Raw genomic sequence first — 125,239 nt, 5'->3', positions numbered from 1 at the left:
CTCGGTAGATACTGCACTACGTGCTCTGCAGCAGGTCAAAACCTCATACAACCCTGGACCCGATGGTATTCCTACGGCAATCCTTGCCAAATGCCGCGAATTTTTAGCAGAGCCTCTGTCTCAAATCTACCAACTCTCTTTTGCACAAAGTACTGTACCCACGGCCTGGAAATCCTCTGTGATGTTTCCGGTGTACAAAAAAGGGGATAAAAACTCTGCTGAGAACTACCGCGGTATAACCACCTTGCCTTCTTGTGCCAAGGTGTTTGAGATCGTCATACAAAACTCGCTAATGTATCACTGACGTTCTTATATTTCTACACGCCAGCATGGTTTCTTTCCTCGACGCAGTGTTACCACAAACCTGGTGGAATTCGTCTCCAACTGCCATGCAGCCTTTACTTCCGGAGCTCAGATGGATGCAGTATACACTGATCTTAAGGCTGCGTTTGATCGTGTGAACCATCGCTTGCTGTTGGCTAAGCTCGCCCGGATCGGTCTCTCTACTCCGCTGGTGAATTGGTTCAGGTCCTGTATCTCTGAACGTAGCTACTACGTACAAATCGATGGTGTCTCCTCTAACGTTTTCGAGAGATCATCTGGCGTCCCTCAGGGCAGCAACTTGGGACCACTGCTGTTCTCGCTTTTTATTAACGACGTCACACTGGCCATTACGAAAGCAGATTGTCTGCTTTATGCGGATGATGTTAGGCTGTTTCGTATCGTACGGAACACTTCCGACTCTCTTTCTCTGCAAAGATCGATTGATGTTTTCTCTGACTGGTGTATCAACAACGACCTGCTAATTTCTGTTGATAAGTGTACGTCAATGTCTTTCTTTAGAATAGCTAGTCCGATAAGGTATATCTATAGCATATCAGGGACACAACTACCGCGGTGCAATACGGTCAGGGATTTAGGAGTCACCCTGGATCGCAAACTAGATTTCCGACAACATTACTGTGACATTTTAGACAAAGCTAACAAAATGCTAGGATTTATTCGTCGCCATTCGAGAGAACTCAATGACCCACACTGCCTGTTAACTCTGTATAAGTCCTATGTTCGTTCCATCCTTGAGTTTAGTTCTACAGTTTGGTGTCCGTTCTCTAGTGTTTGGTCCAATAGAATAGAAGCTGTCCAAAAGAGAGTTACTCGTATTGTCCTACACTTCACTCCGTGGCGTAATGTAACCCCTCGTCCATCGTATCATACTCGTTGTTTGTTGTTTGGTCTGGACACACTTGCTAGGAGACGTGATAATGCCCAATGTACGTTTTTGTCCAAACTTATTGTCGGTGAGATAGATTCGCCAAAACTACTGACTAGAGTCAACATAAATGTCCCTCCTAGAGTGTTCCGTAACTACAGACTAATAAGAACTGACCTTACAAGACGTGCATACAGCGAGAACGACCCAATGACTGCGATGGCCCGTAAATTTAATCAGCGTTACATTTCATTTGACTGGCACCTGCCTACTAGATTTTGTTGATCCGTTTTGTCATTGTACACTGCGTTAGTTATTTAAGTTTTAGTTTTAATTCAGTGATAAGGCCGCTTGTTTGGCCAATCACTTAATACAATAAACAATACAGCAATACAATACAATACTAGCATTTAGTCACACGAGGTTCGGTTTACGGCGATTTCTATAGAAAAAAGGTAAGTCTCTCTGATGTTAATCTATATGTATGCTTCTTCTCTTCCAATAGCTCCTGCTCACCACCTTACACATTACCTTCCTGATAAACATCTCCTTAGATATGACACACAGCACTTGGCTCCTAACATACACATGTACATTTCCCCCAAGAAGCAAAATATTTTTTCTTTTTTTTGGTTGGCAATCCTGCAATTTTACGTTGCTTTCAATCCACCTCGTTTTTTCTCACTTTCCTTCATTATCACGTGAGAATGTACATTCTCCCACTACTCACTCTTCACTTCTCACTCATTGGTTCGCCTCACTGGCAGAAGATCGGATTTTCTATTCAATCCGATCCAAAATCCGATCCTGTCAAAAATTTGACATTTTTGGCCAATTTTTAGGGGGTCCCATTGTCATTTGGGGTTACATTTTATTTGACTGGCACCTACCTACTAGATTCTGTTGATCCGTCTTGTACACTGCGTTAGTTATTTAAGTTTTAGTTTTAATTCAGTGATGAGGCCGCTTGTTTGGCCAATCACTTAATAAAATTGTTGTGGGCAGCCGTGCGTGCCGACCCTTGGACTTGCCGTGGCAGTTGCGCTGCCACCGGTCAACGTCCAGGGGGACGACAGTGTGTACACGCACACTGTCGCACACACTAAGCGCGCAAGGCTTAGTGTGTGCCGAGCGCCGAGCAGAGTGTGCACGAAGGCCGATCGAGCAGGAGCTCTCGGCAGGGGCGCTCGGTGCGGCTGGCGCGCGGCCTACGTTGTAAAGTGTTGTACATTTTAACGTGTTTGTATTTCGTGTATCAGTATTTATTATGTACGTTATACGTGTTTAAATAAAACATAAGCAGTTCATAACAACAATAAACAATACAATACAACACAACAAGAATCTTATGACAGTTTTCGAATGTTTAAGAAAAGTGAATTTAAAACTCAACCCCTTTAAATGCAATTTTCTTCAAAAAGAATTAGTTTATCTAGGCACCTTATTTCGGCCGAAGGTATTAAACCTGACCCCGCAAAAATAGAATGCATAAAAAGCTGGACTGTTCCATCTACATCGGATGAGGTAAAACGGTTTGTAGCGTTTGCAAACTATTACCGCAAGCACATTCCCAATTTTGCGAGACTTTGCATTCCGTTAAACAAATTAACGCGAAAAGGTGAAAAATTTTGTTGGTCACCAGAGTGCCAAAGCGTTTTTGAAATACTTTAAAAAAAATTATAAATCCTCCTGTATTAGATTTCCCAGATTTCAGTTCTCAAAATATTTTCAATTTACATACCGATGCTTCAAGTCGTGCCATTGGCGCAGTGTTAAGCAATAAAAATGGCAAACCGATTGCATATGCAAGTCGTGCGTTAAATAAAGCTGAGCAAAATTATGGGACAATCGATAAAGAACTTTTAGCTATCGTGTGGGCAACTAGACATTTTCGGCCTTATCTTTATGGAAAACCCTTTAATCTATACACAGATCACAGGCCTTTAATTTTCCTTTTTTCAATGACTGACCCATCAAGTCGATTAACAAAATTTAGATTAGCACTTGAAGAGTACAATTTCACCATAATATACAAAAAAGGAAAAGAAAATGTCATTGCAGATGCTTTATCTAGACTAAAAAGCTCCGATCTTAAAACCTTGAACAGCCATGTATTTCAAGTAGTGACGCGTTCAAAAACTAGGCCTGAATCAGGTGAACCGATCTTAATCAAAAATGAAGCAAATAATGCCAAAAGCAACTCACGTATGGTATATCTAGAACTAAATATAGATCCGAAGGTGGACAAATTGAAAATCCTAGAAGAAAAAATTATTTTCCCTTTTATTATGAGCATGACTGACTTACGAGGGGCATGACGGAAATAAAGGAACACGAAAAAAAAATAAAAATGTCAATATGTCTCATAACGAACGAAAACGAAAAAATTGTAACAAACTTACTCAACAAAATGAAACTTTTAAATATGAATGGGTTACCAAAAATAATTAAATTGAACAAAAACGTAAAAATTATCGATGAAAACGATATGGGAAAAAAGAAATTGATTATGAACGACCATCACATACTACCAACAGCAGGGCATGCAGGGATTCAAAAAACACTACGCACTATAAAGCAAAAATATACGTGGAAAGGAATAGACCAGGACGTAAAACAAATGATAAAGACTTGTCCGCATTGCCAATATTTCAAAAACAGAACCAATTCACGAATTCCAATGAAAATAACACAATATGCTTCAGAACCAATGCTGAAGCTTTACCTCGATTTAGTAGGTCCGTTAGTTAATTCGGAAGGCTATGAATACATATTAACTACCCAATGCGATTTTATAAAATTTATAACTGCTACACCGATAAAAAATAAGAAAACAGAAACGGTCGCCAAAGCGTTCACAGAAAATGTTATATTGCGTTATGGGATACCAGAAACAATTTGTACAGACAGAGGTAAAGAATTTATGTCAGAATTGTTCAACGATATATGCAAAATGCTTCAAATTAAAAAATTGAATTCTACAGCTTACTTTCACCAATCAATAGGCTCGTTAGAAAACTCGCACAAGGTGTTAGGAAACTTTTTAAGAATTTATTGTAACAACAACCCTCTATTATGGATAGACTGGGTTAGTTTTTATGAATTTGCGTATAATACAAGTGTGCATATATCTACAAGTTATACCCCATTTTACTTATTATATGGGCGACACCCAAAGCTACCATCAAATGTAATAGAGGACGCAGAAGAGCAAATTTCCACAAACATCAACAATTACACTGAATTTTTAAAAGCAAAGCTAAGGATAGCACATAATATAGTTAAAGATAAATTAACTAACAATAAACAAATTAATAAAATAATATACGACAAAAATGCAAAACCAGCGGAATACAAAAAAGGAGAAAAGGTGCTTCTAAGAAACGAAGCCGGTAAGAAACTAGACTCTAAATATACTGGCCCTTATACTGTATTGAAAGATTGCGATGAAAATTTAGAGGTGAAAATGGGAAATAGAATTGAAACAATTCATAAAAATAGGGTCAAGCGATTTTATAGTTAGATTTTAAACATGATTTTTTTCCCCTCAGAAAGGGTGTGTAGTGTAAAACTTTTATTACCAGGAAGGGCGTGTAGTGTAGCCGCGTTCTTATCGAATTAGGCCATTTAGGTTCGTTAAGCTAGATTCGTTAAGTTAGATTCGTTAAGTTAGATGCGTTAAGTTTAATCTGTAAGTGTTAGTGTTAATTTGTATAAAAGTAATTAATAAACCCGAGCGGAGTCTCTTTTTCCGTTTCGACGTTCGACTGAACACACGTCCGTACGCCAACAACATTACAACACCAATCGTTCTGATGAGTTTCCGAAAGTTCAAGGAGAGCCGGTCAAGTTGAGGGTAGATAGCTCAGTGATTCCAAAACAAATTATTAGATACAATGTGCCAATAGCATTTGAAAAAGCAGTTAATGAGAGGCTTGCGGAGATGGAGAATAAGAAGATCATTGAAAGGGCTGATCAATCTTACGATTTCGGATAATGTTCTTTCGCGTTTCGGTGTAACTTTTTCTAGCGTTTTATAATTACCGGGTGTTGTTCCTTGTATTGCACAATTAGAAGAGAGTTTATTTCACGCAATTCACTTATACTTATAAACTAATCGATCGTGCCCGAACGCTCCGAACTCAACGGAGGCAAGTTATGTTTTACTAAACTCGACATAAAAGATGCATATTTTCATGGGGAACTTCATGAAGACGTCCGCCATTTGACTACGTTTATGACGGCAAATGGATTGATGAGATTTGCCAGATTGCCTTTTGGATTGTCCTGTGCTCCTGAGATATTTCAAAGCGTCATGGAAAGATTGTTTTCCAAATGTAAAAATATTATAGTATACATGGATGATATACTTGTTTATGCTAGGACATTGGAGGAATTAAAGGGATATGTAGAAGAAGTGGAAAAAGTTGTTATGATGAATGGTTTAACCATTAACGAAAAGAAATCATTGTATAACCAAGAAAAGGTGGATTTTCTAGGGTTCACCATTGATGGGAGGGGTATATTGCCAGCAAAACAGAAAATATCTGAAATATTAAGTTTCGAGAGACCGCGGGATGTATCGGAATTGCGAAGTTTCTTAGGTATGATTACTTTCATCCGCCCGTTCATAAGGGGATTTTCGCATAAAACGAAACCGCTAAGGGACTTACTCTCAAGAAAGTTTAAGTTTGAATGGAATCAAATTCAGCAGGAAGCGTTCGAAGAATTAAAATTGGCAGCGGAAAATGATCTGATTAAAAGAGGCTATTTTTCCGAAGTGGACAATACGATCCTTTATACAGACGCATCGCCGTGGAGATCAGGAGCTGTTTTAACTCAGGAGAAATTTCCAAATGGTGAAAGGAGAATCATAGCTTGCGCGTCCAAAAGCCTCACTGCGGTAGAAAGCAGATACCCACAGCTACACCGTGAGGCATTGGCAATTGTATGGGCGATGGAAAGGTTTGCTTATTACCTAGTTAGTCGAAAATTTACATTACGATCAGATAGCGAAGCATTCATGTTTATGATAAAAGGAAAACAACGAAAAGATACTGGAAAGCGGATAATGTCCAGAGCCGAAGGTTGGTTTTTGCGAATGGACCATTTTGATTATAAATTTGAACACGTATCGGGAAAAGAAAATATTGCAGACGCTGCCTCTAGAATGGGCGAAAAGAGAGAAGATCCTCAATTTGATTATCTGAAAGAACCTCAGGAATTGTGTTTGGTAGAAACGGAGGTTAATTAATCAGTGAGGAGCTAGTTGCGATGACATCGTACAAAGCAAAAGGATAGGGAATTGCAGTTGGTAATGGAATGGTTGGATAAGAAAGAGAGATGGCCGGAAAAAATTCTTAAAATCCAGCTTTCTCAAAGCGAATTGTATGTTATGGGAGGCTCATTGATGAAGCAAGAAAAACTCGTACTGCCTACGACGCTTCGCGAAAGAGCAGTAAGTTTGGCGCATCAAAGCCATCCGGGGATGTCTACGATGAAAAACTACCAGAGGCAAGGCTTATGGTGGCCTAATATGTTTTGTGTTCTATTGTATTATATTATATTTATTCCTATTACGACTATTACATTGATACGCAGGAGGATGGTGAGCTGTTGCTCCGAACGCGTCGCGGACCCGAATGCCCCCTAATCTCTTCTAATCTCTCTCTCTCTCGACCTCTCCCCAACAGTCAAAAGCCGAAGATTTTATATTGACCTTTCACTTTTTCTATCTGTCTCTCGCTCTAATTTGAGCGATTTTCCCCTGATGAGTGTCCCCGAGCCTCCTCGTGTGGTTGTTGTTGTTGGAAGTTGAAGCCGAACCCCCTTCGTGCGCTGCCAAAATCAGCGAAGAACGAAATCGAGTGGCTCAAGCGAAAAAACGAAAAAAAAATGACGAACGAGTGTGCTGTGACAATAACACACCCACATGCACAAGGCGACACCCGAAATCTGGTGCGATACCGGCTTTCAGTGGAGCAAGTACACACATGCACACATTTGGCCACACCACGGTGATACAACACACAGCCAGGCACTTGGCGATACACGCTGTGTGGTGCGGTGCGGTGGACGTTCAGAATTCAGTGGTGCAAATACACACATGCATACACTTGGCGACACACGCTCTGCTGCGCGGTGAGATTTGTGTTCTGTGTCCAGTGGTGCAAATATACACACACACGCTCTTGGCTACACACGCAGTACGGCGCGGTTGGCTTGGCAGAAGCGCATACACACATTCACGCAGTAGGCTTCACTTTCAGTCCAGTGAGGTTGGTGCTTGTGTGGTGTTTCAGCGCTTGGTAGTCAGCGGATAAACCCCGTAAAAAATGGAGTTTTGTTTAATTTAAGGTAAGTAAGTGTTTAAAATTATCAACCAACATCCCCCCTTCTAATTAATATAATTTTTCTTCCATTTCATGTGTGTTTCACGGCGAACGGAGACAACAAAACCTGTGGCTGTGTCGTGTTCGAAATGGTGGCCCGTACAGTGTAGCGAAAGGAACTAGGCGCAACAGCGAGGAAGAGCTGAAAGTGTTGTGACGATTTTGTGATTTTATTCACTGTGCGAGTGTGGAAAGTGTGTGTTGAATTAATGTGCGTTAATGTGAAATTAAGTTCAGTGTTCGTAGTGCATGTGTTTTTGATTTTTGTGAAGCTTGTTAGATTAATGTTATTAAATTCAATAAAAAGAATTGTTGTGATATAATTCTGTGCACTGTATCATTTCGGAAAGAAATCCTGGCAAAAAAGGGGGAGGGGGCTATTTTAACGAAGGGTCGTGGTGAACCCCGTTCGGGTTTTGCTTCGGCTTCGGGTTTGCTTCGGCTTCGGGACCCGACGGATCGGTTGAATAATTTCGCCAACTCAGCTTCAAAGCCAGCTTCAATCTCCCCAGTCCGCAAAAGCCGAAGTTTTGTATGGGATCGTGTCGTACACATATGGCCCCACTTACGTACCCACTTGCAGTAGAAGTGTAAATATGGTTTCACGCACACATAGACACATTCGACCCGAACGATCGCGTTCACACATACTATAACGCTCCGATTTATTCTACATCTCACGCATACCAATGTGTTTGCTCCACCCCCTTTTCGGATTGCTTATAGAAATGATGAGGCACACATGTTTACTTTTGCTGTATGCACACATTCGCATGCGGTTTATTCCACACTTTTTCTTTCCCTTCCAACACGTGCTTTGGCATACTCACACTGTGGAGACGGCAGAACGGTCTCCCCCTTCCAAATTTACCGTTCTTCCTCCTCTCGATCTTTTTTCTTCTTACCGCGTACGGGGTACCATCAGAGCTGCGCGCTGGCTTTAGTTTTTTCTCCTCTCGTTCTTCCTTTCTCCTACCGCTCCCGGGGGCTGCGCGCGTTTCGACAGGTTCTTAGCGCAATCCAGTGCGTTGTTTTGTGGCTGAGTTGTGCTGAACGCTGTCAATAAAAATGAACCAATAATTAATGCATGTAGTACGTATTACTTTGGATAGTTTTACGTATATGATGAGAGCAACACTTACCTTAATATTTTAAAACTGGAAAACAATTTCTTTCCGTCACCTACTATAAAGATTGTTGATGATGCCAACAGGTAGGCGTTGATGAATGGCGCATGCACCTGTAACTTTGAAGACGATAAGCATTAGTTAAATTAGTACATTGAAGCACATATGAGATCAAGAAACTTACCTCAACAATTTGCTAGGATAAATCATTCCACAATGGAAGAAGAAGCAACACTGCGCAAAACGTAAACAAGGAAAGTAAGGGACACAAGAAATCGCACATCACTCCCGCACATCCTTCCACAACGAAAGTTCTGGGCAGACTGAGGATGCCTAACTCCCAGATGAGTGCGATAGCAGAAAAAATCATGGTAGATCGAGAGAGATGGGTAGACTCGATGTAGCGCAATCCAACGGTAGATGCATGTGTGTGTGACCAACGAAAGACTTCGGACCCCGCTCCTCGCGTTTTTCATCCATCGTTGTTCGTCACACGCACACACCTCTACACGCGCAGCGGTTTGCTGTCCAAAATCTAGAGAGAGAAGACAGGGCATCTCGCTTTGGCACACAGAAAAATCTCTGAAAAACTTCGGCTCTGCTACTTGGGTCAGCGGATCTCAGAGTGCTGGTGACCGGTGGGACCGTCTCGGTACCGATGGAGATCGGTCCCTACGTTGCCGATCGGTACCGAGAGATCGATCTCGGTCGGGACCGAGACGGTCCCACCGGTCACCAGCACTCAGAGATCCGCTGAGATTGAAGCTGGCTTTGAAGCTGAGTTGGCGAAATTATTCAACCGATCCGTCGGGTCCCGAAGCCGAAGCAAACCCGAAGCCGAAGCAAAACCCGAACGGGGTTCGGCACGACCCTTCGTTAAAATAGCCCCCTCCCCCTTTTTTGCCAGGATTTCTTTCCGAAATGATACAGTGCGAACCATTATATCAATATGATTCGATTTATTGAATATTTTATATAACATAAATACAAAAAAAACACAACACATGCACAATAACCACTGCACTTAATTCTAAATTAACGCACATAATTTAACAAACACTTTTTACACTCGCACAGAGAAAAATCAGCACAGCACTTTCTGCTCCACATCGCTGTCGCGCCTAGTTCTTCTCGCTGCACTGTACGGGCCACCATCTCCAACACCACGACACTGCCACAGGTTTTTTTGTCTCCGTTCGCCGTGAAACACACATGAAATGGAAGAAAAATTATATTAATTAGAAGGGGGGATGTTGGTTGATAATTTTAATCACTTTTACTTACCTTAAATTAGAATGATCTCCATTTTTACGGGGTTTATCCGCTGACCACCAAGAGCTGAAACACCACACAAGCACCAACCTCACTGGACTGAAAGTAAAGCCTACTGCGTGAATGTGTGTATGCGCTTCTGCCAAGCCAACCGCGCCGTACTGCGTGTGTAGCCAAGTGCGTGTGTGTGTGTATTTGCACCACTGGACACAGAACACAAACCTCACCGCACAGCAGAGCGTGTATCGCCAAGTGTATGCATGTGTGTATTTGCACCACTGAATTCTGAACGTCCGCCGCACCGCACCACACAGCGTGTATCACCAAGTGCGTGGCTGTGTGTAGTATCACCGTGGTGTGGCCAAATGTGTGCATGTGTGTACTTGCTCCACTGAAAGCCGGTATCGCACCAGATTTCGGGTGTCGCCTTGTGCGTGTGTGTGTTATTGTCACAGCACACTCGTTCGTCATTTTATTTTTCGTTTTTTCGCTTGAGCCACTCGATTTCGTTCTTCGCTGATTTTGGCAGCGCACGAAGGGGGTTCGGCTTCAACTTCCAACAACAACAACCACACGAGGAGGCTCGGGGACACTCATCAGGGGAAAATCGCTCAAATTAGAGCGAGAGACAGATAGAAAAAGTGAAAGGTCAATATAAAATCTTCGGCTTTTGACTGTTGGGGTGGGCACTCGTGCTCGTCAGCCGACGAGAGATCGCTCTCGCGGAGACCCAGCCAACAATTTCCGAAGGCGCCCCGTGTAAAAAATTTTTACTTTAAGCTTTCCTTAAGTTTTTACACTAGCAGCAGCTAAAGTAAAAACTTTCAGCACGGCACAAACCGACGCATACATTCAAATGCTTGGATTGCTGGTCCTGCTTACGCATACATTTGTATTTATCCCTCCCCTTATATTTTCGGATTGCTGGTTGTAGTAGTGACGCTTTTTCTTTTTGCTTTATGCACACTTTCGCATGCTATTTATTGGTGTTACTCTTTCCACATGCGTTTTGGCACACTCACACTCTGTATACGGCAGGATGCTTCACCCCTTCCAAATGCTGCGGTTGCTTTCTGTTACCCTTCCTCTCGTTCTTCCTTCTACCCTCTGCGCTAGGATATCCTCGACTGGTGCTGCGCGTGTTCAGCCGGCGCCTGTCTGGAAATGACGTCACGGACTGGTGCTGCGCATGTTTAGCCGTATCCTAGGCGTCATTGAAGTGCGCTCTTCTACGAAAGAGCTGTAATGAAATCTGTTGATGAAAATTAACCAATAATTAATCCATGTTTTTTTATAACAAACTAAACAATATTTTGCACATAGGTTTATAGAAACGCTTACCTTTATATTTTAAAACCGGACACCGTTTTCCTTCCGTCGATCGTTTTGCGGGATGTTGGCAACCGTCGATTAACATGCGCGTGCACTGTAACTTTTTAGACGACAAGTGTTAGTTGAATGTATCCATTGAAGCACACACGAGGATAAGAAACTTACCTTAGAAATTTACAAGGATAAATCATTCCATAAATGAAGAAGAAGGAACACGGCACAAAACGTAAACGAGCAAAGTACGGGACACAAGAAATCACACATCACTCCAACACATCCTTCCACAGTGAAAGTTCTGGACAGACTGAGGATACCTAACACCCGGATGAGCGCGATAGCAGAAAAATCATGGGAGATCGAGAGAGATGTGTAGTCTCGGTTTAGCGGAATACGCATGCAGATGCATGCGTGTGTGTCACTCGAAGGATATCGGTTTCCCCTTCTCCCGTTTTTCGTTCATAGGCCACACGATCGGCGTTGTGCCGTTCAAAACCTAGAGAAAAAAGACATGCTCTCTCGCTTTGGCACACAGGAAAGTTTTCCAATAGCTTCGGTTTTGCTGGTTGGGGAGCGCACCTGCCCAACCAGCAAAACCGAAGCTATTGGAAAACTTTCCTGTGTGCCAAAGCGAGAGAGCATGTCTTCTTTCTCTAGATTTTGGACAGCACAACGCCGATCGTGTGGCCTATGAACGAAAAACGGGAGAAGGGGAAACCGATATCCTTCGAGTGACACACACGCATGCATCTGCATGCGTATTCCGCTGAACCGAGACTACACATCTCTCTCGATCTCCCATGATTTTTCTGCTATCGCGTTCATCCGGGTGTTTGGCATCCTCAGTCTGTCCAGAACTTTCACTGTGGAAGGATGTGCTGGAGTGATGTGTGATTTCTTGTGCCCCGCACTTTGCTCGATTACGTCTTGTGCCGTGTTCCTTCTTCTTCATTTATGGAATGATTTATCCTTGTAAATTTCTAAGGTAAGTTTCTTATCCTCGTGTGTGCTTCAATGGATACATTCAACTAACGCTTGTCGTCTAAAAAGTTACAGTGCACGCGCATGTTAATCGACGGTTGCCAACATCCCGCAAAACGATCGACGGAAGGAAAACGGTGTCCGGTTTTAAAATATAAAGGTAAGCGTTTCTATAATCCTATGTGCAAAATATTGTTTAGTTTTTTTTAAAAAAAACATGGATTAATTATTGGTTAATTTTCATCAACAGATTTCATTATAGCTCTTTCGTAGAAGAGCGCACTTCAAGGACGCCTAGGATACGGCTAAACATGCGCAGCACCAGTCCGTGACGTCATTTCCAGACAGGCGCCGGCTGAACACGCGCCGCACCAGTCGAGGATATCCTAGCGCAGAGGGTAGAAGGAAGAACGAGAGGAAGGGTAATAGAAAGCAACCGCAGCATTTGGAAGGGGTGAAGCATCCTGCCGTATACAGAGTGTGAGTGTGCCAAAACGCATGTGGAAAGAGTAACACCAATAAATAGCATGCGAAAATGTGCATAAAGCAAAAAGAAAAAGCGTCACTACTACAACCAGCAATCCGAAAATATAAGGGGAGGGATAAATACAAATGTATGCGTAAGCAGGACCAGCAATCCAAGCATTTGAATGTGTGCGTCGGTTTGTGCCGTGCTGAAAGTTTTTACTTTAGCTGCTGCTAGTGTAAAAACTTAAGGAAAGCTTAAAGTAAAAATTTTTTACACGGGGCGCCTTCGGAAATTGTTGGCTGGGTGATTGCCCCGCTTGTAATGCATCCAACATCTCCCCTTCTTTATGAACAACATCTATAAACACCGAACCTAATGGGCGGTCTTCTAAGACTAGAAGACCGGTGTGGTTCCTGTCTTAAAATTGCACCAGGATTGCTGGTGTAAAAACCCAGTTATCGATGTCTACATCTAGGGATGGCCAATAGAAATAACTGCGAGCTAAGGCCTTTATGTTGATGATGTCTGAGTGTGCATTATGCAATTGTTGAAGACAGCGTTGTTGCAGTGCTCTGGGCACTACCACCCTTCCGCTGAAAAGAAGACATCCACCGCCGATTGACAAGCGATCTTTTCTATCATAATATCGTGCCAGTTCGCCTGTATACGTTCTGTTTTCAGGCCATCCTTTGCGAATGTAATGTTCGACCATCTGTAGTAACGGATCCTTTTCTGTTTCCCTCGTTACCTCCGCAAAATTAATAAGCATTATCTCTTGCGTATTGACCATTATTGACTTGACGTCTGTTTCCGAGCTTGCGATCACGCAATTTTTTGCTGGCTTGGCGTGCGTGTGTTTCAGACGTGACGGCGGATCTATATTGCCAAAATTTGTGGTACATACGTCTTCGGGCTGGCAGCAGAATGTATCAATGGGAGATGACCATAGTGAAAAAATGTCTATCAGATCCAAACCAAGAAGAAGCAGGCATGCTGAAGTGACGAAAATCTGGACAATCTTGGTTTGGTCGGCAACACTAACGCTACCCATAAAATACCCGTCCAGTGTTAGGTTAGCACCCGATGCTGTGTGAGTAATCATCGGCGAGGGTATTAGTTTAGGACTACCTACGTGCTGCCAAGTTTTCCGGTCGATCATTGTGATGTCTGATGCCGTGTCGAGCTGCAGTTGGATTGGAGTGCCGTTTATCACAACTGTCACGAATTTACGCCGTTGCTGTACATTACGGACGTTTACTGAGATCATTTGCGTTCTTACGTGCTGGGTGAAACGCGTATTTGGCGTGCGACGGGCTGCTGTTTTGCAATGACCCTCTTTATGACCGATTCGCGAGCACATTTCACATCGGTGTGTGTGGTAGGTACATTCTCGCATCCAGTGACGGTCTCCGCACAGCCAACATGGATTCTTAGGAATGCCTGTGCCGGATAAACTCTGTAGTTGGCGAGTGTTGACAGTTAATACTCGCTCCGGTAAAGGACCCTCGATCATCGCGCTATCCCTCTTTAGATTCTCTAAACGGTGACACTCGATGGACAGCTGCTGAAGGGTTGTGCAGGTTCGATCTTCAATACGAGCCAGGAGTCGCGTTCTCAGATCAGCTTCGTCCTCGTCCCTCAGGCCGCACACAAACAACAAGCATTTAAAATCTTCTTCGCTGAGCTTGCCAAGCTCGAAATCCACTAAAGATTTGTTGATGCGACATGCGTAGACCAAGTGATCCTCTGTCCGCTTCTTGGTCATCTGAAGGCATTTAAAGCGTTTGCTGAGCAGTGTCTCCTGGTCGTCGAAAAGCGCTGATAGCTTCTCTACCGTTTCATTGAATGAAAAATCGGACGGACGACGGGGCAGGATAAAAGATAGAAAACGATCGTGCTCGGCCGTACCCAGTTTCCGCAACATCAGTCGAACTTTGGCAGGATCTTCGATTCTTGCTGCGTCGTTCTGAAACAAGTCCACATACCTCGAATACCATTGTTTAAATGTGATTCCTGCATCTTTCTCGTACCGGAATTCTGTAATATTACGAGAAAGGGAATCAATTATTTGATTCGGGATGAAAACTGGGCGGCGCGGCGCTTTGGCTTAGTACCCGCTGATGCATAAACTCGTTGATGAATTGTTGTTGCTGGGCCATTTGTTGTTGAAGTAGAATCAGCATTTGCACAATCGTTGCATTATCGGTGCTAGTTGTCGCTAGTTGCGCCGAACTGCGATGGCAGCGGGGCTGCTGGCTGCGATGGCGTTGGTGCTCCTGGATGCGATGGCGGCTGGATGTACGCCGGGCGTTGACCCGACAGTCCCTCTCGTTGGGCTTGGAAAGCCGCGTCCTGAGCAGCGAAAGCACCTTGTACGTTGGGCTGAACCGCTGAACCAGCTCCGTTGATCCGATTTAGAGACAATCGGCGTGATTCGGCATCCGCGAATGTATCACCAATGTTCATATCACTAGTCTCCATCCTCCGACGTTTTCGACGTGGTGAACCGATTTTATAAAACACGCGCACAATACGAACACGATAATACGGAATCAAATAAATAAAACACAAATGTTCCTTAAGCACGTAACACGTTAAAATTCGTTAAAATCATAAAAAAAAAACAAACTCTTTTCCTCGTCGCCACTTTTGTGTTCTATTGTATTATATTATATTTATTCCTATTACGACTATTACATTGATACGCAGGAGGATGCCCAACAGTCAAAAGCCGAAGATTTTATATTGACCTTTCGTTTTTTCTATCTGTCTCTCGCTCTAATTTGAGCGATTTTCCCCTGATGAGTGTCCCCGAGCCTCCTCGTGTGGTTGTTGTTGTTGGAAGTTGAAACCGAACCCCCTTCGTGCGCTGCCAAAATCAGCGAAGAACGAAATCGAGTGGCTCAAGCGAAAAAACGAAAAAAATGACGAACGAGTGTGCTGTGACAATAACACACACACACGCACAAGGCGACACCCGAAATCTGGTGCGATACCGGCTTTCAGTGGAGCAAGTACACACATGCACACATTTGGCCACACCAGCGCTCTGTTCTAGTGCAGGTAGTTTTCTGCAGTCCACGGTGATACTACACACAGCCACGCACTTGGCGATACACGCTGTGTGGTGGACCCAAGTAGCAGAGCCGAAGTTGTTGAGAGGTTTTTCTGTGTGCCAAAGCGAGAGGCCCTGTCTTCTCTCTCTAGATTTTGGACGGCAAACCGCCGCCCGTGTAGAGGTGTGTGCGTGTGACGAAAAATTATGGATGAAATACGGGGCAAGCGGGGTTTGAAGTCTTTCGTTCGTCACACACACATGCATTTACCAGCGGATAATGCTGGACCGAGTCTACCCATCTCTCTCGATCCAACATGATTTTTCTGCTATCGCGCTCATCCGGGTGTTAGGCATCCTCAGTCTGTCCAGAACTTTCCCTATGGAGGGATGTACTGAAGTGAGGTGCGATTTATTGTGCGACGTACTTTGTTCATTTACGTTTTGTGCCGTGTTCCTTCTTCCTCAGTTATGGAATGATTTATCCTAGCAAATTGTTGAGGTAAGTTTCTTGCTGTGTGCTTGTGCAGGTACATTCAACTAACCCTTGGCGTCTAAAAAGTTACAGGTGTGTGCGCTATTTATCAACGACTACCTGCTGGCGTCGTCAACAATCTTCAAAGGAGCGACGGAAAGAAAACGTTTTCCAGTTTTAAAATATTAAGGTAAGTTTTGATCTAATCCCAAGCGCTAAACTCTCCATAGTAATACATACTACATACATTCATTATTGCTTCATTCAGCCCCCGGTGAGGACGTCATTACTTAACAGAAGCCGGTTCAACACGCGCAGCTCCTGTTCATGACGTCATCACTAAACTCAAGCCAGCTGAACACGCGCAGCACGGATGGTACCCCGAGCGCAGTAGGAGGAAGGAAGAACGAGAGGAGGAAGAACGGTAAATTTGGAAGGGGGAAAGCGTTCTGCCGTCTACACAGCGGGAGTATGCCAAAACACATGTGAGAAGGGAGAGGGATATTATTCAATAAACAGCATGCGAATGTGTGCATAAAGCAAATGTGAACAGCCTCATCATTTCTATAAGCAATCCGAAAAAGGGGGTGGAGCAAACACATTGGTATGCATGAGCGGCTGAAGAAACCAGAACGTTTAGATGTGTGCGTGACGGATGGTTCGGGCGCCTGTGGCGAAGCTCTCGACAAGCCTGCAAACGAGAGCTTTGTGGAGAGCTTTGTAGGGAGCCCAGATTACACAGGCCGCCGTCGGTTTTTGCGTCCTTGGGGACGTTCAGAATTCAGTGGTGCAAATACACACATGCATACACTTGGCGACACACGCTCTGCTGTGCGGTGAGATTTGTGTTCTGTGTCCAGTGGTGCAAATACACACACACACGCACTTGGCTACACACGCAGTACGGCGCGGTTGGCTTGGCAGAAGCGCATACACACATTCACGCAGTAGGCTTTACTTTCAGTCCAGTGAGGTTGGTGCTTGTGTGGTGTTTCAGCTCTTGGTGGTCAGCGGATAAACCCCGTAAAAATGGAGATCATTCTAATTTAAGGTAAGTAAAAGTGATTAAAATTATCAACCAACATCCCCCCTTCTAATTAATATAATTTTTCTTCCATTTCATGTGTGTTTCACGGCGATCGGAGACAAAAAAACCTGTGGCAGTGTCGTGGTGTTGGAGATGGTGGCCCGTACAGTGCAGCGAGAAGAACTAGGCGCGACAGCGATGTGGAGCAGAAAGTGCTGTGCTGATTTTTCTCTGTACGAGTGTAAAAAGTGTTTGTTAAATTATGTGCGTTAATTTAGAATTAAGTGCAGTGGTTATTGTGCATGTGTTGTGTTTTTTTTGTATTTATGTTATATAAAATATTCAATAAATCGAATCATATTGATATAATGGTTCGCACTGTATCATTTCGGAAAGAAATCCTGGCAAAAAAGGGGGAGGGGGACCCTATTTTAACGAAGGGTCGTGCCGAACCCCGTTCGGGTTTTGCTTCGGCTTCGGGTTTGCTTCGGCTTCGGGACCCGACGGATCGGTTGAATAATTTCGCCAACTCAGCTTCAAAGCCAGCTTCAATCTCAGCGGATCTCTGAGTGCTGGTGACCGCCCAACCAACCAAACCGAGCTCATTGCCTGCGAACAAACGGCGTCCACAGGCCTGCCCACGCCCGAAGGCAGAGCTGATGGCATACGATTCTATCTTCACCATTAACATGAGAGGGACAGAGCTTATACCCCGAACGTACCCGAAAGGTATGCATGCTTTACTCATCAGGATCTAAAGGCAAGGACAAGGCAAAAGAGACACAGAAAAATTTCCTCACGGCTACACATATCCTTTTGATGCGTTGTCTATGCGTCTCGCTCGGTATCACAGCGACTTACGGCAGGTAAGCAGTACAAATGCTGCTACCTGTTACGCACACATGTTTATCGAACACAACTATTCGGTTCGGCTCGGTAAACTTCACGAGGATGCCGGAGCAAAAGGGCGCAGACTTTTTCATGATTTTGTATGACTTCGGCTGTTTTGGACCGTGCGTGTAGGCGCAGGCATTCGAAGCAAATCCTTCGTGATGAGCGAGAAAGCATGTCACGCATCTCACCTGTTGCCATGCGAACAGCTGCGCGTGTAGATGTGTGAGTGCGCGGAGAAAAATTGATGGATGACGAATGGAGGAAGGGGAGGAGCTTCACTCTCTCGAAGCATTTGAAGGGAGCCGAACGCTCTCTTCACATTTTGCGAAGAATCAGGCACTGGTCTAATCTTGTTGCGCGCAACATTGTTGCTGGCAAAATGTATGGATTTTGACAGCTAGCGCAACTTTGTTGCCGGCCAAAATCAAACCAATTTGATTTTTGTCTGGCAACATTTTCTATTTACCTTGGCCATGGTAATCGGGTGTATGAAATGACACAGCAGCAGTGTGCGTTTTGTTGACATCCGCTAAATTTGGATTTTAAGCATTTATAAAACATTTTTTGGTGTAAAAACAAAATTTTCAACACTTCATTCAACAAGTGAATGATAAAAAAATAATCTCTGAGCTGTTAATTGGCAATTTTTTTACGCTAAACAATGTCAAAGCGAAATGTTGCCAGCAACATTTATAGACCACCTCAGCGATATGTTGCCGAGCAACAATGTTGCGCGCAACAAGATTAGACCGCTGCCTTATACGCGGATTCGGAGATACGCGGTTTTCAAAATTTGACAGTTCTTGGAGCAAATTGTACTGATTTGACACATCCATTGTGAAATACCAAATAATTTCCGTGTTGATCGAATGTAAAATACCATTTAAAAAGGTTTAAAACTGTTCAATTCATTAGAAACATATCAAATAATTAATTTGGTGGCTAAAACCACCCCCTACTTGCAAAATTGCACGAAAATTAGTGATATTTTGGCTGGAAATCACGAGATTCGACTTACGCGGAAATTCGAGATACGCGGTATTTTGCGGCCGTTTTCGGTCCCCAATAACCGTGTATCTCGGGGACCGCCTGTATATCAAACCGATCCGTTTGACAGATAAATATATGCGCAATCTGAAGCTGGCCCTACACGCTGCATTCATGTATGCGGCTACAAATGACAGCTACACATTTTCCTTTGTTTTATTTGTCAAATGTAGCTACACGATGTAGCTATCGTTTGGGACCTTTTCAATCCGTGTATGTTCAGCTGTCATATTGTGGTTGTCAAACATAGTTGGTTGTGTTTATATTATGCGGAGATCACTCCGGTTGTGTTTTTGCCGTGATACACAAAGTTTCTTTTTTTTACAGTGGAAAAATGGAAATAAATCAACTTCTTCCAACTTTAGCGGCTGAAGTGGCTACTCTCATGTTGATACTCATAGAAGAGGAAGGCGAAGAACTGCAGCAAGAGGAAAATGCACGGCGCTGCTGGATGACCGATCTATTTCTGGAGAGGGAAAGCGTTTGGACCCGGCTGTTTAGGGCGATAGATGGCGAAGGACCAAACAACCGGCTAGAAAGTTTTCTACGTGTGAATCGCGAAGAATTTTACTATCTTTTAAATAGGATTGGTCCAAAAATTGAGCGACAAGATACAACGATGCGACCTTCGATCTGCCCGAAGCAACGATTATGCATCGGGCTTCGCTTTTTAGCTTCGGGAGACTCATATGAATCTCTTGCTTTTTTGTTTAGGGTAAGTTTTATGCAATATTTGAACGATATAAAATGATAATAATATTACCATTTGTTTTAGGTTTCTAGCAGTTCCGTATCCCGTATTGTGCGTGATGTTTGTACATACATAATAAATGAATTGAAGGAATACGTTAAGGTATTATTTCACTGATTTAATATGGTAACAATTCCATACTAATACTCTCTTCTTACTTATAAGATGACCACTTTATCTAAGCTGTTTGTATATATAGTAATTTTAAGTTTGGTTTCGTTTTCTGGTGCTCGTGTTATTAAAGTCTATTTTTCTAAAACTAATATATTGCCTAAAAACTGCTGTTATACTATTTAACAAATGAACTTGTTGCAATAAACAACTATTCAGGTCATGTCACTAACGTAACCACAGGTTGAGAATATTTCTTTTGGTAATAATAATAATAATAATAATAATAATAATAATAATAATAAATGGGCCTTTTATTGCGTCAGTGCTTGCTACATAAATTAATAACCAATTCTAAATAAGCCACACAAGAACACCCATTATTTTAATTCATTTTTATTATATCTGATCAATTTATCAAATACATCAAATAAATCTGATTGCTATGCTTGTTAAGGCCAACGAACAGGCGACTGTTCATTTTGAAACAAAGTGATATATCACAGTAATTTAGCGTTTACTTTAAGTTTGCCTCTTTCTACAGCTGGTAAACTGGACGTCTACTTGGTATCAATATAATAAACCTACATAATTGCAATTTCTTATTTCAACATCCCAAATGTGCTTATATATGATTTGTCGCCTACTGAATTTATTATTTTAACTTACTTCGATCCATAATCATCATCAGTAATTCAAAACAAAAGACAGTCAGTTTGTATCAGTTCAGTCAGTTTTTAATTGAAAGAACAAAATAATTAAAGACACCAGCGAGAAAACTAGTTTTTCAAAAAAAAAAAATGTATTCCTTACTCATGGAGTCCTAAACTAGATCTGAACTAATTGCTGACAACTTGGCTAGTCGTCAGCTGGCTGGTTCGGTCGATTATTGCTGACAACTGTGACATTGCTGACTGTTACTGCAGTGTGGCTGCGCACGTGGCGGTAGCTGAGCGTGTTGTAAGTTTGGTGTGATTGAGTTCGGGGTGACGATTTTGAATGTCATGGCCAAGTAAAATGTAGATATATATTATAAGGCAGGCACATTATAAGCCGTTTTGGCAAATTATTCAACGCTAACTTTTAGTGTACTTAGGACGAGCACGCACTGCATCCGTCTAGGTCGGTGAGTTAACGAAGAGAAAGGAAGATAACGATACAGAGCCCTTCGTTTAAGGGCAGCTCTAAAGATAGCCGAAGGCATACGTCAGGCCCTTGTCACTTATACGTTAAAAACTAGCTTAGCTTACATGTGTCGAAAAGAATGGGGTAAACGAGTGTTAATACTTAAATCTATATAGTCTGCGCGTGGGCTGTGTCAGATTTTTATAGAGCACTAAACTATTTGCCGCAACCATGTTGCGTTTTACACAACAGCTTTTTGTTTGCGTTGCCGTAGTTACCAACAAACCCTGTATTATATATTTTTTAAAGAATGAATAGTGCTTTTTCTATTGTTAAGTCTATGAATAGTTTGTCCATCAATCCACACAGCCCTGACCATGTTCGATGTAAAACAAATGGCTGCAACATTAAAACCTTGTGAACACGCAAAAAGCTTAATTATTTAATTTTTTTGGCGTAGGATTATGCTAGAAATGACTAAATTCGTAGTATAAAAATTATATTGAAGGAAATTAATTTATGTCAAAACGTTTTTGAATATAAAAACCATTGCACATTGAGATTGTACCCTACAAAATATACAAAACTCAGTAAAACGTAAGGTTCACTGGACAATCTTTTTTTTACTAACTAACCATAAAAATAGGAACGAACTTTGTCTTATTCTTCTTCTTCTTCTTTTGGCTCAACAACCGATGTCGGTCAAGGCCTGCCTCTACCCACTTGTGGGCTTGGCTTTCAATGACTAATTGATTCCCCCCATAGCAGGATAGTCAGTCCTACGTATGGCGGCACGGTCTATTTGGGGATTGAACCCATGACGGGCATTTTGTTAAATCGTACGAGTTGACGACTGTACTACGAAACCGGCTCACTTTGTCTTATAGCACAGTTAATTTTCCCAATGTTCGTTCCAACGTGCTGGGGAACTTTCATTTAAAATTTTATCTGTCTGGATTGGATGTTTCTACTATTATTGCTAACATAACCGCATATCCCTTTATGGGCATTAATGTTGTAGGCTAACGTGGACGAGATGATTTGATACTGGTAACTCACCATTGACGCGTAAGCCGAACACGCCGGCATTTGACAACTGGCAAAATCAGAAATCACACGCGAAGGGAACGGCGGGAATGTTTTGTTTTTGTATTTTAAATGTTAGAATAACGTCTAAATTTTATTGTATAAGTTCATTGTGTACCTCTTTGTTTATTGTGTATTGTGTTGTTTATTGTGTACCTCTTTGTGTACGAAACAAATGAAAGAAAGGAACTTAACACTAATGTTTTAGGTTGTCATACAAACAGAGAGATTTAATCGTTTTAATACATAGTTTATAACAGTGATAATATCTAGTATCTAGCTATCTAGCTAGTATCATTGAATCTGTTCGTAGCGGGAATGTACGGTGCTCACAAGAAATTCTAGGGAAGGCAACACATTTCTCGTGCCCGTTTTTCCAATGTCGCGGTAAAGCAACTATCTTGTAAGTCACGAAAATGAGTGTCGGGACGTAAGCCACCGCTACAAACGTATTCAATAATATCCGCGAATATGTATGAGTTATTGTAATGATTATAACAAAACGGGGCGGTCCTGGTACAGTCGTCAATTCGAAGGACTCAATAACATATCCACCATGGGTTCAAACCTAGAACGGACCGTCCCCCCGAAGCTAGGATTGACCGACTACGTGGTAATGAATTAAGTCCCGAAAGCCTGTATATAGGCCGGCATGTCCGCGTAGGACGTTACGCCAAATAGAAGAAGAAGAACAAAACGTTGTTTTATAATATTTTTTTCAAATAACTTTTCTTTACAGTTGCCGTCTTCTGCTACAGAATGGTTGAAGATTTCAAAAGGATTCGAGGAAAAATGGAATTTTCCTCATGTAATTGGTGCCATTGATGGAAAACATGTCACCTTAAAACAACCAACTAATAGTGGGAGCCAGTTTTTCAACTATAAAAGCACTTTCAGCATTGTTTTGCTAGGCATAGTGGATGCTAATTCAAATTTTATATTTGCTGACGTCGGTTGCCAGGGTCGAATTTCTGATGGTGGAGTGTTAGCAAACAGTGCTATATACCAGAAACTGGAGCGCCGGGAGCTAAATATACCCGATCCTGAAATTTTACAAATTCCTTACGAGATCGAGGTTCCCTATTTTTTTTTGGGTGATCAAGCGTTTGCATTGAAAGAATATTGTCTCCGGCCTTTTGCTGGAATGCATACCGCAAACTCAATAGAACGCCACTTTAACTACAGGCATTCGCGAGCTCGTCGAACGGTAGAAAACGGTTTTGGCATTGATGTAAAAGTCTGGCGAGTTTTAGCAAAACCAATGGAATTAGAACCACAAGTAGCTGAAAAAATCGTTCTGGCAACAATTCATCTACACAACTTTAGACGTCGGCACTTGCTTTGGAATTATAATACAACTCTTCTTGCACCCACAAGAAATACGGCATCTAGATATTATTCCTCTCAAGAGTCTAACGTTGACCCTACTACAATGTTACCTCTTCGACACGTTCCGTTGAGGCCGTCTAGAGTGTTGCAAAACATGCGATTACACTTAGCACGACATTTAAAGTTTAATGATCCATTACCATTTGATTTACCGCAACCGCGCAGAGTTGTGTAATTTTCGGAAGCATATAAACCACCACGTACTAATTAGAATTATGGTATTAAGCGAAAGCAAATTTGTATTTGATTTTTGTGTGCATTGCGAAATCTTTATGAATGTTTCCTATTTTTCCTAACACGTTTTATATTTTCCTTTCGTGGAAATAAAAATCATTTATTTGTGATTTGTAGCATTCTTTATAAATAAAGGCACCGTTTACTTGAGACAAGTCTCGCAAGTCAAAAGCTAACTGTGGTGAACTATATACTAATATTATTTTTTAAAGAATAGTAGAATTCTTTACATGGCAATTAGCTCAATGTGTGCATACAATCTGAAAAACCAACAAAGAATAACTGAAACTAATAAAGTTCCTATCGTTATGCTAAACCGATGCAAACAAGAAATGTAAGGCGTACATACAAAATAAATGTCATTATTACTATGAACGATACGAATAAGTTTTTTTTTCAAACAGGAATTATCTTAAGCAATACGGCCTTTTTGGACCGTTACTCCTGGACAGTAAAAACAGAAATTTCGGATTTTCACAGTTCATGGAAAATAATTACAAGGCTCAATTCAGTAATTCATAAAATTCATTAATTCCAAAAACACTTAAACTATCTTAACAATATATAATACATAACAATACATAATTCACTTATTCATAAAATTCTTAAATTCCAACAAAAACTTAAACTATGTTAACACTTAAATTTTAAACCTACAGATATGCATGATCATGCATCGAGGAGGCACGTTGGTCCGCATAAAATTGATCAATTTGATCATTCATGACCGTCGTTATGGACCTGATAAGTTTAGCACAGAACTCTGGGTGTTTGTCTTCGAAGGTGGCAACTTGTGCCTCTACAAAGTTGCCCAGAGCCCTGGCTTTTGAACAAGGTGCAGCAGCAGTAGCAGTATTAGCAATGCTTTGAATGGCTGTCAAGCATTCGCTAATCTGACTTGATCAAGTCGTTTCGCTAAACTTTCTTTTGCGTCCTTTGGACGCTGTGCGACCCTCTAGCATGCCACAAGAGGAGCCAGTGGAGGATGTTGTGGCAGTTGTCGTGGCTGTTGTTGAGGCAGTTGAACTGCATGAAGCGGTGGTTGCAGGAGCGGTCGAGATAACAACAGGTTCTCGAGAAGTTCCTTCAAGATTTGCCTGACATGAGAACAGAAACGCTATATGTTGTATCGTTGTACTTTCACTCTTTATTTTCTTACTTATCCGTACAATTACAATTACTATATCTTCGTAGTACCAGCAACGTCCGTACTCCGTCACGGTTCGTAGGAGAGAGCCTCGAACTCTCATCTCCTTGCACCCACGTACCTACGATCGAGCCCCGAGTGGCACTCACCACTTCGTCCCCAGGGGTCGGCAACCTATATTATCGTATACAACATCTCCCCCACTAATACCGGCGGCTTGGCTCATTCCACCTTACATTGAACGACTCGCGTTTTGTTCCCTATTCATTGTTGATTTATACACACACATTCACGATATAACAATTTATATCTCCTGGGTGACCCGCACCATGAACTATTTCATCAAATTTATCTAATTACATCACTTTTTTTTTTTGCTGTAAAAATTGTACAATTGGCTAACCGAAGCCTTCTCTACTTCTTCTTCTGTTTTTTTTTCCGTATGGTAAATATTTTCCTTCATTGATGATATTATCGAATATCAGCAGCAGTATCCACCATCTTCCTCACAGGCTCGCCATTTAATATCACATTCACGTGACCTTTGCCTTTACCGTTTACCATATACACTGTTTCAATTATAATCATTATAATTATCCTCTTCATATTGCATCCTGGATTTCCTATAGCGCTCTGCAGAGTTGCAGAATCCTTCCTTGTGACCATATCTGCTACATTCGTTACATCGGTAACTTTTATAATGGCACTTTCGGGCATAATGCTCCTCACCACAAAGCCAACACTTCGGTGCTGCTCTATTAGAATATCCTTCCTGTCTTTCCTCATGGCTCTCCCTCCCTCGCTTTGGACTGGGTCTCTCAAACTTCCCGTCATTCACGACGTTTACCTCTTTGCTCTCACTCTCAATCATCTCAGTGTCTTTTTTCAGTGTTACCATCTTTTGGCACATCTCTACTAACTGCGTTAGCGTGGTTACTTCACTATCCTCTATCCTACTCAGCAACCGCAACCTGATATCAGCGTTTCTGTCGTCCTTTAACCCACACACAAACAGAAAACACTTCAACTGTTCCTCTGTAAGCCCTGCGAGCTCTGCTGCCACTACACTCTTATTAACACGGCAACCGAACGTCACGTAATCCTCCAGTCCACTTTTTTGTAACTGCAAACACTTAAATCGCTTGCTGACCTCTGACTCACGAGAGCCAAACAGCGATTTTAACGTACTTACAGTTTCCGTAAAATTGAAATCTTTCGGCTTACGCGGCAGTACACAGCTCGTGTACCGCTCATGTTCTGCTTGCCCCAGCTTCCTCAGCAGCAGCCGCACCTTCGCGTCATCCTCTAGCTTACTTGCATCCTTCTCGAACAGATCCTCATAACGCGAGAACCATCAGGCGAACGTCGTACTCTCCGGATCGAAGTGAAAATCTTTCACCTGGCCCGCCAGCACATCACTAAGCTGCTCTGACCCATTCACGGGCTGCTTAAGTTGCGCTGTCTGCCAAATCTCGCCTATCAGCTTTTCCTGCTGCTTCATGAAATTCTGTTGCTGCTCCAGCATCATCGTGTGCTGTTGGCGAAACAGCTCGTGAATCCAGCTGGGTCCAGATTCCGTTGGATCGACGCTTCCCGTGTCACCGCGATGGCGGCTGTGCGATGGCCGCTCCTCATCACCGTTGCTCGTCTGCTGGTTAGCTTCTCCGTTGCTATTCATGATCACGATGCCTGCCTATTGCACGATCACTGCCTATTGCACGGGTGGTTTCTTATAATCCTCGTCGCCAGTTGTTGTATCGTTGTACTTTCACTCTTTATTTTCTTACTTATCCGTACAATTACAATTACTATATCTTCGTAGTACCAGCAACGTCCGTACTCCGTCACGGTTCGTAGGAGAGAGCCTCGAACTCTCATCTCCTTGCACCCACGTACCTACGATCGAGCCCCGAGTGGCACTCACCACTTCGTCCCCAGGGGTCGGCAACCTATATTATCGTATACAACACTATATTAATTCATTGCTCCACAAAACGATACATAAACACTATCTACTTACAGTATTGATTGTACGACATGGAGCTGTCGTTTCATGTAGAAACGACATATGCTCGTAGGCATACCAAACCTCCTTCAATAGCTGGAACCTGAATATTTATACAATAGAAACGATCTTAACAAATATGAAGTAATAAAATAGCAAAATTTCGTGCTGAATTCCTTTTTAGTCCGCCGGTAGGAATTCATTAAATTCCTCCATTTAGCATGAACGCACTGTGGATTGTTGGAATTATCAATTTCCTGTATATATATAAATAGAACTCAAATATAATTAAGTCAGTCTTGATCTGAGCTCCAAACGGAACAGACGTGTCTCTCCTTTAATTTCAATAGGTTATGGGCCCAGGCTCGCTTGGTGCTGTGTAGGACAATACGTTCACGATATTTTATTGTTGTGGCTCTAATTCAAAGAACGAGCGAAGACAACGGAAAAGTCTGGTGTGAGCGGTGTCGGCAGCAAATGCTGATGTGTTATTGTTCTCAAAAGAGGCGGGGAATAACGATTTGAAAAGACTAGTGGTGGTGTGCTGTGAGCACGATCCCCACAAAAAGGAGTGACGTTGTGACAAAGGAGTGTGATGGAACAGAAAGGCGAAACAGGCCAGGAAACAAAAAGTGTTGCGAAAAGTGATCGTGTGGTGTACACAAATTATTCAGAAAAAATGGATTATTCCAAATTGTTTTTGCTTCCATTGTTCGATGGGACGAATTATTCTTCCTGGAAGTTCAGAATGTTATCTGTACTTGAAGAATACGATTTGATGGAATGTATTTCTTCTGAGCCATCAACAAGTGAAAGTTCTACAGAAAAATCCAAAAAGGACAAACAATGTAAGTCGTTGTTGATTTCGCGTATTAACGACACACATTTGGAGTATGTACAAGAGTGCAAAACCAGCAAGCAAATATGGGACACATTGCAAAAGGTGTTCGAGCGAAAAAGTTTGTCAAGTAAAATGCATGTGAAAAGAAAAATGCTGCTACTAAAACAAGGAGATTCTAGCTTAACGGAGCATTTTCTAGCATTTGACAAACTAGTGCGAGAATTTAAGGCAACGGGTGGAACCATGGAAAATGAAGACATAATTTGTCATTTGTTATTGACTATTGGGTCTGAATATGCTACAGTGGTTACTGTTCTGGAAACTATGCCTCAAGAGCAGTTAACATTGGACATGGTAAAGGCACGTTTACTAGATGAAGAAACAAAGAAAAGTGTGGAAACAAGAAACGACACACAATGCTATCCAGCTGCGTTTTCTAGTGAATACAGTGCAAACCGTGGCAGGCACCAACAAAAGAAACTATTGAAATGTTTTGGTTGCAAAAAGATTGGTCACAAAATCGGGGACTGCCCAGAAAAACAGAAACAAAAGGAAAGCAATTCGAACCAACACAATGCGTATTTTGGTGATGATGGTGTTTGTTTCATTGGTAGCAATGAAATTCTCAGTACGTCACAGCAGGTAAATTGGATTGTTGATTCCGGTTCGTCGGAACACTTAACTAACGATAGAAACTTGCTGGACAAACTAATGCTAATGGATAATCCTATGACAATTGCAGTGGCCAAGGAAGGTGAAACAATAGTTGCGGAACAATATGGAAGTATAAAACTGTTTTCTTCGGTTGGTGACAAATTGGTACCTGTTACTCTCAAAAACGTACTCTACATACCGAATGCGCGTGTGAATTTACTCTCCGTACGCAAAATGGAAGAAGCTGGACTAACTGTGCAGTTTTCGGATGGAAAGGTTTTAGTGAAATACGGGTCGCAGACAATCGCATGTGGAAGCCGACGGGGAAAACTCTACGAATTGACGTTATTGAAAATTAAGGATGTAGCTGATTCATGTCTCTATTCGTGTGGGAAGGTTCCGAAGTGTTTAGAAATTTGGCATCGTCGTTTTGGCCATATAAGTGCAAAAGGATTAGATCAGATTTTGCGAAACGAAATGGTGATTGGAATGCAGCCAATTCGGCAGCGAGGTGATGAAGACTTTATCTGTGAAGCTTGTGTTGCAGGAAAACTCACTCGAAAGCAATTTGTGACAAGTGAAGATCGAAGATCGAGCAGATTATTGGAACTTATTCATTCCGATATTTGTGGCCCTATCACTCCTGTCGGTTTTTATGGTGAAAAATACTTTATAACATTCATAGATGATTGGAGCAAGTTCACAATGGTGTTTTTACTTAAGACAAAGAGTGAAGCTTTTGAAAAATTTCGTGACTTTGAAGCCATAGTTTCTGCTAAATTTGGATCAAAAATATCTCGTTTGCGGTGTGATAACGGTACAGAATACACCAATATTCAATTTTTGAATTTTTGCAAAGAAAAGGGGATACAAATCGAGTTTACAGTTCCTTATACGCCGGAACAAAACGGTGTTAGTGAGCGGAAAAACAGAACTCTCGTAGAAATGGCTCGTGCAATGATGAAGGATTCTAATGTGAACAAAAGGCTTTGGGGGCCAGCAATCCAAACAGCCGCTTACTTAACCAATCGATGTCCTGCGAAGGCTTTAGCTTCCAATTTGACACCATATGAAATTTGGAACAAGGAAAAACCAAACGTTGACAAACTTAGAGTTTTTGGTGTAAATGTTTACGTGCATGTTCCAAAGGAACAACGACAAAAACTCGACTTCAAATCATGGGAAGGTGTGTTCATTGGTTATGCTACAAATGGGTATCGGATTTGGGATCCGAAAAGAAATCGATGTGTTATTGCGCGAGATGTGATTTTCGTCGAAGAAAAGAATAGTATGAACATGCGTGATAGTGATTTTTCCATAAATGAAGAAATTTATATTCCTGGTGGTTCAGTGCCAAATAATATTGGCTCAAGTGAACAGGTAGAAAATGATAGTGAAAGTGTGCATGGCATTGAAAACGATGAATCGTTTGACAGTTGCTTGGATCAAACAATTCGTGAAATTAGTGACTTGGACCAAGCAACAAATTCTCGTCCAGTTAGAGAACGTGTGGCGCCATCGTGGCATGAAGATTATGATCTAAGTGGTTTTGCGTTAAATGCCTCACATTTTGTGGATAATCTACCATGTAGCATTGCGGAAATGAAGAAACGAGAAGATTGGCCAAAGTGGAAAATAGCAGTGGACGAAGAAATGGATGCTTTGATGCGAAACCATACTTGGGATTTGGTGGAACTCCCAGAAGGACGGGTTCCAATATCGTGTAAATGGATCTTTAAAATAAAACAAACAGACGATGGTTCTGAAGATCACTATAAGGCAAGATTGGTGGCGAGGGGTTTTAGCCAACGACAAGGTTTTGATTATTTTGAAACATATTCACCCACTGCTAGACTTGACACTTTGCGAACGATCTTAGCAGTGGCAAATCAGAAGGGTATGTTAATCCAACAAATGGATGTAAAGAGTGCTTTCTTAAACGGAACAATTAGTGAAGAGATTTACATGACACAACCCGAAGGGTTTGAAACAGGGAATAATCTTGTATGTCGTCTGAACAAGTCTTTATATGGACTTAAACAGGCGTCAAGAGCATGGAATTTGCGATTCCATATGTTTGTGGAAAAACTAGGATTTAAAAGAAGTATAAGTGACAAGTGTTTGTATGTGCGTGAATCTGGAGAAAACCAGCTATTTTTATTAATCTATGTGGACGATGTGCTTTTGATTGGACAAAAAATGCCGTTAATTACGATAGTGAAACAATGCTTATCAAAGGAATTTGAAATGAAGGATATTGGTGAAGTGAAGTGTTTTCTCGGTTTGACAATCAAAAGAAAACCAGAACAACGTGTTCTTCATATAAGCCAACAATCATTTTTCGAAAAATTACTGCAACGATTTAACATGAAGGATTGTAAACCAGTGTCGACTCCGATTGAGAATCGTTTGCAACTGCAAAAGGGTGAAGAATGCAATCGTGTGAATAAGCCATATCGAGAACTAATTGGATGCTTAATGTATGCAACTTTGACAACTAGGCCGGACTTGTGTGCAGCAGTGAATTATTTCAGCCAATTTCAAAGTTGCCCCACAGACCAGCATTGGTACCATCTAAAACGAGTATCGCGCTACGTGCGTGGTACCTTGGACTTTGGTTTACACTTCGAAGGTAATGACAATCTACCAGCTATCGAAGCATATTCGGACGCTGATTGGGGAAACAATGCGATCGATCGACGTTCGCTGACTGGCTATGTTTTCAAAGTTTATGGTAGTACGGTGAGTTGGTCAACAAAGAAACTAACAACAATTACATTATCTTCAACAGAAGCAGAACTTATAGCATTGTGCATGGCGGCATGCCATGGCATTTGGCTAGTACGACTGCTGGAGGATCTTGACATCAAACTGGATTATCCTGTAGTGTACCATGAAGACAACCAATCGGCGATTCGAGTCATGGGAGAGGAAAAGGAAACCAGCCGGCTAAAGCACATAGACATCAAGTTTCGCTTTGTGCAAGATCTCATCCAACGGGGAATCATCAAACTGAAGTATATACCGACAACTGAACAAGTGGCGGATATTATGACGAAGGGTTTACCTGTAAAGCCGTTTGTTCTACATCGCATGGGTTTGGGATTAAGTGTTTTCAGAAATTGAGGGAGAGTGTTGGAATTATCAATTTCCTGTATATATATAAATAGAACTCAAATATAATTAAGTCAGTCTTGATCTGAGCTCCAAACGGAACAGACGTGTCTCTCCTTTAATTTCAATATGGATCCTCCTCCAGCACGGATGCTATCTGTTGCCAGGCTTGATGCCTTATTTCGTTGTTTTTATACTGGCGATCAGTATCTAACCAGATGCACGGATAAGTTTTTACCAAATTGATCAATTCGATGACTTTTTCCTCATCTTGAATAGGCTAAAATAATAAAACAACCAATAATTTAGTGTGTCATTCTATGAGAAAAGGTGTAACTTACATTTTTATTCGATTTTTGGGCGGTTTTAGCTCCTTCCATTGTTAAGTGCTGGCGTGGTTGACTGCTAATCGAAAATGTCCGCCTGAAAACTTCCAAGGAATCTCCAAACACAATACCAACACATCCCCATATAATGTATCCAACATTTTTGTTTTCGTATACGTTTATTTAAGCCTCATTTTATTCTCAATATTATTATTGCCCTCAAATAAAACATTACATAAATATATTTTTAATAATTTGTATTAATTTTATCAGTAGCTTAAATAAGCACGTAATTTTTAATTTTATTTTACTCAAATTTAAAAATTGAATTCGATGATCATCCCTCCCTTCAACACTTGAAACAGTAATGTAAACATAGCAGGTGGAAGATACGTCACTTGTCGCCGCTCGTAACCGTAGCAATAGACGATGCGCAATCTCAGATTGCGCATATATTTATCTGTCAAACGGGTCGGTTTGATATATTTATCTGTCAAAAAAATTTATATACCTCGGACATATAATCTTGAAAATTTATGCGCAATCTTGGCGCAATCTGAAAATGTATGGAAATGACGTTTATAGCTCAGGGTTGGCTACGCGAAATGACTTATGTTTTGATAAAACGAATATATGCGCAATCTGAGATTGCGCATCGTCTATTGCTACGGTAACCCGCATACATCGGGTTACGAGCGGCGACGAGCTGACAGATCGAGAACAATGGAAATTTGTAGCTGTCATTTGTAGCCGCATACATGAATGCAGCGTGTAGGGCCAGCTTGAGATTGCGCATTGCTACCAAAGTGGGTATAGGGACTAGGTGGGCTTATAGGTTTGGCGGGAAGGCCATATTGGACGAACGAATGACAGGAGGGGATTCGATTGTGATACGTAGTTTTTCACCCACACTACGACACATCATCCAAAATAGCCATTGGAATTCACACGCATACATCAACAAATGATCGAATCCCCTCCTGTCATTTCGTTTTCATTTTTCTACAGTACGGCTGTCAATTTGTTCGGGATAAGCCCACCTGTATAATAAACCCACTTTGATTGCTACGGTGATATTTTTAAATCCACCTTGACGGTGACCCTCTTATGTGGCGCTCTAGCAGCAATCGAACACGACATCCGACACGAACAAACCCATATCATCATATGGTGGTGCACTGTCAGACACAAACAAACAAACAAGACAAACGTCGAGTCGAACATGTCCGTTAATTCTGTCTGTGATGTTCGATACCAACCTGTGCAGTGAGTGCCTTGGCTGTCAAACGCTTCACAGCTACAGTAGATAGAATTCAATTCGGGACATTTTTAAGTTTGTTTACGTAGTTTGTCTCTTTTTCTTCTTAAAATTGCGTGCAAAATATTTAAAATAGCTATCAATAATTATTGTTAAACTTTTCAATCAATTATAACATCAAATATAAAGGATTGAAACGTATTAAACTATTGTGTGTACATAATCTATGTATATGCACTGTTTGTGTTTTGGCATGGACGTTTGTTTACATTTTTCAATATTAAATTTGAATGATTTCTATGTTATTATAGATGTGAATAACTAGTAAATTATGTTATTGATATTATGTGAGTTGAATCTTCCCCCTGTAGGTGGATATTCATTTAAACTATGAAAATGCTTCATTTTCGAGACGAAAAGAAAGGCGTATTGCAGTGCATCATGACAGGTCTATAAGACATCGAACAGCTGACAGAGCACCTATCGAACAGAGTCGTGTTTGTTTGTCTCGTTCGATTGGTTCCAGAGCGCCGCCTTCAACGCTCTATCATAACCTGTATAGAGTTTAATAACCTTGATGATGGCGCCTGGAAAACTCGCTAACAATTCACCTTCTAAATAAACACCTTGTATGTACCGAGGCCAGTATGGAATGTTGTTGAGCAACAAGCATTCAACTTGTTAGTGTATCGCAAACTATAGAAGATTTTGTTGTGAACTATTGGATGTATTACTTGGTACTGCTACTTTTCCCGAGGCATTGTGAGCAGTTAATGCATCGGAATGTTTTGTAAATGATTTAATTTGACTTATTTCTTTTATCTTGTTTCATAGTATCAAATATAGATGCTGGTTGCTTCCAAGGAAATATACAGATCGACGAGCACTGTCAAGGTGCAGTTCTGAATTGAACTCTTGAACAAAATTATAAATATGCAACACAAATCTAAACAAGAGAAAACGACATCTTTTGATTCTTCATTTTTTCCTGAATGTTGGTCCGACGATAGACGAATGGGTGTTTTATTAGCGGAATTTCGTCCAAGACAACTAAATATCACGAGTTATGATTCAAAAATGAAATTCTGGAAAGATTTGATTTTATCATCATGCCGTGAATCTGGGTCCAGCGTGGTATCTGTAACGACATTGAAAGAACGCTTTCGTCGTAAAGGCACTGTTCCATATTGCTTAAATACCGTATTTCATGATATGTTGTCAAAAAGAGAGCTGTGTAGTGACAACCTGCTTAAAGATCATGGCAAAACTGGAGTTTACGGTTTTAATCTGTGGACAGTAGGACAGCTCATAAAAACCCCATTAGTATGGAGCTATGAAACAGTTCGAGCTATTACAGGCTTTGTAAATTTCAATGAATCTGATAGTTATATCGTCAAATCTATTGCAGTGGTGAGTATACTATTTATCAATATTAAAAAACATCATTTTTAATATTACCTTAACGTGATTATTTTAGGAACATATTAAAATTATTGAAAATGTTGTTGCAACACACAACCTTCAAAACAAAACAATGAAATATGAGGATTTCCTATTTATATTGTTCCAATCGTCAAACATAACTCGCAATGGAGTCGGTCCGCCGATTATTTTCCTCGAAAAAGAAAAACGATTGACGACAAAAAGTGTAATTATTGACGACACTAAAACTTTTCTTATAAAATTTGCATCTATTGATGGAATTGCTCAACCTATTACAAGTATTGAAAAATCCATATACGAGATTGAGCAGAGAGAGAATCGACTGATGGAAGATATTACCTCCATCGAGCATGATATAAGTCAAACAATGGAGAAAGTTCGTCAACATATTCAAAACGGTCAGAAGCAAATGGCTAAAACTTTATTAAAAAAGAAACATATTCTAGAAAAAAGTATGCAACTCAAAATTACTGCGTTGGATACGCTTCAAGGAATTCTTCAAAAAATTCATAATTGCCAGTCCGATAAAAATGTAATCAAAGCATATCAATTAGGCACCGATGCATTGAAAAACGTATTGAATACATCAGGAATCACAATTGAACAATTGGATAATACGGTGACTGAAATGAAGAATGTTTTAGAACAACATAACGAAATGCTTTCAATGATCAGTGCTGTTCCTATTGATGATATTGATGAATTGGAACTTGAACTGGAATTAGGAGATCTTATAGATATGAAGCTAACTGAAAGCAATATTGACAAACATAATATTTCAACGCCTGCACTAGTGCCTCCCGTAGAAAATAGACCCAGCAATGCGCATGATTTTGATACAGAAATCGAAAAACGTTTGGCAGCATTAAGAGTCGATATCGAAAGCTCTAAATTAGCTAGTAATGCACAATGACAGTCTAAATGGGGTGGTCCCATGGTACAGTCATCAATTCGTACAACTCAACAAGATGGCCTTCTTGAGTTCAAGACTAGCAACTACGATCGAATGCGTGCAACCATGGTTGAATTGCGTTCCACTACGGTGGAATCGTGTGCCACTACGATCGAATCGTGTGCCGCTAGCATTGGATTTCTGAAAGGTAGAGCATAGTAAACTGTTTGTTTACGTTTGCAAACTGGTTCCTTCTTCGCCGATGGCATATCTTTAGTAAAATTCTACTAATAGATAATTATTCACTGATTACATGTACAATCCTTGTAATCAACGAATATCGTGGTCCCTTATTGATGGTAAAATCCTAGTTTTCAACTAATATTCGTGGGATGTACCTATAATCAGAAAGTAATTCCCTTTTAATAGTATTTTACAAACGAAATGCCGTCGGCGAAATAGGAAATAGCTTTCAAACGTAAACAAACAGTTTACTATGCTCTTGCTTTCAGAAATCCAATGGTAGGGTAACTGTACCAGTTTTCGGCAGTGTACCTATTCTCGGCAGGGTACCTAAAAACGTGAAATTCTTCACAAATGCGGTAAAAAAATTCACAAAACACAATTTTGTAGCGAAAGTGTACTTATTTGTTATTCACATACGAAGTTTCACTCCATTACATTACGTATTTTTCAATATATCAGATAAATTGTGCTTTTTTTCGGCAGCTTTGCTGTCAGCCAATCGTTCGGCAGGTTATGTGATTAAGAGAATCAGAACAGTAAAAGAATGAAAAAAGTGGTACATATTAAAGATTTTATGCTTATTTAATTTATTCAAACTTGTTCGGAATTCTAAAATCACGATAAACAAGTTATTTTTCACTTTAAATGCTGCCGAAAATAGGTACACAGTAAATGTTCAGTTTTGACAGCTCAATTTTGTGGGCTCCTGCCGAAACTCGGAACAATAACACACCTTGGATTTGGCCGAATATTTCTTTTAAGGCTGGAAATAGACGAACCGAGATCGTCGCGGTACCGCGAAAATCGCCTATGACTTGAGCTGTCAATTCTGTTATAAAATCTGACAGATAGGCGAGAAAATCGCGGCTCGTGTATGGAACCATCCGAGGTCTGGTGACGATTAAATGTGCCAAGAAGATATATTTTTTATCAATTTGCGAATCTAATTATTTATTTCACATAGTTTATGCAAAATAAAATACAAAACTCATTTCTCGACACGAGTCTTCACACAAATCCGCCAGAAAAAGTAAAAACATTCGGTTCGCGCTACCGCGAAAATCTCAGGAATACCGAAGTTTTGTATCTCTGCGAAACAGCAGGCGCGATCGGAGGCGCGGAAGATTTGACAGCCCAACTGTTCTACAACTGTTATAAACAAGGCGCGAATTTCGCGGTACCGCGACGATCTCGGTTCGTCTATTTCCAGCCTGATATGTAACGGTTAAACGCTTTCAACCCTGTCAGTTCATACCAGACTAACTGGGTACCAAACAATGCTCGCGTATTCTAAAGCAGGTTAGACTGAGCTACAGTAAATGGTTTTGAGGCAATAGGGTAATGCAAATCATGCATCATCAATGATTCCGACCCACAAGTGGAGCGGGTGTGCTAGATCGGAGTCGGAAACAAATCCGACCCTACCTCGGGGACCTACTACCGTAAGGACTTCAAGTTGACTCGAATGATAAGTAGTTGTAAGAAAGCATAAACGACTCCGACCCACTGGTGCAGCGAGTTTGGGTCAGGTCAAAGTAGGTTTAATACTCGACCCGTACTCGCTGCACCAATGGGCCGGAATCGCTTATGCTTTAGGATTCGTATCTACCGAAATCGTTGCACATACTACATCTATTTGTACGTTTCGGGTTGACCCGCACGGCTACGGGATGCTTCGGATTGCTCCGACCCGGTGAGTTCCAGTTGCCCCGCCTTTCACTAGTGTGTGTATGGAAGAACGTGCGTAAGTTGTCGAATCGCTGACCAAGGAGTAGGAGAAGGTAAAGTGAGTTAATGTTTAACAAACCCGTTGTAACAATAATAATTAGGAAAAAAAACTTCAAATATATTTGTGTTTTTTGGTAGCATTTATCAAATACGATTTTCCTTTATAACATTGACAAAATGATATTTTCATAACTTTCGTCACAACAATTTACGCAATCACAAAATATTATATAAATAAACACTATGTACAAAACATTTTGATACTCATACTGTACGGGCCGTACACCAGCAGCACCGTGCACCCCTACCGAGAGCACCTACTTGATCAACCTTTTTACACACTCTCTTTTCTGCCGTGCAATGCACTTGCCTCACACAAATGTGGGAATTTGTAAGCTATGATCCCCCTACCTATATATGTCACCTATGTACCCACCACAAATGCTTCAAACATCATATTCGCTCTGTATTGTACTTGACTCGAGCACAAATGAAATGGACCCCCCGCCGTTGTTTAACACTGCCGGGACGACATTTATCTCTCGTCTTTTTGCGCTAGCACTTAAATTAAGCTGCACCCGAGTTGGCATGAATTCTCTACCACTGGAACAAGACAGGAGCACGAACATTCGTTTCCTATGAACCGGAACTGGAACAGCAGCAGCATAGACGATCACCCTGAACCCGACGATTGTGGCGAATCGGAATGGAGCTTTGTCGCTTCCCACACATCGCGTAGGGTCGCGTTCAGGACTGCATAATGTCTCACCATTTTTAACAATGCTGCTGCTAGACGGCAACCCTCGTCCCCAGAAGCTGTGACTGCAATTTCAAACCTGGAGAACAAACGGAACTGGGTAAACAATGCGAAGATATCCTTGGCAAATCAGCAGAACTTACTCAGCATTGAACAGGTTAACAAGGAAGTCGTATTCTATTAACGATGGAACGTGATAGGATGAAGAAAACTTGAAGCGTTAGTTTCAGCTTCTGCAATCTTATTTATGTTGTTTATTCCAAGCATCAGCTGACCGGCGTCGATTTTGACAGACAAATTGTAAACAAGGTTTACAAAATGGTGACCCTCTGAATCGCTCTGTGGTAACCAAGGTGGATTAAAAATATCAGGTGGTGGATTAGGGCCTTTGCGGGGTCGCCATAGTTGAGGGACTTTACAGGGTTTTTCAATTGAGTTTAGACTAGCAGCATACTTTTTTTGAATAGTCGCAATAGATTCTTGACTAGCATCCTCTATTTTTGATTACGAGCAATGGATTATTCACTAGGAGCAATTGATTTCAGCAGATCCCTGCATGCCAGCCTAAGAGCGACGCGTTTATTACATCCGGTGTGACAGATCGACTTGAATAATAATCTGTGGATAATATTTGATTTCATCCGCCCATTAGTTTAAAGCATTTGTTTTATTGCTATATATCATCCACAAAGTCAGATATATTTTATCTGATAGGTTTTCGGTGCTATTGTTTTGATTTTATTAATGCACAATACAAGACAAAAGCACATAACGGCTGAATTGAAATATGCAGTAGTGGACCCATAGCCATAACCTAACCAAAAACTAGATTGGGCAAATTTTTCAGAGTGACCATATGTAGTACTATCGATTTTCGATCGAATATCGGTTTACAATTGAGCGCACTATAACTCAATTTTTCTAACCAAAAATCAAATGTTTTTCTAAGTATTCACCGTTCAACGTAAAATTAGAATTTAATAAGTTTTGTGAGTGAATAAAAAGTTGTTTTTACCGAAAATTACCGAAATTGCTTTAGATTTCCTACCGATAACCTCTAAAAACAATCTGGTCACTCCGCGCCAGCAATCGGCCTGCTGAAATCAATTGCTCCTAGTGAATAATCCATTGCTCGTAATCAAAAATAGAGGATGCTAGTCAAGAATCTATTGCGACTATTCAAAAAAAGTATGCAGCTAGTCTAAACTCAATTGGAAAACCCTGTACGTCATTTTAGAGCCGTTAACCCAAGGTGTTATAAATGACAAGGTGAAGTTGTTCAGAGCAAAATGACATTTCTCGACTTGACATTTCTCTTCCGGGGGCTCCGGTCAAGGTGTAATAAATGACAAGGTTAAGTTGTTTAGAGCAAAATGACATTTCTCGACTTGACATTTCTCTTCCGGGGGCTCCGGTATAAAAATCGGTGAGGGCTGGTGCGGGGTAATGAAATTTGTATGCAGAGAGTGACAGATGTCCCCCACAATGTCGCCCAGCAAAAACGATAAAAATCAACCTTCTAAATACATTATCCTTGCGTTAGGCCCGTGTCTGTGCTCCATCGGATGCGATTTTATCGGAAGGCCTGTCAAAATTTTATATGAGATTTGACAGATAACGTCAAAAATTTTTGATTTCGTCGGACGCCGCATCCGATTTTATCTGTCAAACTAAATGTGTGGTGTTTTGTAGGAACAATCTCAAATTAATTTTTCATAATCGTTATATTATTCAAATCATCCAATTAATCGCAATATTATACGAAAAAGCGTTTGACAGCACGTGCGATAAAATCGCATGCGATCGAGCACAGACACGGGCCTTAAGGGCGGTGGCAACGCTTTTTCGCATGCGATTTTATCGGACGGCCTGTCAAATTTTTGTATGGGATTTGACAAATAACGTCGGACGACGAAATCGCACGTCCGACGTTATCTGTCAAATCCCATATAAATCTCGTCCGATAAAATCGCATCCGATGAGCGTTGCCACCGCCCTAACCATTGGTTTCCGCACACAAAGCTTAGCAAATAGAACAGATTTCATTGTTATTATGTGCATTTTTGTGTGTCTCTTGGTTTTATCGAAAAAATGAGATATATTAACAAAAGATTTGATGATTTGTTTACGCACGAAATTTAAAATCATGTGAGTAAGAGTTCTAATCTCGCGTAAATTGTCCATGCGGCTCGTAGATAATGAGGAATTAATGTGAAAATTGAAAAAAATAATGCTTACTTAATTTTTATCATCAAAAATGTCGAAAACACAATGAATTATAGAATAAATTCACGGAATAACACAAAATAAACACTTTAATCCATGCTTTAATGTTAAATAAGAACTCGCGAAGTCCAAAATATATTTTTAAAGAATGTTTAATCGAAAAAATGGGGTAGATAAATTATATGAACAAATTTAATTAATGTAAACAAAGTTTGGACCCTGGGGACCTTACGTCAAGTGACGAATTGTCAAAATGCACTAGAGTCCACCACCTGATATTTTTAAATCCACCGCAAGGATAATGTATTTAGAAGGTTGATTTTTATCGCTTTTGCTGGGCGACATTGTGGGGGACATCTGTCACTCTCTGCATACAAATTTCATTACCCCGCACCAACCTTCCCCGATTTTTATACCGGAGCAAGGTGTTATAAATGACAAGGTGAAGTGCTTTCACCGTAGCAATAGACGATGCGCAATCTCAGATTGCGCATATATTCGTTTTATCAAAACATAAGTCATTTCGCGTAGCCAACCCTGAGCTATAAACGTCATTTCCATACATTTTCAGATTGCGCCAAGATTGCGCATAAATTTTCAAGATTATATGTCCGAGATATATATATATTTTTTGACAGATAAATATATCAAACCGACCCGTTTGACAGATAAATATATGCGCAATCTGAGATTGCGCATCGTCTATTGCTACGGTCAGAGCAAATTGACATTTCACGACTTGACATCAAGGTGTATTTATTGAGGAGGTGAATTATTAGCGCGTTTGCCGGGCGCCATCATTGAGTATTGTTATGTCAAATCGCATACAATTTTCTATATCCCCCTCCAGCCCTTCCCGATTTTTATACCGGAGCCCCCAGTATTGTTATGTCAAGTCGTGAAATGTCAATTTGCTCTGGAGCACTTCACCTCCTAATATCCATACACCTTGCTTGACATAACAATACTGGTGGCTCCGGTATTAAAATCGAGGAGGGCTGGAGGGGGGTATAGAAAATTGTATGCGATTTGACATAACAATAATCAATGATGGCGCCCGGAATACGCGCTAACAATTCACCTCCTTAATAAACACACCTTGACCGGAGCCCCCGGAAGAGAAATGTCAAGTCGAGAAATGTCATTTTGCTCTGAACAACTTCACCTTGTTATTTATAACCGTATTAATACACGATGCGCAATCTCAGATTGCGCATATATTCGTTTTATCAAAACATATGTCATTTCGCGTAGCCAACCCTGAGCTATAAACGTCATTTCCATACAATTTCAGATTGCGCCAAGATTGCGCATAAATTTTCAAGATTATATGTCCGAGATATATAAATATTTTTTGACAGATAAATATATCAAACCGATCCGTTTGACAGATAAATATATGCGCAATCTGAGATTGCGCATCGTCTATTGCTACGGTAACACCTTGATCCACCTTGAGCACAGACCGATCCGATGTTAACTGTCAAACTAAATGTGTGGTGTTTTGTAGGAACAATCTCAACTTAATTTTTCATAATCGTTATATTGGTAACATCATCCAAATGATCGCAATATCATACGAAAAAGCGTTTGACAGCACGTGCGATAAAATCGCCTGCGATGAAGCACAGACACGGCCCTATGCAACACAAACGGATCCAAAATTGTCAAACTGCTTTCCGTCAGCTTTTTGTCACGGAACGGTGCCAATCTCACCCGGCGCTCTAGCAGCAATCGAACACGACCAAGGATAATGTATTTAGAAGGTTGATTTTTATCGCTTTTGCTGGGCGACATTGTGGGGGATATCTGTCACTCTCTGCATACAAATTTCATTACCCCGCACCAGCCCTCCCCGATTTTTATACCGGAGCCCACGGAAGAGAAATGTCAAGTCGAGAAATGTCATTTTGCTCTAAACAACTTCAGGCGGCGCTCTGGGACCAATCGAACGAGACAAACAAACACGACTCTGTTCGATAGGTGCTCTGTCAGCTGTTCGATGTCTTATAGACCTGTCATGATGCACTGCAATACGCCTATCTTATCATCTCGAAAATGAAGCATTTTCATAGTTTAAATGAACTTCCATCTGCAGGGGGAAGATTCAACAAATAATATACTAGTTATTCATATCAAAAATAACATAAAAATCATTCAAATTTATTATTGAAAAATGTAAACAAACGTCCATGCCAAAACACATACAGTGCATACACATGCATTGTGTACACGTAATAGTTTTATACGTTTCAAACCTGTATATTTGATGTTATTTATTTATTTATTTATTTCATATATAAACCGACGGACCATCGTGTCTAATCGGCAACCTTATAATTAAATTAAGGAGCATATAAATAAACATCTAGTTATAAGCAAACATTACATGTGACGTAGACGCAATTTCTCCTTGAACGTGGAAGTAGACATACTAAAATCGAACAAATCTAACACTTCATTGAACTCGAGGGACATACGTATAATAGGGTGTCCCTGGCTATGGTTGTTGCGGGTACGCGGTACACGGAGATGGAAATTGGATCTAAGAATCCGACAGGGAGCGAACAAATTGATGCTGGCTAGTAATGCCGGGGAATCGATCTCTCCGTTAAGGAGCCGAAATATGAAAAGGCATTGGGCGTTTTTACGTCGAGAGCAGAGTGGTTCAAGTCCGAGAAGCAGACACCGCTGATGGTAGGTGGGCCGAGCGTGGTGGGATTGCCATGGAAGGAGTCGAACCGCGTGCCTGGTGAGTCTCCGTTGAATGGCTTCGAGGCGATTGATGTCACCAACGCCAAGCGGGCACCAGATCGGACAGCAGTACTCCAGGCACGACCTTACGATGGCACAGAAGATCGACTTGACGCACATGGGATCGGTAAACTCGCTACAGGTCCGCGTAATTAAACCAAGTAGCTGATTTCCCTTCGCAACAACGCTATCAATGTGAGGGCGAAATGACATCTTCTGATCGAGTATCACCCCCAGATCACGGATACATGTCGTGCGAGCCAAAGCCGTGTTGAGCATAGTGTATGTAAACGTGATGGGGTGACGGGCTCTGCTGAATGATATACACTGGCATTTATCAGCACACACTTGGAGAGCGTTTCTGCTGCACCAGCTATCCAGATTCTCAAGGATCGTTTGAAGGCGTACACAGTCACTGTCGTTTCTAACTGGAGCGAATATTTTTACATCGTCGGCGTACATTAGGTGTTGGCCTGGCGGTAAAACGAAAGATAGATCATTTATATAGATGAGGAAGAGTAGCGGTCCCAAATTACTCCCTTGAGGCACACCGGAGGAGCTGGTGAAAGAGTGAGAACGATGAGATCCTATACTTATGTAGTACGAACGACCAGTTAAATATGAACGCAGCCAGGTGATGTGCCAGTCGAGGAAACCGAGTTTTTTTAGCTTCGAAAGTAGAATATCATGAGAAATACTATCGAACGCAGCCCTGAAGTCGATATATACTGCATCAACTTGAGTACCACGATCCATGTTGTCGAAGCAGTAGCCAACAAATTCAGCAAGATTTGTGGTGGAAGATCTCCTTGGGATAAATCCATGCTGACTAGGGCTCATATAGTTTTGAACTGCTGTGAGTAGCGGATTGTATAGAATGAGCTCAAACACCTTTGCACAAGCGCATAGGGATACAATGCCACGATAATTACTAGCATGAAGTCGACTGCCTTTTTTATGGATAGGAATCATTCGCGCGTGTTTCCAGGACTCAGGATACGTGCCACGCATAAGGGAATCATTAAATATTTTGGCAAGAATGGGTGCGAGTGATTGACGGCAGTGCTTCAATATGTATGCGGGAATATTGTCAGGTCCAGATGATGTAGATGATTTTATATCGTTGAGTGTGCGCGCAATTAATGCTTCGTCAATTGTGGGTATAATAAAATCGATAGCATCCGATGGAGTATTGCGGGTGGCCTCTGCTAGTGTGTTAGGATTGTGAACAGGAAGGGTGAATGCATCAGCGAAACGATTGGCGAGAGTGTTGCAAATATCGGATGTATCGATACTAGTTTGGCCATTGTAGCTCATTGACGGAGGGATACTTCTTATATTGCGCCGTTTGTTCCAGAAGCTCCAGAACCGTGTCGGCTTAGAGAATAGCTGCCTTTCAGTACGGCGAATGAAGGAGCGGTAGAGCACACGATTATGTCGACGATAATTGTTCAGTGCATCGAAAAAAATTCTCCTATGCAGCGATGATCTCGTTCTACTGTAATCCGCGTAGGCTTTTGATTTTATTTTTTTCAACCGTCTTAAAGATGCATTAGACCAATCGGGGCCAGGCTTTCGTTGAGCAACAGGAACGCAGGAATTAATCGCTGAGCGCATAAAAACGCTAAAGCAATCGGTGGCTTCGTCGATAGTGGAAAAGTTGGAGCAGTCAAAATTACGGTCAAACGACACAATAAGGGCATTCATACGTTCCACATTCGTTTTGAAGAAATTTCTATTGACTATACTGCGAGTGTGACTGTTGGTGGTGTGGGATAGTTGTACGGGATAATAAATCATCATATCCAATGAAGGATGATGAAAGTCCTCACTGAGAAGTGGAATACTACAGTGTGTTACGTATGGGAGGAAGTTCTCTAGAGCCGAAGTACCATTCACAGAGTGCAGAGGTGTGATTGAGTCGCACAAAATATTGGTTGCGGCAAGGTTTGCGAAGACCAGATCCAATTGACGCCCAGATTGATTTGCAATACCACTCAACTGAAATAATCCGGTACTATGCAACCCATCAACGAAATCGGTATTAGCCACGGAATTGCATAAAGGTGCATAATGCATGACAGAATAACATGGAGAGCAATCGGTGGCTTCTGATGTATTAGTCAGCTCCCATCTGATATCAGGTTTATTGAAATCTCCGAAGACGTATAATAAATCGCTCTCTTTAATGCGGCTTGAAATTTCACGTACACTATCATGTAAAGCGTTCATCACTGCGGGGTCATTCGCATGACTAGGCGGAATGTAAACAACGCCGATGTAAACAGAGACACCTGGCAGCAATGTTTTGATCCAAAGTTGTTCCAGTATGGTATTAGGCGATGCGATTTCACATGTCGGTATTGAAGAGGAACTTGCAATTAAAACACCCCCACCGCGTGAGAGGGCACTGTTGGAAAGATTCCTATCGCACCTGTAGATATGATAATGATCGTCAGTGAGGAGCGAAGAAGGTATGGACTGAGTAAGCCAAGTCTCGGTAAGAATGATAAAATCATATTCTGATTCTGATAGCGCCAGGCGAAGATTTGTAGTTTTCGTTCGTAGACCACGTACATTTTGGTAGTAGATAGAGAGACTGGGATGAGCTGAACGAGGTGCATCGCCGGATGCGGTGCAAGATTGCTATTCATCCGACGGGCCAGCGTCAGCAGATTCATCAGTCCGTTTAGCGTTTCGTTTCGGTCGTTTTTTAGGAGCGGCTAAGCATTCGGGAGGTGACCTAGTAGGTGTGGTGGTAACAAGCATTCGCTCATTAAGGTCAAGATGTGGTTCGTTTGTAAACAAAGCTGCGTCTGTAGTGGTCATGGCAGGTGAGGAAATCGTAACGGGCTGTGCGAGCGTATCTGTTGTAGTAGTTGGCATCACGGCACTCCCTCCAGAATGTGAGAGAGGATTATGATAAGTGTCGGTAGCGGGAGTAACGTTTTGATCGAGCATCGAATTTGTTTCAGTTGTTGCACAGGTATTAGTGTTATAATTATTGGTCCGATAGTCACGGAACTCTCGGTAGGTAAGAGCAGAGGGCCATGTGTTAGGTGAGAGAGCCTTGTTGCGTAAAGTGGCTGGTATGCCCACCTTAAATGAGATAAATGAGAGTGTACTAGTGTCGGCACCAAGCTTCGTCAAACGGTGTACAAACACATCCCGCTTATCGAGTGCTAGCCGTACTTGTACCATGAGAGAAATCTGCTCAGTGGTAACCGATGGGAAGAAACGCGTAAAGAATAGCCACATTCGCGTATCGGTGTGTGGGATGGTGTCTAGTGTGTCAGAATCGAGCGGCGATCCTGATCCTCTGAGTAGTGGTGTTTGCGGGTTGTAAACTGGTGGCATATTGGTGAAGGATGACGGTTCGTTCGCACTCACACTAAGAGAAGCGGCTAATGATGGATACTGTTGTAGTGTGGGTGTAATAGTACCGGGGATATTTTTGACCACTGAATTAAACAATTTAGGCGCTGAATTGTGATGAATGGGCCGTTGAGACGGTAAATCGGTGGCGGCATGCGTCGATCGCAAGCAGGAACGGATCTCCGCCTTTAAAACTTCCAGAAGCTCTAACTTAATAGCTGTGGTATGCTGTGACAGCTCGCTACGGAGGCCCGCTTTAAGGTCGGCTATGCTGGACAGTAGGTCGACAGAAGTGTGAGTGTACGGGGTGGATGACCTCAACACGGCCGTACGCGGATCCTTGTGAAACTTTACACAGGCTTTACAGGCCCAAAAAAGTTGTGCACAGGACTCTATAGTATTTGAATTGATGTGTCAAATCAGTACAATTTGCTCAAAGAATTGTCAAATTTAGAAAACCGCGTATCTCCGAATCCGCGTATAAGAGGTACCGTGTATCTCGGGGACCGCCTGTACTGCAATCACATCGTGTATTGGTTTCCACCCGTGCGAGGAGATATATTCGTTTTTTTTTATTACGCTATCATACAATGATGTCTCTATTGAACCGTTAGTTCGGAGCCGTTTGTCTGGAGCCGTTGATTCGTCGCCGGCCCCGGAACGGTGGGCCTGAAGCCGGCTCCACAGCCGTTGGAACGGAGCCGTGAGTGCAGAGCCGTTAGTCCGGAGCCGGCTACGGAGCCGTTGGTGCGGAGCCGGCTCCGGAGCCGTTGGTGCGTAGCCGGCACCGGAGCCGTTGGTGCGGAGCCGGCTCCGGAGCCGTTGGTGCGGAGCCGGTTCCGGAGCCGTCGGAGCGGAGCCGGCTCCGGAGCCGTTGGTGCGCTCCGAAACGCCCATTACTATGAGTGACTGCTTCAACAACCAACAGCATGGGCACATGTAATTATCACATCTAACCGTCCAAATAGACATACAGCGACAACGTCGCGCGCGACGACTTCGCGCGCGAAAAAAGTAGCTCAATTTTGCAAATAGAGCTACTCGTCGCGCGCGACAATTTTGCTTGATCCTAAATAATCGAATTATCTAGTTTTTTTTAAAGCCAGATTAATGCCAAACGTAAAAAAATAGATTTGAACACATTTTAACCTATTTTTGTCTGTTTTCAAATAAAAAACAAGTTGGTTGACTGAGTCAAATGAGCTACTTTGATCTACACCGAGTGAAATTTGTCGCTCTATGTCTATTTGGATGGTAATACTGCATACACTTTTAGGAATAACAAAGACTCGGAGGGCTCGATCTCCGCCAGAATGTCAAGGAAAATTTCCTTCGACACACGATTTTTTTTCTTAAATCTGAAATTAACAACCACGAAATGAAACATGTATAACACGGTTTGCACAAATGATCCGTATGCTTAACTCACGCTTGGTTATAAAGCTGTAACGGGTCGAAAACACTTCGTAGCAGTCGGCGCTGTTTCCCAGACCTACCGTTGTTTCTTCTTCACTGCTGCTATCGTCACTTACAAAGTGGGATAAAATCATTTCGATGTTTTAAACAAGGATTGTTAGCTTGATAAACGATCGTGTCCAAGGACCGTAAAGATATCAGGTCAAGTTATAAGCCCGTTTTGACAGCTAGGTGGAAGAAGAATCGACGAAGAAAACTGACAGTTAGTTTTCCGCTTGTCTTTACACGCATTGTTATTGTGTGAGTGTGCGAATCATGACTACAATGTTTACAATCCAAGAGCTGTACAGTAAACTAAATACAGGGTTTCACACTTTATCTCAAGACCGCGGGACCCCTTCCCGAATCTGTCTTAGCCAAAGCCAAGACTGTGGTATGATGCTTGAAAACGTTGATGATACCTGAATTCATCGGATGCAATGCTGAATCTGCGGCACATTTCTCGAAACACACTGTTCCGCGCCGAGGACATGCGGTCGAATATTTTTTTTACACGGATAACCTTTGTGTACATCAGTGTATGAGAAACACCCAATTATCCTTTTCGTGTTTTTACCAAAAAAGACAATTTAATAAAATGAGTGAATGCATATTTCTGCAATTAAAATATTTACAAGTGTCAAGAAAGTAGTTTGAACTGTTTAAATAATGTTTTTTTGTAAAAACACGAAAAAAATAATAAATTGTTTTCAGTACACTGATGTACACAAGGGTTATCCGTGTAAAAAAATATTCGACCGCATGTCCTCGGCGCGGACCAGTGTGTTTCGAGAAATGTGCCGCAGATTCAGCATTGCATCCGATGAATTCAGGTATCATCAACGTTTTCAAGCATCATACCGCAGTCTTGGCTTTGGCTAAGACAGATTCGGGAAGGGGTCCCGCGGTCTTGAGATAAAGTGTGAAACCCTGTAAGATACGGTGCTTTCAAATAAAATTGGATCGAAAATTGAAAAAGTTTCGTAATTTGCATTACATACAGTGTATCACGGTGCCGCATCGTACCAGCAGGTCGATAAATGTTGTGAATGAAGGAACGGCGGTATATTAGGAATGGTTGTTTGAGCAGCACGATGGCAGCGAAGCGGTGAGCCAACCCCACTTTGTTGTAAGTTAAATTGTGTTCATTTATTAGATTGTTTTATTCACTAAACAATTATATATTATTTTAGGGGCGGTGGAAGTAAATGTAGTAGCCACTGATAACCGACGAGAATATTTTGGTGTTGATGAAGTGTACCTCTGTTTGGAAGGTCTATTCGACGAACAATTCATATCGCCGGTGATTAGCTACGAGGTAAGTGGCATAGGTGTTCTTGTTCATGCCGTATGATTAAAAATCCCTTCGCCACTGGGACACCGTGTGACGGAACCGTTTAAAACTAGCTTGAAGCTGCGCTAGCTTGTGAAGTCTCTCCCGTCGAAGGTGTGCGCAAGCTACTTTGTACCCCGGCTGCTGGTGATCTAGGAACGGCAGCCCAGGATTTGGTAAGAGGCAAACAGGGCATCAACGCCTATCGAATGCAATTGCATGAAGAGTGCCTGCTGTGTATATGGAGCTTTTCGTTAGCAAGCATTTAGTTTACTGGACGGGGGCAAATCATTATCTAAGCCAGGAGCTACGACGCCATACCGAGTGGTCTCGTTTTCGTTGACGGCTGCTGGAACAAAAATGCCAAAAGATGTACGGTGGAATGCAGAAACGCTATCTGACGTTCGGGCGGGGAAGGAGCAGCTTGACGAAGTTGTCTTGTGCTAGCCACGAGGTGTGCATGCGGCAGATATGTGCCATGAACTGTTGAAGAGACGGAAAGAAATTTATTACAATAGATCGAAAGGTGGAACTCGATACAAAATAGTTATATAATATATCTTTTTAATATAATTGCAGAGGAGTCAAGTCATAGACACCATTAACAATATATCGTTGCCAAATGCGGAATCGTACACGGACGCAACGCCTTTTGGATCAATGCTTTTGGATTTGTTACTCGTGCTGTTAGATGTGTTCCTCGTTTTTACATATTCCCTTACGGTGTGTATCGATGTGGTGCACGCTTACCTCAAATTGATATTTAAATTTATCATGCATGTCTTTTTGCAGAAATCTTAAAAACTATACCGGTTTCCGTTCGAAGAAAGAGGACTACATTTAAATTCTGCCAACGATGGATCGCTTTGGACAGATTGACTATTTTGCAGTGAAATCTCACATCGCCTCCTAGTTTAAAAGTGTACCAACATACACACATCGATATCGTTAATCGGCATTGTAGGTATTCAGATTACATAAACTGTACGAGCTATATGTTCGTCGTTCCTCTAATTTTTTTTTTTTTTTGTTTGCGCGGAGTGAAACCTTCCAAAGGCACCCACGATATCCAACCAACCGTCCATATCGTGGGTAGTGTGGGATTCATTGATCGTAATCTATCTGTATTACAGATACAGATGTAAACAGTTAGCTTACGATCTATGCGACCTCACTAAAACACTCCGCGTACCTGTTACCTTCCTCTTGCAGATTTGTGTGAGCGTCTTATTTGATCGTTAGGACGTCCTTCGCGCTGATCTCGTACCTGTGAAAACAGTTTGAAAAAAGAAAAGAAAAGAAACGAAAAAGAAAAGGAAAAGAAAAAAGAAAAAGAAAAAAAGAAAAAGAGAGTTCCATTCCGGGTTCACTGTAGCTTTGTCGAGGTTTCGTCTCCTGGCACGTCTTTTCCGATGTCCATGTTTGTACTACTACGTTCCTTCCTTCGTCGGTTTATACTTCTCATTGGGCTTTCATCAGTGTGCGGCCAGATGAGAAAGATGTTTGCGTTCAATGTTTTATCCTTGATGTGCACGTTTTATGTATCATTAGCGTCTAATTATTCTTTCGACGTCAAGGCATCCTAGTTATCTAGAATGCCCTCCCCCTTCCTGCTTTGCCATGCATCATCATCCGCCCAAGGGGTTGGGACTGGGCCCGTGTACCCAAGCTTGGATATTTGATGACACATGTTACCACTCGGCACGTAAAGGACGTGTCAGGATAGGAGTTGGATAGGAGAGCCTGTGTTAGCCTTCTTAGAGGCTTCGGAACCTACCCCGTTGCCAAGAATTTGCTGTTCTGGTGCAATTAGTTGATCATCTTTCTCATCTTTTTCCGCGCTTTTGGATCTTGCTGTTGTGTTTTGCGTTTGCGACTAGTGCCCTCTTTGGCTTCATTGTTAGCTTTCATATTCAGAAATCGCATACGAACTATCACTCTCTGTTTTGCGAATGATTTTATGACCTCTGCTGGTAAATCGACTTGTTTCTGAATATTCACCTTTAATCTTCGAACGATTGCAGTTTTTTTATGGAAAGTACCATTTTTGTGCAATTTCTGGAATATTTTTTCCATCTTTTTGCCAGTGTTTAAAAATTCGTCACTTGGTTTGTAAAGTCCTCCCAGAGATAGATGCTCCACAAATGTCGGTGGTTGACAATAATTGTGTTCGGATATTATTTTAAAGGTTTGCATTCCCAAGTTCAATGCCGGATATTTTGCGTTAAATTTTTTTGCGAGGTAACCCATTATGTACTCTAATCCATCTGCCTCTTGTTCGTTCATAGAAGAGAGATTACTACTCACACTGCTCACTAAATCACTGTCGTCATTGGTCACTAATCCATTGACCCTTTCCATAGCGTTGATATCTGGGAGACTAGGATTGATTCCAGCTTCGGAAAACATCGTTGCTGCTAGAAATTCTTCGCTTTGTACAGATTCATATGTGTCGTCGCCATTCGTTTCCGCCGTTGTCAGGTATTCATCCTGTTCCTGATTTTTTTTTCTTCGGTATCTGTCTGATTATGTAAAATACTTGGAGATTTGCCGAGTATCATAATTCTTATTCTGTATAGACAACTCAGCGGCGAAGGGTGATCATAAACCCCTCCTTTTTGTCTAATCTGCGAGAAAAAGTTTTCTAGCACATCTTGATTCAACTGTCAAAGGAAAATAATACGCAACGATTAAACAAATTGTAAAACAGTTTTATGGGTGATTTAATTGATATTTACCTTATATGTAGGTATTAATTTAATATCATGTTTTTCTTTCATGTCCTGATACAGCATTTGAAGAGCAGTTGTTTGCATCAGAATTGATTTTTGAAATGTCTGCAGCGAACATTTTCCGATGGCAATTGAATTAAGCATCAACTCGCGCATGTCGTTCAGGGCCTTTATTTGATTATCGTTTCCATTGTATGATTTTTTATAGTCCTCTTTAGCATAAGGCGAGTATGAATTTGATACGCTGAACCATAAATCAACTTTTTCTATAAAGTCAGCTAGATCTTTTGCTTCTTCACTATGTACATATCTTCGCAAAGAAACAGATACTGTGCGCGATAAAAGTTGTGCTGCTTTTTTCACATTTTGTTTCTCCTGGCTAGTCATCTTGATGTGTCCTTGGTTTATTTTGAACACAGGAGTCATTTCTGCAGCCATACGACCCTCAACTATATGTTTAAGGGGCTCAATTGTTATTGTCTTATCATGATACTTGAATCCGTGATCTACTAGCCAGTTCCTCGTCAACTTTAACAAATGAGGCACATCAGGAACAACATATACTTTTTTTTTGTGATGGGATGTGGAAAAAATGGATTATTATAATCGACTGCTCCCAATTCTTTCCTACAGCTAGTATTTGCAGGACAGTTATCGCTAACTATGGCGACCACATTTATATTTTTTTCATTTAATTTTTCAATAATTTCCATTATGATTTCTTTGGTCATGCTTTGGTCAAATCCTATGTAGATTGGCTGCTTCCAGTTCTTAAATAGTCCTCTAGCCATTACTACTTGAACATAATTGAACGGTCCCATTACTTCATCTGCTGCCGGGTCATATTCTAATACGCTTTCTACTTTCATTTCATCAAAACTTAGAACACATTCTCGATCTTTGTTGCTAAATGTTTTGGCCGCAGTTCCAACTAAATTCAAAACGTCTTCTAAGATGCCTTGCTTTAAGTTAATTTTTCGTCCATACCTTTGTAAGGTGGATGGAGCAGCCATAGGTACCTTCAAATCTTTTCCTACGTAACAATATGCCCGCGAACTAAAATATTTCTAGGTAAACGCCTTGCTAATTTCCTCTTTGGTCCATCGTACTCGCTTCTTGTGCTTAATAATCAAATCAATTTGATTGCTAGTCAGAGTGTCCTAACATTTTCTTCATTATTGGAACTACATCTGAACTTTGGATGCTTTCTTTCTGAATGGTTTCTAATTTTTTTCCAAATTCACATTTTGTTTCTTTAATGCTGTATTTTCTTGAACAACCAAATCCAAATGCTTTTTCAAATTATGGTTTGCTGCTTTTAGGTTTTTAGCATCCTCTAGTTGAGCAGTTAAGGCAGAAATTTTTGATTTAAGGAATTCAATTTGTTCATCTTTTTTTTCGCACATGGCACATTCTTTCTCACACGACTGATATAGCTCATGTCGGCGTTGCTCTAGAACAACCTCGTTCAATTGTTCTTGCTCATCATTAGTTATGTTCGAGCATGAAATTACAGATGGAATTGCTTTAAACCGAAACACAACACAAACGTATTATTAAAATAATAAAAACAGTAACAATAAATTATATACAGAAGTTTAACAGTGTTAATATATTAATGAAAAAATAAATAATTATTAATAAATAAGTTACACGCATTACATACGAAAATCGTACACCTCAATCGATACTAATCCTTTTATGTTATGTAAAATGTTATGGTTTAGAAACAATGATATAAATCCATTTAATGGCAAAGGTTTGGAAACAAAAAAAGTAAGCAGTACGCTTGCCATTGGATTTGCATGGATCTTTATCATCCGCTTCTCGTTTTATGATCGTCATTTCATTTCGAGGATTGTCAAAGTTACCGAAAGGTGGCTATGGAATTTTATATTAGCCATTAGGGAAGCAGTTTTTTTCAAATTTATTTACAAATCGCAAAAAATGCTTAATATAATATTAAAATACTGGAAAGCATTCTGCACATTCCTAAACATTAACATAAACTTTTTTTTACGCTAAAGTTATCCAATGTTAGCCAGCGACGTCTGGACATTCGGACAGCTCCATGTTCGGCATTATGTTGCCCTAAGTGACGCAACGTGTTGGAACATAACCATCGGATAGACAGATGGCCCCACGACGACCAGAGACCGGGAGTTCAGCTTTAACCGTCGACCAGTTTGGTTCAGTTTTCTAGTAAAATTCCATATTTTAAAATCAATAAATTGTAATAATTCAAAAAAACAACTAAAAGCTAAAGCAAATACTATAATTATATCTAATATACACGTACAGACAGACAGGCAGACTGATAGACAGACAAAAATCAATGCAAGAAACATTATTTAACTTTGATTATTAGTATTCTTAGCGACATTTGCATAAAATACTGATTAAACATACTATTAAATTGTATGAGAAGCAAACCATGTAAACAAGTTTTTAATATTATTACCCGATAACGTTGAAAGATATTTTAAAACTATGATAAAGCAAACTGAAGAAACTGTGACTCTAAAGACACTACGGCCTAAACAACCAACCACTACGGCCTAAATAGGTGGCCTAGCAGTGGTCGAAGAACTGAAAAGCAAATGGCAACAGTTAAAGGAAGCATGCAGCAGCCTTCCTCGTTCTACGCCATTACAATTTTCTTGTTTAATATATAGTTACGTGGCTAGCTACCGCCATGACTACACGTGCACCCCAGCAGCACTAACGTAACGCTAATGTGTGGCGCAGCCGGCAACAGCAACCTGATTCCGGCGAGTGACCAGGCGCATCCGATAAGAACATCAGCACTAATCGAAACAGTCAGCCAGCCAACCAGCCAACCAGCCAACCAGCCAGCCGGCCAGCGAGCCAGTTGACGATCAGTCAAGCTCCATACCGACAGCTTAGTTCTGTTTTAGCTCTCCACTAGTAAAGAAAAACGTTTTTTTTAACTTATTTACTCGCTCGTGTCTTTAGTTACACACTTGTCACCATGTTATGGCATTATGACCAATATTGCCATGACCTGAAACCGTTGTGCACGGTTTAAGCGATAGCGATCCGTCTTGACATGCTGTCAGTTTCGAATAAAAAGGAATGCGCAGCTCGCGCTGCGCATGATTTAGCGTCCAAGCTCCAACTAAACACATCGTGTTTATTTAATATTTTGAAAGACCATAACATGGCGATCCTGCCAGGAGCAACAGCAACATATTGGGAAAACGCTAAATATGGCATACGTATAACATTGCCATACGTGCAGAAGTGATATTTCTTGCATTGTGACATCAAAAGAGCAGCAGTAGCAAAGTGCGGTGTAATGTGTCCATATAAAAATGCGTCACATGATTGAACCAGAGCAATAGTGTTTGGCGTAAAAAAAAAAAAAAAAAAAAAAAAAAAAAAATCGAAATAACTGTTACTGTCATCGCCTCACTGAGTTCATCGCCTACTGAGTGTAAAAAAAAAAAAAAAAAAAAAGTTAACGTGTGAAGAGCAGCCGTTCCGGCCCTCTTGTGACACCAGTTCGCTGTATTAGTGTGCATGTAAAAAAAAAAAAAAAGAAGTTTTGGTGACAAAACAAACAACGCCCCTCATCGTGAATCATCGTGTTCGTTGTCTAGTGTGTGTGTGTCAGGCAGAAATTTTTGAAAACAATACGAGCAACACCCTCACCGTCGGATCATCGAGTTCGTCGCTTTTGTGTGCAACAGGCAAAAATTTTGGTGACAATCGTGTCTTTGTTTATTGTACGTGCCAGGCAGAGGTTTTGGGTAACAATACAAGTTACACCCTTACCGAGGATCATCGAGTTCGTCGCTTTTGTGTGCATCAGGCTAGAGTTGTGGTGACAAAACAAACAACGCCCCTCATCGTGGATCATCGTGTTCGTTGTCTATTGTGTGTGTGTGTGTCAGGCAGAAATTTTGGACGACAATACGAGGAACACCCTCACCGTCGGATCATCGAGTTCGTCGCTTTTGTGTGCAACAGGCAAAAATTTTGGTGACAATCGTGTCTTTGTTTATTGTACGTGCCAGGCAGAGGTTTTGGGTAACAATACAAGTTACACCCACACCGTGGATCATCGAGTTCATCGCTTTTGTGTGCAGCAGGCTAAAACTTTGGTGACAAGACAAACAACTCCCGCAACGTCGATCATCAAATCATCACTTTAGTGTGTGTACAGTTACGTGAAAATTCCTAAGCGAGCAGCCTATCTCGCCTTTGTCTACCGACAACCTAATGAAGAAAGCAACCCGCAGCGCTGTGGATGAGCGGAAAAGTGCGATCAGAAACAAAACAACAAAACCGAAGGTGAGTACAGAATTGGTGGCGGCTGTGGGTTCGGTAGTGTTCAGACAAAACACTTGCAACAAGCAGACAAACAAAAACGCGACAATGACGACAAAACTTGACTTGAATTTAGGATTAAAACTAATTAAACCATATGATGGTAATTCAAAAGACCTTGCGAATTATATAGAAAGTGTTGAGTTGTTTCGAGAATATTCAGAAGGTGTAGATGAGCATCACTTTTTAAAATTTTTGAGAACCACACTGACAGGCGTAGCACATGGAGTTATCACTCCTGCTAATACAATTGAGGAGGCGCTTAAACTCCTAAAAGAAAAATTCGCTGTAAAAATGACACCTTTGGCGGTGGAACACGAGATGGGAACCAAGAGGCAAGGAAAGCGTGACATTTCCGAGTATGGGTCAGAAATTGAAGCTTTGTCTGCAAAACTAGCAGCGGCCCATGTTTCAGCTGGAAATTTTGTTTCGGAAGGTTCTGCGAAAAATATAGTGGAAACAACAGCTATACGTGCGTTTATAGGGGGACTATCCAATCCAACAACAAAATTTTTTCTGAAAGCAAGAAATCCTCCCACACTAAGCAAGGCGATTTCTGATGCTTTGGAATGTTCCTCTGAATTTGAAAACAATGATGGAAACCATGATGCATTGTGGAACCATCGACAAAACTGGTACAATCGACCACCCATGCGAGCCCGAGGTGGTTATCGCCGACCATCTGGTTTTCGATACTTAAGAGGAAATCAAAGGGGAAACAATAATGCATTTCGTGGAAGTTCATCATTTTTGCCAAATAGGTCAAATCCAAACAACACACATCAACACGAAAACTTTTCAGCCAATGATGCACCAACGCAGGAAGAGGAAGACGTAAATTTGTTGGATTTATTTCGTTGATTTTGATATAATCAAAACCGTTAAAATTTTTGGTCACCTTTTTTCAAAAAAAATCCAATTTATTATCGATAGCGGAGCATCTTGTTGCATTATTGCACAACGATGTATTCCCAACCATGTATATATTAATCCTCATAATAAGTTTATGGTCAGAGGCCTTAATGGCAATACTCAAACTATGGGATATATCGACACGACAATAACTATTGATAATAATAAATATCCTATTCGTTTTCATGTACTAAATAATTTACCGTCAGATATTAATGGGTTAATTGGTACCAATTTCTTAAAACAATTTAATGCTATTTTTGATTTTTCTAAAATGAAAATTTCTTTTACCCCACCTAAATATTATAATAATTTTCATATACCTGCAAGAACTGAATTACTTACATATGTTGATACAGATACAACTGAAATGTCTGTAATAATGAGTGAACAATTATCGCCACATGTTTTTGTTGCCAACAGTTTAGCAACACCAATAAATGGGAAACTTCCTGTTAAGTTAGTTAATTTTTCAAACAAACCAACTTCCATTAAAAATTTTAAACCAATAATTCAACCTGCTGAAGCTTATAATATAATTGAATTTAAAAGAAACGATGAAAATACTGACAGGGCCAAACAACTTCTTAAAGAATTAAATTTAGCACATTTAACAGATGATGAAAGAAAAATGATTTCAAAATTGTGTTTAAAATTTAACGATATTTTTTGTCTCAATAATGACGTTCTTAAACCTTCAAGCTGTCTTCAAGCTAATATTAAAGCAAAAACTAATGTAACACCAAGCTATTCAAAGCAATATCGGTTGCCATATTTTCAGAAAAGTGAAACAGAAAAACAGATTAATAAAATGCTGAATGAGAACATAATTGAACCCGCTCAATCCGACTGGAATAGCCCTATTTTATTGGTACCTAAAAAATCATCAAATGATACGAAAAAATGGCGGCTAGTAGTAGATTATCGGAAAGTAAATTCAGTTATACAAGATGATAAATTTCCACTTCCTAATATAGAGGAAGTAATTGATTCATTGGCTGGTGCCAAATATTTCTCGCACCTTGATTTGTCACAAGGATACTACCAAGTTCAACTTAATAAAGAGGACCGGCCAATAACAGCATTTACCACAGCAACGGGCCAATATCAGATGACAAGATTACCTATGGGTCTTAAAATCAGCCCATCAACTTTTTCGAGGCTTATGACAATTGCTTTGTCAGGACTAAATCAAGAAAAATGTTTGGTTTATCTTGATGACATTATTGTTTTCGGGAAAAACTTACAGGAGCATAATACAAATCTTATTGCTACCTTTACTAGATTACAAAAAGTCAATTTAAAATTAAATCCTGAAAAATGTCATTTTCTAAAAAAAGAATTGGTTTATCTTGGACATTACATTTCTAATGAAGGGATAAAACCTGATCCAGCAAAAATTGAATGTATTAAGAATTGGCCTGTACCAACCAGCGCAGATCAAGTTAAACGATTCATTGCGTTTGCCAATTACTATAGGAAGCACATACAAAATTTTGCTAGCATTTGTATGCCGCTTAATATGCTCACAAGAAAAAATGTTCCTTTCACATGGACTCCAGAATGTAATCAATCATTTGAAACACTTAAACAAAAATTTATAAATCCACCACTTTTAGACTTTCCGGATTTCAGCGAAAATAATAAATTCATATTACATACGGATGCATCGGGAACAGCCATCGGTGCAGTCTTACAAAATAAAAATGGGAAACCCATAGCTTATGCAAGCAGAGCTTTGAACAAAGCCGAATTAAACTATGGTACAATAGAAAAGGAATTGCTAGCAGTAGTGTGGGCTACAAAACATTTTCGTCCCTATTTGTTTGGAAAAACATTCGAAATTTTCACTGATCATAGACCGCTGGTCTACTTATTTACAATGACTGACCCATCAAGCAGACTCACTAAATTCCGCCTTGCATTAGAGGAGTTCGATTTCGTGATCCAGTATACAAAAGGAACTGATAATGTGGTGGCAGATGCACTTTCTCGAATGTCAAGTGACGATCTCAAAACACTCAATCATGACGTAGTACTAACAACAACAAGGTCTATGATTTCTAAACAAAATGACGCTTCTTCAGACAAGAACATTCCGAACAATCCACAGCCTTCATCAAAAACTGTATTCGTAGAGCTCGTAGTTTGCCCTGAGATAAAAAATGTTGTAGCAACAAACGAAAAAATCAAAATTCCCGATACACAAAGCATAATTCATCTACGGAGAATATTGCTCGATATTTTGAAAATAAAAAAAGAAATAGGGAAAGAGGTGATACTGGTAATAAGGAAATATGATGAGAAGATCAAAAAACTTCTTGAAAACATCAAAATGATAAATATAAAAAACCTTCCAAAAATAGTAGTAATGCAAAGGGATATAAAAATAATCAAAAATTGTGAAAAAGAATTAAAATTGCTCATTATGAACGATCATCATATTCTGCCTACAGCAGGACATGCAGGAGTAAATAGAATGTTGAAAACCATTAAACAACGATATACATGGAAGGGCATAGATACAGATGTACGGAACATGGTTAAAAAATGTAAAGAGTGTCAGGTGAACAAAAAGATAAGTGAACCAAAAATACCATTAACAATAACGTCTACTGCTAGCGAGCCCATGGAAAAAATATATTTAGATTTGGTAGGACCACTTGTGAAAGTAGAAGGTTGTGAATATATTTTGACAACACAATGCGATCTTACTAAATTCATCACAGCAACACCTATTACAGACAAAAGAACGGAAACGGTAGCAAAGGCATTCGTAGAAAAAGTAATTCTCAAATATGGGATACCAAAAATCATTTGCACGGATAGAGGAGCAGAGTTTATGTCAAAACTATTCATCGAACTTTGCAAACAACTTAATATTGAAAAACTAAATTCCACGGCATATCACCATGAAAGCATAGGAGCCTTGGAAAATTCACATAAAATGTTAGGGAATTTCCTAAGAATTCATTGCAAAGACAACCCACTAGCTTGGAAGGATTGGATTCAATTCTATGAGTTTTCGTACAACAACATTGTACATACAGTAACAGGTTATTCCCCTTTCTTTTTATTATATGGCCGACTGCCTAATATTCCTTCGAATTGCTTAGAAAACCCTAAAAAGGAAATGCATTACAATTTAGACAACTATATAAAAACCTTACAAGCTAAATTGGTAATTTCACATCGAGAAGTCAGAGAAAAGCTCATAAATAACAAACATAAGGTAAAATTAAAGTATGACCAAACAAGTAAAATCAAGATTTTTGAGCCAGGAGATCAATGTTTGTTGAGAAATGAAACGGCTAGTAAGTTAGAGCAACCATTTTTAGGACCTTATACTATTATTAAAGAAATCGGTCCAAATGTTGAACTAAAGATAGGTGATAGAACAGAAATCGTCCATAAAAATAGGATTAAGAAATATTGTACGTAAAAAAAAAAAAAAAAAAAAAAAAAAAAAAAAAAAAAAAAAAAAAAAAAAAAAAAAAAAAAAAAAAAAATTTGGTTGGGCGTGTTATGGCATTATGACCAATATTGCCATGACCTGAAACCGTTGTGCACGGTTTAAGCGATAGCGATCCGTCTTGACATGCTGTCAGTTTCGAATAAAAAGGAATGCGCAGCTCGCGCTGCGCATGATTTAGCGTCCAAGCTCCAACTAAACACATCGTGTTTATTTAATATTTTGAAAGAACATAACAACCAAACGTTCATTCGCGAGGAAAGCTATCCACTAATTCTCTCTCCCCTCAGCTAGGTCTTTGTGACCGCTTAGGTTTTGAACTAGTGATACGCGGGTTGTCCCGACGCGGGTTGTTAAATCTGGGACACCCGAACTCGTTCTACCAACAGAAAGGATTTCGTAACGACTGATCTTGCGCACACGCCGCAGCCACGGGTTAGAATTACCACCGGTCCCTTATTCTAGAACTACAAATGCTACGCACTGTGCGAAGATACATTTTCGATTATTAATGTACGCATTTAAAGACAGAATTCACATAAATCTACATTATAAATAATTACTTCTAATTATATCATAATCAATGAAAACTAGAAAAGTACTTACCCTCACATTTTAATTTCCGCAATGCTGTAGTTGTCATCATAGGAGCGTTGTGCAGCTGATAGTCCTGGGGCTGAAAATGAGAAGAACAAATAATGGAAAAATTAGTAGGTTCCCAGCCTTCGCCACGGTTACAAAATTTCTTCCAGAGACTGCGTAACACAGCATCTTTCGGAAATTTATGGAACACAACATCCAATCCCAGCTTTTTCACTTTGCAACGGCTGTTGCTACATGAAATTACTGAACACGCGGTAGGCATGACGAGTAATAAATGTTCAGAAATATATTTTTTTTTCTAAAAAATGAAAATCTAAATCTGTGATGATAGCGCGGATTGGGAGTTGTTTATGCTGAGCATGAAAAGTGAGTAGGTAAATATGGAATTTAACCGCCAAAAATGATACCTATACATTTAGAGCTAGCGAAACATAGGCAATCCACCAATACAGGCTCATGCGGAAAACCATCTGTCAAAATCGCTGTCCAGGGGGGGGATCGCCAAAAGCGCTATAACTACACCTCATTATACATTCCACCTTGATCGTGTCTTAAATAAACTTGTTTACGTTTTTTTATTTTGATTTTGAACATTTTGACACATCGAAAAATGCTTTGACACAGCTTTAACGAAAGAAAAATTTAACGAAACTTGTCTGTCACAAGAACGGTTTCAAAATGCATAGGGTAACTGTACCAGTTTTCGGCAGTGTACCTATTTTCGGCAGGGTAGCTAAAAACGTGAAATTCTGCACAAATGCGGTAAAAAATTTCACAAAATACAATTTTGTAGTGAAAGTGTACTTATTTGATATTCACATACGAAGTTTCACACCATTTCATTTCGTATTTTCCAAAATATCAAATAAATTGTGCTTTTTTTCGGCAGCTTTGCTGTCAGCCAATCGTTCGGCAGGTTTTGTGATTAAGAGAATCAGAACAGTAAAAAAATGAAAAAGTGGTGTTTATCAAAGATTTTATGCTTATTTAATTTATTCTAACTTGTTCGGAATTTTAAAATCACGATAAACAGGTTATTTTTCACTTTAAATGCTGCCGAAAATAGGTACACAGTAAATGTTCATTTTTGACAGCTCATTGTTGTGGGCTCCTGCCGAAACTCGGAACAATAACACACTTTGAATTTGGCTGAATATTCCTTTTAAAATTGATCAGAACACTACAATGCGTATGTCGACACATAATATGACCTTTCTTGTACCAAATATCACCAATTTTACGACAAACAATGCTCTAACTTAAGAGAAAAATGAATATTTGTAAGCCAGTTCGCACCGTACGCTATAACCATCAAACTGTCAATGGCTGCTCTGTTTAAACGTCGCATCAAAATGGCTGTCAAAACGGGCCAAAATAAGCAACATAAAATTAATAATTAAAGTGCTTTTTAACACCAATCTTAGGAAAGTAAGAGTGTTAAATTGCTTTAAACATTTTTTTGTACATATTCACATTGATACAAACATTTTCTGACCCGTATTCGCGCTGCCGAAAATAGGAACACAGCCTGCCGAAAATAGGACCAAACTGCCGAAAATAGGAGCAAAATCAATGTTTGCATTTTCACGAATATTTATGAAAAAGGGCTTTGAACCGGCAAATAAAAAATATTGTAACATACTATGATAGTTTATCAACCAGAATAACAACATTTTCAAGAAAAATAATGAAAAATATTGATGTGTGAGCAATTTTTGTGAAACTGCTGCACTAGCCTGCCGAAAACTGGTACAGTTACCCTACCTATTTTCCGTTTGTCTTGACGCACTTGTCTTCTGTCATTTCCGTTTGTGTTTAATAATCGGGCCTGCTATGACCTTTCTTGTACCAAATATCACCAATTTTACGACAAACAATGCACTAACTTAAGAGGAAAATAAATACAGTGGAGCGCCGATTATCCGGGCTCTTCGGGACTCGACTTCGCACTGATAGTCGAATAACACGGATAATGAGTCAAAGTATTTATTTTATCTTAAAATCCTGGTTTGTTTTTCAATTTAATATTATGTTTAAGTAAAACCTAGCCAGTTTTATTAACTTCATGTTTTTTCAATGAGAATATTTGAATTGTGCTATGAATTATAGCGTATTTTGTTATTACAAAATGCTCTTTGACCGTTATTTCAAATATCCTCCTCAGGACGCAATGACATATCCCAAATAACCAAATCGTCCTTAACTCACTGTAAAACCACTTCAAACCCACGTGGCCCATATAACAATGGGGAATTATTTCTATGGCAAACGGGGTGTGAGGTAGCGAGAAACAGGTTGCGGCGAGCGAGAAGCTCTATTAATTCAGAGAGAGAGAGGAATGAAATAAAGGGGGAAGCGAAGAGCAACACATATGGCTATGGAGGAAGCAAACAGCAACACATACGGAGAGCAAGGATGCTATAATGAGCGGTGACAAAGAAAGAGAAAGAGTGCGCAACTGTACCGTTTGTATTTACGGCCGTTTGTACGTAAAATCGGAAAGTTTCAATGACTACCTTTGCCCATCGAGCCATCCGCAGCCGTCACGAGCTGTTTGGAATCGGCTTCGGATGGATCCAACAAATACAACGGCTCAAGTTACCGACTAACGCAACCAGCCAGTCCAGGTCGGCTACAACAGATGACACCAAACATTACCAAGATTGCATCTACCTTTCACAACTTGCGATTATTGTGGAGTAATTCGGCAGTGATTCCGGTGTTTTTTTTTTCAAATTTATCCATCGCTAGTAGCTTGGCCCTAAATGGCCACATTCATGATTCTCAGATGGAGAAGTAAACAAAGACAAACATGCGAGCGCGCTAGGGTTTTTCTTCTCGAGACCTTCTAGCGAACTCAAAGAATCCTTTCGATCTCCAAGACTCGCTCGGCCACTTATTTTGCGTAGAGATTGATGGCAAGAAACAAGAACGCATTGAATAGTATTTTGTTCACTCATAGCGTAGGCAGGTACGTGCAACCAAGATAGCCAAAAACATTGACGATGGATCCAACGCAACGCCGGAAAAGTATGAAAACCTAAATGATTACGCTCTTCCTCCAATATTCTATTCAATCACAGCAAAGAAACGCAGCGAAAAAAAACGTGCGTGAGAAACGAAGATCCGCCCTCAGATTAAAAGCCACAACGTACCAAGAACAGCTGTGCACAATACACACATAAATACAAATACAGAGCGAACAGAGCGAATACAGGTACAAGCCACGCACGGCCGTGGCCCCACCCCCTTTTTTCGCAAACCGCCGTTTGCATATGACGTCATATTCACCAAACCTCTTGTTTTGCTGAAATCAAGAGATTTTGAGGTGAATTTGTGGTGAAAATTGTTATAAGGGGGGTTTGTGGTGGTCGATTCAGTCGTTAACCCACCAAATTTTAGAACAATCGGAGCTGCCAGTTCCGATCCGATGTATTTATCCTGCCCACCCTTAACCCACCTTTTCCAAAAATGCTTTGAGGAAAAGTTTGGTCAAGGGTTGGCTAAGGTCAATATTTTAACTCCTCGATTGATTAAATTCATTAACTTACATCACTGCTGTTATGTCTACGTTCTCAACTTAACTTGACGGTAAACAAAACATAAACAGTCTCAGATGATAAAACTTATATCTATTACAATGAAACTTATAATCTACGAATCCTTAGACGGAGACCCGCTCACGTCTATCTCTCGGCTCGGCTCGTGGGGGAGTGACCTCTTCGTGCTTGCTTCGTCTCCAGGTGACAGTCTCTGTCACCTGAGAGAAGGAGGCCCATGCAGCATCTGCATCTGTAAGGCCGTCTACACGAGGGCACTCCCCAACATCCCCCCTGCTTTAATACGGTTTGTACATAGCCATCCAACGCGGCGATCTTCGTGTTCGGGAAGAACGGCGTAGAGGCTGCACTGGCATCGCAGGCTCGCTATGCATGTCTTCCGGGAATGTTTCCGAACGTATGGCCATCTCTCTTGATGGTGGTGGACAAGGAACCTGCGGTGTTGGCGAGCACGTAGCTGCTGCGCTTGCTAGTGTCGAATCGGACGGTTGCGCGCAGACATTTGGAGCCGGGTCTGGTCTGGTTATAGCCACGTTACCATCCATCAAGATACTCATATCCAAGGCACGTTTAAACGGTGTGTATGTGCTGGAAGAATTTGCAAGGGTATAAGAATTAGTGTAACGAGGATTTAACTGATTAATATGTGACCGAAATATTTTTCCTTCTTCATCGACTACTTGGTACATGACCTTCCCCATCCTGTCTTCTATAACACCTTTTTTCCATTTCCATTTGTTTTGTGCAAAGACCTTCGCGTATACCAAATCGCCTCGTTTGAAACAGCGAACGCGTTGTTGAGGCACGGGACCCAAGTAGCAGAGCCGAAGTTTTTCAGAGATTTTTCTGTGTGCCAAAGCGAGATGCCCTGTCTTCTCTCTCTAGATTTTGGACAGCAAACCGCCGCGCGTGTAGAGGTGTGTGCGTGTGACGAAAAATGATGGATGAAAAACGCGAGGAGTGGGGTCTGAAGTCTTTCGTTGGTCATACACACACATCCATGTACCAGCGGATTGCGCTTCACCAAGTCTACCCATCTTTCTTGAACTACCATGATTTTTTCTGCTATCGCACTCATCCGGGTGTTAGGCATCCTCAGTCTGTCCAAAACTTTCGTTGTGGAATGATGTGCGGGAGTGATGTGCGATTTCTTGTGTCCCCTACTTTCGTTTTTTACGTTTTGCGCAGTGTTGCTTCTTCTTCCATTGTGGAATGATTTATCCTAGCTAACTTGTTGAGGTAAGTTTCTTGATCTCATATGTGCTTCAATGTACTAATTCAACTAATGCTTATCGTCTTCAAAGTTACAGATGCATGCACCATTCATCAACGCCTACCTGTTGGCATCATCAACAATCTTCAAAGTGGGTGATGGAAAGAAATTGTTTTCCAGTTTTAAAATATTAAGGTAAGTGTTGCTCTCATCATATACGTAAAACTATCCAAAGTAATACGTACTACATGCATTAATTATTGGTTCATTTTTATTGACAGCGTTCAGCACAACTCAGCCACAAAACAACGCACTGGATTACGCTAAGAACCTGTCGAAACGCGCGCAGCCCCCGGGTGCGGTAGGAGAAAGGAAGAACGAGAGGAGAAAACTAAAGCCAGCGCGCAGCTCTGATGGTACCCCGTACGCGGTAAGAAGAAAAAAGATCGAGAGGAGGAAGAACGTTAAATTTGGAAGGGGGAGACTGTTCTGCCGTCTCCACAGTGTGAGTATGCCAAAGCACGTGTTGGAAGGGAGAGAAAAAGTGTGGAATAAAACGCATGCGAATGTGTGCATACACCAAATGTAAACATGTGTGCCTCATCATTTCCATAAGCAATCCGAAAAGGGGGTGGAGCAAACACATTTGTATGCGTGAGGTGCAGAAGAAATCAGAGCGTTATAGTATGTGTGAACGCGATCGTTCGGGTGGAATGTGTCTATGTGTGCGTCCCAGTCCGCAAAAAGCCGAAGTTTTGTATGGGATCGTGTCGTACACATATGTACCCAAGGACGCAAAAACCGACGGCGGCCTGTGTAATCTGGGCTCCCTACAAAGCTCTCCACAAAGCTCTCGTTTGCAGGCTTGTCGAGAGCTTCGCCACAGGCGCCCGAACCATCCGTCACGCACACATCTAAACGTTCTGGTTTCTTCCGCCGCTCACGCATACCAATGTGTTTGCTCCACCCCCTTTTTCGGATTGCTTATAGAAATGATGAGGCTGTTCACATTTGCTTTATGCACACATTCGCATGCTGTTTATTGAATAATATCCCTCTCCCTTCCCACATGTGTTTTGGCATACTCCCGCTGTGTAGACGGCAGAACGCTTTCCCCCTTCCAAATTTACCGTTCTTCCTCCTCTCGTTCTTCCTTCCTCCTACTGCGCTCGGGGTACCATCCGTGCTGCGCGTGTTCAGCTGGCTTGAGTTTAGTGATGACGTCATGAACAGGAGCTGCGCGTGTTGAGCCGGCTTCTGTTAAGTAATGACGTCCTCACCGGGGGCTGAATGAAGCAATAATGAATGTATGTAGTATGTATTACTATGGAGAGTTTAGCGCTTGGGATTAGATCAAAACTTACCTTAATATTTTAAAACTGGAAAACGTTTTCTTTCCGTCGCTCCTTTGAAGATTGTTGACGACGCCAGCAGGTAGTCGTTGATAAATAGCGCACACACCTGTAACTTTTTAGACGCCAAGGGTTAGTTGAATGTTCCTGCACAAGCACACAGCAAGAAACTTACCTCAACAATTTGCTAGGATAAATCATTCCATAACTGAGGAAGAAGGAACACGGCACAAAACGTAAATGAACAAAGTACGTCGCACAATAAATCGCACCTCACTTCAGTACATCCTTCCATAGAGAAAGTTCTGGACAGACTGAGGATGCCTAACACCCGGATGAGCGCGATAGCAGAAAAATCATGTTGGATCGAGAGAGATGGGTAGACTCGGTCCAGCGTTATCCGCTGGTAAATGCATGTGTGTGTGACGAACGAAAGACTTCAAACCCCGCTTGCCCCGTATTTCATCCATAATTTTTCGTCACACGCACACACCTCTACACGGGCGGCGGTTTGCCGTCCAAAATCTAGAGAGAGAAGACAGGGCCTCTCGCTTTGGCACACAGAAAAACCTCTCAACAACTTCGGCTCTGCTACTTGGGTACCCACTTACGTACCCACTTGCAGTAGAAGTGTAAATGTGGTTTCATGCACACATAGACACCTTCCACCCGAACGATCGCGTTCACACATACTATCACGCTCTGATTTCTTCTGCACCTCACGCATACCAATGTGTTTGCTCCACCCCCTTTTCGGATTGCTTATAGAAATGATGAGGCACACATGTTTACATTTGCTGTATGCACACATTCGCAGCCGGTTTATTCCAACTTTTTCGCTCCGTTCCAACACGTGCTTTGGCATACTCACACTGTGTAGACGGCAGAACGGTCTCCCCCTTCCAAATTTACCGTTCTTCCTCCTCTCGATCTTTTTTCTTCTTACCGCGTACGGGGTACCATCAGAGCTGCGCGCTGGCTTTAGTTTTTCCTCCTCTCGTTCTTCCTTTCTCCTATCGCTCTCGGGGGCTGCGCGCGTTTCGACATGTTCTTAGCGCATTCCAGTGCGTTGTTTTGTGGCTGAGTTGTGCTGAGCGCTGTCAATAAAAATAAACCAATAATTAATGTATGTAATACGTATTACTTTGGATAGTTTTGCGTATATGATGAGAGCAACACTTACCTTAATTTTTTAAAACTGGAAAACAATTTGCTTCTGTCACCCACTTTGAAGATTTTTGATGATGCCAACAGGTAGGCGTTGATGAATGGCGCATGCACCTGTAAGAAGCCGATAAGCATTAGTTGAATTAGTACATTGAAGCACATATGATACCAAGAAACTTACCTCAACAAGTTAGCTAGGATAAATCATTCAACAATGGAAGAAGAAGCAACACTGCGCAAAACGTAAACAACGAAAGTAGGGGCACAAGAAATCGCACATCACTCCCGCACATCCTTCCACAACTAACGTTCTGGGCAGACTGAGAATGCCTAACACCCGGATGAGTGCGATAGCAGAAAAAATCATGGTAGATCGAGAGAGATGGGTAGACTTGGTGAAGCGCAATCCGCTGGTAGATGCATGTGTGTGTGACCAACGAAAGACTTCAGACCCCGCTCCTCGCGTTTTTCATCCATCATTTTTCGTCACACGCACACACCTCTACACGCGCGGCAGTTTGCTGTCCAAAATCTAGAGAAAAAAGACAGGGCATCTCGCTTTGGTACACAGAAAAATCTTTGAAAAACTTCGGCTCTGCTACTTGGGGTGAAACCACATTTACACTTCTACTGTAAGTGGGTACGTAAGTGGGTCCATATGTGTACGACACGATCCCATACAAAACTTCGGCTTTTGCGGACTGGGGAGATTCTGGTTCAGACTCGGGATGTATACGAAGCAATTCCATGTAGGTACAGTATCGGACAGAAAGATAGGACCCTTTTTTTTCAACGCACCGTGCACTTGTTTTGCCACGTTACTTGTGTTTGTGTGTGTATGTGTGTGTGTGTGTGAGTGTGTGTGTGTACAGTATCGGACATTAAGATAGGACCCTTTTTTTTCAATGCACCGTGCACTTGTTTTGCCACGTTACTCGTGTTTGTGTGTGTGTATGTGTGTATGTGTGTGTGTATGTGTGTGTGTGTGTGTGTGTGTGTGTGTGTGTGTGTGTGTTTGTGTGTGTGTGTGTGTGTGTGTGTGTGTGTGTGTGTGTGTGTGTGTGTGTGTGTGTGTGTGTGTGTGTGTGCATGTGTGTGTGTGTGTGTGTGTGTGTGTGTGTGTGTGTGTGTAGTAGTAGTAGAAAGTGAGTGTGCTTTTTAATGTGTATTTGCAAGTGCGCGGGTTTGTGTCTGAAAAACATAGCTTGCCATGATGTCATATTGCGTTGAAATTATTCTTATTATGTGTGTTATCATGTGAAACATTGTGCGTTTACACTTGGATAAAAACTAAAGTTTGCATCGACAGCAGCCCTTGTTCCTCGGACGAAAACGCAGGTGTGCTGTTTCATGAATGTGAATGCGACACCGGCGCGAAATGGACACACGCACAATAGCAATGAACTCGGCATTCTCTCACAGGTGTTTCTCCAGTGCACGCCATTGAAAGGCCTTCGTGCATCTCTGCGTTGCACGTTGTGTGCGAATGGTAAACTTTGTGCGTGCATTGAGCTGGCGCGCAGTTGTTCTTTTCAATGGGCGTTTTGTTTCATGAGCGCGGCAGTATTCTGTTCTCGATTTTGAAGGGAAGACGCTTACTCGCGTACTCGTTGATAGTTTTATCCATGCGATGTTTTCGCTGCTCGACAACGATGTAATTCATCGCGTATAGAAGTAGAACGCAGGCAGAGCACGGGATCAGCCGTGTCCAAGTTTTTAACCAGCGCGTTCTTGACGGTCCAAGCAAGCAATGTTAGTAACAATGGGTCGAGGTAAACGTTGTACCGATTATCAGCGCCATATGTAAAAGCGAATGGCTGCTGCTGGCATTAAGCGCAAAAGGATCGAGTTCGTAATGGAACGATCGCGCACTTTTGTGGCAAACGCGCTTCGGACAACCGAAACGTGCTTAGACAACTGAAACGCGCTTGGACAACCGAAACGCGCAAGTCAACCGGACGTCCTCAGAAGACCACGGCGAAAGAAGACCGTAACATTGTTAATATATCGAAAACACACTGATCGTGAGGGCGGTGGTCCTGCTTATCACACCAAAAACCTAACCCAAAACACAAAAAAGCTACTTACAAATCTATCCGAAACGACCTACTTGTGAAACAAACACACACATCAATACACATTCAAACATACATCCACACACACACACACACATGCACACACACATACACACATACACACACATACACACACACAAAAACACAAACACATACAAACCACACATAAACTTGGCCCAACGGGTGCACGGTGCGTTAAAAACCCAATGCCCTATCTTTCTGTCCGATACTGTATGTGTGTGTGTGTGTGTGTGTGCATGTGTGTGTGTGTGTGTAGTAGTAGTAGTAGAAAGAGAGTGTGCTTTTTAATGTGTATTTGCAAGTGCGCGGGTTTGTGTCTGAAAAACATAGCTTGCCATGATGTCATAGTGCGTTGAAAGTATTCTGATAATGTGTGTTATCATGTGAAACAGCGTGCGTTCACACTTGGATAAAAGCTAAAGTTTGCATCGACAGCAGCGCTTGTTCCTCGGACGAGAACGCAGGTGTGCTGTTTCATGAATGTGAATGCGACACCGGTGCGAAATGGAAACGCGCACAATAGCAATGAACTCGGCATTCCCTCACAGGTGTTTCGCCAGTGCACGCCATTGAAAGGCCTGCGTGCATCTCTGCGTTGAACGATATGTGCGCATGGGAAACTTTGAGTGTGCATTGAGCAAGCGCGCAGGTGTTCTTTTCAATGGGTGTTTTGTTTCATGAGCGCGGCAGTAACCTGTTCTGGTTTTGAATGGGTGCTCGCTCGCTTACTCATTGATTGTTTTTATCCATACGCTTTTTTTGCTGCTCGACAACGATGTGATTCATCGCGTATAAAAGCAGAATGCAGGCAGAGCACGGCATCAGTCGTGTCCAAGTTTTTAACCAGTGTGTTCTTGACGGTCTTAGCAAGCAATTTTTATTACAATGGGTCGAGGTGAACATTGTACCGATTATCAGCGCTATATCATTAAGCGAATGGCTGCTGCTGGCATTAAGCGCAGAACGATCGAGTTCGTGATGGAACGATCGCGCACGTTTGTGGCAAACGCGCTTCGGACAACCGAAACGCGCAAGTCACCCGGACGTCCTCGGAAGACCACGGCGGAGGAAGACCGTAAGATTGTTAACATATCGAAGAAACATCCTTTTAGCTCAGCACCAGAGATCCGAGGCAGACTGAAATTGGCGGTGACGCCGAGAACAGTTCAGCGAAGATTGGTCAGTGCCGGGCTACTCGCGCGAGTGCCACGCAAAGTGCCCAATTTAACACCTGCGCATAAAAACGCACGGGTGTTATTTGCAATTGAGCACATGTTCTTCGATGAAGAGGATTGGCGCAGGGTTTTGTGGTCAGACAAGTCGAAATTCAATCGACAGGGGTCGGACGAACGCAGGTTGGTTCGGCGCCCTGTTAATTGTGCTCTTGACCCAAAATACTGCTTCAAGACTTTTAAGCATGGCGGTGGTAGTCTCATGGTGTGGGGATGCTTCTCCTACTATGGGATGGGTCCGTTGGTTCGAATCCACGGTCATTTGAATCGGTTTGGGTATCGAGATATTCTTGATACTCATTTGCTATCACACGCTAGGAAAAACCTTCCTCGGTCTTGGATTTTTATGCAAGACAACGATTCTAAGCATACTTCCGGGACTGTTCAAACTTGGCTTGCTGACAATAATGTCAAAACAATGAAGTGGCCTGCCCTTAGCCCGGATCTCAATCCCATTGAGAACCTCTGGGCAATATTCAAGAAGATGCTGGGTAAAAACATACCGGAAGATCTGGATCACCTCTTCGATCACATGCAAAAGGTGTGGAAAAAATTCCACCAAAAACGATCCAGAAACTGGTGATGTCGATGCGTCAACGCATGATTAATGTCATAGTTGGCGACGGCAATAAGATCAAGAACTGAGCTTATTGCATTTTTGAATAGGGATCACTGCTCGCAAGGGCAGTGGTCCTGCTAATTACAACAAAAAACTAACCCAAAACACAAACAAACCACTAACAAATCTATCCGAAACGACATACTTGTGAAACAAACACACACACCAATACACATGCAAACACACACACACACACACACACACACACACACACACACACACACACACACACACACACACACACACACACACACACACACACACACACACACACACACACACACACACACACACACACACACACACACACACACACACACATACACACACACACACACACACACACACACACACACACACACACACACACAGACTCACACACCCACACATACACACACACACACAAACACATACAAATCACACATAAACCTGGCCCAACGGGTGCATGGTGCGTTGAAAACACCAGGGTTCTATCTTTATGTCCGATACTGTACGCATTCTTCTCCCAAGCATCAGTTCCGCTGGTGATTTGCCGTTTTCTAACTGCCTATTGGGTAGGCTTCTATACATCAATAAGAAGATGTCCAGTGACTCTTGAGCCGATGCTCCTCCCTCGCTGATTTTTTTTAGCCCTCGCTTAAGAGAGTCAACGAATCGCTCCGCCTGTCCATTCGACTGGGGGTGGTAAGGAGCGGTTCTAATATGTTCTATCCCGTTTGTGGTACAAAATTCTCCACCCAGCCTTGCGAATAATCCACGTAAAATACGAATCGTTGCTTGAGTCGTGATTTTGGTCGTTTGCACTATCTTTGGCCACTTTGAGAAAGAATCGATTGCAAGGAGATAATAAAATCCATCGATTGGTCCCGCATAATCCACATGCACTCTTTGCCACGGAGCAGACGTAGTGGGCCAGGCTATTGGCGTACTATGTGGAGGAGATTTTGCTGCTGCTGCGCACTGTGGACACGACTTCACTAACTCAGCTATTTCCGAATCTAAACCAGGCCAGTAAACATAGCTTCGCGTTAGTGACTTCATACGCTGTATTCCGGGGTGTCCAAGGTGTAGTTGTCTCAAACATTTCCTACGCAATGCTTCTGGAACGACCAATCGCTCTCCAAATAAGATGCATTCTCTAAGTGTGCTTAATGCTTCGCTTCGTGCCTGGAAGCTTCTCAATATTATGTCGTTTGATTTTCTCTGAGGCCAACCTTCCTGAATGTACTTTGATACTTTTGTCAACGTAGGATCTCTTTTAGTTGCTTCCCTAACATCGCTATATGTTAGCGGCATTGCTTTAGTTACGTTATCTATAATAGCATTCATGTCATTGTCTAATTCGATGCTCGCTATAACATAATCTTCTTCTGGGTGCTCGTGTTCTTCTATCAGTCGGGACAATATATCAGCGTTACCAAATTTGTCTGTTGGCACGTACTCAATTTTAAAATCATATAGCAGCAACGTTAAAGCCCAACGCTGGAGCTTATTTGCTGTGTAAATTGGTATACCTGTGCGTGCACCGAAAATTCTTAACAGCGGAGCATGATCCGTTTGTAACATGAATCTACGCCCATAAATCATGCGGTGGAACTTTGTAACAGCAAATATCACGGCTAAACCCTCGCGATCTGGTTGAATGTAGTTCATTTCTGCTTTTGTCAATGCTCTTGCTGTGTGCTGTATTACTTTCAAGGTTCCATCCTCCATGCGATGGCTAATCGTCGCTCCGACGCCTACAGAAGAAGCATCAGCAGCTACTATAATTTCTTTACTTGGGTCGTAATGTGTCAAAAGTCGATCCGATTTTAAAATTCGTTTGAACATTTGAAAAGCATTTTGACACTCAGGAGTCCACTGAAATGCCCCTTCCTTTTTCAACAACTCATCCAAGGGATACCGCAGATTGCGCATTTGTGGTACAAATCGACCGTAAAAATTGATTGCACCTAAGAAGGATCGCACCTCAGATAGCTGCTTTGGAGCCGGCATCTTGAGTATAGCCTCAACCTTAGTAGGGTCTGGTCGCAAACCGTTACGATCCAAAATATGTCCTAAATACTTTATGTGGTTTCATCAACTCCACCTACTACGATATCATCCAGGTATGCGGCCACATCATTCAATCCCGACAACATAGTGTCCATGAGTTGCTGGAAGGCCTTTGGCGCAGATTTTATACCGGGTGGAAGGCGATTGTATACATATAAACCCCTATGGGTATTCACGGTAAGGAGCTCGCGGCAATTTTCCTCTACCTCTACTTGGAGAAAAGCGTCTGATAGATCTATCTGACTAAAAATTTTCGACTGTCCTAATGCGGTAAAAATGTCTTCAGGGCGCGGAATCGGATACTGATGGGGTTGCAACGCGTAGTTCAGCCCCGTAGAATAGTCTCAACAGATGCGTATTGATCCGTTGGCCTTGCGCACTACCACAATAGGCGCGGCCCATGACGAATAATCTACGGGGGTGATAATTCCCTCTCGCTCCAGCCGATCCAGTTCTCCATTAACAGCTGCCATCATAGCGTACGCCACCGGTCTCTTAGGACGAAAAACTGGCATCGCGCCTTCTTTTAGGACCAACTGGATTCTTCCTTTCTTGCAGCATCCTGGTTCATCTAAAAATAGATCTTCAAAATCTTTAAAATAGTTAGAACCCATGCTCACCGAAGACAGTTGGTTGCAAACAGTTGCCAGCGGTACGTTCCAGAGGTTGAAAATGTCCATCGCATCTCTTCCAAAAAGTGAGAGGTTCTCAGAGGCCACTCGTATTACACAATCTTCGCGTTATTGGGCTAGTGTAATTTCAGCAGGAAACTCCCCAAGTAGATTCAGCTGCTCCCCCGATGCCGTTCTTGCCATTATCGTTGATGGTTTCAAAACTGGTTCCCCCATCTGTTGCCACAATCTCGATGAAACGATGGTTATGTCTGCGCCGGTATCCACCATCATTCTCAGCCTAGTTCGATTTATCAGCACATCGATGTTTCTTACTCGCCCGCTTCCAACTTTCATAATCGTAACGCTTCTGATCGCACTTTTTCTTCTGCTCGCGTTCCAACGAAATGCCGAGCTACAGTAGCCTTCTTTGTGTCCCATAGTGTTGCAAATGGAGCATTTATAATTTTTACGATTGCACTTTATTGCATGATGGTCGCCTCCACACAGCCAGCAGCTTCTAGCGCGACCATACTGATAGTTTGGCTGTTGTGTGTGTTGAATATTCTCATAACCATTTTGTCTTCTACCATTTTGTCGATCATTGCTCTTTGCTACTGCTAACACTTTTTCTATGGGTGTTTTTTCTATCATTGCGCTATCCATTTTCAAATTTAGTACACGTTGGCACTCTTCCGTTAAATCTTCAAGGCGTACCTCCGGCCGGTTTTCTATTAGTGAAAGAAGTCGAGTACGAATCTATCCGTCGCTTTCGTTCCGTAACCCGCACACGAAGATGAGACACTTCAGTTGTTCTTCGCTTATTTTGCCTACCTCAAAGTCCACACACGCTCTGTTCACCAGGCAAGCAAAGGACAGATAATCCTCACTATATGCTTTAGTGGTATTCAAACACTTATAACGTCTTCTCAAAACGGACTCTTTGCTGCCAAAAAGAGCTGTGAGCTTCTTTACGGTTTCGTCGAACGTGTAATCGCGAGCATGTTTTGGCAAAATAAAACTGGCGTATCTGTTGTACTCGCTACTGCCCAACTTTCGAATTAATAGCCGCACTTTTGCTGCATCATCGAGCTTCGAAGCGTCCTTAGCGAATAAATCTTCGTATCGAGAGAACCAATTCGCGAAGGTAACCCTTTCCTCTTCGTCGAAGCGAAACTCTTTTATATGACCACTAAGCGAATCTAGAATTTGCTCGTGGTTTGGGGCTGGCGATGATACAAGCGGTGGTTGTGAAACATTACCTTAACAATGAATTAAAAGTAATTTGTTCACTTGCGTTTGGAGTTGCAGCACGATTTGCATTACATCCGACGTTCCCGGCGTAGGTTGATGACCCGACGTTCCTGCAATTTGCGATGGCGGTACACCATTCTCGGCTTTTGGCATCTGAAATGGCGGCATCGCTGGCACTGGGGCAGGATTTGCCGGTCCTGGAGGCAAAGCGTGTTGAAACCATTGCTGCGATTGCCTACGCTGCTCATCCGCCTCCTGGTCGCCTTGGCTGTTCATTCTAGCCCTTTTTCATCTTGGTGGTATTTTAAAAACACTTAACGCGAGCGCACGTACACGAATAAATAAATAAATACGACGCGCACTACGTAACTTCGGGTTCCAAATGTTGCTTTTGACGGACACAAAACAACATGATCACTTTAAAACTCGACGCCAGTTGTTATGTCTACGTTCTCAACTTAACTTGACGGTAAACAAAACATAAACAGTCTCAGATGATAAAACTTATATCTATTACAATGAAACTTATAATCTACGAATCCTTAGACGGAGACCCGCTCACGTCTATCTCTCGGCTCGGCTCGTGGGGGAGTGACCTCTTCGTGCTTGCTTCGTCTCCAGGTGACAGTCCCTGTCACCTGAGAGAAGGAGGCCCATGCAGCATCTGCATCTGTAAGGTAATGGTCAGAACTTCGTCGCATGCGATTTTGCCGCATGCGGCAAGAAAAGAGTTTTCTCAATTTTCTAACTTTTCAAGGTATTATAATGATATTTTGTTGTTTCTTTATAAAGATAATCATTCATTGATATGATTTTAGGCATTTGACATCTGAAATAAAATCGCATGCGGCGATGCGGCAAAATCAAATGATTTTGATTTTGCCGCATCGCCGCATGCGGCAGATTCGCAAGTGCTGTAATTAACGTCAAATCCCATACAAAAGCTTGCGGCAAAATCGCATGCGGCGAAGTTCTGACCGCTGCCTAAGGCCGTCTACACGAGGGCACTCCCCAACAACTGCACTTCAACTTCAGCAATATTATAAATCTAAAAACTATGCACTGACCAGTGAAATGGAAGATATCATTCGCAAGTAAACAAACACACATATTCACATATTACACATGAATGTTTTACAACAAACCAACTTAAACACACACGTTTAATTGCTTCCTTTGCACAATTAAATAAAATTTTAACACAGGTGAAACATGTTGAGCAAATCAATTGCCCGTGCATAAAAAACTGATTTCAACAACATTGAAGTGGCTGCTTCTGTGGTCATGTGGCTTAACCCACCAAACTGATAGTTTTTTAGTTTTGTTTGATGGAACTGGATTTTTAGTACAAGAAATTGGTGGCGTTTTCGGTATCTTGGTTATATGGGATATGTATTAAACTGTCATTTTTCAACAGCACGGATAAACGGACAATCGGATAAAAGGTACCCGGATAAACGGCGCTCCATTGTATTTGTAAGCCAGTTCGCACCGTACGCTGTAACCATCTATCTGCCAATTTACTTCAATGGCTGCTCTGTTTAAACGTCTCATCAAAATGGCTGTCAAAACGGGCCAAAATAAGCAACATAAAATCAATAATTAAACTGCTTTTTAACACCAATCTTAGGAAAATAAGAGTGTTAAATTGCTTAAAACATTTTTTTGTGCATACTTACATTGATAAAAACATTTTCTGACTCGTATTCGCGCTGCCAAAAATAGGAACACGACCTGCCGAAAATAGGAACAAACTGCCGAAAAAAGGAGCAACATCGATGTTTTCATTTTCACGAATATTTATGAAAAAGGGATTTAAACCGGCAAATAAAAAATATTGTAGCATTCTATGATAGTTTATCAACCAGAATAACATCACTTTCATGAAAAATAATGAAAAAATGTTTATGTGTGAGCAGTTTTTGTGAAACTGCTGCACTAGCGTGTCGAAAGCTGGTACAGTAACCCTAGTGGAACACAATTTGGTCGGGTAAAAGTAAGGCAGTGGTCTAATGTTGTTGCGCGCAACATTGTTGCTCGGAAACATATCGCTGAGGTGGTCTATGAATGTTGCTGGCAACATTTCACTTTGACATTGTTTAGCGTCAAAAATTAACCAATCAACAGCTCAGAGTTTATTTTTTATCATTCACTTGTTGAATAAAGTGTTGAAAAAATAAAATACAGTCTGTTCCCGAGTTACGCGGTTTCTGCGTTCCCGATGAATCCGCGTAACTCGAATATCCGCGTAAGTCGAATTTCACGTTTTTTACTACAATACTATTCATTACTCGCAGTTTTTGATTTAAATTAATACTTTTATACACTTCATCATTTATTTGCTATGATTCGTGCAGAAAATTCTAATATTTCTGGCTTTTAGCGGTTTCAATTTGTTAGCAAAAATGCAATTTATACCGAACTTAAAGCAAATTGTACTGATTTGACATTTAATCTGTCAAATTTATAAAACCGCGTATCTCCGAACCCGCGTAAGTCGAGAACCGTTTAACTCGGGAACAGACTGTATACATCAAAAAATGTATTATAAATGCAAAAATTCCAAATTTAGCGGATGTCAACAAAACACACACTGCTGCTGTGTCTTTTCATACACCCGATTACCATGACCAAGGTAAATACAAAATGTTGCCAGACAAAAATCAAATTGGTTTGAATTTGGCCGGCAACAAAGTTGCGCTAGCTGTCTAAATCCATACATTTTCCCAGCAACAATGTTGCGCGCAACAAGATTAGACCACCCCGGTACCATTATCCATGCGATTTTGGTCTCATCGGGCTCTATCTGGGCGCCCATTAAAATAATCCCTTAGAAGCTCCTATCGGGCTGAAAGCGAGAAACGTCGCGGCGGCGCGATACATGTTGCATGCATGTGTACTACATTTTATGACCCCCCTCGCTTTCTTTCGGATTGCAATGAGTTCAGACGCATTTTTAACTTCGTTTAACATATTTTCTTTTATTTTTCACACACACACCCTCCCCTCTGGTATTTTTTAAAGATTTTTTTCTTCTTGAAAAACCAAACAAAAAAAAACAATCGCTCACAAGACCCGCGGGAGAGTGCAAAACGGCAAAGAAAAAAAACACACACAAATCTCCTCATCCCCATGGTGTTTTTCGCAAGGTGATCCCGTAGGAGAACGCGAACGCAAAAACACGCACACACACAGCCACGCACGCACCCAGGCAAGCACACACTCACACCCAACCCCTTAGACCCTCGTGTGTTTTCGCAAAGTGATTCCGTAGGAGATCGCGAAACAGCAAAAACCACACACACAATCACGCACGCATGCAAGCACACTCACACACACACACACACACACACACACACACACACACACACACACACACACACACACACACACACACACACACACACACACACACACACACACACACACACACACCTACCCCTTCCCCTCTCTTGGTGTTTTTCGCAAGGTGATCCCGTAGGATCTCGTTATGCGAGGCGGCAAAAACACACACAGCCACGCACGCAGGCATGAACACACACAGCCACGCACGCAGGCATGAACACACATACACACACATAGACGCGCGAACGCACGCACGCACGAACGCACGAGGGAGCATAAATGAAGATGCTCTATCCCCGGTACCAAAATCCATGCGACTTTTCGCTAACGGATTGATTAAATGGCGCCCGATTAGACGATCCGATAGAAGCACTTTTCAGGCTTAACGGATTGAGTGAGATACACCGTCGCGGCGACACGATACATGTTGCATACATGTGTACTACATTTTAAGAGCCCCCCTCGCTTTCTTTCGGATTGCAATGAGTTCAGACACACTTAAAACTTCGTTTAACATATTTCATATTCGTTTTTTTTATTTTCACTTTCTTTTCTGAAGTACATTCTTTCATACACACATCCTCCCCCAGGTATTTTTCGAAGAAACTAAAAAAAAAACTAACGCACACAACTAGATCCGCGAGAGAGTGCGAATCGGCAAAGAAAAAAAAACATACACACACACACACACCTCCTCCTCCCCTTGGTGTTTTTCGCAAAGTGATCCCGTAGAACGTGAACGCAAAAACACACACACAAAGCACGCAGGCAAGCACACACACACCTCACTCCTCCCCCCCCCCCCCCACGTGTTTTCGCAAGGTGATTCCGTAGGAGATCGCCAAACAGCAAAAGCACACATACACACACATACACAGCCACGCACGCATGCAAGCACACATACACACACATACACAGCCATGCACGCATGCAAGCACACATACACACACATACACAGCCACGCACGCATGCAAGCACACATACACACACATACACACATACCTACCCCTCCCACTCTCTTGGTGTTTTTCGCAAGGTGATCCCGTAGGATCTCGTTATGCGAAGCGGCAAAAACACACACAGCCACGCACGCAGGCATGCACACACATACACACACACAGACGCGCGCGTGCACGCACGCACGAACGCACGAGGGAGCGTAAATGAAGAACGTATAGAACCTACGTTGCCGGTCTCCCCCTCCCGTGTTCTCGTTCTCCGACAAGGCTGAGGTGTGCACGTTTGTGCGTGTACCTTTGCCGTCCCTCGTCTCCTTCCTCATCCGTTGACCGTTCGTTGTAAGCTGGAGGATGAGTTCAGCGCTGTTGAAGAAATGAAAGTTAAGAATAAGATTACTCACTCTTTTTTGGTATGCTTTGTGTGTTATCATAACTTACCTTATTGCAAACAAAATCCGGAATGAAGCTCCTCGTTTAGAATATTCCGCATTCGATCACATCCTCGGCGATGCTCGACGCCATCAGTGGATAAAAGCCGAAAAAAAACAAAGAAAAGCATCAGTCACCATCAGCATCATCTTACTCTCACACTTTTACATCGGTTGATGATTCTTACCTTTTCAAATTCACCAAAACAAACAGCGATGGAACCAAATCCAGAACACCAAAATCACACACGATTTCTGGAGCAAACCGACACATCCTCCCCCTCCAATTGTTTGCCACAGACTGACGTGTGTGTGAGCAGCAATGTTCTTGAAGCGGTGAGCAACGGTAAAGCACACACAAGAAGAAGCGAGACGGCTATACGAGTAGCGACTTACGCCGCCGCACAGACAGCGCGCGTCATAATTTTATGCGCGAAAATCTTAAAATTCAAGTTATTCATGACAAATTGAATCGACATTTTCATACTCTGACGAACTTTTACGAAAGATATGTACAAACTTAATGTAGTGCAATTAAATTTAGTGCAATATCATTAGCAGAACATAACATTTTGATATTTGTTTGTAAATTCAGATCCTAAGAGCTACTACTTTTTTGAACAATAAGTGTAGAAACACAAATTTTGTCTGAGTCCAGAACAGCAACAGGGAAGATGTCGTACCCTGAGTGTGGAGATGTGTGTGTGTATGTGGTGAACGTTGCCGCGACAAGCGTATCACAAGCGCCATGGCAATCGGATTGAACGCGCAACATTTTCCATACAATCCGCAGTGTTGCGTTTTCTTCGCGCCAACTTTGCCTGTATTTTCAATGAGCCAAGCGATTTTACCCCCTCCTACACGCATTGTATCCTACAGCACGCTTGTCGCGGCAACGTTCACCACATACACACACACACACACACACACACACACACACACACACACACACACACACACACACACACACACACACACACACACACACACACACACACACACACACACACACACACACACACACACACACATCTCTACACTCAGCGTACGACATCTGCCCTGTTGCTGTTCTGGACTCCCCAAGGACGCAAAAACCGACGGCGGCCTGTGTAATCTAAGCTCTCTACAAAGCTCTCCACGAAGCTCTCGTCTGCCGTCTTGTCGAGAGCTTCACCACATGCGCCCGAACCATCCGTCACCCACACATCTAAACGTTCTGGTTTCTACAGCCGCTCACGCATACCAATGTGTTTGCTCCACCCCCTTTTTCGGATTGCTTATAGAAATGATGAGGCTGTTCACATTTGCTTCATGCACACATTCGCATGCTGTTTATTGAATAATATCTCTCTCCCTTCCTACATGTGTTTTGGCATACTCCCGCTGTGTAGACGGCAGAACGCTTTCCCCCTTCCAAATTTACCGTTCTTCCTCCTCTCGTTCTTCCTTTCTCCTACCGCGCTCGGGGTACCATCCGTGCTGCGCGTGTTCAGCTGGCTTCATTTTAGTGATGACGTCATGAACAGGAGCTGCGCGTGTTGAACCGGCTTCTGTTAAGTAATGACGTCCTCACCGGGGGCTGAATGAAGCAATAATGTATGTAAGTAGTATGTATTACTATGAAGAGTTTAGCGCAGAGGATTAGATCAAAACTTACCTTAATATTTTAAAACTGGAAAACGTTTTCTTTCCGTCGCTCACTTTGAAGATTGATGACGAGGCTAGCAGGTAGTCGTTGATAAATAGCGCACACACCTGTAACTTTTTAAACGCCAAGGGTTAGTTGAATGTACCTGCACAAGCACACAGCAAGAATCTTACCTCAACAATTTGCTAGGATAAATCAATCCAGAACTGTGGAAGAAGGAACACGGCACAAAACGTAAATGAGCAAAGTACGTCGCACAAGAAATCGCACCTCACTTCAGTACATCCTTCCACAGGGAAAGTTCTGGACAGACTGAGGATGCCTAACACCCGGATGAGCGCGATAGCAGAAAAATCATGGTGGATCGAGAGAGATGGGTAGACTCGGTCCAGCGATATCCGCTGGTAAATGCATGTGTGTGTGACGAACGAAAGACTTCAAACCCCGCTATAGTGTAATAATGCCCTAACGCTTTCTGCTGCATGGGCCAACATCGACTCGCAGGTCGACTCGCGCGATCGCGACACGAAGCCGAAGCGAAGACGGTTAAGGCCGGGCTACATTGATCGTACTCGCAAGCGTAATTTCGATTTTCACTAGCGCATCTGGCGGCGGCTGACCGAAGCACTTTTCCAAACAATTTGGAGCCGCTTCAGAAAATATATAATTTTTCCATGTTTTTAACTTAATTAGGACCAGAAAAGTTTTGTAAAAGGTAGATGCACATGTCTTGCACGCATTGCATCCATTTTTATGGCAAAAAACGATGGAAAAACTATTTAATTTTGAGATCCGGCACGACCATTCCCTCGATGACCAAAAAAAGCTTCCACCAGTCGCCGCCAGATGCGCTAGTGAAAATCAAAATTACGCCGTAGAGTACGATCAATGTAGCCCGGCCTTTATAGTGCGAAGGGTATAAGTACAGGTGTGAGGTACGCCATCGCCCTTTTTCTATCGTTATCGGAATAAAAAAGACACGTTCTTTATAGCTTATTGTCACAACCAAATTTTATAAAACGTGTCATTTAATTTACTATAGACTACCAGTAAAAATAAGTTGCTTTCGCAACATTCTATAAAGAACGTGTATCCCAGTGTGTTAGGGAATCTTCTACCGCGTCCGTACATTATATATTCACATTATCACTCGTGTTAATCGCTTTAGTAAGTCACCGCAAAACGTTGTGTTAGTCTCGGGAGTGAAGCGTAATTAGGGAACGTTAAGTAAATCTCCGGAGCGTGGCGTAAGACGGTGCGGAAGTGACGCGAACATTAAATAAGTGCAAAGTGAAAATGTTAAACGACAGGTCGACAGTAGAAGACCCCCGCGAGCGGATCGTTGATCAGCAGGAGTCTTTAGCGGGACCGCCGATGAGCGACAGTTCGGCAATAGAAGACCACCACGAGCAGATCATTGACCTGCAGCAGCCTCAAGCTGGACCGTCGACGAGATCGACAGTACGGAGCAGCGAGACAAAGAACGCTGCACCGGTAAAGGTGGGCGCGTCATCGACCCCAGATATCGTAGCTTCTCGTGAGTTGGCGGTGCGTATGAGAAGGCTTGAGCTCGACCGGCTCCAGTTTGAAACAGAGAAGGCGCGTAAGGAGCTTGAGTTTGAGGAGCGTGAGCTCGAAATCACGCGGCAATTTGCTCTACAAGATGCGTGCATACCGAACCAGGCGGAGAAGGCAGTAGCGTGGCTGGCCGATACGGACCGTGTCGGTATGGCGACTGGGGCGCAACGCGATGGCGGCGGCATCGGTTACCCTCGACCCAGTCAGCCCCCCTTTACACCAACGGGAAGCCGTGGGAGTTTTCCCCCGCACTACGATCCGACGTGGATGTGTGACCAACGAGCGGCGCAGGAACAAGAATACGTGGTGTGGCGGCGTGCGGTGGAAAACTCCTTTACAAAGGATCGCGAAAATCATCATCCCAGACGACACCATCTTGAGTCAACCGATGTACAAAATGGTGGTCCAAGTCACGAGTCAACATCCTTAAACAGTGGTCTCAGAAATACAGCGTTGAACCAAAGCCATGGAAATGCACGTCAAGCTATCGGAAACGATCTACCGATATTTTCTGGAACCGTTACGGAATGGCCAATATTTTACGCGCACTTCAAGCGATCTTCTGCTGCATGTGGCTTTACTGAAGAGGAAAATTTGCTACGGTTGCATAGGGCGCTACGTGGACCTGCGCTGGAGGCTGTGGAAGACCTGCTGCTGCTCCCCAATAGCTTGGAGGAAACGTTAGGTGTGCTCGAGACCGAATTTGGAAGGCCGGAACTGATCGTTGTCAGCATGATCGAAAAGGTGAGGAAAATGCCTGCTCCCAGAATTGAGAAGCTCGAGACGATGGCAACGTTCGGGTCAGCAGTGCGGAAAATGTGTGCTGCCATTCGTGTTTCCGGTCTACGCGATTACCAGTGCAATGTGGCTTTGCTGAAGGAACTGTCGGCGAAGCTCCCACCGACGTCTCGCCTGGAATGGGGGCGGTACAAACTGCGGCTCCCCGAAGTTACACTGATGGAGTTCGGTAAGTGGATTGCAGAAGTAGGTGCAGGTGCCAAACTAGAGGTGAGTCTTACTACTGATTCCGACTATACTAACCGCGAAAGTACCAGCCGATCACAACCGCCGAGAAGGACACGCGCGTATATGAATCTTCATGAAACCTCACCCGGGAACGTAGTAGCAACGGAACGACTATGCTTAATGTGTCGTGGTTCTTGCAGAAGTCTTGGTGAATGCTTTCGCTTCCTAGATCTAACCCCTAGTGATAGGCGAGCTTTCGTAAAGCGACAAGAGTTGTGCCGAAAATGTTTAAAATTTCATAAAAATGGCTGCTATGTTAAGAAGGAGTGTGGAAGAGAAGGGTGTGATGGAATGCACCATCCCCTATTACATGAAGCAGGTGAGACCATACCAGCGACCGCATTAAATCAAGAGCATTGCTTTACGCATTGTGGTACGAGTGATGGTATACTCTTCCAGTATTTGCCGGTTATTCTTCATGGCCCAAATAAAACGATCCGTACTTTCGCGTTTATAGACAACGGATCATCATCAACGTTTATTGATCATTCGTTGATAGAGGAACTTGATATTGAAGGCACTCCCAGTCCCCTTTGTCTAAAATGGACGGGAAACACAACTAGGAATGAGACAAGATCGTTAAGAGTATCACTGCGTATCTCCGGCACACACGAAGGGGCAGTGACATATGATATACCGAAGGCTCACATTCTGTGCAATTTGTCCCTTCCCGTACAATCAGTGTCCGCCAAGCAGCTCATAGCGAATTATGGTCACCTTCGGGGCGTTCCCTTTAGCACGTACTATAACCAAGCGCCTCGTATACTTATCGGCACGGATAACAGTAAACTGGGAACGCCGTTAAGAACTAAAGAGGGAAGTAATGACGAGCCTATAGCATTAAAAACCAGATTTGGCTGGACGATTTATGGTCCTTGTTCGATCGCCTCTTTATCGAAGGGTGACAGCAAACACTGTTTTCACACATGTGATTGCGAAGAATCCGGCGACGATGCTCTGGCCAAAGCCGTAAAGAGACACTTTGCTATAGAGTCTCTGGGGATCGAAGGTCAGTCCCATAAGCTGATGTCCGCTGACGATACCAGGGCAATTCAAATACTATCAAAAGAGACTAAACATGAGTCCGGGAGATATAGGACAGGGCTTCTTTGGAAATACGACAATGTTCGGTTGCCTTGTAACAAACAAATGGCTCTCCGTCGCTATGAGTGCCTGAAAAAGAAAATGCGAAAGGACACGGCATTAGCAGAAGCCATTACGGAAAAAATGAGAGACTATGAAAGAAAGGGATACATTCGACGCTTAGAAGAAAACGAGATAGCAGAACATGGGCCACGGGACTGGTACTTGCCAATATTTCCGGTCTTTAATGCAAACAAGCCGGGTAAACTCCGCATGGTGTTCGATGCAGCTGCAAAAGTACATGGCATCAGCCTTAACTCTTTTCTACTCTCAGGACCGGACCAGCTCTCAGGATTGGTTGGCGTCTTGTATAAATTCCGAGAGTATCGTGTAGCTGTGGCAGGCGACATCCGTGAGATGTTTTTTCAAGTGAATATGAAAATTGAAGACCAGCGCAGCCAACTATTCTTCTGGGGCGAAGACGAAAACGCAACATGCAGAACCCTCCACGTATGCAGTAACAGTCATGACGTTCGGCGCAACGTGCTCACCAGGTACTGCTCATTATGTTAAAAATATTAATGCTGACAGGTTTAGCCAGCAGTTCCCGCGAGCAGCTAAGTGCATAAAGCACGAGCATTACGTGGACGACATGCTTGCCAGCGTAGAGACAAGTGAAGAAGCAGCACAGCTGGCTAAGGATGTTCGGTATATCCATGCACAGGGAGGGTTCGAGATTAGGAACTGGGTTTCGAATTCGAAGGAAGTTTTAGAGCAGCTACGGTGGGGAGTTAACAACGAAGATAGTAAAGGCATGGATCTAGAGTCATCCTCTGCAGAAAAGGTTTTAGGCATGTGGTGGGAAACCACTAAGGACGCCTTTACATTCCGCCTCAACATTAAACATGATGAAAGCCTCTTGTCCGGTGCGAGAATCCCAACGAAACGCGAAGTATTGCTAATATATGATCCTCTTGGCCTCATTGGAAACTTTTTAATGTTTATAAAGATTTTACTGCAGGAGATCTGGCGCTCAGGCTACAGCTGGGATCAACCGATCGATGCAGGTTGTGCGGAGAGATGGCGAAAATGGATCCACGTTTTACCAACAATTCAGTCCGTCATGGTTCCACGCTGCTATCGCCTGACAACGTCCGCCACAACTCCAAACATACAATTGCATGTTTTCTGCGATGCCAGTGAATACGGGATGGCAGCTGTGGCATATTTCCGTTTCGAGGAGGACAACGTGATCGAGTGCGCCTTGATCGGATCGAAAACGCGCGTCGCTCCGCTGAAGTTCCTGTCGATTCCTCGGCTAGAGCTTCAAGCCGCTGTGATTGGCGCCCGACTAGCCACGAGCATTGCAGCTTCACATCGGCTAAAGATCGGGCAAAGGGTGTTCTGGACGGACTCGAGAAATGTGATAAGCTGGCTAAAATCAGACCATCGGAAGTACAACCCGTTTGTAGCTTTTCGGGTAAGCGAGCTTCTGGAAAAGACGGACGTCAACGAATGGAGATGGCTTTCCACCAAAACAAACGTTGCAGACGAAGGAACGAAGTGGCAGAAAATTCCCGATATGAGTCCATCTAGTAGATGGTTTCGTGGACCCAGCTTCATATGGAAATCCGAGGATGAGTGGCCAGCAGAAAATCCCGTATCGACAGGCATATCGGAAGAACTACGGCGTTGTGTACTTCATCACGTTGTCACTCAACCTACAATAACGTTTGCTAGATTTTCCAGGTGGACGAGACTCGTACGATCGATAGGGTATGTGGTACGATTCATCAACAACGCTCGACACCGGATATCTGGATTACCGCCTACACGGGGGCCGTTGTCGCAGGAAGAGCTAGCTGCATCTGAATGCTTCATAATCATGCAAGTTCAACTAGAAGCGTTCCCAGACGAAATGAAGTCGCTCAACCAACGAACTGAAGTAGAAGAAGGGCTACGGAGACCGCTGAAGAAAGATAGTTCCCTTTATAAATTGTCACCAGAACTGGACGAGCATGGTTTAATTAGGATGCGAGGGCGTTTGGATAAATGCTCACTAGCAGACGAAGCGTTACGCAGGCCTATTATCTTGCCAAGACGACATCACGTTACCGAACTAATCCTGCACGCATATCATGTGAAATACCGTCACTGTAACCACCGCACGGTCGTCAACGAGGTTCGCGCAAGATACTACATCCCGCGAGTGCTGGCGGAGTACAACAGGGTTAGGAATTCTTGTCAGCATTGCAAAAACTCCAAAGCTGCGCCGAATCCACCGATGATGGGAAGCATACCGAAATGTCGTACAGCGGTCGCACAACGGGCCTTTACGTATACGGGCCTGGATTATTTCGGACCAATGTACGTGGTAGTGGGACGTCGGACGGAAAAGCGATGGGGAGCTATCTTCACGTGCTTAACAACCCGTGCCATTCACCTAGAGGTAGCGCATTCGCTTAACACGTCCTCTTGCATCCTAGCGATACGTCGATTCGTGGCGAGACGTGGTTCACCAAGGGAAATCATCAGTGATCGTGGAACAAATTTCGTCGGAGCATCAAGGGAGCTGAAGGAGGATATATCGAAGGTAAACGTAGATGAACTAATACTTCAGTTCTCCAGTTCAACTTTTAGGTGGACGTTTAATCCTCCCGCTGCTCCTCACTTTGGCGGATGTTGGGAACGGCTTGTGCGATCCGTTAAACGAGTCTTGAACGAGTTCAACCTTCCACGGCTCCCATCGGATGAAGTGCTGCAATCTACGTTATCCGAAGTGGAGATGATTGTTAACTCAAGGCCGTTAACATACGTTCCCCTCAACGATGAGATGGATATGCCGATAACGCCGAACCACCTTCTTCTGGGCAGCTCTGACGGTACGAAGCCCCTCGCCCCTTTCGAAGATTCACCAGCAGCGGTATCATCAATGTGGAGGACGGCGCAACGTAACGCTGACGTCTTCTGGAAGAGATGGGTCGCAGACTATCTACCTACTCTAACGCGCCGCTCGAAGTGGTTTCAGCCAGTCCGGCCAATAAAGGAAGGGGACATCGTCCTTATCGTGGACGCCAACTTGCCACGCAACAGCTGGCCAAAGGGACGTGTGTTGGCAGTAAAAATTTCTGGGCACGGACAAGTAAGACGAGCTACAGTGCAAACCGCAAATTGAATTTTGGAGCGTCCAGCGGTTAAACTCGCGGTTTTGGATGTGAGAAGCGAAAACGATGAAAGGACTGTAATCTCAGCATAGGATTGTGAGGGATAGGATAAAGAGGTACAGAAAGCATCGCGGGAACATGAGTGAAACGAGATTCTATCACTGATGGGGAGAATATTATAGTGTAATAATGCCCTAACGCTTTCTGCTGCATGGGCCAACATCGACTCGCAGGTCGACTCGCGCGATCGCGACACGAAGCCGAAGCGAAGACGGTTATAGTGCGAAGGGTATAAGTACAGGTGTGAGGTACGCCATCGCCCTCTTTCTATCGTTATCGGAATAAAAAAGACACGTTCTTTATAGCTTATTGTCACAACCAAATTTTATAAAACGTGTCATTTAATTTACTATAGACTACCGGTAAAAATAAGTTGCTTTCGCAACACCCGCTTCTCCCGTATTTCATCCATAATTTTTCGTCACACGCACACACCTCTGCACGGGCGGCGGTTTGCCGTCCAAAATCTAGAGAGAAAAGACAGGGCTTCTCGCTTTGGCACACAGAAAAACCTCTCAACAACTTCGGCTCTGCTACTTGGGTCAGAAAAAATTTGTGTTTCTACACTTATTGTTCAAAAAAGTAGTAGCTCCTAGGATCTGATTTTACAAACAAATATCAAAATATTATGTTCTGCTAATGATATTGCACTAGATTTTATTGCACTACATGAAGTTTTACATATCTTTCGTAAAAAATGAAAACGTCGTTACAATTTGTCATGAATAACTTAAATTTTAAGATTTTCGCGCATAAAATTATGACGCGCGCTGTGCATGTGCCTGCTGAATTCTTATATCTGTCTCGCTTCTACACATGTGTGCATTACCGCTGTCATCCAGTTGAAAACTTTGTTGTGATTCGTATTAGTGTTGATATTTTTGTTATCAAAGGAACCTTTGATTTGCAATTTAGATGATCAAATAGTATAGATTTATCATTTCATGAGCAACATAATACCGCCAGTACCTCAGTGTTGTGATCTAACGAGTATTTAATAATTGAAATAAACTATATTTACGTTACTGTGTTATACTTGCTGTTTTGAGCAATACGCTTGCTGTAAATTTGAATTCGGTAAGTAACAGGCTTAATTTTGAATGGTTAATGTGTTTATAATGTAAAATGATAAAGTTACTGGGTGTGTTCATGTTTTTTTTAGGTAAACAAGTGACTTCAAGATATTCTATTGTCCATGCCCAATCCCACCCAACTTGCCCCCCAAGGGATTTGCGAGTCTACGCCAGGGAACTGCGTTCAGTCCGAGAGTCCGGTAGTGATCCAAAATACCAAAAAGGTACACGCGGCAATATTCGTGACTGAATATGGAATGTAACTTGTACGTGTTTCCATGGCTGCTAGGATCCCACGTCCGGAATTATGTGTTGTGCTCACTTGAGTTGACTGCTTTTTCCATAGTTGGCGGCATCTGATATCTGTATGTCACTGCTCTTCGTTGCTGCTTCGCTCCACGATGGATGTGGATACGGGTGTCCTTGCTTGCTGGGTAGATTGGTATGAGTTCCACAAACTGCAATGCGTTCATACCAATTTTCCACGCCAATTTCTGACTTACGCTGTACCAGTCTGAGCAATCTGCAGCACTCCAGAAGCACTCCTGGCAGTCCCCGTACCGCACAGGTGGTGCGTAGCATAACGCCGAATCGGTGGCTGCTGCCAGCAGGTGAGAACGATTCATGTGAACGACACGATCACTCTACTGACGGTGATAGAGACTACTTCCGGAGATAGCTTTAAACTTGAACAACAGAACCAAACCATAACCCTTACTTTGCACGATGGCATTTCAGCTGACAGTGTCCATGCGTTAATGCTGTCGAACGATTAAGTGATAGGAAAACCACACGCCGCGTAGGGCGTACCGGTCATTGGGCATTGACATTGTTGTGAATCCATTCCTCTTGGTACAGGTGAATGAATATACGTCGCTGAAGTATTTTTCCAAGTGTGTCCAGCATTCATAGCACCAAAGCTAATATTTTTGAAAGGTTATCTAGGCTTGGGGAGCAATATCATTTGTTGTCGGTTTTAATACGGTGCAAATGACCGCTCCCAAGACGAGTTTACCAGGTATTCCTGTTTCGATACTATCGTCGTAGCATGTTGAATTATTTTCAATGTTCTGGGGCTTTTTACGTTGCCAGCTCAGCAGGCAGCTCAGTGCCAACCGTTACAGGCATCATATAATTGCTCGCCGACGAGAGCTTTCTCCACCTTTGCCCTCAGCTATGTTGATGAATTGGAAACATGAAACTGTTAGCACATGCTAACTTTAATGACCTTCTCGATCAAGCGGTTTTCATAAAAATGATGTTCCGCTGCCTCCGTTTACCCAGGTAATGGCGCACAGGGATTTCTGGTGCGCACGTTATAGCATGTGCGTTGAAGTATTTCACTACAAGCATCGGCAAGCACCTCAAATATCCTTCTCAGCTGTATCTCTCTCCCTCTCTCGGATATCAATGCTGCGAATTCCAATATGGAACGAGTCCAAGTTACAAAGGGTCGTTTTCCACCGGCTGCTAACGCATCGTTCGCGCTGTCGACTGTCATGTGAATTATGCCGTGATCGATACGACTGGGGCTGTTGCGCACGCACCTGATTTTCATCGAGCCCTTGCATCTCAAACTTTGTCATCCCGTGGTCGGACCTCGGGGATCTGAGCACAGGGCATTGGTGTGAAAAAGTACATGAAATTAAATTGTAACTATGTATACGAATTATGTAGTTGAATTTTCGTTAACAGTGTTGTTTAAACAATGTATGTGAAAAAGAGTTCGAATGAATGCCCTGTACAGTTCATATTTATTTTTAAAATTATTATTCAGGCTGTTGAACATTAAAAGTTGTTGTTTGATGAAAATGTTCTTATTTTACTTTATAAACTACTGTAATACTACTGTACCCCCAGTATGTCAAGTTACAAATGCTTTTTTTATATATAGCAAAACGTGGTACAGTCCTCAGGTGGCAAAACTTTAAAAAACTCGTGAGTTCAAGCCTTCTATGGACCGGTCCCTTGTGTCAAGGATTGAATATCCGTCTGCATGGTACTAATAAGCCTAGAAGCCCGGTACAGCCCTGCCCTTAGGTCGTTACGCCAAATAACAGCAATTTCATAAATATATTATGGTTCAATACACCACGGGTCCTGTCGAACACCCGGAAAATGTAAAGCTCTTAAAATGTTATTAGATTTTATATTAAATACGTTATGCACAAAATGATGTTATGCATCGCATTTTTGCACACATTCGCGTATTTTGTTACCCTGTCGAAACCTGTCAAAAATTAAAAACTTATACTGTTAACCTGGTAGATTTGTACAAAGTCTACCATTTCCTAAATATAAAGAGTAAACATAAACATAACTCATAAACATACCTGCTAAACAAATAAAACTTACTCTTAACTTACAAAAAAGGCTTATTAATACCTGGAAAACTAAGAAAATTTTACAGGCATACGAAACCATAAAAAACGCAGGTAACTTTTACAACAGCTAGAACACGCAGGTGCGTGTGCATAAAGGTGTGCATAAAAACCCCAGGCAATTAAATGGTTCGTATGTTGTGCAAAGGTAAATTTACATACCTTTCCATACTTCGGGTTGTATAAATTTTGCTCCAAATACAGCATGCCCCTCATTCGCAAATACGTTGTTGTTTGTGTGACATCTCTGTTCTAATTCGGAGCTCTGCCATTGTGTCTCGTGTATTTCTTGAAAAGTGTAAGCTCCATTAGTGATGGAAGATATTCCATACTCGCAACAACTTAAAAGAACTTTAAGAACTTAAAAACTTTATAAAGATGCTGATGCTAAGGCAAAAGTATCAAGATTGGATACCCAGTCTAGTGCAACGCATAGTGAAACGCAAATTGATCTGAGGAATCAGCCTTCAACATCCTCTGCATTACCTTTTACTGCAGCTGATATATTACCAAATCAAGCAAACATAGAAGCAAGTATCAATTTACCAATCATAAGCGATTGTGATTCTGAAGGAGAATCAAAACATCGACATTAACGAGGATGAGGATATTGAAAATTTGGACATCAACGAGGCTGATGGAAATGAAACCATTAACACCAACGAAGAGCAAGAAGACGACGAAACAAATGAAATCGAAATAGAAAATCTGGATCTTCAAGAATGCTTAAAAATCTGGTCATTGGTTTCCAATATAGACCATAAATCGCTTCGGTTTTTGCTGAGAATTTTACGTACAAACTGTGATGCTTCTCTTCCTAAAGATCCTCGTACATTACTAAAAACTCCAAAGAAACCTGCAGGAATTACAAACATCACTGGAGGGCAGCTGTGGTACCAAGGAATAAAGACATGCCTCATCAAAAAGTTTCGGTAAGTTCAATACAAATGGAATCGCAATTTCAAATATTAATTTATTTTTGTCTTTTTTTCTTTCACAGCACCGGCAACCTTGATGACAATATTTCAACACTAAGCCTGAAAGTGTTTATTGATGGATTACCACTTCATAAGAGCACCAACCTGGAGTTTTGGCCAATCTTGGCGAGCATCGACGAACTCCCAAACGAAGCGCCAATGAAAGTGGGTATTTACTGTGGATTGAAGCATCCACAAAACATAGAGGAATATTTACGGCATCTTGTAGATGAATTGAAAGAATTGACTACCAGTGGTATTGTCATACAAAACCGTTTAATAAATATCAACCTGCTTTACTTCATCGCTGACACTCCTGCTAGAGCTCTGCTAAAAGGTAAATTTAAATTTACACTATTGTACAGCTATAAGTTAAGCTATATCGCTCTTTTTCGTTTATTGTCAGGAGTTGTGAATTTTACCGGATTGCAAGGATGCATTAAATGCACATGTCAAGGAAAGAAGGAAAACCACAGAACTATTTTTAGAGGAGTTTCTGCCGAGCCACGAACAAACAAAGCATTTCGAGATGGCGATTATATCCCAGAGCATCAAAGAGAACTAACGCCTCTATTGTAACTCAAATGCTTAGATATGATTAAACAATTTATTGTGGCTGACGAATTGGATCTAATTCACCATGGAGTCTTCAAAAAACTAATTAAGAGATGGAGGGATGGAGAGCGTGGAGTTTTACCCAGATGGTCTGATCAACAATGTAAGATAATTTCATCAAAATTAGCCGACATCCAGCATCCAACCGAAATTCATAGACAGCTACGTCATAGGCATTCATAGGCAGCATTGTTGTTTTGCGTGATAATGTGCCAGAAGAGCAGTATTCCCATTTCATGTTACTATTTTGTTCGATAACTCTGCTATCTTCAAAATCGTACGAAGCGCATTGGCCAAAAGCAGGAAATATGCTAAATCGTTTTGTTTTGGATTACGAAACAAATTACGGACCAAACGGTCTAACGAGCAATGTACACAATCTTCAGCACGTTCTAGAAGATGTCAAAAACTATGGCCCTCTTCCATTAATATCAACATACCCGTTTGAAAATGAACTACGTCTTTTGAAGCTGCTGTTAAGGAGTGGAGTTAACTGTTTACAACAAGTGTTAAACCGTTTGGCAGAATTAGATGAACTTGACAACCGACACAAAAATACAGAGAAAAATATGAAATATCCATGCGTTAAACACCACTGTGATAAGAGGACAGCTCATATACGTCAAGGATTGACGTTACAGCAAGGAGATGGAAACGGATGGTTTTTAACGAAGGATAACCATGTGGTTAGATTTGAATCAGCAGTTGAACGTGCATCAACAGTGGTTATCAAAGAAAAGAAGCTTCTTACTAGCGAAGAATACTTTTATAAACCAATAAGTTCCTTCCTTTTAAACATATCGAAGGGTAACATGAATGCGTTATCATCATTTTCTGATGAGTTTTTCCCTCAAAGTATTAAGTGTAAGTTAGTAGCTATAAAAACAGGGTCAGAAGAGTTTGTGTACATTCCATTACTTCACACTTTATCGATTTGAGTAGACAAATAAAAATGGTAAAAGTAAAGTGCAACTGTATGGTTTTTTTTTATTTTCGTTAATATTTCACATAAGTTTCATTACTCATATAACTAAACATATTGTTAATTTAGTTAATTAATTCTTGATGATATAGAAACCTTGTTTTCATCTGTGTATCACATTCGAATATGTTTTCTTTATCGTCTCTTTTCTGACCTGGCAACCTTTGGAAAATACTTAAATAATAGTATAATTCCCAAATCTTATTAAACTAAACGACATTCATGTCATAAAAAAAATCTATATCTTTCGTTTAACATTATGAGGAGTAGTAGTTCGTTTTCCAAGAATATTTACACGATTGCTAGCATGTCTAAATTTTTGACCCAAGTATTCATAAACGAACTGTTCCGTTGGCTGTTTGAACATTGTGCCAGCAATATCAACAAACAATTTTTTAATATTTGTGTAATTTGAAAATGCAAATTTTTTCTCGCCCTTATTTGTTCTACCGAACCACGTGATTTCAGTAACAAATTTTCTATCAAGCAGTAGAAGCAGTCTAGTTTAGTATGGATGAGCTCTACATCACGTTTTGTTATAGCATTGCTGCACTGAACGGGGTGGTTGTTCGAAATACTACTGGAAGGGGTATTCTGTTGCTGTGGTTTTGGAGAATTCGTAGAAATTTCAGGTGACGGGAGAACGTTAGTGAGGTTGTCGATAGAATCTACAAAAAAATATGTTTTATTGGTTTGACTATGTATTTAATAACAAAACTCACCAAAATAATCTTCGAACGAGTTATTTCGCGATCTTGGTAGAAACTGCAAATGAGATCCGGACATAGAAGATGCTGTAACAATATTGTTATTTTAAAATCTTGATAGTTGTTAACACCTGTTAAGTATAGAACATACCGCTTAAAACAGGAATACTTTGTTCTGGCTCTATTTCTACTGTTGATGATTGATTGCTGTTGCGACGAAACCGTTCGACACCCTTGGCGATTGAGTTCGAAAGTCTCACCGGGCGAACGCCAAGAGAAGTGCAATGAAAGACAGAGTAGACCGTCGGGAGAAGCAATCCAACCAGCGAGGAGAACGGAGCAGAATACAAATCCGCAAGAGTGACGAAGATTAGTAAGGAAGCGTAAATATTCAGATTAGTGAAGGGACGAGAAAAGTGAGTGAAGAAGTAAATTGGAATGTGATCGTGTATGTCATAAAATATTTTAAATATAGTTTCAGAACCGTGTCAAAGGCGGTTAACGAAAATTCATCCCAACATTTATGGGGTGGGGGTATGTTGCGACGAAACCGTTCAACACCCTTGGCGATTGAGTTCGAAAGTCTCACCGAGCGAACGCCAAGAGAAGTGCAATGAAAGACAGAGTAGACCGTCGGGAGAAGCAATCCAACCAGCGAGGAGAACGGAGCAGAATACAAATCCGCAAGAGTGACGAAGATTAGTAAGGAAGCGTAAATATTCAGATTAGTGAAGGGACGAGAAAAGTGAGTGAAAAAGTAAATTGGAATGTGATCGTGTATGTCATAAAATATTTTAAATATAGTTTCAGAACCGTGTCAAAGGTGGTTAACGAAAATTCATCCCAACATTTTCTGAAATTTTCTCTGGCATCAGAGAAGAAGTAAGATGGACAGCACACCGAAGTGCCAGCTGTGCAACCGACCCGAAGAAGAGCAAGCCACGATGGAAAAATGCTGCTTGTGTACGAAATGGGAGCATGCTGAGTGTGCAGGACTGTTCGTGGAGATGAAAGATCCAGCATCGAGGTATGTATGCTCGAAGTGCAAAGTGAAGCAGGAAACCACAGCTGCTAAATTTCGTGACGATCGGGACACAGCCAGTTTAAAGCCTTCAGTGCGGTCCAAGAAAGGGTCAGTGGCTTCTACTAAAAGGAGCAAGAGGATTGCGCAAGGAAGTGTACCTTCCACTCTTCTCTCAGTGAACGTGAAAGAGCAGCTTAAGCTGGTTGAAGAAGAAAAACGTTTAAGAGAACGCGAAATAGAAGAGAAGCGAGAGCTGAAACGCCGCGAGAATGCAGAGTTAGCCCGCCAACTAGAAGAAAAGAGAAAGCTGGCTGAGGAAGAAAGTCTTCTTCGGGAGAGAGAGCTTAAAGCCGAAGCGGAGATGAATGCTCTCGAAAACAGCGTACGTCGTGAATCACTCGAGAAAAAGCGCGTGCTGCTGTTGCAACAATCTCGCGCCAGCAACCTGGGTTCACAGGAGAGCTATAGTGAGAAGGTAGTGTGCTGGCTTAGAAAGAGTGAAGAAACGCCTGGAGAAAAGGAAAGGGAGAAAGCTGTCGCTTGCGCCAGCTCGATGCTAACGAATTTACAGCCCTTTGTAACATCGAGTGCCAGAAAGAGAACGAACGAAAATACCATGGTGGAGGAACGAGTGAAAGAACAATTGGATCTATCAGGGAGACAGATAGCCGCACGTCACGTACTTGGTAAAGAAGTTTCCTACTTTAGTGGTGACCCGGAAGATTGGCCGCTATTTTTTAGTACCTTCGAAGAAACATCGCAAACTTGTGGGTTTAGTAATGCGGAAAATTTAATACGGCTACAAAGATGCCTCGAAGGAAACGCGCTCGAGCTAGTGAAAGATCAACTTACTTTGAAAGAGAATGTGCCCGATATACTCGAAACGCTCAAAATGATATATGGTAAACCGAGCCTACTTATTCGTTCGCTCCTTAACTCCGCTACATGTCACCGCCGAGACCGGATAGAATGAGAACAGTGATAGAATTTGGTTTATCGGTAAGAGCTCTTACTAATCATATGAAAGCAGCTAAACTAAACGCGCATCTAAATAACCCAACTCTATTGGAAGAGCTCGAAGAAAAATTACCAGGTGATATGAAGTTGAATTGGGCCGCCTATCAAGAAGAGAAGGCAATAGAAGGACTAGAAGGCTTTAGTAATTATGTCTCACAACTGGCAAAACGTGCATGTGCAGTTACGAATGACCTACACGAAATAACTAGAATAGGAGAAAGAAGAAAAAAACATACGGTCGCCTTAAACACACACGTAAGAATGAATGTTGAAGATGAAACACCAAACGAAAGGTCAACGTCCTCATATCGTCCTCCTAGTGCAACACAAAGGAGACAATGTGCAGTATGCCAACGTGAAGGTCATCGTGTTTACGAATGCGAGCAGTTAAAAGCCGCCAATGTGGATGAACGTTGGAAATTTATAAATACCAAGTCACTATGCAGGACGTGTCTAAATAACCATGGTAAATGGCCTTGTAAATCCTGGCAAGGTTGCGGGGTGGATGGATGTCGCCTGAAGCACCACCAGTTGCTCCATCCAACAGTAGCAACCGATGAAGCCGTAAGCGCATGCGCATCACACACAAATGAGGTAAATGCTATAAGTCCATTATTCACAATACTACCCGTTACCCTGCACCATGATAACACTTCACTAACAATTTATGCTTTCGTAGATGAGGGTTCGTCATACTCATTAATCGATGAAACGATAGCCCAAAAGTTGAACGTGCATGGCAAAAAAACACCATTGACCCTACAGTGGACAGGACAAGTGACAAGGAAAGAGCCCGGCTCAGAAATAATATGCCTGCAAATATCCGGGAGAGATAAAAACATTAAGTACGGACTGGAAAACGTGAGAACAGTCAGCCAACTTATGCTTCCAACACAAACGCTAAAATATGACGTACTACAAGAACGATACTCGCACTTGAAAGGGCTACCACTGCAGAATTACACACGCGCACAACCTCAACTGTTGATCGGATTGGACTATATCCGGCTTGGTGTGCCATTGAAAATTCGCGAAGGACGGCCACCCGAGCCAATCGCTGCGCTATGTCGACTAGGTTGGTCGATCTACGGAGGAAGTGCAAAAAACAAGGCACCAGCAGCGATAGTAAACTTTCATGTTGCACCCCAGTCAGATTGTACCAAAGAAGTCAACGACATGTTGCGAGACTACTTCACGGTAGAGGATTACTGCACGAAAGTTACAAATGAGAAACTGGACACAGAAGAAGAAAGACGAGCGAATCGCATATTAAAAGAAACAACAAAACGCGTCGAGCAAGGTAATCGCTTCGAAACAGGGCTGCTTTGGAATTCTGACTCCAAATTTCCCCGATAGCTACCCTATGGCAGTTAAACGAATGCAAGCACTAGAAAGAAAGTTCGCACAAATGCCGGCACTTGAGGAAAAGGTACGGTAAACTATATCATAATACGAAGCAAAGGGATACGCACACAAAGCTAGCCTAGAAGAACTTTCATCTCAGGCAGTTGAAAAAATATGGTATCTGCCATTGGGGGTTGTACAAAATCCAAAGAAGCCAGGCAAGATAAGGTTGATCTGGGATGCAGCAGCAAAAGTTGCAGGAGTATCATTCAATCTAAGAATGCTGAAAGGGCCGGATCTTCTGGCCCCGCTGCCACAGATCTTATGTCAGTTTCGACAATTTCCAGTAGCAGTGTCGGGGGATATAATGGAGATGTTCCATCAAATCCGGATTCGTCACCCTGATCGCCAATCACAGCGCTTCGTATAACGCAAAAGCCCTTCAAATCCGATACAAATATATGTAATGGACGTGGCGACGTTCGGTTCTACGTGCTCTCCCGCCGTGGCCCAGTACGTGAAAAATCTAAATGCAAAGGAATACTCAACAGAATTTCCACGGGCTGCTAACGCAACCATAAAAAACCACTACGTAGACGACTATTTGCAGAGCTTCAAGACAGTAGACGAAGCAATACAAATCGTGAAAGAAGTTAGTCTCGTACACTCTAAGGGCGGTTTCACACTTCGTCGATTCATGTCCAACTCGACAGAAGTACTAAAAAGCGTCGGAGACTCAGCGGAAGAAACGTCAAAGGATCTTATGCTAGAACGAGGAGAAAACACGGGGTCAGTCTTAGGAATGAAATGGAAGACAGGCGAAAATGCCTTCACATTCTCCTTCTCCTCCAACGAAAGTGTCCAGCATATTCTCCGTGAAGACCATATTCCCTCAAAAAGAGAAGTGTTGAAAGTCGTAATGAGCCTATTTGATCCTATGGGACTTATATCCTTCTTCCTGGTCCATGGGAAAACCCTCATTCAGGAAGTATGGATAAGAGGCAACGATTGGGATGATCAAATACCGGTCGATATATACAAACGATGGCGAGAGTGGACAAATCTACTTCCACAACTAGATAAACTACGCATACCAAGATGCTATTGACAATCCCCTTACCATAGAAATATCGATGACATACAGCTGCATGTCTTCGTAGATCCAAGCGAAACCGCGTAATGCGCTGTGGCGTATTTTCGAATAGAGACCGAAGGATCGATCCAACTTGGACTAATAGGTGGTATAACTAAAGTGGCCCCCCTTAAGACGATATCCATCCCCCAGGACAATCGCATGGCAATCGGATTGAACGCGCAACATTTTCCATACAATCCGCAGTGTTGCGTTTTCTTCGCGCCAACTTTGCCTGTATTTTCAATGAGCCAAGCGATTTTACCCCCTCCTACACGCGTTGTATCCTTCAGTACGCTTGTCGCGGCAACGTTCACCACATACACACACATCTCCACACTCAGCGTACGACATCTTCCCTGTTGCTGTTCTGGACTCAGACAAAATTTGTGTTTCTACACTTATTGTTCAAAAAAGTAGTAGCTCCTAGGATCTGACTTTACAAACAAATATCAAAATTTTATGTTCTGCTAATGATATTGTGGAAGCGTTACCAAGTCGGTTGTTGAGCGTGGATTTAAAAAAGTATATTTTTCGACTAATTTAAAATATTCACACTTTTTTACAAATCTTCGACTTGTCCCTTTGGTGGATTTTCTGCTTCTCCTTGCATGCCCTTATTTGGGTAGGAATCAGCGCGCGCTGTCCCGATTCCCGATCTTCGATCGTTGACCTGGCGCGCGAACCCTGACCGCTCCGAACATTTCTTTTATCTCTCTCTCTCTCTCTCTCTAGCTCTGTTTGGTGTTTTATGGCACCGTCGATCAGCTTATCGTTCTAATCGATAAGCGCACCTGCCTTTATAATTATCTCGCATTTGTTATTGCTCTTATGTCAACATACAGACGTGTCAACAGATATTGCACTGAATTTAATTGCACTACATTAAGTTTTTACATATCTTTCGTAAAAGTTCGTCAGAGTATGAAAATGTCGATACAATTTGTCATGAATAACTTAAATTTCAAGATTTTCGCGCATAAAATTATGACGCGCGCTGTGTGTGCGGCGGCGTAATTCGCTACTCGTATAGCCGTCTCGCTTCTTCTTGTGTGTGCTTTACCGTTGCTCACCGCTTCAAGAACATTGCTGCTCACACACACGTCAGTCTGTGGCAAACAATTGGAGGGGGAGGATGTGTCGGTTTGCTCCAGAAATCGTGTGTGATTTTGGTGTTCTGGATTTGGTTCCATCGCTGTTTGTTTTGGTGAATTTGAAAAGGTAAGAATCATCAACAGATGTAAAAGTGTGAGAGTAAGATGATGCTGATGGTGACTGATGCTTTTCTTTGTTTCTTTTCCTGCTTTCATCCACTGATGGCGTCGAGCATCGCCGAGGATGTGATCGAATGCGGAATATTCTAAACGAGGAGCTTCATTCCGTATTTTGTTTGCAATAAGGTAAGTTATGATAACACACAAAGCATACCAAAAAAGAGTGAGTAATCTTATTCTTAACTTTAATTTCTTCAACAGCGCTGAACTCATCCTCCAGCTTACAACGAACGGTCAACGGATGAGGAAGGAGAGGAGGGACGGCAAAGGTACACGCACAAACGTGCACACATCAGCCTTCTCGGAGAACGAGAACACGGGAGGGGGAGACCGGCAACGTATAGAACCTTTACGCTCCCTCGTGCGTTCGTGCGTGCGTGCGCGCGCGCGTCTATGTGTGTGTATGTGTGTGCATGCCTGCGTGCGTGGCTGTGTGTGTTTTTGCCGCTTCGCATAACGAGATCCTACGGGATCACCTTGCGAAAAACACCAAGAGAGGGGGAGGGGTAGGTATGTGTGTATGTGTGTGTGTATGTGTGCTTACATGCGTGCGTGGCTGTGTATGTGTGTGTATGTGTGCTTTTGCTGTTTGGCGATCTCCTACGGAATCACCTTGCGAAAACACGTGGGGGGGGGAGGAGGAGTGAGGTGTGTGTGTGCTTGCCTGCGTGCTTTGTGTGTGTGTTTTTGCGTTCACGTTCTACGGGATCACTTTGCGAAAAACACCAAGGGGAGGAGGAGGTGTGTGTGTGTGTGTGTGTGTATGTATTTTTTTCTTTGCCGATTCGCACTCTCTCGCGGATCTAGTTGTGTGCGTTAGTTTTTTTTTTAGTTTCTTCGAAAAATACCTGGGGGAGGATGTGTGTATGAAAGAATTTACTTCAGACAAGAAAGTGAAAAATAAAAAACGAATATGAAATATGTTAAACGAAGTTTTAAGTGTGTCTGAACTCATTGCAATCCGAAAGAAAGCGAGGGGGGCTCTTAAAATGTAGTACACATGTATGCAACATGTATCGTGTCGCCGCGACGGTGTATCTCGCTCAATCCGTTAAGCCTGAAAAGTGCTTCTATCGGATCGTCTAATCGGGCGCCATTTAATCAATCCGTTAGCGAAAAGTCGCATGGATTTTGGTACCGGGGATTCCAAGACTAGAACTAAAAGCAGCCGTTCTAGGATGTCGAATGCTGTCCAGTATTAAAGAGCAGCACTCCTTTCCCATAAAACGACATTTCCTATGGAGTGATGCAAATGTCTGCTTGGCATGGATAAAGTCAGCTAACCCTCGACGTTATCAACAGTTCGTCTCCGTGCGAGTGGGGGAAATACTGACCACTACAGATCCACAAGACTGGAGGTGAGTGCCATCAAAACAAAACGTAGCAGACTTGGCCACCAAGTGGAACACCGGCCCCGAACTAGTGATGGAAAATCCTTGGCTTACCGGTCCTCGATTCCTGCACGAAACAGAGGACCGATGGCCTCTGAAACAATCCATGCCTGACACCAACGAGGAGGTGAGAGTAACGCACTTATACATCCACTCGGGAGTACCAGCAATCGACTTGTCCCGATTCAGCCTCTGGAGAAAACTCCTTCGTTCTGCAGCATTTATCATTCGGTACAAAAACAATCTACGGATCAAGGTTAAGGGGAAACCATTGCAACTCGGGGTTCTTAAACACCAAGAACTACGGAATGCGGAACTGGCATTATGGAAAATTGCGCAACACGAAGCATTCCCCGATGAAGTTGCAGAGCTGACTAAAACAATGGGAGGCCCTGAAGGACGACATACAATTGTTTCCGAATCCAGTCCCATCTACAAGAAGTGGCCTTTTATGGACGGTGATGAAATAATAAGGATGAGAGGACGAATCGGTGCATCCATATACTCCAGCTACGATGCTAAATACCCAGTCATACTTCCAAAGACTAATCATGTAACATTTCTTATTGTAGGTTGGTACCACATCCAGTATCGACACGCAAACAGAGAGACAGTGGTAAATGACATTCGTCAAGGCTTCGACATTCCCAACCTGAGAGCACTAGTGAAGAAGGTGACTGATGTATGCTCATACTGTAGAGTGATGAGGAGATATCCCAAGCTACCACCAATGGCTCCTCTGCCTAAGACACGTCTCGCAGCATTTACAAGACCATTCAGTTACACAGGTTTAGACTATTTCGGTCCGGTACTGGTACGAGTAGGACGAGCAAACGCGAAACGGTGGGTAGCACTCTTTACGTGCCTAACAGTTAGGGCGGTCCATCTAGAAGTAGTCCATTCTTTGAGCACGGAATCTTGCATTATGGCAGTGAAACGATTTATGGCCAGAAGAGGTACACCATTAGAATTCTGGTCAGACAATGCAACCTGTTTTCAAGGAGTTAGTAACGAGCTTAGAATGGAGCTCGACGAAACCCTCGCGTTGACATTTACGAGTCCACATACTAGTTGGAATTTTATACCCCCAGCAACGCCACACATGGGCGGCGCATGGGAAAGACTGGTTCGATCAGTGAAAACGGCGATTAGTAGCATAATAGACGCGCCTAGAAAACCTGACGATGAGACGTTAGAAACCATACTGCTAGAAGCAGAGATGATTATAAATTCTAGACCATTAACATACATTCCACTAGAATCGGCCGATCAAGAGTCTTTGACGCCTAATCATTTTCTACTAGGTACCTCAGATGGATCGAAACCAATACTATCGCCAGAAGTAGACAAGAAAACAACCCTCAGGAGTAGTTGGAAACTATCGCTGTACATTACGGATCAGTTTTGGCAGAGATGGATCAAAGAATATCTTCCTGTTATTACAAGAAGAAGCAAATGGTTCGACGAGGTTAGGGAACTAAAACCGGGGGATCTCGTGTTGATAGTAGGTGGCACAACTAGAGGACAGTGGACTCGGGGAAGGATAGAGAAGGTAATACCAGGGAAAGATGGGCGAGTGAGAGAGGCATTAGTTCGTACGTCGAACGGAGTACAACGACCATCAGCGACCAGACTTGAGTTCGAAAGTCTCACCGGGCGAACGCCAAGAGAAGTGCAATGAAAGACAGAGTAGACCGTCGGGAGAAGCAATCCAACCAGCGAGGAGAACGGAGCAGAATACAAATCCGCAAGAGTGACGAAGATTAGTAAGGAAGCATAAATATTCAGATTAGTGAAGGGACGAGAAAAGTGAGTGAAAAAGTAAATTGGAATGTGATCGTGTATGTCATAAAATATTTTAAATATAGTTTACACGGTTCTGAAACTATTTAAAATATTTTATGACATACACGATGATTTACTTCTTGACGGTTTGCGGGAGATCGAGATGTGCCGGGTTTCGTGAGTATTGTAGGTTGCTGTGTCAAATTTGGTTGTGCCTGAGATGATCTCCATGGACTTTCCTTGATATAAGATAAAATCGCCTGAACGTCAGCGGATGGAGTAGCGGTTAATGCTACAATTAAATTAAATAACATTATTTTAATTCGTTAGCCTATACATTTGAACACTACCTTTTGTCTGTACAGGTTTTTTGTCCATATAACATGACATGTTGGATGTATGTGCTGTCGGGTTCGATGATCGTTTTATGTTTTCTGGCTTATTTTCCGTTTTTAACGGAATCAGGGTCGGTACTAAAATGATATTAACAATATAAACATATGTACACAGTTATTCATCGATGTATACCTTTCAGAACAGTTGGAATCGGTGGTGTAAGCACAAGGAGGCGCGTAGTAGGCGTTTGTGAGTTCAGCTTTAACAATACCTTTATTTTCACGGAAAAGATTAACGAAAGTTGAACTATGTAGTTAAGCAAATCTAATCAATTAGAGCAAAGTAAGAAAAGCAGTGAAAAATTAACTACAAAAAAGGTTCGCCTATCGCTCTCTGCAAACCCGTTCCCTGCTCGTACGCTTGCCGAATGCCATGGCATGTCCCGAACCCGAACCTCTTCCCTTTCGGCCTCTCGAGCACTCACCCACACATGCGTGGGTGTTCATCGCGTTCCGGCCACGATCGGGTTCGCCCGATCATTTCTACTCTCGCTGCACATTTTGCCCGGTTTGGTAGAACCCGTTGCAGGGCTCGCCTACTTAGAACATTCTTTTCGTAACATCCCCCAGCCCGTGACCAATACGCTATTGGTCACCCTTTCTTATCTCTAATAAGGCAAGTTTAGCCACCGGCCTTCTGAGGGTTCCTGTGCTTGTTCGCACCCAAGCTTGTCGTGTCCGCCCGTCGGTTCCCGAAACCACACGTTCTACTAGCCCTCTCTTCCACTGATTCCTAACACCACCGTCGACTATCAGAACCATGTCTCCTACCTCAATCTCTCTCACGGCCTCAAACCATTTGCTTTGCCGCGCCAACACCGGAAGATACTCTTTTATCCACCGTCTCCAAAATCCGTCCAGGATATGTCGCACCATTTTCCAGTTGCTCCGTAACCCCGTCTGAAGGCTAGTCGGTGCCACCGGTCTCTGCTTCACTCCCGATGAACTGCCCAGCAAGAAGTGGTTAGGAGTAAGAGACTCCTGATCCGCCGATTCCAGCGGGATGTACGTCAGAGGGCGGGTGTTGATCATTCCCTCCGCTTCCACTATCACCGTAAGCAGCGTCTCATCATCGGGTGTACGCTGTAGTTCCGTCATCGTACTCATAGCAGCCTTCACCGATCGCACCATGCGTTCCCATACCCCTCCCATATGGGGTGCGCCAGGGGGATGAATGTCCATCGGGTGTTCGCGTTGGTAAAGGTCGCAGCTAAGGCATCGTTGCGCTCGTCGATTTCCTTCCTTAGCTGCTGGCTGGCTCCCACGAAATTCTTCCCGTTGTCGCTGAACACCTCGGCGGGAGCGCCTCTTCTGGCCACAAAGCGTCTCACTGTCAGAATACAGGAATCTGTGGAAAGACTACTCACGACTTCCAAATGAATTGCTCTTATAGTTAGAAGAGCATGTGAAAAGCACCACCCATCGTTTCTCCTGTGCTCTTCCTCTCCTAGTCCAGTCCCTAGTCCAGTCAAGCAGTCCAGTCCCACAAATGTGAACGGCCTCACGAATGCAGTGAGCCGCTGTTTCGGTAATGGAGCCATCGGGGGGATCTGTGGCAATGTTCGTCGTATATGGCAGAACACGCATTGCCGAACCACTTTTGAAACCAATCGTCTCATCTTTGGGATCTGGAAATACTGCCTCAATTCGTTCACCACGGTTTCGTTATTGGCGTGTCGAAACTGGCGATGAAATTTGTCCACCAGCAGGTGGGTTATCCATGCGTCACGTGGTAATACGATTGGGTACACTGGTGGACATTAAAATAGGAAAAAAAATTTTGTATGTTTTTTTTGCATACACTAGGCGTGTCATCGCCAACAGTTCGAGGCGTACTGAATTTGCAATAGCCGAATTTTGCCTTTTATACTCTCATTTTTGGTGCGCTACTTATCTGAGTTTTGAGTGCCGGCAGCGTTTTGCGGCAGTATAAAAGGAGAGCCAAACCGTGTTGTGCTTCATTCTTCCATCAGTGGTCAAGGTGAAAGGTTGCTGTTTAAAAATTCCACAAAATCATCATGGGTCGCGGAAAGCACTGCACACCAGAGGAGCGAAAACACATTCAGGGGCTGTATCGTGAGAACGTGCCAATCAAGACAATCTGCAAGGCGTTCGGCCGTTCGCGGACGTTTGTGGACAACGCCATTCGTAGCGAGGCTACGGGTAAATCGACAGGTCGTCCGCGAAAAACAACGGCCGACGTTGACGCGCAGATTGTTGAGATGATCAGGGCGGATCCTTTCAAAACTTGCACTCGTATCAAGCAGGAGCTTGGTTTGCAAGTTTCGGCGAAAACGGTGTCTCGCCGTTTACACGCCGCTGGGTTCTGTGCCCGGAGACCGAGGAAGGTTCGTAAGCTGCAGCCGCACCACGTAGAAGCGCGCATTCGGTTTGCCGAAGAACATTTAGCTGCATCCATCTTTTGGTGGAGCAAAATCATTTTTTCGGATGAGTCCAGAATCAATCTGGATGGTTCGGACGGCATTAAATACGTCTGGCGCTTTCCTTATCAGGCGTATCATCCGAAAAATACGATAAAAACCCTAATTCACGGAGGCGGCCACGTAATGGTGTGGGGTTGCTTCTCCTGGCACGGCACGGGTCCTTTGTTCCGTATCAACGGGACACTGAACTCGGAAGGGTATAGAAAAATACTTAGTCGCAAGATGTTGCCATACGCCCGACAACAATTCGGAGACGAAGAGCATTACATCTTTCAGCATGATAACGACTCTAAGCACACATCGCGAACAGTTAGGTGTTATTTGGCAAACCAGGATGTGCAAGTTCTACCGTGGCCTGCGTTGAGTCCTGACCTCAACCCGATTGAAAATCTGTGGTCAACTCTCAAGCGTCAGCTTAAGAACCAGCCTGCACGTTCAGCCGATGATCTATGGACACGCTGCAAGGTTATGTGGGAACGCATACCCAGAAGCGAATGCCGTAAGCTCATCGGCGATATGGCCAAACGCTGTCAGGAAGTGATAGCGAATAACGGTCACCAGATTGACCGTTAGAATGTGTTTTCGCTCAGCGGAACACCGCAACACCTCCTCCCAACAACCAGTTAAACAGTCCTTTTCAGGGCAACCAAATATTTCTGACAAGAACTATGTCTTTCGGTTACAGAAAAAAGTTCCTATTTTTATGTCCACCAGTGTACCTGGCAGCATATGGCAGTTCCGGAGCTGCTCCAATCCGTCCTCGCATGCGCAAAACACCACGCTCATCCACGTAGGGTAAGAGGCCACATATAGGACTATCCTTAGGCACGGTACTCCTTCCTGTTCCCTCACCGACACTCAGGACTCGTACTTCATCCTGAAAATAATCCCCTTGCGCTTGCTTCCACGCAATCGTCTCCGCTCTCTCCAATTCGTCTTGAGAGAGGATTCCAAGGTACAGAGGGGCTCCTCCCACCTTTCTCATCAAATTGTCCACGTACCTGACAATCCACGCCAACGTCCTGATCATCCTTTCCAGGCGGCTGAAGCGTTCAGCTTTCAGAGGGAGAAGTCCAGGATTCAACTTCTCACGGTGAAGGTTGACCCGCCGTGTCTCTTCCTCCGGAGTAGTTGGAACCAAATGCCATCCCAGTTGAAGTTCGCACGCCCTTTCCATTTGGTAGCTTCGTCTGCTGGATTGTCCTGAGTGGGCACCCATCGCCACTCATTCACGTTGGTGCTCTCCTGAATCTCCGCCACTCTATTCGCGACAAATGGCCTGTAATTCCTAGGGTCGGCATGTATCCATGATAGCGCCACCGTGCTGTCCGTCCAGAGCACCCGTTTTTTAACAGGAATCGGGTGATGCTGTTCCGTGGACTTCAGAAGCCGTGCACCTAACAAGCAGGCTTGTAACTCCATCTTTGGTATCGTCAAAGGCTTCAGAGGGGCAACCTTTGCCTTTCCGCATAGCATGGTACAATGCGGTTCTCCTTCAGAATCGACGACCCGTAAATACAGCACGCATGCGTACGCTAGCTGGCTGGCATCCACAAACAAGTGTAGTTCCGCATTCTCGTACACTTTCTCTCGTGTCTCCGGGAAGTAGCACCTCGGAATCCTAAGCTGGGCTATCAGAGGAAAAACATCCACCCATCTACGCCAATCTCGCATTTGACTGGGACTGATGGCCTCATCCCAACCGGTACCAGCTCGCCAAAGGTCTTGAATCAAGATCCTTCCATGGATGGTAAAATTTGCCAACAGTCCAAGCGGATCAAAAAGTGACATCACGCATTTGAGCACTTCTCGCTTGGTAGGGGTACGCTCTGTCTCAAATATCTCCGCCATTCCCACGCACGCCTGCGTGTAAAAGGACAATTGGTCCGAGCTCGGGTTCCATCGCAATCCGAGCACCCGTTCTCCATCATCCGCCGTAGAGGTCAAACTCTTCATACCGGGACTGGAGCTTTCGCCGCCCAGCCGTTCCAAAACAACCGGATTGTTGGAAACCCAGTTCCGGAGTACGAACCCGTCGTTCGAGAAGATTCCCTTGACTTCTCTGGATACTCGACTGGCTTCTTCGAGTGTTCCGAAACTATCCAAATAGTCGTCGACATACGTGCTGGTCAAGATGCCACGTACGGCACGAGGGTATTTTTCGTCATGTTCCCTGGCGTTCCGGTTTTTCACGTATTTTTCGGAGCAGGCTGACCCAAAGGTAACGACGTCCACGAAATACGTTGCGATATCGTCAGCATGATCTTCCCGCCACAGGAACCGCTGCGCATGCTTGTCTTCGTCGCGCATGCGTATTTGCAGGAACATTTCCTTGACATCAGCGCACACCGCTATCCCGTACATTCGAAACCGGAACAGCACCCCTGGCAAAGAAATTGACTCGTCCTGCCCCTTCAGCAACATGTCATTTAGGGACGTACCTTGTACCTTACGTTTTTTGCACGATCGCCAATTGTGCTTCTCCAGGCAGCTAAAGCACACCGATAGCTCACGCGCTCGCCTCCATCGATCCTTTACCGGCAGTCCTCGAAAATTAGTGCATGTCGACAATACATGCCCCGCGACGTTACAGGATACACACCGCCTTTCAGCCGCGCTGGACGTTGTCGCTCCATCTGGATCCACGTGTGCGTGGACGTAGCCCTTCGTAGGCCTTCCCTTGCTGGTGTAGCATCCATGCTATCGCATACTCGTTTAAAGCATGAATGCTAACAGCCGGGTAAAACACTGCACATGCGTTCCGTGTTTTACTGCACACGCGGTTCCGTGTTTTACCATGGTGGTCGCACCACCCAAGCTGGACATAAACAAGGAAGACCTCCAAAGTAGGTCATAAATAAGGAAGAACAATTAGCATAAGAAACGCATTAGACCTTAAGCAAAACATTGTAAATTGTAAAAGCCCACCAGGAAGGCGACCCTCTTGACAAACATGCGTTTGTCAAAGCGCATCAAGTTGCGAAAGAGAAAGTTACAAACGTAAACATCTGGTGAACAAATGTGCGCTAGCTTTCTTAAAATGGGAGTATAAATAAAGCTATCAGAACGGACAGAAGGTCAGTTCTGATCGGACATAGGATCGTACATCTTGTCCCTTCAACTCACTTATGAGCAGCATTGTCCCCCTACCCAAGGTAAGGCTTTACTGTCTCCAACAAACGCACCGTGTATCAGCTGGCCGGTCAGCAAAACCCCAATCCGAAAGGTTAACGTATGCTAAAGTGGCATAACGTCGTTCCCACGGTTTAGCATAGCTGGAAGTTCGCTTTTCACCTGACGCAGATTGATTTCAATTGTTACGCAAGGTCAAGTTCGATTAGTTTACCGCGCCAATCGCGAAGTGCTGACACAGCGCTGCCTCCAGGCCTACGACGCGAACCCGTACCGAACCTACAACGATAATTCCCACCACCACACTGGTCCTGCGCACTGAAGGAGAGTCAATCGTCGTCAGCCTCGCAGCGTCTTCGGCCAAATCCTCCATGTAGTCGCTGAATGTGGACAGATCCACCGATGTCATTCCGCGGATGTGATGCGACCAACGCAACTGTTGATCCGTTGGTAACTTGCCGACCACCTCTTGCAGCAAAAGCGGGTTGGTGATATGCGCACGTTCACCAGCCGCAACCATATGGTCCACCATACACTGCACTGCTTCCCCATACTCGACTAAACTGTCCAGCTTGTCAGTTTGGGGCGCCGGAATCTTCCGCACCTTCTCGATGAATGTTTTAATTAAGTGCACCGGCCGCTCATATTTGGAACGTAGCTTCTCGATAACCTGCGGAACTACGTCCGGTAACACCAATCGACTCCGAACAGCTTCGAGGGCAGGTCCTTTCAGGCTCTTTTGCAGGCGCAGCATATTCTCCCAATTCGAGTATCCACATCGCCTGGTAGTATACTCGTAGTGCGATATAAAAATCGGCCACTCAGCGAGATCACCGGAGAAAACTGGGAGCTCTTTAGAAACCATGTGCCGCGCAGCCTCTTGTCGTGGAGTTAGGTCTGGTTCCTCTTCTTCTTCTTCGCTGCGTTTCACTGTTCTCTTTTCAGTCTGAAAAGAGTTAAGTTGTGGTGAAATTGAAAAAGACTTATTTTCCCCAAACCCGAGAAGTGCTTCTTCCTCCTGCACGAACTTCAGCTGCAGTTCAAGCTCCATGCGCCGTTTCTCCACCTCCTGTCGCCGCTTCAGCACGGCGAGTTGACGTGCCACGTCATCACTTGCCGCATCCAGGTTGAGGTTAGGACACGATCCCCTGTGCACGAGGTTCGATGAGACAGACGTTTTACCTCCGTCGGCCTCATCGAGCGATGAAAGCGGCCGCCTCTTTGGTGTCATGACCGGGCGCACCCCGCCTTCCGTCGCAGCATCCTGGTTGAGGTTATGTACGGGTCCCCCTGCCACGTGGGTCGATGTTCCTGGCGCTATCTCGTCGTTGGCCTCTTCGAGCGATAAAAGCGGCCGCCTCTGTGGGTTTGTAACCGGGCGCGCCCCGCCATCCGTCGCTGCTTCCAAACTAAGGCTACGAACGAGATCCCCATCCACGTGTTTCGAGGTTCCTTCCTTGGGCTTCTTATTGCCCCCGCGTGGCGATGATTGCTCTCTTAGTGTCTTCCTGGCACACTCCTCGCACAACCACGCACATTTCTCCACGGCTTCTACGGATGCCGTTATACCGGCACACGAGAAATGCCACCACGCATCACATTCATCGCACTGCACGTACAAAGTGTCGTCGACCTGGTTACCGCAAGCCTTGCAACCACGTGCTTTCTTCGGTCCCATTGTTCTTCACTATTACACTTAACGCACTGAAGAACCCTTTTTTGTAGGTAAAAGAGTGTAAGCACAAGGAGGCGCGTAGTAGGCGTTTGTGAGTTCAGCTTTAACAATACCTTTATTTTCACGGAAAAGATTAACGAAAGTTGAACTATGTACTTAAGCAAATCTAATCAATTAGAGCAAAGTAAGAAAAACAGTGAAAAATTAACTACAAAAAAGGTTCGCCTATCGCTCTCTGCCAACCCGTTCCCTGCTCGTACGCTTGCCGAATGCCATGGCATGTCCCGAACCCGAACCTCTTCCCTTTCGGCCTCTCGAGCACTCACCCACACACGCGTGGGTGTTCATCGCGTTCTGGCCACGATCGAATTCGCCCGATCATTTCTACTCTCGCTGCACATTTCGCCCGGTTTGGTAGAACCCGTTGCAGGGCTCGCCTACTTAGAACTTTCTTTTCGTAACAGGTGGTTTTTGTTGTGCTGGCTTTTTCGCTGTTTTAACTGTAATAGAAATTGTAAAGAGGTAGTAATTTGGTTAACTTAACACTTCGGCTGTTACGTTCAAAACGTGACTGACACTGAACGTTTTTCTTAGACCACATATGGTATCGGTAAAGTACGGCATGGATCATAGCTGAATGCTAAATAACGCAGTTGATATCTTTCTATATTGTTCGGCAACAGTCAACGTTTTCTAACAAACAGCATTATTATTCACACATCACTTACTTTTCTTACTTGGAACAACATTTTCCTGTTTAATTTGCACCAATGGCGGTCGCTTTGTGCCAGTTTTTTTCACATCCATTTCTCTCTGCCTGAGTTCACTGTAAGCGAACAAGAAAATCAAGTAAGAAACTGCATTTCCCATTGACGTTAGAATACATAACACAATAATATTATACATACCAAATGAGTTTATTTCCGATTCAATTTATAAGCACAGACAAAATCACAACCTTCACTGGTAGAGCATAACAAGTTGCTGCTTCCCGTTGTAAACATAACCTGTCAAAATGACCACGAGCACACCAATACACGCACATACGTATACGCGACGCTTCAACGACATGATACATGCCACTGTGACAGAAATTCAAATCGCCCGTTCCGCCTGATTGAAGCTTCTAAGCGATTATTTTAATGGGCGCCCAGATAGAGCCCGATGAGACCGAAATCGCATGGATAATGGTACCGGGGAGGCTCAGCCCTCTACGTTACACACAAGAAGCGTTACATGCCTTTTAAAATTCCCATGCAACATTTTTATAGAGATGTTGTCATCCACACGACCGACCAGTGTGCATTGTTTGAATAAAAAATATTTTAAACTGCGCTGAAAAACAATTGCTTTACGATGAATCGATTCCTACGAGATTTTATTTTTAAATAACAAGTAATATTTAACAAAATATTTAAAGTAAGTAAAAAAGTAAGTTTTAAGTAATATTTAAATAACAATATTTTTCATTGCTGCACTATGATTTATGAAAAATAGTCTTAAAGAGGGAAGTTGATAAACACTCCAAAAGCTTTCAATTTAAGTAACATTTCCTATGATTAGAAAATATAAAATATTAAAAATATTAATAAATTAATAATGTATATGAAATATAATTATTACCTATTGTTGGGGACTGCGCTGCCCCAACGTGGGAAAAGCAGAAAACAGTGGAGGGTTGTAAGGCCTCCACCTCGCGGAGAACAACCGGTGAAAAAAGAGCTGAAGCCCACTAGCTTCAGCCTGGAGGAAGACCGATTTTCTTTCTGTCTAACACGAGGAATTGATACACTCGGAGTGTATCAGCAAAACAGGACTGGTTGTGTTTATTTTCCGTTTGCACGTCTGTCTGCTTCGAAAGTTCTAAACCAACAACAACTCTCTCAGCGCTGGCTCGCGCTTTTAACCGTTCGCGCATGGGAGAGAATCGTAAGAAATTCATATGTGTGGCTGTGAGGGAATAAATTCGATCGCGCACGAGAATAATGCAAAAAAACCGTTAACGTGAAGAGTTCTAGAACTTCTCTCTCTTTCTTCTGTTGCGTGTTTCACACGCGCTGCAACTGGTTCACTGTCGGAGCGAACCGTTTGGGCGCGAACATGCACCCCCGGGCTGAGAAGAATCCTCTGAAGCACTGCAATCACGTTTGCAGTTGTCTTCGATCGGCAAGATGGAAATTCGGGATACGGCTCGTCGATAAATCGCTCCGGCAAATTTAACGTCCACAGCTCGTACGAGGTTGTCTGGTCCCGGGTATGTTTACGATTTTGCCTAGCTTCCAGGTCTGCGAAGGCAAATCTCTTTCCTCAACTAACACGATCATTCCAGGGCGAATGTTTGGAAGTGTCTTTTGATTCTTGCTGCGTGGTTGCAGGCTCTGAAGATAGTCTTTTCTCCACTGCTTCCAAAACTGCTCCCTCGTCAGGATGATGAGATCGGTGATGGGATGCTTTGGTAGCAAGATTTGATGTTTACTGGACAGTGGTAGATTGGAATTCTGGAGTCTTCCTCCGACTCGCAGAATCTCGTCGATGATGAACGGATGTAGAGCTTGAATCCGCTTACACGGCTCATTAGCCTTTACTCGGTGGATTTCGTCAGCAAGAGCCTCATACTGAATGACCTTCACAATGACGTTTAAAGCGCTTCGAAGTTCGGAGATGGTACAATGTTGGCAGGTTACACGCCTTGAAACGTCTCTTTGTCGACAATTCAGGATGAAGCGTTGAACTAGAGCAATCACTTGTTGCAGTTTTCGAAAAGAGCTAAACTTTAAGAACACGGGTAATTTGTCTTGATTGATAACCAGCGCTGCAACGACGGGTGACGCTCTCAATTCTGGAACGATTTCGTCAGGAAGATCTTCCGGAATCTCTACGTCGTAATCGGCTCTCTGAAGGAACGTCGGACCCATCCACCAGAGAGTGGTTGTCTTCAAGGTTTCTGGCAGAAGACCTCGAGACACGATGTCAGCTGAATTTTCCTTCGTTGAAATGTACTTCCATTGTACGTCCAGCGGTTCGGTAAGGTTGCGAATTTTTTCACTTCGATTTCGCACAAACACTTGCAGGGTTGCAAGTGGTTTCTTCAGCCAAGCAAGGACAATCTGGCTGTCAGTCCAGAGTATGATGTTGCGGAGGTGAAGATCGATGGACCCAGCAACCTTGGAGATCAACCTTGCGAGAAGATAGGCTCCTAGCAATTCCATGCGCGGAATGGTTACTGGTTTCACTGGTGCAACCTTCGATTTGCTGCAAAGCAAACGAAGACTTGCAGTTCCATCAGGAAAGATGCAGCGAAGATACAACGCTGCTCCGTAGGCTCTTTTGGATGCATCAGAAAAACCGTGCACTTCAATAGAAATGTGGTTAGGAAGCACCACACACCTAGGTATTCTGATGCCATTCACGTTCTTCAGGGATGTACGAAACTGCAGCCACTCTTGCAGCAGTTCTCCTTCTAGGCTGGTGTCCCATGGAAGTCCAGCCAACCAAATCTTCTGCAAAATAAGCTTCGCAATGATAATGACTGGCGAGAGCAAGCCAATCGGGTCAAATAGTTTGCTTATCTCGGAAAGAACGGATCGCTTGGTTGGTGGATTGGAATGTTGCATGAACTGGTCAACGACGAATGCAAATTCGTCTCGATGTGGATTCCATGTCAATACGAGTGTCTTCAAGACACCTTCAGTTTCGTCGCCGAGAGTTACCAGTTCCTCACGGTCAGCTTCGGGGACGTGTTTCAGGAGCTCTGGAGAGTTCGAACTCCACTTGTGAACTGGGAACCCAGCGGAATTGAGCAACCCTAGGAGCTGGGTTTGACACTCAGTTGCTTCAGCCACAGTGCTGGCTCCGGATAGGATGTCGTCAACGTAACAGTCGTCTCGGATGATGTTGACTGCCTTCGGATACGATGACGCTTCGTCGATGCTCAACTGCAGTAAGCACCGAGTCGCAAGGAAAGGAGCGCACGATGTTCCGTAAGTGACGGTTGTCAACTCTAAGACGCGAAGAGGAAGTGCTGGATCAGCACGCCAGAAGATGCGTTGAAAGCACGTGTGGTCGGAGATGACCTTGATCTGCCGATACATCTTCGATATATCAGCTGTGAACACAACAAAGTGTTTCCGGAAACGGACGAGGATGACAAAGATGTCGTTCTGCACAGTTGAACCCACCATTAGGGCTTGGTTGAGAGCTACATCGGATGTTGTAGCCTTGGCGGTTGCGTCGAAGACCACTCGCAGCTTCGTACTGGAGCTCGATGGACGTAGGACAGCATGGTGAGGTAGGTAGTAGCGAGCCTTGTTCGGTTCGTCGGATTCCTCCTTGACTTCATGGCAATGACCAAGAGCTTCGTAGTCATCGATGAACTTGGAGTACTGGAGCTTCAGGGAATGATCTTTCTTCATTCGCCGTTCTAAAGAGAGGAAACGACGCAAAGCAAGCTCTCGATTGTTAGTTAGTACAGGTAGATACTCACGAAATGGTAGGGCGACAATGTATCTTCCATCATTGTCACGTCGGTGGGTAGCAAGAAAAATCTTTTCGCATTCTTCATGCTCGGTCGTTTCATCTATATCTCCGATGTCTTCAACTTCCCAAAATTTATTCATGGTCTCGGAAAGCGTAGTGGTGGTAGCGATGAAGCTCTGCTGATTGGTCGACTCGTCCTCGACGTCTCCAGCAACTACCCATCCGAGATGAGTCTCTTGCAGGTCAGGCAAATCTTCTCGTAGCTGCATTCTGTTTGACTTGAGAAGACGCATGAAATGGGACACACCCAGTAACATGTCGATTTGACCAGGCGTATGAAATTCAGGATCGGCAAGAAAGATATCGGGCGGTAGTGGCCATTTCGACACGTTCAGCTGGCTTGTGGGGATGATTCCTGTGACCTTAGGAATCACGAGGCACTCGGCGGTTGTTGAGAAGGTTGAATATCGAGATTCGATGTTCACGACGAATTTTTCCCGGGCACACGTCTTAACTGTACCGACTCCAGTAATCGGCACAAGTGTGGGGATACGCGGGGTGAGGAGGCGATCGGCCATCGCCTTCGAGATGAAGCTCACCTGTGAGCCGCAATCCAACAGCGCACGACAGGGGATCGTCCTGTTGGATTCGTCTCTCAGGTTCACGAGAGCTGTCATAAGCATGGCCGTCCTTTGTTCCAACGGTCGGCTGTATGGAACGGCGGCGTTAGACGTTGGATGATTCGATGCTTGAGCCTGCTGCTCAAACCGCATGGATTGGATGGGGCTTGCCATCTGTGCTTGGGTATCCGGCAGTTCTGGTGGTTCCTCATGTAGTAATGTGTGGTGTTTCCGCTGACATTTAATGCACGTTCTGTTGGATGAACAGTTGTTGGAACGGTGACCGGGTCGAAGGCAGTTGTAACACAGTTTCAACTCCTTCACCTTGGCGTTGCGTAGTGCTAGTGTGAACTGTTTAAATGTGGGACACTCGTGATGACGATGTGCCCTGTTGCAAAAGAGGCAGAGCTGGCTAGTTGTGGTAGGTGCTGCAGCATGTACTCTCTGGCTTGTGGATTTCGAACATGATGGTTTAGAGCTTCCTTGGTTCATGGAAGTTGCTTGGGGCCGACTCTGGAACCGTTCTAAAACCTGACATTCGCCTTGCAGGAACTTAAGCGTTTGGTTAAAGTCGGGCAACCTTCCGTGTTTCTGGGTTCGTTCCCACAGCCGAACAGTTTGTTCGTCCAGCCGTGAAGTGATTATTTTCGTTAACAACAACCCAGACAATTTGTCGACCTTGATGTCTTGATACTCCAAACCTCCAACGTGCCGTTGAACTGTCTTTACGAGCTCCAACAGCTCCTTGTGGTTTCCTTTCAGGACAGGTTTTAAGTCCAGGAGACCAGTCAGATGTGTGTCAACAATGACTCGGGGGTTCTCGAACTGGGACTTCAGCTGTTTCCACGTTTGCTCGAAGTTGTTGTCCTGGATCATCTTCACTGTTATCCAACCAGAAGCATCTCCAACCAAAGCCTTATCGAGATGATGCAGCTTCATGGCATCGGAGTCACTGCCCTTAGCAACAATGTCCTCTAACATTGTCTGGAACTTGGTCCAGTTCTCCACCCTTCCGTCGAAACTGGGAATAGGCGCTCGCAATGGTTGTTGTTGCACGATGAATTGCTGCGTAACAGTGCTATCTGCTGGGGCCATAGGCTGCGACCGCGCTTCAGATAGCTGCTCGATTGTGTTCATGGCTTCGGTGTGTAGAACATCGAATGCCGTCAGCATCTCATCTTGCTCATCGAGTTTTGATGACGGAATCGATTCCAAGATTTCACGATGCACGGCGGAGTATTCTTGGTAATGAACATCGAGCTTTTTTGCAAACACCTTTAGCTGCGTTTGAGACACCTTTGTTGGGTCTTCTTTGGCTTCCTCTAGCATGTTGTTGATCAGCGTAACTCTGCGCTTGATTTGGCCACGCTGGTGAATCAGCACCTTAGCGTCGGTAGCTTCATCCTGGGATCTCTTCGGAGTATGATCCTGGCCACCCATCTTGGTACGTATGCCTGTCGATGAAGCTATTTACACTTTTACCCGGAAAGCGTTGTCAAAGCCACGCTCACGCTTGTTCACACTTGCACCGAACACGGTATTCAAATTCACGGAAAAGTTCAAGGAATCACTTGAGTCTTTAGCGTTGTTTAAGCCATGCTTACGCTTGTTTCTGCCGACAGCGGGCTTGCGAAATTCAACAGAAATTGGATTCAAAGCACTTAGGTAGCGTTGTTTAAGCCACGCTAACGCTTACACACACTCACAAAGCATGAAACAACAGCGTGCGCACGAGTCTGGGATCATACGCAAGATACGAGGAACTCGCACCTTTGTGGAAATGTCTCGAACACACACGAACGAAACAGTACTGCGCGCACTTCTCGCGACGCGTTTACACACACATACACGAGACAAAGGCAACGCGCCAGGCAGGGGAATTGTTATCGCGCTCGAACGCACGACTTCGCTACGCGCGCTTCTTCTCGCGCACACACACAAACGCACACGAGACAAAAGCCACGCGCCAGACGGAGGAATAATTCTCGCGCTCGGATGCACGAAATTCAGGCACATGCACTGCTTGGATGAAACTGTCTTGCGCACACACACATGCACAAACAACGGAACGCGCACTTATCGCGATCAGACACACGAAAAAGCTACGCGCTTTAGAAAAATGTTTCGCGAACAAATTTCACACGAATTTGGATGCGCGTATTTTGCTTTGCGCTCGCACACACAAACAAAACTACACGCACCTTGGAAAGAAATATTTCGCGCACCGGCTTTCACACGAAACACGGATATGCGTACTTCTTTTCGCGTTCGCACACACGAAAAAAACCGCGTTTTCTTAGAACGGAAATGTTTCGCGCATAGACTATCACACGAAACACGGATAGGCGTACTTCTCTACGCGTTCGCACACACGAAGAAAGCCGCGTTTGCTTACGACGGAAATGTTTCGCGCACACACTCTCACACGAAACACTAGGGCGCGTCCCTCAGGTAGGGACCGTTTTTTGCACACAGACACCCGAAGCACGGGCACGTCTTGAAGGAATTGCTTGCGTTTGGACGCACAAGCACGAATTCGCGAACTTTTCCTCGCGCGTGCGCACACACACGAAGCTCAAGTCTCGCGCGCTTGAGAATAACTTGTATTGTGCATGGACACACACACACACACTTGGCACGTGCACTTTAGAAGGAATTGCTTCTGAACTGAAGCTTTGTCACTTCATGAAACAGTGGCACGGTTTTTTCTGGAATGTTCCGCACTGACCACGAAACACTTGACGCGTTCCTCTCGTGGGGATTGCTCCGCGCACACACACACGCGAAACACGGACACGCGTTGGGTTCGACCGACGGATGGCCGTTTGTACCGATTTGCGCAATCGGTGGTTTCCCCCTTGCTGGTCGCCTGGTTGACCAGAATGGGACAAGATGGTCGCTTGCACTGGTCTCCCTGTTTTCCAGTGGAACGCCTTGACACCGGGGACTGTAAGCCGGTATCACAATGATGCGGTTCGATTGGACCAAAATGTTGGGGACTGCGCTGTCCCAACGTGGGAAAAGCAGAAAACAGTGGAGGGTTGTAAGGCCTCCACCTCGCGGAGAACAACCGGTGAAAAAAGAGCTGAAGCCCACTAGCTTCAGCCTGGAGGAAGACCGATTTTCTTTCTGTCTAACACGAGGAATTGATACACTCGGAGTGTATCAGCAAAACAGGACTGGTTGTGTTTATTTTCCGTTTGCACGTCTGTCTGCTTCGAAAGTTCTAAACCAACAACAACTCTCTCAGCGCTGGCTCGCGCTTTTAACCGTTCGCGCATGGGAGAGAATCGTAAGAAATTCATATGTGTGGCTGTGAGGGAATAAATTCGATCGCGCACGAGAATAATGCAAAAAACCGTTAACGTGAAGAGTTCTAGAACTTCTCTCTCTTTCTTCTGTTGCGTGTTTCACACGCGCTGCAACTGGTTCACTGTCGGAGCGAACCGTTTGGGCGCGAACACCTATCCAATCTATGTTTCCGACTATTTTGAATAAACTTTACTTTAGGTGCGAGGGCTCTTTTTTAAATTGAGGTTAATGAAGGTAGTAAATACTGGTATGTATTTCATTATCCTGATTTATCAATAGCTGGGAAAATAAATAAATAATCATTTTTATAAGTAACCATTTTTTATGTGTAAGATTGTTATAATTATAATACGTGAAGTTGTTACAACTCTGATTGCTGTTAAAAATGATAGCCTAATAGTAACAATATAATTTATTTACACTCATGAATTATCAATGAGTGTTATCTTTATTAGCAATTGCTGTTCTTTTTTATATTTGTTCAAAAATTGTTGCTTTACTCTTCTTCTTCTTCTTTGGCTCAACAACAGAATCGCTGAACATGTCAACGCCTACTTTTGATCAATTCTATATCTCGCTGAAAGAGTCTATTATATGCCTGAACGAATCTACAACTCGCTGAACATGTCTATATAATCCTCGAAAACCCTGTGTCGCCGACAGAAATGAACTAGGTGGATTCTAAAAATAGAAATGAACTAATTAGGATTAAGACTAGAACTAGGATGAATTCGGAAGTAGGATGAACTATAGCATAGGATTAGATAGGAAGGCCATGACCACTTTATATATTAGGACAGCTAGTGCGATTAGTAGTTTAAGTAGTGTTAGTAATTTGTTTTGCTCGATACAAAACTATCATTTAAGGATCAGCTGGATCACGTAGTAGCCACCAGCAATAGAATGCTAGGACTAGTTATCAATATGACTCGCGAGCTTAATGATATGCCTTGCACCAAGGCGCTCTATTGCTCACTTATCCGGTCGTTGATGGCATATGCAAATATCGTATGGTGGCAAACTGCAGCGCGTCCGTTAGCTCGATTGGAATCAATCCAGCGCAAAATTTCACGATTTGCTCTTCGCTCATGGAACCAAAGGCTCGATTACCGGACTAGGTGTTTACTATTCGGGCTACCCACCCTAAGTCAGCGTATACGAAAAGCCAGGTTGTCGTTCATCACGGGACTTCTCGACGGCCGTATTGACTCTCCGTCACTACTGGCTGCCATCAAGCTGTACGTTCCGTCCAGGCCGCTCCGGACTCGGGCAATGTTGGCCCTCGACGACCGTATTACGCAATTTGGCTCCTCTGACCCGTTCCTACTCATGTGCCGTGCTTTCAACGCAGTCAGCGACGCTTTTGAGCCGAGGATTTCGCCAACTGAGTTTAATGATCGTGTTTCTGTGTTAAACTTGGTTCCATAGTGCACATTTTTATGTTCTATGTTATTGTAATCCATTGTAAAGAACTCATTGTAAAACATTGCTAAAATTGTTCGAGAGGGCATTATTGTCCATCGATAGACAAATAAACATAAACATAAACATAAACATAATTAGGATGCGCGCGTAAAGTGCGTGGGCATAGAAGTCACATTAAAATAAGGGTGGGGGTATTCATCATAAGGACATAGGGCATAAGGAAACTAGGATTAGGAAAATTAGGAATAGGCATCGCTAGAGTAAGATAGCGGCGTATAACGGCTACGCTGAATTGAATGAATAAAGTCAGTTCCGTTCTTCCCTAAGAACAGTGTAGCGTTTACTTACTCCGCTTGCGGGGTTGCAATTCCGTCATATCAGCCAGGACGGACGGACTGTCCCCTCGAAAGCCCAAGCCAGGGCAGGCCAGGACGGACGGACTGTCCCCACGAAAGCCCAAGCCAGGAAAGGCCAGGACGGAGGGGGCGAAATCTCTCGCTTGAAAGCTCGGACTGAGCAGCGACGAAGGCGGCCGGAGGGGGCGAAATCCCTCGCTTAAAAGCTCGGACTGAGCAACGACGAAGGTGGCCGGAGGGGGCGAAATCCCTCGCTTAAAAGCTCGGACTGAGCTAGGACGTTAGGAGAAGCAGCAGCAGCAGAAGTGTGTGAAAGTGCAGTGGCCGGAGGGGGCGAAATCCATCGCTTAAAAGCTCAGACTGAGCTAGGACGCTAGAAGAAGCAGCAGCAGCAGAAGTGTGTGAAAGTGCAGTGGCCGGAGGGGGCGAAATCCCTCGCTTAAAAGCTCGGACTGAGCAAGAACGCTAGGAGAATCAGCAGCAGCAGAAGTGTGTGAAAGTGCAGTGGCTGGAGGGGGCGAAATACCTCGCTTAAAAGCCCGGACTGAGCTAGGACGCTAGGAGAAGCAGCAGCAGCAGAAGTGCGTGAAAGTGCAGTTAATAAGGAAAACGTGTGAGGTGTCAGCAAAACAAAGTGAAGTGTCGCAGAGAAAAGGACCAAAACTTAAAAAGAAAGGCTCGACGGAGAAGAGGGTGTTGTGCGATAGGAAAATTGCAAAAAGTGAAGCAGCCTCAACAACAGCCGTAGCCGCAGCCGCAGCCCCAGCCGCCGCTGCCCCCGCAGCTGCCACAACAGCAGTCGCAGCAACAGCCGCAACAACAGCAGCAGGCGCAACATATACAACTGCAGCAGCAGCAAAGGATGCAGCTGCAGCAGTCACAACAACAGCAACAGCAGAGCGACGAGAAGCAGACCAGCAAAACGGCGAGAAAGGTTGTGAGTACTACAAACGTTTTAACTAGATCTAAGTCTACTAAGGGGTCCGACGTAGACCCGTCAGAATTATATAATGTTATTGCGGAACTTAAAAGAGAGAACGAAGAATTAGTGCGGGTTAAAAGGGATAAAGAAGAACTAGACAAAAAACGGGCGTACGAAAGGGAAGAAGTTGAACGGTTAAAAAAAGAAAACGCGGAATTATTGCGTCAAGCCCAAGAAATGGAAGATTTCAGCTTAGGTGAGGAGGAGGAAAATGTCACATTTATCAGGAGCATGGTGCAAGTTTTAAAGGAACGAACCGCAAGTCCTCCTAGGCCCCAGACAATAAACTTGCCAGAATTTGATGGCAACTTCAGATCCTGGACGCGATTTAAAACTGTGTTTGATAAATTTAAACGCGAGGAAGATTTTTCAGCCTTAGAAATTAACAGAAAAGTTTGAAAGGGGAGGCAGCTGAAAGTGTCAGCGGAATGCTTTTCGATGAAGCTAACATAGAAGCTATCATGGAGCGCCTTGAAAATGAATATGGCAACCCAAATATAATTTACCAAACGCTCGTTAAAGACCTCATGAGCATAGATAACCCAAATATGGATAACCCTAAAACTTTTCTTACCTTTATGCATGCAATCGACAATATGATAGGAAGTACAGTATCGGACAGAATGATAGGACCCTAGTTTTTTCAACGCACCGTACACTTGTTTTGCCA

The 125,239-nt window shown here is 43.1% G+C and overlaps 6 protein-coding genes and 1 long non-coding RNA gene across 11 annotated transcripts; 3 read left to right on the top strand and 4 right to left on the bottom strand.

Annotated features, from left to right (window-relative positions):
• Window positions 1–8,347: 8,347 nt before the first annotated feature.
• On the bottom strand, window positions 8,348–74,834 carry LOC120959432 (uncharacterized protein K02A2.6-like). Of its 2 annotated transcripts, none has more exons than XM_049606521.1 (3): window positions 69,074–74,834; window positions 8,745–8,848; window positions 8,348–8,658 (listed from the first exon to the last, which is right to left on the bottom strand). In XM_049606521.1, the coding sequence occupies exon 1, from the start codon at window positions 74,832–74,834 to the stop codon at window positions 73,257–73,259; it is 1,578 nt and encodes a 525-aa protein (XP_049462478.1). In that variant the 3' UTR covers window positions 8,348–8,658; window positions 8,745–8,848; window positions 69,074–73,256. The 2 variants fall into 2 exon arrangements, with proteins under 2 accessions (XP_049462478.1, XP_049462479.1); XM_049606522.1 differs by having other exon boundaries at window positions 8,745–8,842.
• Window positions 12,578–16,497, bottom strand: LOC125906671 (uncharacterized). Its single transcript, XM_049606527.1, has 2 exons — window positions 16,277–16,497; window positions 12,578–16,215 (listed from the first exon to the last, which is right to left on the bottom strand). Exon 2 carries the CDS (start codon window positions 14,702–14,704, stop codon window positions 13,199–13,201), a length of 1,506 nt encoding a protein of 501 aa, XP_049462484.1. The 5' UTR covers window positions 14,705–16,215; window positions 16,277–16,497; the 3' UTR covers window positions 12,578–13,198.
• Window positions 19,365–20,377, top strand: LOC120959835 (uncharacterized). 3 transcript variants are annotated; one of them, XM_040383513.2, is made up of 3 exons: window positions 19,365–19,491; window positions 19,606–19,993; window positions 20,054–20,377. In XM_040383513.2, the coding sequence occupies exons 1-3, from the start codon at window positions 19,397–19,399 to the stop codon at window positions 20,144–20,146; spliced, it is 576 nt and encodes a 191-aa protein (XP_040239447.2). In that variant the 5' UTR covers window positions 19,365–19,396; the 3' UTR covers window positions 20,147–20,377. The 3 variants fall into 3 exon arrangements, with proteins under 3 accessions (XP_040239447.2, XP_040239446.2, XP_040239448.2); XM_040383512.2 differs by having other exon boundaries at window positions 19,365–19,527; XM_040383514.2 differs by lacking the exon at window positions 19,365–19,491 and having other exon boundaries at window positions 19,534–19,993.
• Window positions 33,924–36,899, top strand: LOC120950812 (charged multivesicular body protein 7). Of its 2 annotated transcripts, none has more exons than XM_049606531.1 (3): window positions 33,924–34,056; window positions 34,154–34,729; window positions 34,797–36,899. In XM_049606531.1, the coding sequence occupies exons 2-3, from the start codon at window positions 34,253–34,255 to the stop codon at window positions 35,673–35,675; spliced, it is 1,356 nt and encodes a 451-aa protein (XP_049462488.1). In that variant the 5' UTR covers window positions 33,924–34,056; window positions 34,154–34,252; the 3' UTR covers window positions 35,676–36,899. The 2 variants fall into 2 exon arrangements, with proteins under 2 accessions (XP_049462488.1, XP_040225073.2); XM_040369139.2 differs by having other exon boundaries at window positions 33,924–34,081.
• A 21,338-nt stretch (window positions 74,835–96,172) lies between the features above and the next one.
• Window positions 96,173–100,320, bottom strand: LOC120949666 (uncharacterized). Its single transcript, XR_005751058.2, has 3 exons — window positions 96,937–100,320; window positions 96,801–96,872; window positions 96,173–96,746 (listed from the first exon to the last, which is right to left on the bottom strand). It is a non-coding gene; the product is annotated as an uncharacterized LOC120949666 (long non-coding RNA).
• On the top strand, window positions 97,673–103,508 carry LOC125906673 (uncharacterized). Its single transcript, XM_049606534.1, has 2 exons — window positions 97,673–102,702; window positions 102,778–103,508. The coding sequence occupies exon 1, from the start codon at window positions 97,673–97,675 to the stop codon at window positions 98,780–98,782; it is 1,110 nt and encodes a 369-aa protein (XP_049462491.1). The 3' UTR covers window positions 98,783–102,702; window positions 102,778–103,508.
• A 12,106-nt stretch (window positions 103,509–115,614) lies between these two features.
• LOC120961733 (uncharacterized) lies at window positions 115,615–119,934 on the bottom strand. Its single transcript, XM_040385741.2, has one exon. It carries the CDS (start codon window positions 119,932–119,934, stop codon window positions 115,615–115,617), a length of 4,320 nt encoding a protein of 1,439 aa, XP_040241675.2.
• Between the last annotated feature and the right edge of the window lie 5,305 nt (window positions 119,935–125,239).

Source organism: Anopheles coluzzii, chromosome 2, assembly GCF_943734685.1.
Source record: "Anopheles coluzzii chromosome 2, AcolN3, whole genome shotgun sequence".
NCBI lineage: Eukaryota > Metazoa > Arthropoda > Insecta > Diptera > Culicidae > Anopheles > Anopheles coluzzii.
Note: the sequence above shows the minus strand (reverse complement) of the source record. Positions and strands in the feature narration are given on the sequence as shown.

Bases quoted from the DNA above. Each gene is read 5' to 3' on its own strand.
- LOC125906671 (XM_049606527.1), bottom strand. From the start codon at position 14,704: ATGTTGCGGAAACTGGGTACGGCCGAGCACGATCGTTTTCTATCTTTT.
- LOC125906673 (XM_049606534.1), top strand. From the start codon at position 97,673: ATGGACAGCACACCGAAGTGCCAGCTGTGCAACCGACCCGAAGAAGAG.
- LOC120959835 (XM_040383512.2), top strand. From the start codon at position 19,397: ATGCGGCTACAAATGACAGCTACACATTTTCCTTTGTTTTATTTGTCA. The intron at 19,528-19,605 runs GTTGGTTGTGTT...TTTTTTTTACAG, and splicing joins TATTGTGGTTGTCAAACATA to TGGAAAAATGGAAATAAATC. The intron at 19,994-20,053 runs GTAAGTTTTATG...CATTTGTTTTAG, and splicing joins CTCTTGCTTTTTTGTTTAGG to GTTTCTAGCAGTTCCGTATC.
- LOC120961733 (XM_040385741.2), bottom strand. From the start codon at position 119,934: ATGGGTGGCCAGGATCATACTCCGAAGAGATCCCAGGATGAAGCTACC.
- LOC120959432 (XM_049606521.1), bottom strand. From the start codon at position 74,834: ATGCCGGCTCCAAAGCAGCTATCTGAGGTGCGATCCTTCTTAGGTGCA.
- LOC120950812 (XM_049606531.1), top strand. From the start codon at position 34,253: ATGCAACACAAATCTAAACAAGAGAAAACGACATCTTTTGATTCTTCA. The intron at 34,730-34,796 runs GTGAGTATACTA...TGATTATTTTAG, and splicing joins TCGTCAAATCTATTGCAGTG to GAACATATTAAAATTATTGA.